Source organism: Castanea sativa, chromosome 7 (assembly GCF_040712315.1).
Source record: "Castanea sativa cultivar Marrone di Chiusa Pesio chromosome 7, ASM4071231v1".
NCBI lineage: Eukaryota > Viridiplantae > Streptophyta > Magnoliopsida > Fagales > Fagaceae > Castanea > Castanea sativa.
The window spans coordinates 42,201,039-42,322,934 of record NC_134019.1 but is presented as its reverse complement, the minus strand read 5'-3'; the positions used below and the strand labels follow the sequence as shown (position 1 = coordinate 42,322,934).

The following is a 121,896-nucleotide window of genomic DNA, read 5'->3' as shown; positions in this document are numbered from 1 at the left end:
ATTCAAAGCTTAGATTCTCAAGGGAAGGAAAACCTTTTGAAGTTGTAGTCACCACTTTGTTGTTTTCTTCATCTTTCTTTTTCTTTATTTTAGGTGTTTGGGCCATATGTTGCCCCTCTCATAAAGACAATAATTAAAATAATAGTAATATAAATAAAAAGAGCACCCATTTTTTCTTCCATGTTGCTAGGCTCTTCTTTCATAAAAAAGATAGGAATTGATTAATGTGATAATGTCAGGTTGATTTCACATTCTATTTACATAGAAGACCCACCAAACGAAAGTCATGTGAAGTGTCTTTGGGGGGATTCCCATCCCATCTTTATTATTTCCATGCATGCTCCTTGTTATTTGGTTTTGTAATGTAATGTAACCCACCAAAAGAAAAGTGAGTTTGAGTGCTTCTCGTGCAACTTTGACTACATGTTTTTTGTTTTTTTGTTGTGGATGAGTCAGTAGACTCAGTACCTGGATGTGGATGACACTGTGTCAATACTCTTCTCCGTAGAACATTGAATTATACCCCCTTTGGTTTGTGCATGTTTAAACAAATCCCTTTTGTAAAGCAATATCAATGATTTTTTTTGCTTTTTCTAATTTTGACTTGTTCTATTTTCCAAGAAGCTCAATTCCAACATTATTGCTGATTTCTTTCATAGTGTTTCTGACACATTCTACATCTTCATGAGAGAGAGAGAGAGAGATATGGATCTTTCCTTCTCTTTTTTCTTTCTGCTTTTTAAGTTTTTTTGAAGAATACAAGTGACATTTCTGTTTTGAATAATATGTGCAATCACATGACTTGTGCTTGCATAGTTGCATGTGAGAATTATCTCATACAATATGTTTATATCATATTTGCAGTGGATGTCTACATATATGTGAGAGAGACCAATATTCGTACGTAACACGGCCATTGTATATAATAGACGTATGGTATACTTTCTGGTTATGTCTAATGAACCTTTGATATTAGGCTTTGAAATTAAGTTGCTCATGACTAAATAAATATTAGTATTCCAAAAATTAAAATGGATTTTTTTTTTTTTGAATGGTAAATGCTATTCTCATTTATTAATCAAGTATAGAGCCTTGTAATTCAATTGATTAGCAAATCTTGATGTTTCCAATGAAAATATCTAGGATTCAAATTCATCGTCCATCATTGTAACTATCAAATTATAATATAAAAAAATTAAATTGAAAAGCTCAAAGATTACTTTCAATCCTACTAAAAATTAAGGCTGAATATATATATGACCAAATTTAAAATTAGAGAGTGATTATAAAAGATACTTAATATCGAATGTCACAATAGCGCATTACTAGGTCATTTAGGTCATACATATTACAAAAGCATTTAAGATTCCTTCTATCTAACCAATATCATTACAGCAGCACTCAAATGAAAGAGCTCTGCTCTCTCTCTCTCTCTCTTGGTAGAAAGAGGGGATTTATATATTAATAATAGAGCACTATTACATCAACTTTAGTCCATAGGAGTTAGGAAACTTCTGTGGAGTTCTTTATGGTCATTGGAAATATTCTTTTATGGTGCACTGTCGCTCCCTTCCCCTCGTTGCTAGTCAATCTGCCACTCCATTCTCTTCATGGTATACCATACGTGATGAGGAGGAAGGGTGGTCCATTCTCAAGCTAGTAGGGTCCTGCAATCACATATCAAAATAGCAATTTCTGGTGCCATTATACCACATGTTGATAGCAGATTCATAACAAGCTCAGAATCAATATCTAGATTTATATATTTAAAGCCATATTCCCAAGCCAAATTTCTGCCAAGTGATTAGTAGAAGTACCTATATGTATTAACTATCCTTGACTGTCTCGCAATACAACCACGCCCCCCTGCCCCCCCTCCCTCTCTTTCCTGCAAAGCTTTTCCTAAATAAAACAAAGACTAAAATTACCAAAACACCAATGAAAAGTATCTTTTGTAGTAATTAACCTCCGTGTATATGTGGAGAATTCAATAATAATTCATCACCAATTCATAAGCTTCTAAATTACAATACTCTGGAGAGAAATGAAAACACTTGATGAATAGGGGTTGCAAGTGAGCAGAAGTTCATTACTTATAATGTGTGTGTGTGTGTGTATATATATATATATATATATATATATATATTCATCACCAACAACTTAGCCAACAAAACATTTTCACTTATACTTCTACCAGTAATGAAAATTTGAGTACGGATCATGAGAATATCAAGGCAAGCTTTAAGACAATTGGCCAGCAGGATAGTAATGCATTTGTAAATAATGTTGCAGCAAGAAATAAGTCTATACTCAGACATGTTGGAAGGGTTAGGTACCTTAGACACAAGGGTGATAATGGTAGCATTTACTTCACCTAGGAGCTTAGATGAGGAGAAGAAAGAATGAATAGCAGTGAGGAGTGATAAAGGTAGCATCTCTCTTATTACTCCAAGAGAACATAACACCAATATAAGGGTGATCAAATAGTCCTTGAACACCCATCCAATTAGCAAATTCAGCTTCAAAACCAGGGTTACCCAATCCCCCAAACCTCTCACTCAAGTCTTTAACTACATTGAAATCAGCCAAAACCACCCAATGTTTATCTCTATTCCTCCATTGTAACCAAAAAATGGCTTGCCACAACTCCTGCCTTTTAAAACCACAGTTTGCACCATAAACAAAAGATGCTTCCCATTTTTCTTAATTAGAAAGAACCACAATGGATAACTTGATCGGTCTTTTGACACCATTGAGACATAGAAAATGTTTGTGTTTCAACACACCCAAATTCTTCCTAATTCATGATTATCATAATTATTGAGGAAACCCCAATTTAGAAATAAAGCCTCTTTTATTTGTAGGGCATTCCTATCTCTAGCCTTTGTCACAACTGAATAAACCAAATCAACTCTACGATCCCTAATTAATTTCTTTACTTCTCTTTGTTTAGATGGGTCATTTAGACCCCTCGCATTCCAACACAACACTATCATCTAACCATTTTCAAGTAAACTGTTCACATCACTCACCATTGGAGTACTAACAGGGTTAAGCACAATCTGACCCTTTTCCTTGGCTTTCACAGTTTTTATTGGCTTTAGTTTAGCTCCCCTCTCTATGGCAGCATCCAGAAATTCCAATAGAGTGAAATGGCCTAGAGTCCCTTCCTCACATCCTTCAGCTTTCTTCCCAGAAGCCACTTGAGCTCTAGTGACTCTCCTATTTCCTTGCCTAGCATTGGGGGACACCACAAATGCAACATTGGGGTCTTTTATTCCTGTATCTAGAGGAACAGGGACAACATCATTCACAGTACCACAAGTGGACTAAGAAATTTTAGCTTTATCTTGAAATGCATTCAAGTCATCTTTCCTGAGGACAGAGATCTGCTCCTGTAGCCCCCTCCTCATCATTACCATTCCCAACCTGAAGAGGGCCAAATCTATTAGGTGATGCAGACATTCCTCCACCCCCAGCCACAGATTTCTTTGGAGAGGAGGTAAGTCCTGTGAACCTGACCCTTATCCATGGGAACCCAAGTCTCAGAAGGTTTAGAAGGACAGAATTTGGATAAGTGACCAAACACTTTGCAATGCAAACAATTTCAGTCTTCCATGGATACTCAATTCCAACTTCCAAGATCTTTCCATCAGGCAATTCAACAACCAAGGAATCAGGAAGTTCATCATCAATTCAACTTCACCACAAACTCTAGCATATCCAAGCTTCTGGTGTTGCTCAGTGACTGCATCAGCATATAATGGCCTTCCCACACCACCTGCTAAATAACTCAAGCACTTGGGGGTCCATAACTCTATAGGCAGTTGCAGAAATTTCACCCAGATAGGATTATTTCCCAACTTTAGATTACTCAGTTGCAAACCAGGCTGCCATCTTCAAAGAAAGAGAGGTTTGTTGCCCACATACTATAATCTAGCATTAAGGACAGCATCCTGCTCTTGAACCAAAACAAATTTGAACAAGAAAAGGCCCTTCTCAAAAGTAAACACCTCCACCCCACCAAACGGCTTCCACAAAGTCTCAACAGACCTCTTTACCAGAAAAAATGGTAACTATTTATCAAGAAATTGCCCTACCAAACATGTAGACCATTGCACAACTCCTTCGTCAATAACTTCTTGAGGTGGGGATACAACAACCCTGCCATTTCTTGTGCTTGGAGGGTGATATTCCAGAGGCATCTCATGCCCATCTCCCAAGAAAAGAGATTTCCAATCTTTGGAAACAGAATTAAGCTTCCTAACCCATTGCTCACCAGACTTATTTGAAGTTTGTTGGTTTTTTTATCTCACACAAAAACATAATTTATCCAACACGTTTTAAAATTTTGAGACAATTTTTTTATGTAAGTTTGAGAAGTATTATTCTATAAACTCATTTAGAATGTTGACATCTCCCAAAGAAAAGATGGATAAGCTGGAGGGATTACAATTTTTAAGATTTACTTATAAGCAGATAAAATACAGACTAGGGTAGACTAGAATCAATATAATTTCACAAGATTTTAGAAGTCAATCATGAAATTTTTCTTGTTTAAAAATAATAATCTTGTGAAAATTTAGCCTTTTATTTAAAAATTATTTTTTATTAGTATATTATTTGGTTTCTTATTTGATTTTATATTTTAATTCATATCAAAACTCGGCCACAACTTTAAAGCAGCAGTCTGCATTTTTGGAATTAGGTATATATTATTAGAACTTGGATGTCATTGTATCTGCATTCTGCACTTAATCCAACCTGCTGACAGATGGAAAAACTAAAATGAACAATTCAAGTACTGGGAACCAATACTTACATTTGTCAATTCAAAGTATGGTCTCAAAGCCTGCTCCATGCCTTTCTACATAAAGATGGTCCTCTCAGGAATTTCTCCTAGCAGTAAGCAAACAATTATTGCCCACTTATTACATTGAACTCGAAAACCAAGTGCAGCAACAGAAGGGATTCTTTGCATCTGCATACTCCAACTGAATTGTCCTAATCTTTCCTAGTTATAAAAGGTAGCGGCAGAACTGCAAGAGAGAACAGTCGTTTCAGAATCTGCAGCTTATAAGTGAAACACTTTAAAATAGAAGCCACAATCACTGCCCCATCAGTGAGATTTGAAACTAAGAAACCCTTCCATCCCTCCACCCGAAAAAAAGAAAGAAAAATAGTTCCTTCACTATTATCTGTAATTTTTCTACAGCAATTGGATCCTGTCCATCTATGTTTTCTTTGACATCAACTAAATTTTTACTAACAGTTTCCATTTCACTAAAAGTTTACAGATCATATATAATTTGAATCAAACATAGGTAACAAAAAATTTAGTAAAGACTAGTGATGGGATTGCTAGGAAGCAAGCATGACGAGGGGAACAGAAGGTTGACAAGAATGCCATTAAAAGATGCCTTCAATAAGCTATGTCATGTCATGTTATTATCTCTGGCATAATTGATCAACCTTTTGCAATAATTATAACTGTCACTGGACTGAACCCTAAAAACTTAACATTATAGTTGCAGACATGCAACTTGGCTTTCCACAGAAATCAGAACCATATCCTACATATCAGTGAACCCAAAGTGTAATGAGCATATAGTAAAAACAATTTTGATTTTGAGTTAGTTATAATATGCTGCTAACCCCCACAACTCGAACTCCCAAGCACTTTGTGCATAAGGAGGTGCCAATTGAGCTACAAGGCTTTATGCAGCTCTGTAGTAAAACCAATTAAGAGTTACCTGCTGGTTTGAATGGGCTCCAAATCGAGGTGCTTTTGACTGAAGCTTCTTTGCCTGATCATATAAGTTGTAATGATCAGGCAAAGAAGTGTGTCCATCATCATACCAACACCCATGTATTAGATACTGGTAATATAGACACATGCTCTATCAATTACAAATTTATTTGATCTAACTCACTTATAAAAATAAATAAAATTTACCAGACCCAACTTGTCATGGCACAGTGTCACAATCCAGTGCAGGGAAAGGAGGTTACTGTTAATGCATGAATGAGAGACAATATCATTCAATCTAATACATATTTGCCTCACTGATATAAAGAAAATTAATCCCTGATAATCAGATAGTCATGACAAAAGAAAACTCACCCTCTAATTTGAGAAAGGCCCCCAGTGAGTTCATATCTAAGAGAATACTAGAAGTAGAGCCTGGATGCTAGAAAATCAACGGCTCTCCTAATAATGTTCTTCAATTGAACAATGCTAGCAGAGGCACAAGCTTTAGCCTGAGAGACATCAAAAGCAATGTTAAAAAACCACGACGACTCAAGCGGGTAAAAAAGGTCAAAAAAGAAAGGACCTTGATCTAACCGTGTTATCTCATTGCACCTCTTCTGATCAATGAGAAATATTAGCATGAGAAAATAGCGGTAAATCTCTAGCTCTAAGAAGGAGTGTTTTGTAACAGTTTAGAGTTCCAGATGTAGCAGTGTCAACATCCATGTCATGTTCATCCTCCTGAAACCAACCTTTAACAGTTTTAGTGTTCAAAAGCATGAAAAACATTCAATATATAAATTCTGATTACAATGAAAATAATTCTCAACTAACTATTCCTGTAATTTAGGATGCTCAACAAAATTAAATGCAGTCTGTGACTCTGTAATACTAAAGTCATTATATTTCTAAACTTTAAAAAAAAAATTATTAAGTAAATGATGATTATTAAATCCAATCTGAAAGTAATTAAAACTCCTAGAAAACATAAAACATATGTTTGAATAGTTACACATAATTATAAATTGTTAAGTAGAAATTAGATTGCAAATCAAACCCTGCCAGCCTTTGAATTCAATTTCCATTAACCTTTCTTCATATGAACCTCATTCATATTACCATATTCATTCACTTGAAAACCATGTTCAAAGGCTGAAACATTTGGCATCATTGGATATGGCACACACACTGGTATCAGTTACTAAATTTGGAGCGTAGTAGCTCATAGAGGAACTATGGGTGTTAATGGGTGGGTTAAATTGGGCTTCAAGGACTAGCATAAATGCATGATCCAACTAGATGCAGTGATGCACTGCCATACTGAGTCCAATCAGTTAGGTTCATCATCATTGGTATAATAGTTGCTTGATCTAATGAGTCAGCATCAAAGGGAAACATTTGAGGAAATTCTGGTTGGATGAGGATTGAAAGTGCTAGACTTGAAACATCATGGAGATAGGTTGTTTGTCGTTAAACAAGTCCAATGTGTAACTACAATCTAAAATGGTTCTGGTTCTGGCTTGCAAGGAATGCTAGACTTGAAATTCTTTTTGCTTGGGCCTAGCTTGTTTATCAAACAAGACTAAAAAGGCTCAAGCTCAACTTGTTTATAAATAAACAAACATGAACAAGATTTTTATCAAGTCTTACCTGAGCTGTTTATCAATGGCTGGATTGATTTAGCCCTGTTTACATTTATTATTATTTAACATCAGAATATGCCAGGTGCATCATCAATTGTGCGAACTGCCAATTCCTTTATTCACTTTTTAAAAATATACCATTCCAAGAATGAACAGAAAGAGCATAAATTAAAAAAGGGCCCCCTTCAAAATTACCTTGGGAAGATACGCAAACAACCGACCATGCAAATCAGATCCTAGGGTGAGAGTGAAATTGAGGAATGCAGTGAGCACGGTCACATTCAACTTCTGCCTCAACGCCATGGTAAGCTGAACCACACGCACAATACATCACACCTCTCAGGTATATGCACGGGTCTCAATGAGAGATGCAATCCCCTACAAATCTAAACACACACACACACACATATATATGTGCATAAAAACCAAATCTAAAACATGTATGCTACATAAAGTTGCATTTTTTTAAATAATAAATTTAAAATGGATTCAATAAAAACTCTTAGGGTGTGCATCCAAGTACACGAGCAGCTACAAAAAGGTGCAGTGCAAGACCTCTTTTTGTACTTTGTGGCTAAGTTCATCGTATCTCACATCAAAATCTAAACTTCAACGCGCAATTCCAAATATAAGAGCAAAGCAATCAAATCCCAGGTCACCAATTTCAGAAAGCGGATTTCTACTTTGTGGCTAAGTTCATTGTCTCAAAAAACACCAAATTCACAAAACCACAGCAAAATCTAAACTTTAAAATGCAATTACCAATATTTGAGCAAAAACCAAAAACCAAAAACCAAAAAATAAAAAAATTAGGGATATATAATATTATAAAAAATTATAGGAATATATAACTGTGTGTAGAGGTTGATATTACAGTGCAGAGTTGACAAGAATGCCATTAAAAGATGTCTTCAATAAGCTGTCATGTCATGTTTATTATCTCTGGCTTAATTGTTCAACCTTTTGCAATAATTATAACTATCACTGGACTGAACCCTAAAAGGTTAATATATAGTTGCAGATATGCAACTTGGCCTTCTGCAGAAATCTGAACCATATCCTATATTTCAGTGACCACAAAGTGTAATGGGCATACAGCTTTGTACTAAAAACAATTAAGAGTTACCTGTTGCTTTGAATGGGCTTCAAACCGAGGTGCCTTTGACCTAAGCTTCTCTGCCTGATCATATAAGTTGTAATGAAGGTATTTGCAAAGTAGTAGGTTAAGAAGTGTTTCCTGCACTATCTGTTATCTCAACCTTTTTCTCATGGGAATGAGATAATGCAATCCCCATGAGATATAACAAGCTCAATTTTCTTGGAAATTTTTATCTGTCAGTTGAATGAGCCTTTTGTCATTAAAATTGCATTGCAAATGCACTGCAGCCACTAGCAAGATATATATCATTCTGATCAAGGAACCAGGCACAAGACCTTTGCTCTCCAAATAAGAACTTCCACATCCCATTTTTAACATTCTCATTTTAGGGCTTCTTTTGTTCCCTCTTTTTTGTTTCATTTTTATTTTATTTTGTTGGTTCGTAGTATGATCTCTAATCTAATCCAACATTCTCATCTTAGGGCTTCTTTTCTTTGCTCTCTTTTGCTCCATTTTTATTTTTATTTGTTTGGATTTAAGTAAGGTCTTTAATCTAATCTTTTACAAGTTACAACACCATTAGAGAGGCACACAAATAGTTACAAGTAGAATGTCATATCCTTTCATGAAATTGCCACAAGAATTGTTAAGAGCTTCGATGGCAAGTAGTGCTTACAAGTTGATTGAAATATTGAAGAAAGGATATGACTGACCTCCAAGAATTGAGAGGGAGAAGAGAGAACAGGAAACAAAATTGTTGGTTAATTTCTGCATGATCTCATTACGAAGCCAAATACCAATTTGTATGTGTACCATCCTGACCAGTAAATTAACTACCTAGCTGATCTAGTAACTCCTTATGCCAGCTGGCATAACTACCTCTAACAACCAACCAATCAGTCACATGCTCCAACAATGGAGCACATGCTCTAAATTTAATATCCGCTACACTACTAAAATGGCATAATACTGCCCTTATCTACATACACATGCCTAAGTAATTATAACCAGTCTTGAATTAGTTCATACAAGCAAGCAAGCTTTTATTCCACATAGTCACTACTTAACATAGTGCCAGAGCAGCTCATAGGCTCAGGCAGCACCAGATCAAAGCACAGAGCACCACAGCAGTAGCTCTAGGATTTAGACAACACCAGATCACAGCACGCATATGAAACAGACATAATATCAGATTCCTAAGAAGCATTAAGTTTTGGTATAAATCAAGAATAAAATTCTCCTAAATTACATTAATACTTTTCTGCCTACCTCAAAACAAAATGATACCAAAGGAAACAATATGATAATGGTCTCATTGGTATCACACTTACATAACAAAATCCTATGATTATCACTAACAATTTCACTTCTTATCCAGATAGTTCAGTTGCTTCATCAAGTAACACAAGGCTTTCCACAAAAGTAGTAGCTATATCTGGAATCCTTTGGAAACAAAGATCCTTCTCACGTAAAGTTTCAAGGTCAAGTGAAACAAACACGTACCTCTTCTGTCCACCATTGGTTACAGGATAAACTTTCTTTACAACTAGCAGTTCACCACGACTGGTGCAACCAAAGAAACGTACAGAGACAACATTTTCAAACCGGACAAAAAAAAGTTTACTCCATGATTCATGTACACCATACTCCCCCATCACCCATATGAAGCATGAATGAGGTGTATGCGACCTCATAAAGTCATTGTATTCGTCTTCATTGACGTGGTCGAATCTGAGGTAACCCAATGTAATGAAGGCCAGTTTCCCCTTGAACACCATCAGAGAATTTGGGTCCGCCATTAGACCTTGTGGTAGCAACTGTTGTACATCAGGAAGTGCCATCTCTTTAAATTTATCATCATTGACATCTAATGACAAAATCATGTGATAAGACGCGGCTTTACAATTGACTCCCAACCAATGCAAAGCCCTACTAACAAATGTGGAAGTCCTATTGTTGAAAGTGGAGACCGTAACAATGTGTGTCAATGACATTCCAACCCTTCTCCAAGAGTTGGAGCCTAATGTGTAAACGTCAGCTCCAAGCTCAACCCAAACGTGGTCAGGTTCAGGTGTAGGCATGTGAGAGATCATGACAACCTTGTAGTCATTGGTGTTGGACTGATAAGCAAATCCAGTAGAAATACAATTACGTTTGGTTGGGGAAAAATCAGGCAACCTCTTAAATTTTTTAATGCTGGGGTTCCACAAATATATATGAGGGGAAGTTTCTCTTAATTCAGTGAGACACACCAAGCCATTGCATGAACTAACTGAGTGGGCATTAGATAAAAGAAAAGCAGAGGGAATTGGGTACTCAGAAATCCTATTAAATTTGTGGTCATAACCATCGATAAAGATTGGGATGTTGCTGATGTTAAAAGGAATAGAATTGTTTATGAGATAAGTTAAGTTGTTGTTGTTAAGATTAAGATTAAGGTGGGTCTGGTGATTGAGGAATCCCAGGTTTTAGAAACACACCTGAATCTTAGGACTGATTTGACAGGTAGGTTTGCCAAGATGTTGAGTACGATGTCATGTGGGAGATGGTCCTTCTTTTGTCGGAGGATCCGACGAGGTTCCTTTGTTTGAGACATCGAGAAGCCTTTTAGGATCAGACCCAGAAAGCCAAAGAGGTTGGCTGGAGTCACCAACAAAAAACAACAAGCTGAGGCTACTGAACTGAGGAAAAGGTTGCTGATGATTAAAGCTACTGAGTGGCCAAAATACTATGTTGTTGTCGTTTTGAACTTGATGAAATAACAAAACTGATTGAACCGAACCTTCACTATAACCCACCCTTCACAGCACAAATAAATAAATAAGCGGTAAAGTTTGACTACAATTCCCACTTTTAAAAAAAAAAAAATAGACACAATTTGGTCATTCCACAAGTATAAATGCTTGTAGGATGTGAGAGGTAAGGGTCGGATTCAAGTCTCCAAGAGGGAGTTTTACACACACATATATATATATATATACATATATATATATATATATATATATACTTAAATTAGAATAGAGTAAAATTCTATTTTGTATTAAAAAAAAAACAAATTTTGTATTAATTAGATATTATTTAATATTTGATTTATAAATTTATTTTTTTGTAAATAATTTTAGACTATAAAAATTTAAAATTTAAAGGTTTTATTAATGACCTAATTATTCATTTTAATTTTTTTTAGAAATTTTGCAAGTATAGAAGATATAAGAAGAAAATGAAATTTATGATAAATTTTTCAAAATTCGCATTTAACAAGATTTTTTTTTAGATTATTAAATATTTTTAACACATATAAGATAAGGAGAGAAGGTCTTAAAGAATTTGATATTATGGAATTGTCGCAATACTTCAAGGCTCGGTCTATCCACTTAGCCCCTACCCAAGATTTGCTCATTGCATTCAAGAATTTCTTGATGCTCAAGATCCAATACCGGTTGCTCTAGTGTCATCACCGAATCATCAATGGCGCCCACCTGAACCTCAGATTTTTAAAGCAAATTTTGATGCTACTGTGTTTAAGTCATGCAATTTGGCAGGCATAGGAGTCATTATTCGGGACTGGCGTGGGGAGGCTGTTGGAGCATTAACCATGTCAGTTCCGCTATCTCAGTCTGTGGTTGAGTTAGAAGCATTAGCTTGTCCAAAGGCAGTGCAATTTGCTATGGAGCTAGGTTTAACAGAGGTGATCTTTGAAGGTGATTCAGCTATGGTGATTCAGGCTATCTCTCAAGGAACATCTGATTTTTCTGCATATGGCCACATTATAGAGGACATTCATTCTCAAGCTGCTGCATTCCAGTTTTCAGTTTTTTGCCGTGCTTCTCGCAATTGTAATATTGTTGCAGATGTATTAGCCAAAAAAGCTAAGAATTGTATGGGGCTACAAGTTTGGTTGGAAGACCTTCATGAGGATATTGCCCCTTTAGTTTCTTTTGATGTTCACTTCATTCTTTGTGAGATAGGCATAAAAAGTGAAAGGAATGTATATATCTTTTTTTTTTTTTTTTTTTTTTTTTTTTTTTTTTTTTTTTTTTACTTGTGGAGTGACTATCAAGCCAAGAGAATGCATATATGCTATACTTATGAGTAATTATTCTCTTTATTATTGGGATCGATCTTTTGACAAGCTTTGAACATACATTTTCAAACATATTTAGAAGGGTGCGGGTGGAGATGATTCTGATGTTCCAAAGTACAAACAGTTTAAGCCATAGAGGTTTTGAAGCTGTATGAAGTAATTGAACCCTTGTTGGAAGGTGAATTACCGATGCATGTAATACAATACTCAACTCCCAGGACATTTGATTGGTTGTATACTTGTATACGCATGTTATGATCGATGCAGCTCAAGACAGTGCAGCAATCACACAAGCAATAGGAGCAGTGTGAGACAATAAAGCCAAGCTTGTCGGTTTAGTTCCTTAACAGTTTAATAATTTGAAGTTCAATCAGATTAGTTGGGGATGAGGTTATCTCATTGCGGCCTATTTATTTAAGTGGAACGCGTAATGAGAATCAAGCAAAATAAAAGTCTCTCTCATGTTCAGAAGATTAATAACCTCAAATTCAACTACACAACCCTTCCATTATTCTTTAAAAAAATTCAGGACCAAACAATGCAGTAGTGGAACAACTTTGATTTAAAACACTTCAAATGTCCTCCCAGCAAAGAGTTTTAAACCAAGGACTATATACCATGAATTACATAACAGCAATATATCAATCACCAATTTGCTAATTACACAGGCATTGACCAACCAACCCACACTAGGAAGGGTAAAGCAATAAGTGCTCGTTTTCCGCCTTGAGAAATGTAGAACATTCACTTTGTAACTGCCATCAACAACACAATACTCAAAGAACAGATGAATTTCAGAATATACGTCGATATGGTGAAAGAGAAGTCAGTCAGATTTTATACAATGAACTTAAGACATAATATAAATTAAACGAAAGGTCCAATAATGGTCAAAAAACCAGTAAATGAAAACATGTTGCCAGGGAATTTCAAAGAGATGAAAGCTTGATGGAAAACATTGCACAAAGCATTGAAGTGCCTTTTGCATATTACTGTGCAATCAAAACTCACTGTCATCCTCCTCAACAATGTGCTTTGCAAGCTCTCGCTCCTGCTGTTGTCTCTCCCTCCTCTTCTCAGCACTTTTTCTCTTTATGAGAATTTGGTGGAAATCTGAGTGCACACTGCACGCACTGCCTCATTATGCATATTGAGGCAGAAAGCAATCCTTGAGTTAAAATGCAAATTTGAGGTTCATGTGTAGAGTAGATGTCCCCAGTCTCCTTTGATGATACCATCCATCCATTTGCATGATCTATTGTGGCATCAATTGCACCATCTTGAATTGCCTTAAATACAATCCTCTCAGCATCAGCGATAGGCTTTGCAGCCAGTCTCAGCTTTGCAACATCAGTCCAAGCGATACGGGAATATGATATACCGATGATGTGAAGCCCAGTCCCTAAGACATTGTGCCACAGCCTAACAATCAAATTATGGGTAGAAAACCTCTCAGCAACATGCCTGAAGAGGTCCTAATCACCAATCTGTACCGCCTAAAAACACGTTGTCTTTGTCAATATTGACAACAAAAGCTCATGAACCTAACTGGAGAGTAGAATCCCGAGCGGCCATATTTCAGGCCTCACAGAGCCATCTGCCAGGTGTCATGCAAATTGACATGTGAAAAACTGTAGTCTCAGTTTAGCCACATTCTGCATGGCATGTGATCTACATTTATAATACAGCTTACCATCTGGACTATAAAAACATGAAAGAGTTTTCTCAGAACATTTCCTTTTTAAAGGCCTACTTTTAAAGCTAAGAGAAGACAATCATAAAATTACAATTCTCTAACCTTGTTCTCTACTGTGCTATCGACGGGTACTGATTAAAAAAACCTATGCTAGCAATGGGTTGGTTCAGGATCTGAATTTGATTTGGAATCAGATAAACATTATCTTGAAAAATAATATCTGATGATTTGAACTCAAATGTTCCTGACCCATATTAGTTTCTCATCTTCAACTTTTAAGGGATCATCATTTACTGCTTTGTCTATTTGACTCAAAAGAATAAATTTTCTAAATTTATCCTTACAACTTTTTGAACTTTTCAAAAAGACACAACCTTATGTAAATATGAGAAGTTATAGTATCATTTCTAAACTTGGATTTAGGTATATATTTTTAGAACTTGGATGTCATTGTATCTGCATTCTGCACTTAGTCCAACCTGCAGACAGCCCTATATTATATGGAAAAACTAAAATGAACAACTAAAGTACTGGGAACCAAGACTTACATTTGTCAATTCAAAGGATGGTCTCAAAGCCTGATCCATGCCTTTCAGCATAAAAATGGTCCTTCCAGGAATTTCTCCTAGCAGTAAGCAAACAATGATTGCCCACTTGTTACGTTGAACTCGAAAACCAAGTGCAGCAACAGGGGTTTTCTGAGCAGCTGCAGGAGGGATTCTTTGCATCTGTACGCTCCAACTGAGTTGTCCTAATCTTTCCTAGGTTGAAAAGGTCGCGGCAGAACTGCAAGATAGAACAGTTGTTTCAGAACGTGCAGCTTATAAAAGTGAAACAATTTAAAATAGAAGCCACGTTTACTGCTCCATCAGTGAGATTCAAAACTAAGAAACCCTTCCATCCCTCCACCCAAAAAAGAAAGAAAAATAGTTCCTTCACTATTATCTGTAATTTTTCTACAGCAATTGGATCCTGTCCATCTATGTTTTCTTTGACACGAACAAAATTTTCACTAACATTTTCCAAATCTTTACAAAACATATATAATTTAAAGCAAACATCTATGTTATTATCTCTGGCATAATTGTTCAACCTTTTGCAATAATTATACCATCACTGGACCAAACCCTAAAAACTTAATATTACAGTTGCAGATATGTAACTTAGCCTCCCACAGAATCTGAACTGTATCCTACATGTCAGTGACCCCAAAGTGTAGTAGGCATATAACTTTTTAGCAAAAACAAATTTTTTTTTTTTTTTTTGAGATAGTTATAAAATGTTGTTAACCCCTGCGGCTTGAACCCCTTCCCCCTAGTACCCCAAGCACTATGTGCATGGGGAGGTGCCAATGGAGCTACAAGGCTCTAGGCATCTTTGTAGTAAAAACAATTTCAAGTTACCTAATGTTTTGAATGGGCTCCAAATCGAGGTACCTTTGACAGAAGCTTCTTTACCTGATCAAATAAGTTGTAATGATCAGGCAAAGAAGTGTTTCTTGCATCATACCAATATCCACATATAAGACACCAGTAATATAGACACATATGATCTATCAATTACAAATTTATCTGATCCAACTCACTTATCAAAAAATTAAATAAATAAAATTTACCTGACCTAACTCTTAGGGTGTGCATCCAAGTACACGGGCAGCTACATAAAGGTGCAGTGCAAGACCTTTTTTTTGTACTTTGTGGCTAAGTTCATTGTTTCAGAATGCAAATTTCATAAAATCACATTCACAATTCCCAGTATATAAGCAAAGCAATCAAATCCCAGGTCACCAATTTCAGAAAGTCCATTTCTATTTTGTGGCTAAGTTCATTGTCTTAGAAAACACCAATTTCACAAAACCACAGTAAAATCTAAACTTTAAAACGCAATTACCAATATTTGAGCAAAGCAATAAAAACCCAGATTGCCAATTCCACAAATTCAACATCAGCCAACAAAATTTAGATTATAATGCAAAAACCCAAAACCAAAAAATAAAAAATTAGGGATGTATAAAATTATAAACAATTATAGGAGTATAAAATTAACTGTTTTTAGAGGTTGATATTACAGTGCAGAGTTGAGAAGAATGCCATTAAAAGATGTCTTAGATAAGATGTCATGTAATGTTTATTATCTCTGGCTTAATTGTTCGACCTTTTGCCATAATTATAACTATCACTAGACTGACCCCTAAAAAGTTAATAATATATAGTTGCAGATACGCAACTTGGCCTCCTGCAGAAATCTGAACCATATCCTATGTTTCAGTGACCACAAAGTGTAATGGCCATATAGCTTTGTACTAAAACAATTAAGAGTTACCTGTTGTTTTGAATGGGCTTCAAACTGAGGTGCCTTTGAACTAAGCTTCTCTGCTTGATCATATAAGTTGTAATGAAGGTATTTGCAAAGTAGCAGGTTAAGAACTGTTGCCTGCACTATCTGTTATCTCAACCTTTTTCTCATGGGAATGAGATAATGCAATCCCCATGAGATATAACAAGCTCAATTTTCTTGGTAATTTTTATCTGTCAGTTGAATGAGCTTTTTGTCACTAAAATTGCATTGCAAATGCACTGCAGCCACTATTTTTTTTTTTTTGGATAAGTAATAAGACTTTAATTGAAAAGAATTGAACATCATGTTCACGATGGTGAACACTTTGAACAATGAACCAAATACAAGAAAATCAAGAACTAAAGCACAAGACATTTGCTGGGCCTATGCTCGCCAAATAAGAACTTCCACATCACAATTTTAACATTCTCATCTTAGGGATTCTTTTCTTCCCTGTTTTTTGTTCCATTTTAATTTTATTTTGTTTGGATCGTAGTAAGATCTCTAATCTAATCCGAAATTCTCACCTTAGAGCTTCTTCTTTTCACTCTCTTTTGCTCTGTTTTTATTTTATTTGGTCGGATTTAAATAAGGTCTTTAATCCAATCGTTTACAAGTTATAACACCATCAGAGAGGTACACAAAAAGTTACAAGTAAAATATCATAATTCTTTCATGAAATTGCCACAGGCATTGTTAAGAGCTTTAGTGGCAGGTAGTGTTTAAGGGTTGATTGAAATATTGAAGTATATGACTGAATTCCAAGAATTGAGAGGGGGAACCGGGAAGAGAGAACAGGAAACAAAATTATTGGTTATTTTCTGCATGATCTCCTTACAAGGCCAAATACCTATCTGTACATGTACCATCCTGACTAATAGATAAACTACCCAGCTGATCTAGTAACACCTTGTGCCAGCTGGCATAACTACCTCTAACAACCTACCAATTAGTCACATGCTCCAACAATTGAGCACATGCTCTAATTTTAATATCTTCTACACTACTAAGCTAGCATAATACTGCCCTTATCAACATACTCATGTGCCTAAGTAATTACATCGACTTAAATTAGTTCATACAAGTGAGCAAGCTTTTCTTACACATAGTCACTACTCAACACAGCACCGGAACAGCTCATAGGCTAAGGCAGCACCAGATCACAGCACACAGCAGCATAGCAGTAGCTCTAGGATTTAGACAACACCAAATCACAGCACACATATGAGACATAATATGAGATTCCTAAGAAGCATTAAGTTTTGATACAAATCAAGAATAACATTCACCTACATTACATCAATACTTTTCTGCCTACCTCAAAACAAAATGATACCAAAGGAAACAACATGATAACGGTCTCATTTGTATCACAATTACATAACAAAATCCTATGCTTATCACTATTGATTTCACTTCTTATCCAGATAGCTCAGTTGCTCCATCAAGTAACACAAGGCTTTCCATGAAAGAATTAGCTATATATGGAGCATTCTGGAAACCAAGATCCTTCTCATGTAAAGTTTCAAGGTCAAGCGCAACAATCACCTTGCGTCTCCGTTCAGTGTTGGATTCGGGATAAACTCCATTCTTTATAAGTAGCAGTTCACCACGACTTGTGCAACCAAAGAAATGTACATAGTCAACATTTTCAAACTTGACAAAAAAAAGTTTACTCCATGATTCGTGCACACCATACTCCCTCATCACCCATATGAAGCATGAATTATACGTATGAGAACTCATAAAGTCTCTGTATTCATTGTCGTTGATGCCGCTGATTCGGAGGTAACCCAATGTAATGAAGGCCAGCTTCCCCTTGAACACCATCAAACGATTTGGTACCGCCATTAGACCTTGTGATAGCAGTTGTTGTCCATCAGGAAGTGCTATCTCTCCAAATTTATCATTATTGACATCAAATGACAAAATCATGTAAGGAAATGCGGCTTCAGAAATGTATCCCAACCAATGCAAAGCCCCACTAACAAATGTGGAAGTGGTATTGGTGAAAGGGGAGAGCACAATATTGTTTTTCAATGAGATTCCAACCTTTCTCCAAGAGTTAGAGCTTAATGTGTAAACCTCAGCCTCAACCTCAACCCCATGGAAGTTGGGTGCAGGCACTTGATAGATATTGACAACCTTGTAGTCATTGGTCTCAGAATGATAAGCAAATCCAGTAGAAACCCGATGAAAATGTGTTAAGGAATAATTAGGCAATCTCTTAAATTTTCTAATGCTGGGGTTCCACAAATATATAGGATCAACATTAGTGGAAGCGTTTCTAAATTGAAAGAGACACACCAGGCCATTGCATGAACCAGCTGATAGGGCATAAGATACAAGAAAAGTTAAGGGAATTGGGTACTCGGTAATCCTATTAAATTCGTGGTCGTAACCACCGATAAAGATTGGGATGTCGATGTTAAAAGGAGAAGCAACAGTAGGAGGAATGTTTATGAGATAAGCTAAGTTGTTGTTGTTGTTGTTGTTGTTGTTGTGATAAATAAGGTGGTCGGAGATGAAATTAGGAGTGGCGATTGAGGAGTACCAGGTTTTGGAGACGCACCTGAATCTTAGGACTGATTTGACAGGTAGCCTTGCCAAGATGTTGAGTACGATGTCGTGTGGGAGATGGTTCTTGTTTTGCCGGAGGATCCGACGAGGAGGAGGTTCCCTTGTTTGAGACATTGGTAGGATGAGACCCAGATAGCCAAAGACGGTGGAAGGAGTCACCAACAAGAAAAAAGAGGAAAAGGTTGAAAATATTGCTGCTACTGAGCGACCAAAGTAGAAATGTTTGTTAAAAAGTAGACTTTTTTAACTTTGTTTTTTGTCTGATGATTGGAGGACGAGGTGGTAATTTGGTTGGATTCTTTCGAATTTGATGAAATAGCATAACTTATTGTACCTCTTAAGTACAACCCACATGTTGCTGTCTTAAGATCCCTCCTTCGAACCTTAGCAGGGAGGGAAAAAAGTTACAAACTAATATCAATTCTCATACAATTTCATTAATTAACAACGTTTTTTAACTATTTAAGAAACTAGCATCTCAAGTCTAAGAAATTCAATTTTGTTGTTAGAACTTGATGCTAAAAGACTCAGGTGGTATTCGGTTTGTGTTTTCAAACAACAATTTTCAGTTTTTAAATAACATTACACGTATTTCAACGCATTTTTTCACCCGCACGTATTTCTACAAATGTTTTAAACAATAATTTTCAGTTTTTAAACAACATTACACATATTTTTACATACGTATTTCCACACTTTTTAACCCACATGTATTGCTACAAATTTTTTCAAATAATAATTTTCAGTTTTTAAAAAACATGTGCCAAATAAGCCCTCAATTTCTGTGTTTTCACACTATTTCTTTTCTCTTCTTTTTTTCCTGCTGTCCCACGCTCCAAGCCCCAAAATCCCATTTCTCCATCTTCTTCTTCACACCAGCTTTCTTCTCCATCTTCTTCACCTTTAACCCATTTCTGAAAAACTCAAACCCAAAAATCATGATCTTGGCACCTGAGAGGCTTGGGTTTGTTGTTTCCTAGGTATGTTGTCTTCGGTGGTATTGTTGCTTGTTTTCTATTTTCTAGATTTGTAGTCTCCGAAAGTGGGTTTGAGGTTTTGAGAGTTAGAGAGATCGATTAGATGTGAGTGTTTAGGTTTGGGTTTGGGTTTAGAGAAGAGGCAAAGGTGGAGGTTGAGCCATGGAGATTTGGCTATCCGAAGGTTCTGAGATTAGAAGAAATCTGTCAAGGTTAAGTCATGAAGATTTGGCCAGGTCCAAAGGTTATGAGATTAGAAGAAAGAAGCGCTGGACATGAATAGCATAGGCGAAGTTAAAAACAAAGAGTAGGAACTTAAGTCTCAAAGACTCAAGTTAATTATACACAACACCTGTGCCTCTGCTACAGTGAACTCGAGTCTAAAAGAATTAATTTGCTAGTTTCTTAAATAGTTTAAAAACGTCAACTAACCCTTGCTTTACTAGCTCTCTCATGGGGTTAGGGTGAGGTCTATGATCACCCGACTATAGTCGAGATATTAATTTCCTAAATAGTTTAAAAACGTCAGCTAACTCTTGATTTACTAGCTCTCTCGTGAGATTTGGGTGAGATCTGTGATCACCCTGACCACAGTAACTATAACTCAATCTAATATTATCGAGCGAGAGTGCCCTTATAGTCATGCCTAGGGGGTGAGTCATAATAGTCGCCCCACCCCCCCTTTGGCCATTAAAAAAAAAAGGTACAACCCACACACTTCAGGCTTCAAGGGCAGGTTCAAAATATAAATAAACAAATAATGGTTGTCTAGTAGGAGGATTTTTGTTTTTATTTCCAAAATAGTATAAAAGTAATTTTCAAAAAATTGAAATTGAAACTAGTTTTTAGATGCTAATTTTATATTATATGTGTTTGACTCTCACTTTTAGGAACACTTTTTAAAATTTTAAAAACAAAACAAAAAAAAAAAGTTTGGGAGACCATTTCTATTTTTCATATTTTTTTTTAATCTACAAAAAGTAATGTATAAAATTTGTATGTTACTTTTTTATATTATTTTTATAATGATAAGTTTCAAATTTGAAGTGTAAGATTTTTTTTTTTAAAGATAAACTCCTTAATTTAAAAAATAGAATAGTTTGGACAAATATGTGAAATCTATTTTTTTCAATTTATTTATAACTATGCCATTAAAAAAAAAATTGTACCCTAGAGAATTCTCTCAACCATTTTCAAAATCATGTTTTGAATAAGGAAAATAGGAAACAACTTTTTAAAAACTGTATTTAGAATTTTAGAAAACATTAGCCAAAAGATTATATTTAAATACTCTTACCAAACAGAAACTCTCTCCATTCTTTGTGAGACACACCCACTAAAAAAAGACTATATTTAAATACTCTTATCAAACAGACACTCTCTCCATTCTTTGTGGGACACACCCACTAAAAGTGAAAGGAAAAATGCATATCCGATACTTCAAATATAATTATTCCCTATTCTCTTCACTATTAGGAGACTTGCACAAAAAGTGAAAGAGAAAATGTATACCTCCCAGGACATTCGATTGGATTGGTGATGAGATTTGCTCATGGTAGTCTATTTATATAAGTGGAAGTGGAATGCATAATGAAAATCAAGCGGAATTAAAATAAATAAATAAAGTCTCGAGCATTTTCAGAAGATTAGTCATCTCAAATTTGACTAAACCAACCCTTACGTGGAACAACTTTGATTTAAAACACTTCATACGTCCTCCCAGCAAAGAGTTTTAAACCAAGGACTATATACCATGAAATATATAACAGCAATATACCAATCGCCAATTTGCAAATTTCAGGCATTGACCAACCAACTGGTCCAACCCGCTCTAGGAAGGGGAAAGCAATAGATGCTCGTTTTCTGCCTTGAGAAAATGTAGAACATTCACTTTGTAACCGCCATTAACAGGAAAAAAAAAAAAATTTACTCATGAACAGATGAAATATCAGAATATACTTCAATATGGTGAAACAGAAGTCATTTAGATTTTAAGCAATGAACCTAAGACATAAAATAAATTAAACGAAAAGTCCAATAATGGTCAAAAAACCAGTAAATGAAAACTTGATGAGTTGATGGAAAACATTGCATAAAGGAATGAAGTGCCTTTTGCATATTACTGTGCAATCAAAATTCATTGTCGTCATCCTCAGCAATGTGCTTTGCAAGCTCTTGCTCCCGCTGTTGTCTCTCCCTCCTCTTCTTGGCACTTTCTTTCTCTTTATGAGAATTTGACGGAAATCTAAGTACACGCACTGCCTTATTATGCATATTGAGGCAGAAAGCAATCCTTGAGTTAAATGCAAATTTGAGGTTCATTTGTAGAGTATATGTCCCCAGTCTCCTTTGATACTATTCATCCATTTGCATAATCTATTGTGGCATCAATTGCACCATCTTGAATTGCCTTTGATACAATACTCTCAACATCAGCAACAGGGTTTACAGAGTCCAGTCTCAGCTTCTTTGCAACATCAGTCAGAGCAATACGGGAATAAGATATTCTGATGATGTGAAGCCCAATCCTTAAGACATTGTGCCACAGCCTAACAATCAATTTATGGGTCTGGTCTGAATTGAAAGTATTAGAAAACTTCTCAGCAACATTCCTGAAGAGCTCCAGATCACCAATCCATACTGCCTAAAAACATGTTGTCTTTGTCAATATCGACAGCAAAAGCTCACGAACCTAACTGGAGAGTTGAATCCCGAGCGGCCATATTTCAGGACTCACAGTCATCTGCCAGGCGTCATGCAAGTCTCAGTTTAGCCACATTCTGCATGGCGTATGATCTACATTTATAATATAATCTGGACTTTAAAAACATGAAAGATTTTTCTCAGAACATTTCTTTTTTCTTTTTCCTTTTTTCCTTTTAAAGTCCTACTTTTAAAGCTAAGAGAAGACAATAATAAAATTACAATTCTCTAACCTTGTTCTCTACTGTGCTATCGATGGGTTCTGATTAAAAAAACCTATGCTATCAATGGGTTGGTTCAGGATCCGAATTTGATTTGAATCAGATGAACATTATAATATCTGATGATTTGAATTCAAATGCTCCTATCCTATATTTTCCCATCTTCGAAAACTCAACTTTTAAGGGATCATCATTTACTGCTTTGTCTATTTCACTCAAAAGCATATAATTTCTTAAATTATCCTTAAAAAAAATTTGAACTTTTCAAAAAGACACAACCTTATGTAAATTTGAAAAGTTACAGTATCATTTCTAAACTCATTTTAGAATAATGACATCTCCCAAAGAAAAGATGGACAAGCTGGAGGGAGATTATTTCTAAGCTATAATCAGTAATCAGTTACAATACAGACTAGGGCAGACTAGAATCAATTAAATTTCAAATGATTTTAGACATTAATAATGAAATTTTATATGTATAAAAAAAGTATAATCATTACTTATGGAGATTTAGCTTTTTTATTAAAAAAAAATTAATTTCTATTAGTATATTATTTGGATTTGTATTCATTTTTATTTCTTTATTCAGATCCATACTCATCCATAATTTTAAAGTACCAGTCTGCATTTTTGGATTTAGGTATGTTATTAGAACTTGGCTGTCACTGTATCAGCATTCTGCACTTAGTCAACCTGCTGACAGCCTATTCTATATGGAAAAACAAAATGAATAACTGAAGTAGGGGGAACCTAGACTTACATTTCTCAATTCAAAGTATGGTCTCAAAGCCTTCTCTATGCCTTTCTGCATAAAAACAGTCCTCTCAGGAATTTCTCCTAGCAGCAAGCGAACAGTGATTGCCCACTTGTTACAATGAACTTGAAAACCAATTGCTTCAACAGGGGCATTCCGAGCAGCTTGCAGAAGGGATTGCTTTGCATCTGTATACTTCAACTGAATTGTCCTGATCTTTCCTACGTAGAAAAGATAGCGGCTGAACTGCAAGAGAGAACAGTCAGTTTTAGAATGTGCAGCTTATAAGTGAAACATTTATTTTTTGATAAATACTCTCAAACATATTACAGGTATTTAGGGCAGTTTCCCTAATAAAAACATGAGGAAGAATATGCAAAACCCTGAGGATGCCCCTTAATCATGTATTGGCCGTGTGTGACGATGAGCCGTCATGAACATGAATTTCTCAGTGAGAACCCATTTTTCATGGCCCAGCTTATTAGTGAAACACTTAAAAATTAGAAGCCACAATCACTTCTCTATCAGTGAGATTAGAAGGTAAGAAACCCTTCCATCCCCCCACCCAAAGAAAGAAAAGAAACATAGTTCAATCTTATCTGTAATTTTTCTACAGCAATTGGATCTTGATCATCTATGGATTGACATGACCAAATTTTCACTAAAAACATTTACCAATTTCCCTAAAAATTTACAAATTATAATTAATTTTTTTTTATAAATAACAAATTATAATTAAATTTGATGCAAATGTAGGTTACAAATCACAATTTTTTTTTTTTGAAAAGGTTACAAATCATAATTAGTAAAGTTTAGTGATGGGATTGCTAGGGAGCAAGCATGGCAAAGAGAATAGATGATTGACAAGAATGCCATTAAATGATGTCTTCAATCAGCTAACCAATATTATTACAGCATCACACAAATGAAAGAGCTCTGCCCTTGCATCTCTCTCTCTCTCTCTCTCTCTCTCTCTCTCTCTCTCTCTCGGTAGAAAGAGGGGATTTAATTATTAATAACAGAGAGCACTATTACATCAACTTTAGTCCACAGGACACTTCTGTGGAGTTCCTTTTTTAAAAATGTCCCATATATAGTTATAATACACAAAAGATGGACGGTGGTTATATTCTTCTATGGTGCACTGTTGCTCCCTTCCCCTCATTGCTAGTCCATCTGCCACTCTATTGTCTTCATGGTATACAGGATGAGGAAGAATAGTCCATTCTCAAGCAAGTAGTGACATGTAATCACATATCAAAATAGCAATTTCCGGTGCCATTACACCACATTTTGATAGCCGATTTATAACAAGCTCAGGTTTAATATCTAGATTTCTATATTTAAAGCCAAATTCCCAAGCCATATTGAAACTATATCTTACTGCCCATATTTCTGCCATGTTATTAGTATAAATACAACAACCCCCCACCCCCTTCTCTTTCCTACAATGCTTTTCCTAAATAAAACAAAGACTAAATTTACCAAAACACCAATGAAAATTGTCTTTTGTAGTAATTAACCTCTGTGCATGTGTGGAGAATTCTATACTAATTCGTCACCAACTCATAAGCTTCTGAATTACAATACTCTCTGGAGAGAAATGAAAACACTTGATGAATGGGGGTCGCAAGTGAGCAGAAGTTCGTTACTTATACAAGAAATAATAATAATAACTCATCACAAACTCTTGAGCCAACAGAACATTTTCACTAATACTTCTACCAGGAATGAAAGCTGTTTGAGCAGGGCTCATGAGAATATCAAGGCAAACTTTAAGACTATTGGCCAGCAGCTTAGTAATGCATTTGTATATAATGTTGCAGCAAGAAATAAGTCTAAACTCAGACACAGTGGAATGGTTAGGTACCCTATGTAAAAGAGTGATAACGGTAGCATTCACTTCACCTAGGATCTTAGACGAGGAGAAGAAAGAATGAATAGTAGCCACGAGTGATAATGGTAGCATCTCTCTTATTACTCCAAGAGACAGAACACCAATGTAAGGATGATGAAATAGTCATTGAACAGCCATCCAATTAGCAAATTCAGCTTCAAAATCAGGGTTACCCAATCCCCCAAACATCTCACTCAAGTCTTTAACTACATTGAAATCCCCCAAAACCACCCAAGGCATATCTCTAGTCCTCCATTATAACGAAATGGCTAGTCATAGCTCCTGCCTTTTAAAACCACAGTTTGCACCACAAACAAAAGACACTTCCCATTTTTCGGAATTAGAAAGAACCTACATGGATAACTTGATCGGTCTTTCAACATCATTGAGACATGGAAAATGTTAGTGTTCCAACACACCCAAATTCTTCCTAATTCAAGATTATCATAATTATTGAGGAAACCCCAATTCGGAAATAAAGCCTCTTTTATCTGTAGGGCATTCCAATCTCTAACCTTCGTCTCAACTAAATAAACCAAATCAGCTCTTCGATCCCTAATTAATTTCTTTACCTCTCTTTGTTTAGAAGGATCATTTAGACCCTCCACATTCCAACACAACACTATCATCTAACCATTTTCAAGTAAACTGTTCACATCACTCACCATAGGGTACTAACAGGATTAAGCACAATCTTACCCTTTTCCTTGGATTTCACAGTTTTAATTGGCTTTAGTTTCGCTCCCTTCTCTATGGCAGCATCCAGAAATTCCAATAGAGTGAACTGGCCTAGAGCCCTTTCCTCACAGCCTTCAGCTTTCTTCCCAGCAGCCACTTGAGCTCTAGTAACTCTCCTTTTTCCTTGCCTAACATTGGGGGACACCACAAATGCAACATTGGGGTCTTTTATAGTTTTATTCCTGTATCTAGAGGAACAGGGACAACATCATTCACAGTACCACCAGCGGACTCAGAAATTCTTGTTTTATCTTGAAATGCACTCAAGTCATCATTCAGTGACTGCATCAGCATATAATGGCCTTCCCACACCACTTGCTAAATAACTCAAGCACTTGGGGGGTCCATAGGGAGTTGCAGAAATTTCACCCAGAAAGGAATTTTGCCCAACTTTAGATGACTAAGTTGCAAACCAGGCTGCCATCTTCAAAGAAAGAGAGGTTTGTTTGACACATAACATAATCTAGCATTAAGGACAGCATCCTGAGCTTGAACCAAAAAAAAAATGAACAGGCCCTTCTCAAAAGTGAACACCTCCACCCCACCAAACGGCTTCCACAAAGTCTAAACAGACCACTTTACCAGAAAAAACTTGGAAACAATTTATCAAGAAATTGGCCAACCAAACATGTAGACCATTGCACAACCTCAATAACTTCTTGAGGTGCGAATACAACAACCCTGCCATTTCTTGTGCTCGGAGGGTGATATTCCAGGAGTGTCTCATGCCTATCTCCCAAGAAAAGAGATTTGCAATCTCTGGAAACAGAATTAAGCTTCCTAACCCCTTGCTCACCACACTTATATGAAATTTGTTGGTTTATTTATCTCACATAAAAGCATCATTTATCAAACACTTTTTAAAATTTTCAAAAAAGGCACAACTTTTTTAGGTAAATTTGAAAAGTATCATTTTATAAACTCATTTTAGAATGCGGACGTCTCCCAAAGAAAAGATGGATATGCAGGAGGGACTACAATTTTTAAGATTTACTTATAATCAGATTCAATAGAGACTAGGGTATAGTAGAATCAATATAATTTCACATGGTTTTAGAAATCAATCACGAAATTTTACATGTTTAAAATAATAATCTTTACATGTATATTATTTGCTTTCTTATTCGATTTTATATTTTAATTCTGAACAAAACACAGCCACAACTTTAAAGCAGCAGTCTGCATTTTTGGATTTAGGTATATATTATTAGAACTTGGGTGTCATTGTACCTGCATTCTGCACTTAGTCCAACCTGCTGACAGCCTATTCTATATGGAACCTAGACTTAAATTTGTCAATTCAAAGTATGGTCTCAAAGCCTTCTCCATGCCTTTCATACATTTCTTACATTGAACTCAAAAACCAAGTGCAGCAACGAGGGCTTTCTGAGCAGCTGCAGGAGGGATTCTTTGCATCTGTATGCTCCAACTGAATTTTCCTAATCTTTCCTAGGTTGAAAAGGTAGCAGCAGAACTGCAAGAGAGAACAGTTGTTTCAGAATGTGCAGCTTAAAAAAGTGAAACAACTTAAAATAGAAGCCACGTTTACTGCCCCATCAGTGAGATTTGAAACTAAGAAACCCTTCCATCCCTCCACCTGAAAAAAGAAAGAAAAATAGTTCCTTCACTATTATTTGTAATTTTTCTACAGCAATTGGATCCTGTCCATCTATGCTTTCTTTGACATGAACTAAATGTTCAACCTTTTGCAATAATGATACTATCACTGACTGAACCCTAAAAACTTAATATTACAGATGCAGATATGCAACTTTGCCTCCCACAGAAATCTGAACTATATCCTACATGTCAATGACCCCTAAGTGTAATGGGCATATAGCTTTTTAGTAAAAAATAATTTTTTTTGAGATACTTATAATATGCAGCTAACCCCCGTAGCTCGAACCCTTTCTCCCCTACTGGTTTATTTGATCCAACTCACTTATCAAAAAATAAAATAAACAAAATTTACCTGACCCAACTCATCATGGCACAGGGTCACAATCCATGCAGGGAAAGAGGATACTGTGAATGCATGAATGTCCAAGTTAATCATACAATCGATTAGTATGAATGAGAGACAATATCATTTAATCTACATATTTGTTTCACTGATAAAGAGAAAATTAATCCCTAATAATCAGATAGTCATGACGAAGAAAACTCACCCTCTAATTTCAGCAAGGCCCCCAGTGAGTTCATAGCTAAGAGAATAATAGAAGTAGAGCATGGATGCTAGAAAATCAACGGATCTCCTAATAATGTTCTTCAATTGAACAATGCTAGCCGAGGCACAAGCTTTAGCTTGAGAGACATCAAAAGCAATGTTAAAAACCACAATGACTCAAGCGGGGGAGGAAGGTCAAAAAAGAAAGGACCGTGATCTAACCGTGTTACCTCATTGTATCTCTTCTGATCAATGAGAAATAATAGAACGAGAAAATAGCAGTAAATCTCTAGCTCTGGCAAGGAGTGTTTTGCAACAGTTTGAGTCCTAGATGTAGCAGTGTCAACATCCATGTCATGTTCATCCTCCTGTAACTAACCTTTAACAATTTTAGTGTTCAAAAGCATGATTAAACATTCAATATATAAATTCTGATTATGATGAAAATAATTATCAACTAACTGTGGGGTCATGGATTTTGAGATTTGGCCGAGAGCATGTGGTTTGGCCGAGAAACATGGGTCGTCCGAGTCCAAGGAGCTCCATCTCCTCGGACTAAAGTTAAACGCAAATCTAGTATAGATCCTAATGATCAAAGATGACCTTTCAGGAAGTTCTAATGATATCAACGAGCACCATGAATGTACAAGAGGGATAAGGGCTTAAAAATATCTAAGGGGAAGCTGCTATCACTGCATTAATGAGGAAGTGACCTCTGAACAGTATTATGGCAGCCTTACAGCCACCCCAGAAGACTTTTAGAGGGGGCTAATGGGACAAATATCAGCATAAACCATCAACTGTCCACATGCAGTCCACATGTAGGGTAAGGATGAAGGGAGAGATGTAATATAAATAAGGGTAGAGATCCCAGAGAGAGGGGGACGAAAAAGGAGAAGAGAAAGCACTGTAGCAACCTCAACAACTCCTGTAACCATGGTCATCCAATATATACTAGAACAGAGCTCCTCGGACTGTGCCAAGAACCAACTTTCTCGCCAAACCGGGTTCAACTCTTGTTGGCTCATCATTCAAAACCATATTAACTGTTATCCAAGCACTAAAGCCTAGCTCTTTGACCCACTCTCTACAAATTTATTGTACTGGGTTCACTGGGCCAAGATCCCTTACATTTTGGGCTTGGTCTGAAAATTGTGTCCCCACACTAACTATTCTTGTAATTTAGGATGCTCAATAATATTAATGCAATGGTCTATGCCTCCATAATACTAAAGTCATTATATTTCTAATTTTTTTTAAAAGAAATTTATTAAGTAAATGATGATAATTAAATCGAATCTGAAAGTAATTTAAACTCCAAGAAAACATAAAACATATGTTTGAACAGTTACACATAAGTACAAATCGTTAAGTAGAAATTAGATTGCAAATCAAACCCTGCCATACTACCATATTCATTCACTTGAAAACCATGTTCAAAGGCTAATACATTTGGCATCATTGGCTATGGCACACACACTGGCATCATTTACTTGATTGGAGTGTAGTAGCACATGGAGGAACTATGGGTGTTAATGGGTTGGTAAAATTGGGCTAAAAGGACTAGCAAAAATGCATGATCCAACTAGATGCACTGCCATATTGAGTCCAATCAGTTAGGTTCATCTTCATTGGTATCATAGTTGCTTGATCTGATTAGTCAGCATCAAAGGGAAACATTTGAGGAAATTCTGGTTGGATGAGGATTGAAAGTGCTAGACTTGAAACATCATGGAGATAGGTTGTTTGCTGTTAAACAAGTCCAATGTGTAACTACTAACTAGAATGGTTCTAGTTCTGGCTTGCAAGGAATGCTAGACTTGAAATTACTTTTGCTTGGGCTCGGCTTGTTTATCAAACAAGCCTAAAAAGGCTCAAGCTTGACCTGTTTATAAATAAACAAATATAAATGCGCTTTTTATCAAGTCTAACCTGAGTTGTTTATTAATGTGATATAGCAAGCTCAATTTCCTTGGAAATGTTTATCTATCAGTTGAATGAGCTTTTGGTCACTAAAATTGCATTGCAAATGCACTGCAGCCACTAGCGAGATATATATCATTCTGATCAAGGAACCAAGCACAAGACCTTTGCTGGGCCTTTGCTCGCCAGACAAGAACTTCCACATCCCATTTTTAACACTCTCATCTTAGGGCTTCTTTTGTTTCCTCTTTTTTGTTCCATTTTTATTTTATTTTGTTGGTTCATAGTAAGATCTCTAATCTAACCCAACATTCTCATCTTAGGGCTTCTTGTCTTTGCTCTTTTTTGCTTTGTTTTTATTTTATTTGTTTATATTTAAGGTCTATAATCTAATCTTTTACAAGTTACAACACAATTAGAAAGGCAGAAAAAAATTTAGAAGTAAAAATGTCATATCCTTTCATGAAATTGCCACAAGAATTGTTAAGAGCTTCAATGGCAAGTAGCGTTTACGAGTTGATTGAAATATTGAAGGAAGGATATGACTGACCTCCAAGAATTGAGAGGGAGAAGAGAGAACAGGAAACAAAATTGTTGGTTAATTTATGCAAGATCTCATTACAAAGCTAAATACCTAGCTGAACTAGCAACTCATTATGCCAGCCGGCATAACAACCTCTAACAACCTACCAGTCAGTCACATGCTCCAACAATGGAGCACATGCTCTAAATTTATTATTTGCTGCACTACTAAAATAGCATAATACTGCCCTTATCAACTTACACATGTGCCTAAGTAATTACAACCGGTCTTGAATTAGTTCACACAAGCAAGCAAGCTTTTATTACAAATAGTCACTACTTAACACAGCACCAGAGCAGCTCATAGGCTCAGGCAGCACCAGATCAAAGCACACAGTACCACAGCAGTAGCTCTAGGATTTAGACAACACCAGATCACAGCACACATATGAAACTAACATAATATTGGATTCCTAAGAAGCATTAAGTTTTGGTATAAATCAAGAATAAAATTCACCTACATTACATCAATACTTTTCTGCCTACCTCAAAACAAAATGATACCAAAGGAAACAATATGATAATGGTCTCATTGGTATCACACTTTCATAAATAAAAAAAAAATCCAATGATTATCACTAACAATTTCACATCTTATCCAGATAGCTCAGTTGCTCCATCAAGTAACACAAGGCTTTCCATGAAAGTTGTAGCTATATGTGGAGCATTTTGGAAACCAAGATCCTTCTCATGTAAAGTTTCAAGGTCAAGCGAAACAGTCACGTAGTGCCTCCTATAAGCGTAGGATTGAGGTTTAACTCTCTTTAAAACTAGCAGTTCACCATGACTGGTGCAACCAAAGAAACTTACAGAGACGACATTTTCAAACCGGACAAAAAAAAGTTTAGTCCATGATTCATGTACACCATACTCCCCCATCACCCATATGAAGCATGAATGAGGTGTATGCGACCTCATAAAGTCATTGTATTCGTCCTCGTTGACGTGGTCGAATCTGAGGTGATCCAATGTAATGAAGGCCAGTTTCCCCTTGAACACCATCAGGCAATTTGGTTTCGCCATTCGACCTTGTGGTATCAGTTGTTGTTGTACATCAGGGAGTGCTATCTCTTCAAATTTATCATTACTGACATCAAATGACAAAATCTCATAATGACGTGCACCAACAACATATCCTAACCAATGCAAAGCCCCACTAACAAATGTAGCAGTCTGATCGCTGAAATGGAAGATTGCAACTTTGTTTGTCAGTGAGATTCCAACCTTTTTCCAAGAGTTTGAGCTTAATGTGTAAACCTCAGCCTCAAGCTCAAAACAGAGGGATTCGGGTGAATACATTTGAGAGATCTTGACAACCTTGTAGTCATTGGTCTCGGACTGATAAGCAAACCCAGTAGAAACATTAATAGATTGGGTTTCGAAAAAGAAGGCAACCTCTTAAATTTTCTAATGCTGGGGTTCCACAAATATATAGAATCAGCATTAGTGGAAGCTTTTGTAAATCGATAGAGACACACCAGGCCATTGCATGAACTAGCTAAGTGGATTCTCGGAAAAGCAGAGGGAATTGGGTACTCAGAAATCCTGTTAAATGCGTGGTCGTAACCGCCGATAAAGCTTGGGACGGTGATGATTAAAGGAAAACCAAGAGCAATAGTAGGAGTAGAAGGAACGTTTATGAGATAAGCTATGCTGTTGTTGTTGTTGTTGTTGTTGTTTTTGTTAAGATTAAGGTGGGTGGAGATGAAACTAGGAGTGGTGATCGAGGAATCCCAGGTTTTTGAAACACACCTGAATCTTAGGACTAATTTTACAGGTAGCCTTACCAAGATGTTGAGTACCACGTCGTGTGGGAGATGGTCCTTCTTTTGTAGGAGGATCCCACGAGGATGAGGAGGTTCCCTTGTTTGAGACATTGTTTGTTCGACGGAAAGAGTAAAGACCACCAAAGATTGGAGTGAAGTCGTTGTTGTTGTTGTTGTTGCTGCTGCTGTTTAGAGAGAACTAAAATGGTTGGGATTTTGGAAAGTAATCAGAGAGAACTAAAAGCTGCGCCAGTACAGGCATGATACTCTTTTTTTATTTTTTATTTTAGATTTATAAGTGTTTTAATATTTAAAAGTGAGGTAGAGATTGAGGTAGAGTTTTAATCTTTAAAAATGAGATAAAGATGATATCCTAATTTTTAGGATCTTTTTCTATGTGAGAATTGATAAAATTTTGAATTTTTGAATTTAAAATAAAAAGGATAAATCAAATTGGAGGAGAGAAGCTTACTATCTTTCTCTACGTAAGAATTGATAAGATTTTGAAATCTTGAATTTAAAATAAGAATGATAAATTAGATTGGAGGAGAAAAGGGAAAACCTTAGGATCTTTCTCTACGAGAGTTGATAAGATTTTGAAATTTTGAAATTAAAATAAAAAGGATAAATCAATTGGAGGAGAAAATGAAAAACCTAAAACTTAAGAACTTTTTTAAAAATAGTAAATTATTCTTTTAATTTAGTTTATGTTTTTTAATTTAAGGGGAAATTATACTTTGTTCACCTATGGTTTGCTTGAAAAACACTTTATTTACCTATAGTTTAAAAATAGATTTAGATTTTCTAAAGTTCTTAGGGTACTCTATCACATAGAGTTCATTTAATCTTAAACTCTCATTTAAAAACCAATGGTTTAGATTTTACTATATCATTAATTCTGAAACAAAACCTTAAAAATAGATGTGACATCAACTATTAAAATGGACATGTCACATTATGAATTTATTTTTAGTTTTAAAAACTCAAATTTGAACCCAATCTTGTTGTCGTGCCAACACCAATGGCACCAAACTTGTCTTCGACGAGATCTCTACGCCAGAATGAATAGAGAACCTGACAGCCGGTAGAGAGGTATTTTGCCGGAATGGGGCCAGTGGAGGAGCTGTATGGGTTGGGTAGCCAAGAGCTTGAGTGGCAAGGTGAAAAGGGTAAATTTTCAAATATCGGTTATAGACAATAGCGCGAACCTTTTGTTACAGAGAAAGTCATCTCTCTATTTTACAAGTATGGACTCTACTTACCAAATAAAATGATATAATAATGAATTCAATTGGGTACAGAAACTAACTTAGAAAAAAATTGGTACAAAAATTGTCCCAGGCCATTACGCATAAAGAGCAAGCATACTAGTAGTTGAAAAATGGGACAACCAGAGAAACATAGGGCCTATTTGGTAAGAGATTTCTAATAACGTTGTTGTTATTTTGTGTAGGGTTAGGAGAGAGAAAACAATTTTTATATGGATAGAGAAAAAATATTGAGGCTAGCTAATGTAGATGTTTATTTGTTAAAATAGCAACATATAAGTTTTTTTGGGTTAGTTTTGCTAAAACCGTGTAGAGACTAATGTGAATGATTAGTGGTGCCGATTACATATCTTCCATTCTACAACTAAAGACGGTTAACACTTGCTATCTGAAGAATTTTAAGAGTATGTATTAATGGAAGGCTACAAAGAATTTGTTGTGAAGGCTTTATGATCGTAGTAATGACATTATTAGCTTTTATCGGAAGCACACAAGGGTAGCCAATTTGTTGCTTTCATGACGCTCGTTGTTGCCAAACTTGTACGCATCTGCTGCACGTAAAAAATTGAAATTTGCAAAAACATATAAATTGTATGAATAACACATGCAATATATGAGTAAAGTATTTTAACTTTTGGTTGATTTGCTACATGTTGCCTCTCTCTCTCTCTCTCTCTCTAGGGTCGGCTTAACAATAGATGCAATTGATGTAATTGCTTAAGTCTCTCAAATAAAAGAAGGCCCACACTTGTAAAAAAAATTATATATATAATATATTTATCTATATATTTTAATTACAAAAAAAATTTAAGTACTTTTATTAGTCAATAAAATGTATTAAAATGCCACATTATATCCTAAAATGCAAGACACTGCACAATGACAATGCACACAAGTGCATAGTACACAGCACTGCACAGTCTTGTCCACAAGCCACAAGGCCCACAACACATCACAAGACCATAAGCTAAGCTCATAGTTCACACTTCCGACTTTACAGCTGGCCCCCATTTGCCTCACGACCACACACTAATCAATAAGTTATCACATCTTTTTTTTTTAATGCAAACTCTTACTTTATCGATTATTATAAATTATCACACTAATTAATAATTTGATGTATATTATATAAACTCATTTGTATTATAATGATACTAATTTATTGAACCATGTAATAAATTAATTTTTAGTTGTTCAGGTTTAGACTTTAAAGTTTAAAAAATGACCCACTTAAAATTTTTGCCTAAGGCCCTCAAAATTGTTGAACCGGCCCTGCCTGTCTCCATATTGCAGGGTACAAACAAAAAATACCACAATAACTACAATTCTTGACATGAAAAACTTCTCAAATGAGGAATTTTTAGAGCTTCAACTTAGCAAAAATAACTATTGAGATATAATGAAATTGTGTTTTCTTTTAAAGCATTAAATTTTTTTGTCAAATTAAGGACTTTAATTAGATTGATTGGAAGTTTCTTATGGATGAAATACATTGACGAAATCACACTATGGCCAAGGAGCCATAGCTTTTGCTTAGACCAATGATTGTGTTTCTTCACAACTTTGTTCATACTAACAAAAAATGGTTCCAACTTCATATATTTGATAAATCAGGGAAAAAAATAAAAGATGCTCTGTTGAACAAAAACTATTCATATTTGGTATTCATTTTCTTCTTTTAATTAGAATGCTGGTCTCAATACTTATTATTTTAAAGCGCATATTTTCAATTCTATAATTTTAGATGATCTTAGATATCAATCATGAAAATTATATGTTTATAAAAGTTAGCCACAACTTTAAAGCACCAACCTGAGTTTTGGATTTAAGTATATATTATTTGAACTTGGACTTACTTTTGGAGCTATATGTTATATGGAAAAACTGAATTGAACAACTTATAGGTACTGGGAACCTAGACTTACATTTGTCAATTCAAAGTCAAAGCCTTCTCCATGCCTTTCTGCATAAAAACAGTCATCTTGGGAATTTCTCTCAGCAATAACCAAACAATGATTGCCCACTTGTTACATTGAACTCAAAAACCAGGTGCTGCAACAGGGGCTTTCAGAGCAGTGTGTAGGAGGGATTCCTTTACATCTGTATACTCCGTTATAGGAGATATTTCCGAGCAGCATGCCAAATTTTCACTAAAACCATTTTCAAATTTCCCTCAAAGTCCACAAATCATTTATAAATTTGATGCAAACATAGGTTACAATATATTTAGTAAAGACTAGAGATGGGATCTCTAGGGAGTAAGCATGAAGAATGGAACAGAAGATTGACCAGCATGCCTTTACAAGATGTCTTCAATAAGCTATGTCATGTCACATTTATTTATTATCTCTTGATTATTTTTTTTTAACAAGTAGAAATTTTATTGAAAAGTTTAATTACTTCATTTTCACAATGGTAAACACAAAGTATCTAAAATGAATACAAATATTTGTTTTAATAGGTAAGTAATGCAATCTTATTAATCAGAGAAAATATAAAATTTGAGTTCACAATGATGAACACAAAGGGACAAAAGAAAATACAAAATTTTCATATGGCAGGTCTAAGAGAAGCTAGAAACTCAAGGATTGATAAACAACTAGATGAACCCCAACACCTTGACTAATCAAAAAAGCTAAGAGAACTATGAAACTCAATAACAGAAATACAATTAGTAAAGCCCCAAGCCCCAGATCACTCAAACATAGTAAACTTATTATCTCTAGATTAATTGTTCAACCTTGTGCAATAATTACCACTGCCACTGGGCTGAACCCTAAAAATTTAATATTATAGTTGCAGATATGCAACTTAGCCTCCATCAGAAATGCTGAAGTCTGAACTATATCCTACATGTGACCCTAAAGTGCAATAGACATATAGCTTTATAGTAAAAACAGGTCAGAGTTACCTGCTGATTTGAATGGGCTTCAAATTGAGGACTTAAAGTAGTCGCGAAGTAGAAGGTTAAGAAGTGTTTTTTACATCACACCAATATCGACATATAAACATTGGTATTATGGACACGCATGCCCTATCAATTACAAATTTACCAGACCCAACTTGTCGTGGCACAGGGTTGCCATCCGGTGAAGGGAAAGGAGGTTACTGTTAATGCATGAACAAAGCACAAGACCTTGGCTGGGCCTAGGCTCACCAAATAAGAACTTCCACACATTCTCAAGGCTTCTTTTCTTCCCTCTTTTTTGCTTCATATTTATTTATTTTTTTGGATTGTAGTAAAATCTCTAATCTAATCATTTACAACACTATCAGAGAGACAAACAAAAAGTTACAAGTCAAATGTTACATGTTCTTTCAAGGAATTGCCACAAGCATTGTTAAGAGCTTTGATGGCAAGTAGTGTTTACGAGTTGATTGAAATATTGAAGAAAGGATATGACTGACCTCCAAGAATTGAGAGGGAGAAGAGAAACAAAATTGTTGGTTAGTTTCTGCATGATCTCCTTACAAGGCCAAAGACCTATTTGTACATGTACCATCCTGACCAGTAGATTAACTATTATTACACATAGTCACTACTTAACACAGAACCAGAGTAGGTAATAGGCTCAGGCAGCACCAGATCAAAGCACACAGCAGTAGCTCTAGGATTTAGACAACACCAGATCACAGCACACATATGAAACAAACATAATATGAGATTCCAAAGAAGCATTAAGGTTTGATACAAATCAAGAACAAAATTCACCTACATTACATAATACTTTTCTGCCTACCTCAAAATAAAATGATACTAATAGAAACAACATGATAATGGTCTCATTTGTATCACATTTACATAACAAAATACTATGATTATCACTAACGATTTCACTTCTTATCCAGATAGTGCAGTTGCTCCATCAAAGTAACACAAGGCTTTCCATAAAGTTAGTAGCTATATGTGGAATGTTTTGGAAACCAAGATCCTTCTCATGTAAAGTTTCATGGTCAAGCGAAACAATCATGTTGCACCTCCGTTTAGCGTTAGATTGAGGATTAACTCCCTTTATAACTAGCAGTTCACCACGACTGGTGCAACCAAAGAGATCTACAGTGACAGCATTTTCAAACTGGACAGAAAAAAGTTTAGTCCATGATTCATGTACACCATACTCCCCCATCACCCATATGAAGCATGAATTAGCATGCGACCTCATAAAGTCATTGTATTCGTCTTTGTTGATGTGGTCGATTTGAAGGTAATCCAATGTAATGAAGGCCAGTTTCCCCTTGTACACCGCCAGACAATTTGGTTTCGCCATTAGACCTTGTGGTAGCAGTTGTTGTCCATCAGGGAGTGCTATCTCTCCAAATTTATCATTATCGACATCAAATGATAAAATCATGTAATGATCCTCTTCATCTTCTCTAATGCATCCCAACCAATGCAAAGCCCCACTAACAAATGTCGAAGTCCTATTGTTGAAAGGGGTGAGGAAAGCAGTGTTTGTCATTGCATGAATCGACTGAGTAGGCATAAGATTAAGGAAAAGCAGAGGGAATTGGGTACCCAGAAATCCTATTAAATGTGTGGTCGTAACCACCAATAGTAGGACTTATCCCATAAACTTTCCTAGAAGGTCTAGGAATGTTTATGAGATAAGCTAAGTTGTTGTTGCTGTTAAGATTAAGATTAAGATTAAGGTGGGTGGAGATGAAACTAGGAGTGGTGATTGAGGAGTCCCAGGCTTTAGAAACACACCTGGACTGATTTGACAGGTAGGTTTGTCAAGATGTTGAGTACGATGTCGTATGGGAGATGGTCTTTCTTTTGTAGGAGGTTTCCTTGTTTGAGACATTGTTTAGGATCAGACCCAGAAAGCCAAAGAGGTTTGGAGACGCAGAAAAAACAAGAAGCTGAGGCTAATGAACTGTTAGTGCTGAGTGACCAAAGCAGAAGTGCTTGTTAAAAATGTCAACTTTTTGATGTTTGTGAAAACGGTTTTTGCTTTTGGACAAAACTTAGTTACAGTATTTTAGGTATCCTATTTAAATTTTAGCCATGTGTATTTATTTAAATACCGAATAAGTGGCGTTAACTTAGGTTGCGTTTGGTTGGGTGTAAAATATTTTTCGGGTGTAAAATAATTTCAAGTGAAAATATTTTTGGGAAAATAAAATATTTTTAGGTGTTTGGGGGCATTTTAAAGAATACTTTGGAAAATATTTTCGGGTGTTTGCTTGTAATCTTAAAAATATTATAGAAAATACATTTTCTACTTGTTGCTCACATTTTCTCAGCTCCCAAACAAATATATAACATCATTTCTCAACAGAGAAACACAAAAGAAACAAAACCCAAAAAAAAAAATCATAAAATTCGGGAGAGAAGAAGGAAGAGAGAGAGGCGAGATCGAGATCGCGATCACAAAAATCTAGCACCGGCTCGATTGCAAAAACCCAGCACCAACGCGATCGCTAAGGCGGCGCGATCTAGATCGCGCAATCACGAAGGCGGCGCCGGTGCTAGGGTGCAATCTCATCGGTGTGTCTGGGGTTGGGGTGCGATCTCCTTAACTCTCTCTCTCTCTCTCTCTCTCTCTCTCTCTCTCTGCGCATTTGTGAGCCCGGAAATGGTTTGAAGTGAAAATAAGAACGAAAATGGTTTTACGCCTTGGGAGCCTTATTTTACAGTCAACCCTAAAAATATTTTCAGTTTGACCCAATTTTCAGTAACAACCAAAACACACACTTTTACGGAAAAGCATTTCCGAAAGTGGTTTGAATCCAAAACAAATGGACCCTTAAAAGAAAACACTTTCTATCCATCTTTATTTCCCCTGCTCAAACCACTCTTCAAAGTCAAACCACTCTGTTACACTCTTTCTTGTAATCAAGCTAATCCACCATCCCACCACTCAATACATCCACCAAAACCTCATCAACGTTATCATCATCACCACTCAAATCAACAATGCTAAAGACCATATGGACCATAATTGATTTCGAAAAACTGGAGTGAGTTGGATCTGATTTGTGACAAGAGGGAGTCAATTTCACTAAAAGGTCATGGAGGCAGATGGGTTTCGACTTAGTTCCAGAAGAAAGGGAAGGCGTAGATGAGGATAAAGAAGTAAGGAGCTTGACTCTCCTCTCCGGCCGCCAGTTTAACCCATGTTTTGCATCGCAGCCTGCAATCTAGTTAGAGGCACCAAGTCCATGGCCATGGCCATGCCCATCGCTTCCGCCATCAAGATGATCCACATCAAGTCTCTCATCACAACAATCTCACTTACATGGAAAATTACAATCTCTGCCGGTGAGGGAGTGAGGGAGGAGGAGAAGGGGTGTAGGTTGTGACGGTGGCGGAGGAGGTGTGTGGAATTGCCTCCTGAACCTACCCATTGCCATTGTTGCATTTTTCTTTCTTTCTCTTATTTTCACAGAAAGGGATATGGGATTGTGAAGTTTGTGAAAGATAGATTTTTTTGTTTCTTTTGGGAGAGTAGGACTGTTGAAGGGTTGTGAATTTTACAGAAAGTCAATTTCTTCTTGTGAGTTGTGAGATCAAAGATTTCTAAGATTGAGGTGATGGGATTTTCTTGCTTCTAAATGGGTTTTGATTCTTTTGATAGAGGGGAAAAAAAGGGGAAGAGCTATAAGTTGTAACGCCGTTTGTTCAATATTTAAGTAAATACATGTGGCTAAAATTTAAGTAGGGAACCTAAGGTACTGCATCTAAGATACTGTACCTAAGTTTTGTCATTTGCTTTTTTATTATGAAATGCATTTTTTCATTTAAAGCTAAAAGAATAAATAAATAAATTGCAAATTATACCCAAAAATTCGGGATGTTCGAATTTTACGCCCAGAAATTTCAGAACTTGAATTTTACCTTTGAAGTTTAAGGATGTTTAGGGCCTGTTTGGCACCCATCCCAAACTCATATTTTTACATTTTAATTTTTTAAACAACATTGCACACATTTTCACACACATTTTCACCCATACATATTTCAAAAAATTACAAAAATCTTATCTCAAATCACAAAAATCTCATCTCAAATTACTCTACCAAACATCTCATCCCCTTATAGCATCAGCAGTGGGCCTAGTATATGCCAAATGTAAGTTACATTTGGCATTCAGGCCCAAAAACTGCTCAGCAACAGGAAGACCAAATTGGAAAAAGGCCAAATTTTTTTTGACATATAGCTACAGTACCATCTTAAATGTAAGATGTACTGTAGCTAAATGGGATAAAAAAAAAATTTTAATCCTCTCTCCTCCTTTTTAACCCAGAAATTTCTCTCTCTTCTCTCATTATTTCTTTTCTTTTCTCTCTTCATTCTTTCTTTCTCATCTGCTCTCTGCTCCCTTCAGACCCAAGACTCTCTTCGATGCCCCTCTCTCTCCAATAAGTTAGATGCTTCTCCCTCTTCGATGACCCTCTCTCTCCAATAGTGATTCCGACAAGGCATCTGATCCCTGTACCGATTCACTCAACCGACGAGGCATCGGTGCTCCGATCCCTTTACCGATTTACTCAACCGACGAGGTATGGGTGCTCCGATGACCCTCTTCAAACTGACATTCTTGCATGTGTAGATGACCCTCTCTCTTCAAACCGACAAAATCAACTTCCTTCAAGCTTTCCAGTGGCGAATTCGCTTCCTTCGAGCTTCAACAAAATCGAGCTACCTAGCGGCGAATTGAGCAATCTGGTTTTCATAAATTTTTGTTGTGTTTGTGGGTGAAGATTATGTGGCTTCGCAGTGGTTAGCGATGAAGATCGCGGTGGGTTAGTGTTGGGTCGCGTGGGTTGTGTGGGTCAGGTGGGTTGTGATTTGTGTGGGAGTGGGTTTTGGGTCGATGGGTGGTGATGGGTTGATTTCAATAGGTGTGATTTTGGTGGGTAACGGCGTGGTCAATGGATGTAGTGGCGTGGGTCTGGTGGTGCAATGACTTGGGCAGTAGGTGCAGCGGCGAGGGTCTGGTTTTTGACCGTGAGTTGCTGTGTTTTTTTTTTTTTTTTTTTTGTGGTGTTGACGGTAGATTATGGGTTGCTGGTGGTGGTGGTGGTGGTGGTGTGTAGTGCAGCATTGGTGGTGATGGTGGTTCTTGAACAGAAAGAAAGAGAGAAAGAATAAAAAATATGTTGTATTGTAAATGATGATGATAATGTGATATATTATTTTATTATGTATAAATATTATTTTAATGAGTAGAATAGGAAAATAAAAGTTGGGATGTTAAGAGTATTGTAAAATTTTTTTATATAATTGATAAAGTAACTTTTTAGGATGGTAAAATAAAATAAGATAGAATTCTCAGTTATGGATGCTCTTAGACTTTATATCCTAACATTTCAAAATCTAAATACTCCCAAAGTAAACTTAAAGAGATAAATTCTAAATTGTAACACTATTGTGGTAAAATATAAACACCCCCAAAGTTTAGCTTTGAGCTAGGGTTCGTGGAGTATAAATACTTTCTTTTCTCTCCAGACGCCCTAACTCTCTCAGTCTCAAACACTCTTCAGTCTCAGACCTCAATCTCTCTCGGCTCACCGCTGCTGCCTGCAGCGAGAGGTAACCACCGAACACTAATCACACACTCTCTCTCCGAAAAGTACTAATTTTTTTTCCTGCATTTTATTTTTTTAGGGAGACTGAGACTGAGAGAGTTCACACTCTTCTCCAATCCTTCTCCGAGGTAATCTCTAATCACTCACTATTCAGAATTTTTATGTTATCAAATCAATATAATTCAATGTTTGTTTTACTGTGTTGCTTTGCTATTGATTTTTTTTAAAAATTATTTTATTCAATTATTGGATATGGGATGTTACATACTACAGTAGTTGATAAATGGAAAATGCAAATTATAGATAGAGTTATTGGGGTTTTTTTATTAGGATGTGAGTATAGCTATTATATATTTTTGCATTTGAGTGATATTTAGAACTGGATTTTTGCTGGTATATTAATTGTCTACTATGGTCAACCACAAGTCTTTAATATTACTCAAAATTATGTATTCATATAATGCATCTACATATTATATCATCACTGCATAGTATCTGCATAATATATCTATCAACGAAAAATATTATTCTATGTAAAAGCAATTTAGAGCCATATAGGCACTGTGTTAAAAAATTTTTCTTTTACTTCATTCATTCATTCTTTCTTCTTTTTTATATTTTTATATTTTTAGCACTTTTATGTGAAAAAAAAAACTTCTACCTGGAATCCATCAAACCAAAAATTTCTTAGAAAAAAAATAAAATCAAGTTTAAAATTCAGAGTAAAGAATTGAGATTTTGGTAGAGAGGAATGAAATAGTTACCGTTGCAAATATGTTCTCTTTTGCAAGTTGGTAGAGAGAAATGAAATAATTATTGAGCAATGAGGGAAAAAAAAATCTACTCAGAGAACTTTGTTATAAAGGGGAAGAGAAATATAGAGAGAGAGTGAGGGAGAGAGATTTATGGAAGAGGAGAAACCAGAGTTAGCGAGTGTGAGAGTGTGAGGAAAGAAAAAGAAAATGGAAGAGAGAAAGAGAGAGAGAGCGTACTGTAAGAGAGAGATTGTTTTCCAAAATTTTTTTTTGGAAAACAACCTATACAAAACAAGCTTTATTTTTATTAGGATTTTCCATTGACTAAAGATAGTTTTCCGTTGACCAGTTTTTTTTTGTACTACCAAACACTGAAAAATGTGGAAAACTATCTTTACATAAAGTTTTCCAGCAAAACAAACAAAGCGTAAGAACAGAAATGGTTTTATGCCTTGGGAGCCTTATTTTACAGTCAACCCTGAAAATATTTTCAGTTTGACCCAATTTTCGGTAACAACCAAAGCACACACTTTTACGGAAAAGCATTTCCGAAAGTGGTTTGAAGCCAAAACAAACGGACCCTTAAAAGAAAACACTTCTATCCATCTTTATTTCCCCTGCTCAAACCACTCTTCAAAGTCAAACCACTCTGTTACACTATTTCTTGTAATCAAGCTAATCCACCATCCCACCACTCAATACATCCACCAAAACCTCATCAACGTTATCATCATCACCACTCAAATCAACAATGCTAAAGACCATATGGACCATAATTGATTTCGCAAAACTGGAGTGAGTTGGATTTGATTTGTGACAAGAGGGAGTCAATTTCACTAAAGGGTCATGGAGGCAGATGGGTTTCGACTTAGTTCCAGAAGAAAGGGAAGGCGTAGATGAAGAAGATGAGAATGGAAAGTCCGACCCACGAAGAAGATGAGGATAAAGAAGTAAGGAGCTTGACTCTCCTCTCCGGCCGCCAGTTTAACCCATGTTTTGCATTGCATCGCAGCCTGCAATCTAGTCAGAGGCACCAAGTCCATGGCCATGGCCATGGCCATTGCTTCCGCCATCAAGATGATCCACATCAAGTCTCTCATCACAACAATCTCACTTGCATGGAAAATTACAATCTCTGCCGGTGAGGGAGTAAGGGAGGAGGAGAAGGGGTGTAGGTTGTGACAGTGGCAGAGGAGGTGTGTGGAATTGCCTCCTGAACCTGCCCATCACCATTGTTGCATTTTTCTTTCTTTCTCTTATTTTCACAGAAAGGGATATGGGATTGTGAAGTTTGTGAAAGATAGATTTTTTTTGTTTCTTTTGGGAGAGTAGGACTGTTGAAGGGTTGTGAATTTTACAAAAAATCAATTTCTTCTTGTGAGTTGTCAGATCAAAGATTTCTCAGATTAAGGTGATGGGATTTTCTTGCTTCTAATGGGTTTTGATTCTTTTGATAGAGGGGAAAAAAAGGGGAAGAGCTATAAGTTGTAACGCCGTTTGTTCAGTATTTAAGTAAATACATGTGGCTAAAATTTAAGTAGGGAACCAAATGTACTGCACCTAAGATACTGTACTTAAGTTTTGCTCTTTGCTTTTTTATTATGAAATGCATTTTTTCATTTAAAGGTAAAAAAATAAATAAATAAATTGCAAATTATACCCAAAAATTCGGGATGTTCGAATTTTATGCCCAGAAATTTCAGTACTTGAATTTTACCTTTGAAGTTTAAGGATGTTTAGGGCCTGTTTGGCACCCATCCCAAACTCATATTTTTACATTTTAATTTCTTAAACAACATTGCACACATTTTCACACACATTTTCACCCACACGTATTTCAAAAAATTACAAAAATTTTATCTCAAATTATAAAAATCTCATCTCAAACTACTCTACTAAACATCTCATCCCCTTGTAGCATTAGTAGTGGGCCTAGTATATGCCAAATGTAAGTTACATTTGGCATTTAGGCCCAAAAACTGCTCAGCAACAGGAAGAGCAAATTGGAAAAGGCCAATTTTTTTTGGACATATAACTACAGTACCATCTTAAATATAAGATGATACTGTAGCTAAATGGGATAAAAAAAAATTTTAAACCTCTCTCCTCCTTTTTAATCCGGAAATTTCTCTCTCCTCTCTCATTATTTCTCTTCTTTTCTCTCTTCCTTCTCTCTTTCTCATCTGCTCTTTGCTCTCTTTAGACCCAAGACTCTCTTCGATGCCCCTCTTTCTCCAATAAGTTAGATGCTTCTCTCTCTCTGATGACCCTCTCTCTCCGATAGTGATTCTAACAAGGCATCCGATCCCTTTACTGATTCACTCAACCGACGAGGCATCGGTGCTCTGATCCCTTTACCAATTCACTCAACCGACGAGGTATGGGTGTTCTGATGACCCTTTTCAAACCGACATTCTTGCATGTGTAGATGACCCTCTCTCTTCAAATCGACAAAATCAACTTCCTTCAAGCTTCCCAGCGGCGAATTCGTTTCTTTCGAGCTTCAACAAAATCGAGCTACCCAGCGGCGAATTGAGCAATCTGGTTTTCATAAATTTTTGTTGTGTTTGTGGGTGAAGATTATGTGGCTTCGCAGTGGTTAGTGATGAAGATCGCGGTGGGTTAGTGTTGGGTCGCGTGGGTTGTGTGGGTCAGGTGGGTTGTGATTTATGTGGGAGTGGGTTTTGGATCGATGGGTGGTGGTGGGTTGATTTCAATAGGTGTGATTTTGGTGGGCAACGACGTGGTCAGTGGATGTAGTGGCGTGGGTCTGGTGGTGCAATGACTTGGGCAGTAGATGCAGCGGCGAGGGTCTGATTTTTGACCGTGGGTTGCTGTGTTTTCTTTTTTGTGTGGTGTTGACGGTAGATTATGGGTTGCTGGTGGTGGTGGTGGTGGTGTGTAGTGCAGCGGTGGTGGTGATGGTGGTTCTTGAACAGAAAGAAAGAGAGAAAGAATAAAAAATATGTTGTATTGTAAATGATGATGATAGTGTGATATATTATTTTATTGTGTATAAATATTATTTTAATGAGTAGAATAGGAAAAAAAAAGTTGGGATGTTGGGAGTATTGTAAAATTGTATTATATAATTGATAAAGTAACTTTTTGGGATGGTAAAATAAGATAAGATAGAATTCTCAATGATGGATGCTCTTCGATTTTATATCCTAACATTTCAAAATCCAAATACTCCCGAAGTAAGTGCCCGTTTGGTTGGGCTTTTAGGGGCTGAAACGCAGCTTTATTTAAAAGCTGGACTTCTTTGAGCGTTTGGTGAAGCAAAAATGCAACTTTTGGGTAAAAGTTGCGTTTTGGGCCAAGGCAAAAACGCCCAATCCAATTATGGAGGTCTGGAGCTCCATAAACAAAAAGTCCATGGGCGTTTTCAGCTATCCGTTGGGCTCGTCATAAAATTACCGAATTACCCATTGTGCAGCTGACCCTCATTCCTCTCATCTCATCTCTCTGAGACTTTCTGATCTGTGAAATAAATTTTGATCTGAGAAATTTATGAGACTTTCTGATCTGAGAAATAAATTTTGAAGGTAGAGATTTGATCAACAAAACACCAAGCACAGTGACTCTCACCGTTGGGGTGAGCTGCCAATTACCAAATCGCCCTTCAATACCTTCAGAGTCTCATGCACAGTGACTCTCATTGCAGACGAAGTGGTGAGAGAAAAAAAAAAAGAAAAAAGAAGAGCTCTGCGGAATGAAAAGAGAGAAAGGAAGAAGAAAAAAAAAGAAAAAAGGAAAGAGCTCTGTGGAATGAAAAGAGAGAAAGGAAGAAGAAGGAAAAAAGAAAGAACTCTGCGGAATGAAAAGAGAGAAAGGAAGAGAAGAAAAAAAAAGAAAAAAGGAAAGAGTTCTACAGTCTGGAGGGAAAGGGGAAATAAGGACAAAATAGAAAAGGGAAGGGTACGTGTGTGGAGGGGAAAAAAAGAGGGAAAGAAGGAGAAAAAAAAAAAAAAGAGAGAAAAAAAAGAAAAGGGTACGTGTATGGAGGAGAAAAAAAGAGAGAGAAAAAAAAAAAAATGCTATCACAATATTTTCACAATAAATTTTAAGTGGTAGGTTATTATTAGCTAATATTGGTGAGAAAAAAATAAATTTTTTAGAAAGAGAAAAAAATAATTTTAATAGTACGTTCAAATTAAAATCAATATCAATTTTTATTATAATATTTTCACAATAAATTTTAAGTGGTAAGTTGTTATTAGCTAATATTGGTGAAAAAAAAATAATTTTTTTAGAAAGAGAAAAAAAATAATTGTAATAGTACGTTTAAATTAAAAACAGTATCAATTATCACAATATTTTCACAATAAATCTTAAGTGGTAGGTTATTATTAACTAATATTGGTGAGAAAAAATAATTTTTTTAGAAAGAGAAAAAAATAATTGTAATAGTACGTTCAAATTAAAATTAGTATTAATTATCACAATAATTTCACAATAAATCTTAAGTGGTAGGTTATTATTAGCTAATATTGGTGAGAAAAAATAATTTTTTTAGAAAGAGAAAAAAATAATTGTAATAGTATGTTCAAATTAAAATCAGTATCAATTATCACAATAATTTCACAATAAATCTTAAGTGGTAGATTATTATTAGCTAATATTGATGAGAAAAAAAAAATTTAGAAAGAGAAAAATTGATTTAAGTATATGAAGTAGTTGATTTAAGTGTGAAACAAACTCTCTTATATCTACATTGTCCTTTTTGGTAATTTACCCTTCAAACTGCAACTTTTATAAGTGCTAGCCAAACACTCAGCTTTTTCAAAAAGCACTTTTTAACAGTTTTTATCAAACACTCAGCTTTTTGAAAAAACACTTTTTTATTATGAACTTTTTGAAAACTCAACTTTTTCATTATGCACTCTTTCAAAAAGCCCAACCAAACTCACCCTAAACTTCAACATATCAATTCTAAATTATAACACTAATCACACACTCTCTCTCCGAAAAGTACTAATTTTTTTTCTTGCATTTTATTTTATTAGGGAGACTGAGACTGAGATTGAGAGAGTTCACACTCTTCTCCAATCCTTCTCCGAGGTAATCTCTAATCACTCACTATTCAGAATTTTTATGTTATCAAATCAATATAATTCAATGTTTGTTTTACTGTGTTGCTTTGAATTTGATTTAAAAAAAAAAAAAATTATTTTATTCAATTATTGGATATGGGATGTTACATACTGCAGTAGTTGATAAATGGAAAATGCAAATTATAGATAGAGTTATTGGGGGGTTTTTATTAGGATGTGAGTATAGCTATTATATATTTTTGCATTTGAGTGATATTTAGAACTGGGTTTTTGCTGATTTGGTGTGTGAGCTATTTGGAAATTGGGCTGGTTGGTGAATGTTAACATTGCTGGACAAATTCCTCTGTTGAAATTCAAATTTTGATTTGGAAATTGGGCTGGTCGGTGAAGTTAAAAACTGAAAATAAAGCTTTTCATTTTTCGATCTTCGATCTTCTTCATTTTTGGAGCTTTCTCTCTGTTTTGTCAGTGTTCATCATCACCACCATGTGTCTGCCACTTCCTTCCATCTCAAAATCCCGTATTTTTTAGAATTGTGATCTTTGATTTAGAGCAACTAGTCAGATTGAATTGCATATTTGAGATTTGAACTTGAAGTTACAAAATTAGTCAAGGTTAATAGATAAATTTTGAACACAAGATAAAATTCAGATTATATCTGAAATTTTTATTTGCTAAGCTTGCATCAGATTGGCTGTTTTAGGACAGTGCTTCGAGATTCTTTTATGTAGTGGTTTGTGCAAAATGAGTTTCCACAACTTATATGGTAATGGAAGTGCTAATTAAGCTACAATACTTTTGGTTTCCTTTATCTTTTAAAATGCTTCATGTTTTCTATCCCTTTTTATTTTCCTTTCCTATCCATAAAGTGCCCAAGGAATATTGAGAGTTCACAATAATTTTTTAATGAAACAAGCTGGATTGTTTTCAGCGTAAACCTTAAGCTAGGGAGAGAAAGAAAGAAGAATAGGAGGCTGTGGGTTATTAGCAACAAATAACACAGAAGTTGTGCATGAATTTGTATGCAGGGAGTTTCACTCTATTTAATTTGATCATGTTCATGTGAGTTATCAATCATAATGGCCATGCTCTTTTTTTTTTTTTTTTAATGTACCTATATGAATTAATTAGATTGCTCTGCCTGTTTGTAAGTAATTAGCCATTTGTACTAAATTTGGAATGATGTCCAGGTGGCTATCAAGGCTATTGGAGCATTTAAAGCCAACTGCAGTTGCTGATGCAGATGTGATTTTCAGTGTGAAAAGTAAAATTCTGGTGAGTTTCATTTAGTTTCCATTTCTTTTATAATGTATAAATCATTAAATTGTGTTTTACATTCATGAGCTTATAACATGGTAAATAGTGCTTATGAACCATTAGGTAAGGTGCCTTACCAGGATCTTATAATATATGTGTGAAAACGTAAAAGACAATATATGTGCAATGTGTGTGTGTGTGTATATATATATATATATGTATACGCACATATGTAATCTTTAGTACAATTACTTATTTGTTTTAACTTAAATTACTTATAAATGAATTGCATGAGGTTGATGTACTGTTTTTGGCACATTACCAATTATTTATAGCTCTGTTTTTTAGTGTTACATTCTGCTAGAGGCTTTTGTTTCTTTGAATTCCAAACCAATTGAGAAGGGAAATTAAGGTATCAGTGGAGCAAAGGTTTTATTTTGGGAGAAAGAGCTGAAAAGTAGTAGTTTCATCATTGTCATGTAATAGAAAGTTCCAAGCTCATGCTGCAAATTGCGCTTAAGTTCTTGAATGGTATAGGGTATAATATAGGTTCCAAAATAGGTGCCTAGGATCAACTTAAGGATAGTGTGTGCTAGGTTGGATAATCGATTGATTGGTGTCATTGTTACTTTCATATGCCTCTTATATCTACGGCTGAATTCATAGACAGCTTACCTTCTTCCATTAAGAATTTTCCAATTTTGTTGATCCGATTGGAAAATTAGAGAGCTTACCTTTTTTGCTTGCTTATAGAAAAGGATATAAGTGCAATTTATGAAGGTTTGGATAACATTTTGTTATCATTTTTCTTTATTAAATGAAGATCGAAGAAAATTTGTTATATATTTTTGAGTTTTTCATATATATGTGTTTTCATATATTTTTGAGTCTAATTTATTGGTCTCTGTGATGTTTCTACCAAGATGGTTTTCCTTTTTTGGTGATTTTTATTGGCTTTACTTGCACTTAGTGACGTCTGTATGCCTATTAATCAAATAGTTCGATGAAAGTGATAGACATTTTAAGTGGAATTTCATAGTGGGTTTGTGTGATTGTGTTTGAAATTGTAATTTTAAGATGGATTTGCTTGATTTTGATTGCTCGAATTTATTTGTCCTAAAGTAAATGTATCACAATAATACTTTTTGGGTTATTGATATTGCTGGGTTCCTTAGAATAATGGTTAGAACTCTAAGCCTTATGGTCATGGTTGTAAGAAAATGTTTGCTCTACTCTCTGCCCTCTACAACACTCAATATGTAACATTGGTTACACATTTTTGGATTGGATATTAGCTTTAGGATGTTGATTATAATGACAGTTTTGTATAACCTTATACACATTCTTATGTAGTGACAACATAGCACTTCTTAAAGGTTTTGAAGGATGGAAGGATGCAAACCATAATGAAAAGAATCCTGTCAAATGGGTTTCCATCAACCTCAAGGTCCTAACCTTTCCCTCCCATTTTTTCATATTCATATATAATCATGTTGTATCTTTTTATGCGCTCATTTTTTAGAGTTTCAGTTCTTTTTTCTTTTTTTTCTTTTTTTTTTTCATTAGGGTTCTATTAATTTGGCATTTATATAGATTTGATTTTGGTGTTTGATTTGGGTGTTCAATTTGGTATTTTAGTTTTCACATTATGTCTCATTGTAAAATTAATCTTTTTCTTCCTATCACACACAAGCAAATATTTTTTTACATGCATGTTATTATAAGCTTTGTTTTACGATTATATATGATTTGGAACTTTGGATTTGGATGTAGATCCAACATTCATTAATGCAGCCACGATAGATAATCAGTACTATATATATTCATAGTTTTCTTTTATTTACATGCACAAAACTAATGGGTTTAGCTAATGTGAATATCCTGGTAATGGGTTTAGCTAATGCGCAGCTCATGGAGGAGACAATTTGACACGTTCAGGTTGTGTAGGAGACAGTTTGACTGGATCAGTTCTTGGAGGCCGTGGAGTAGACCGTTCAACATGATCAGGTCCTGGAGGTTGTAGAGGAGAAGATTCGACATGATCAGGTTCTAGAGGCCATGGAGGAGACAGTTCGAGATGACTACGTGCTGGAGGAGACAGTTTGACATGATTAGGTCCTTGAGGCCGTGGACTATTTCCTCCACGGCCTTAAAGACCTGATCATGTCGAACTATGTCCTCCAGGATGTAGTCGTCTCGAAGTGTCTCCTCCACGGCCTCCAGTACCTAATCATGTCTTGTAGGCCGTGGAGGAGATAGTTTGACATGATCAGGCCATGGAGAAGATAGATTGAGATGATCAGGTTTATTTCATACTTTCACAAATTTGCTACTGATAGTGACAAGTGATCAAAACCAAGTATTATATGGTTTGTATGTACTCTTTAAAAGAAGCTAAGAGCATTCGCATTGGTTCATCTAAAATTTCCTGTTTATTTTAGCATAAAAACTTACTTTTTCTATTTTACACGAACACTTTTCAAAACACCCCACATCATATTATTTATTTTACAGTGCAACTCATTAAAATAATATTTCTTTATCAATTTTTTTAGAATTCTCTCGTTTACAATAAAATTGGAAGAAGCACATTGCGAAATATATTTTTTGCTATTCAAATTATTACTAAATGTCCCACAATATTTTCAATGGCAAAGAAAATGGTTGTTGAAAGGCTTCATAGAGTTTAGGTTTGTCTAAACTTCTTGTGGCTTTGGATTCATGTTAATGTGGTGCTAAAATAAGTTAATGAAATTTCTTGTCCTATATTATGTCAAATAATTTTACATTATTTCACTTTTCTTTTGTCATTTGGTTTGTTTTGTGATTTTGATGGTACTTTGTGTAATTTTTATAGTTCAACTTGATGTATGAGGCTTCAGCATGGACGTGTGAGGCTTTAGAAAGCTAAGAATGACGATGAGGATTAACATAATCAATTTAGCATGGATGGCGTGAATATCTTGCAACAGAAATAGAAGATGCAAATGACTAGCAACATGGATAAAAGTATGAGTAATGGTTGGAGTGGTTCCTCTATCCAAGGGAGCTGTTTGTAGTCAATTCGAGTTAGAATTCAGCCAATAAATTCCTAATTTTTAGGTAGAGCTATCAGATTGAGTTATTAGATTATTATATGTTCAATTATCTTATCATTGTAATTCAGTTGATAATCAACTTAGAGATTTGAATAATAAAGCAGGCATATTAATTCCAGAAATTCTCCTCTTGTAGGTTGCAGCTAGAAGTGTTGGGGGGAGTTAAAAGTTGTTTGGGGTTTAATGTAGGCGTTATATTGTTTTTGGTCTATGTATATCTTTTTGGTTCTTTTGTATTTGATATAATTTTGGCTAAATGGCACTTAAATAAATCACATTTATAAATAAATCATTTTTGGATTATTAACAAGTTATTTAAAATGTATTATTTTACAATCTATTTGAAGAAAAACTATTTGTTTTTGCCTCTATTATGCAAATTTATTTTACAAGTCATTGGAAAACTATTTTGAGTGTTCAATAAATCTTTTAATAACGCTGAAGTATCATCAATATTCTCACGAGCAGTCTATCATGAATGTGATATTTGGCCTTAATTTTACCTGTGAAAATAAACACTGCAAAGTAATTTAAAAATTCACTTTGGATATGCCTATCAGGTGTCCTGTTAAAATAATGGAAAAACTAAATCATAGTTTTATTTATAAATTTAAAAATAATTTTAAAAAAAGTTCCACCAAATGTTTTCAATAAATTGAATTAGAATTAGGTCCTAATACATTACAAGACTATTTAAACCATCCTTTCGAGTTTAAGCACGTAAAAGTAGTACATAACTTTCAATTGGCTCCATGTCAAAATGATTACAAAGTGAATAAACGTAGTAGATAAGTCACACGATAATTTTAAGTACACAGTTTCAACTATCACGTAATAATAATTTCTGCTTGTCTTGTGAACTTCCCATTCTTGGTTCTTGAATAGATTATCGATGGTAGCATAACATCTTCCCTCTACAAATATTTAAAACATCACATTAGCATTTAAAATGGAATAAAAATGTTGTGTACCCCACAGGGGCCACAACAGCCATTTTAATTATTTTATATTGATTCATAACATCGCAAAACAATATCAAGCAGCTCACACTAGAGCATTATAGTGAGCATAATTCTGTAATTTAATGCCATATAGAACAAAAATAACTAGCCCCCTGTTTATTTGTTAAAAAAAAAAAAAAAAAGTATAAGAGCTATTTCTTTGCAAGAACAAAAAGTCAAAAACACAGTAAAAATTTAAACTTTGGCCTTCCAATAAGCAGGTTTCATTATGACACAGGATATACCAAAAGGTGGGCTAGAGCAAATTAATTTTAGAACCTATTATCATAAAAATGAACCCAGAAATTGCATGACACAATATGAAACTATAGTACACATCAACTCTCTATCTCTATAAATACAAGTGCTGTGTAATGAAAATGAAAAAAAGAAAAAAGAAAAAAAAAAGAAAAAGAAATAGAAACAGAGCAATATCAACTCGTACATAGGCTGAGATGTCCTTATGCCATGTTAGAAATTAATTTCTATCTTTATAAAAGGCCTTCCACGGTTCCTCCTAAATACATAGCTACCCGTATGCATCCTAAGCACAACAAGAAATGTTTATAAAGTCAGCTTATTGACTGTTGAGCCAACTACAACATTTACTTGAGGGCTGAGGGCACTTGTTACATTGTGTGCAAGCATCTCATATCATTATAATTGTTGCCCATATCAAAATCCTGACTAATCAAATCCCAAAAAAAAAAAAAAAATGAATATCAAATTTCAGCACCACACTAACAAGAACCCAAAGCCCCTAATAATCAGAACACAAGGCCACAACAAGAAGTTTAGTAAAATGAAACTTTATGAAACATTTCAACAAGCACTTTCCGTGCCACTAAAAGGGGAACAAAATTGGTACCGAGCAAGTGCAGAAAACATTGAGATAGAAGGATCTGGCAGCCAAATGGTGGTGATGAGAGAGAGAGAGAGAGAGAGAGAGAGAGAGAGAAGAAAAAAAAGCAAGGGTATGGACAAAAATGAAAATCAATAAATTATAGTAAAAAAAAAAAAATTGTAAGCACAAAATAAAAGTTATTAGAAAAATAAATTAAATTAAAGATTGTGGTGGGTCATGTTTGAATGGACGCACTAGTTTGGAAATTTTGTAAAATTATTGTGACTGTTGTCGTCTTTAGCATTACTTTTATAATACTGATAAATAACATTTATTTTTTTTAATTTTAATAATAATTAATTATAATATAATAATATTATTATTAATTTTAAATTTGATTATAATTATGATTTTTAATGAAGATTATAACATAATTATGATGGATTTAAAAAATTATCATTATTATTATTATTAAGGTAATCCATAAGTATCATATATATATATATATATATATATATATATATATATATTGTCATTATTTGGTAATTTACACGTCAAACCGTAATTTTGATAAGTACTAATCAAACTAATTTTTTCAAAATGCACTTTTGAATAGTTTTCACTTTTTATTAAACACTGTTTTTTAAAATAATAATAAGAATGTTTTACTAACGTGTGTCCTTAAAGTATATATTAGTAAATCATTTTATGAAACTTTTTATGAAAAAACGAAAAAGTAATTAATTATTTTGATAGTTTTTTCAATTTTTCATAAAAAAAATTCCTAAAATAAATGGTTTAAAAAAATCATATAAAAAAAACCCAATTCCAAACTGCACCACTCTTTCAAAAAGCACAATATCAAAAAGCTCATAGTAAGAAAGAGTGAGTTTATCCAAGTTTCCACTAAGAATGAGTGAGTTGATCAAATTGAGAGAGCGGAAAAAAATAGAGAAAGACCAAAAATCACATTAGTAGATTAAGGGAACAACATTGAGTTCGGTTTTAGATATAGAATTGAGAAAAGCATACATATGACCAACCATTACTTATCAGTCGAGATCGATAGTAAACCCCAAAATTTTGGGGTTAAGTCTTTGGTTGTTGTATATATAAAGTTGCAAATTTGACTCCCCCCCCCCCCGCCCCAAAAAAAAAACACTTTAATCGTTGCTTGATTAGTTTATGACTTTATGTAGAACTAGGAATGATTTAAAAATAAAGATGCAACCTGTTGTCTTGAAGCCACAAATAAGAAGAAGGAAAAAAAAAAAAAAAGGGTTTTTGAAAGCATCCAATTAAGGAGTTATCCTAGAGCAACACCCCATCACCAAAGGTTTGAATAGAAACGTTTGTGAGGAAGAAAGAGGAATTGCCTATTTGGTATCTGAACTTGAAAGCAGCATCAACGGTAATCTTCAAATGCATCATGTTACAGAATCGAGCACCAGTTTGAAATGCATATTATTGTACAAACATAGGCTTGAAGAAAATTTATGAGATTTGTCCAAAGAAAAAAAGAGGTTGATTAACAGTGGCAGTGATACTGACGTAGGAGAACCACAATAGTATAATAGAACAGAAAACTAATAGGATAAACCCTAGGAGTTAGCACCTAAGGGCTGCTTGGAGTCAGCACCAAGCAAACTGGAGTCGGCACCAGTGTAAAAGAAAACAAACGTTTTTTTTTTTTATAATTTTCAAAAAGCTGTCTTACAATGATCAAAAAAAGTGTTTAAAATAGCTAACAACACAAAACCCTAATTATTAAATGTTCGGGCTTGCTTAATCTCAAGCCCAATAACTAATAGGCTCCATCCATAAGGCCACAGGTTGGGCCGTCTTCTTTTTGCTCTTCCTCCCATACGTGTGTATAATTGGGGGCCTGTATCTTGTGTCCGCACCAACTCCCCCCGGGTGTGAGGAACTCGACCTCGTCGAGTGGAAAGCTGAAGAGCTCTAATAATACTCCAGTAAGTCAGGATGCAGTCGCTGTAGCTCATCTCTAGTAATCCACGTGCAATCAGAATCTGGTCGCCCGTGCCACCGAACTAGGAAACGGTGAACTCCTCCATCCCTGGTAGAAACAATTTGCTCATCTAAAATAGCATCAATAGATTCTTTATGTGCATAGGGCAAATTTAAGGGTAAAGGGGTAGGCATAGGGGCATCAATAGGATTAAGCAAAGGCTCATCAAAAGGAGTATCAAGAATAGATGTAGGGCTTTTATAAGCAACTAGATCCTTAATATTAAAGGAGGAGCTAATACTATAATCATGAGAAAGGTCAATGACATATGCATTTGGGCCCATTTGTTTCAATACCTTGAACGGACCGGCACTACGAGCCTGCAATTTTTTAACGGTCCCAGAGGGAAACCGTTCAGGTCGGATCCAAATCATGACATAATCTCCTACCTGAAACTCTGCATGACACCGATGAGTATCAGCATGAATTTTATATTGAGAATTACTTACCTGAATTTTTTTGTGAATCTCAGTATGCAAATCATGAACATGTCGTGCAAATGCCTCAACAGATTCAAAAATCCAAACATGTGGGGACATGGGCAAAAGATCTAAGGGCTTCCTAGGTGTAAATCCATGCACAACCTCAAAAGGACTAACGCCTATAGACCTATTGACAGAGCTATTATATGCAAGTTGGGCTATAGGAAGAATTGAATCCCAATTCCGATTGGCTTCACCCACTAGACACCGAAGGAGGTTCCCTAGGCTACGATTAACCACCTCAGTTTGACCATCAGTTTGAGGATGAAATGCCGTGGAAAATTTCAATTTGGTGCCTACTAAATGCCACAAGGTCTTCCAAAAATAACTCATGAAGCGAACATCCCTATCAGACACTATGGTTTTGGGGAGACCATAAAGCTTGACAATATCATCAAAGTAAAGCTTTACAATTTTAGAAGCATCAGAAGTCTTAGAACATGGTAGGAAATCAGCCATCTTAGAGAAGCGATCAACAACTACTAGGATAGAATCATGCTTCCTAAAGGTGCGAGGCAAACCTAGCACAAAGTCCATACTCATGTCCTGCCACGGGCGATCTGGCACAGGTAAAGGCGTGTACAGACCAGTGTTTTGCTTGCGATGTTTGGCTAGTTGACATGTACGACACTGACCAACTATCTTGGCAACACCCCTCTTAAGACCAAGCTAATAGAATAAGCGTTCCATTTCCTCAGTTGTCTTATCTCGGCCGAAATGACTTGCAAGGCCTCCTGCATGTATCTCCCAAACTAGGAAATCTCTCACTGACGACCGAGGGATACACAACTTGTTGGCTTTGAACAAGTAATTATCCTGAAAGGTATAATCATCCAAGACGGGACGTGAAGCATTACTTAGGCTAGTGTAGAGCTCCCTAAAATCTAGGCATGACTGATAGGCATCCTTAAATCGTTCAAACCCCGTGACCTTAACACTCATGACTGATAGCAAAGACACTCTTCGACCCAGTGCATCAGCAGCCTTATTCTCAACTCCCGCCCTATGTTTCACCACAAAGTAGTAGCGTTGCAGAAATTCAACCCAACTACCGTGCCTAAAATTTAGCTTCTTTTGGGAATTGAGATAGCGCAAAGCTTCATGATCAGAATAGATAATAAACTCTCGAGACAACAAGTAATGGCACCAATGCCAAAGAGCTCGTACAATGGCATAAAATTCTTTGTCATATGTGGAGTACTTTTGCTTAGCATCATTCAACTTCTCACTGAAATAGGCAATTGGATGGCGCTCTTGACTAAGTACTCCTCCTATGCCAATACTTGAGGCATCACATTCCACTTCAAAAGGCTTGGTGAAATCAGGGAGACGCATGACAGGTGCCTCGGTCATCTTCTGTTTCACCTCCTTGAAGGCCTTAGTAGCAGCCTTTGTCCAAGTAAACTCCCCATGCTTCAAGCAGTCAGTGATGGGGGACGTAATGGTACTAAATCCTTTGATGAATCGGCGATAAAAGGAAGCGAGCCCATGAAAGCTTCGAACCTCATGTATAGTTTTGGGCTCGGGCCAATCCATAATTGCTTGAACTTTCTGGGGGTTGGCAGAAACTCCTTCAGATGACACTATGAAACCTAGGAAGACAACTTTATCTGTAAAGAAAGAGCACTTCTTGAGGTTACCATATAAACTTTCCTTCCTAAGGGTTGTGCAAACTTGAGTTAGGTGGTCTAAGTGTTGCTCCCTAGACTTACTATAAATGAGGATATCATCAAAGTACACAACCAGGAATTTTCCCATAAAAGGCTTGAGCACTTGAGTCATCACTCTCATAAAGGTATTAGGAGCATTGGACAATCCAAAAGGCATAACCATCCACTCATATAAACCATCTTTCGTCTTGAAGGCAGTTTTCCACTCATCACCAGGACGAACCCTAATTTGATGATAGCCACTTTTCAAGTCTATCTTAGAGAAGATCGTTGCTCCAGCCATCATATCTAACATGTCATCCAACCGAGGGATAGGAAAACGATACTTCATAGTGATCTTGTTGATGGCATGACTATCAACACACATCCTCCAAGTCCCATCTTTCTTTGGAGTTAAGAGTGCAGGGACTGCACAAGGGCTCATGCTCTCACGAACAAAACCCTTCCTAAGTAGTTCTTCTACTTGCCTTTGCAGCTCGGCATGTTCTGCAGGGCTCATCCTATAATGGGGCAAGTTAGGTAGGGTCGCTCCGGGCATAAAATCTATGGCGTGTTGGATATCACGCATGAGCAGTAAATGATCGGGGAGATCCTCAGGGAAAACATCCTTAAATTCCTGGAGCACGAACCTCACTTCTTCAGGTTGCTCCTCACAGGTCTCTCCATGAAGTTCCCTAGCAACCAAGACAAACACAATGAAGTTCCCTAGAGGGACATCTAGCTGTGACATGTCCAATCCCATTGCATTTGAAGCATTGGAGGTGAGAGCCTAATCTTGAGGGCTCATTGATCACACATTTTCCCTTGTCCTCTTTTTGTATTGGGATGCTATTGGGGTTGACCTTAGGGGGTAAGGCAAGTTTAGGTTTGCTACCAAAAGGTTGAGGGTTGGGAGGAATGCTTCAAAGCTCAGAACGTCGCCAAAAGATAGATTTGGATGCTAACTTATAATTCCTAGCAAGGTCATAGGCTTCTCTTAAGGTGGTGACTCCTCGGGTGATAATCTCGCCTAGTAGGTTAGCATTTAAACGTTTCTTGAACCTATTGAGTGTGACAACCTCTTCCTCAACTATTCGAATTCGCCTTTGGAATTCCTTGAATTTCTCTATGTATTCGGTTACAGGAGCAGTGCCTTGTCTTAGGCGATCCCATTCCTCAAGGGGGGAGCTCCTATAAGTTAGAGGAAGATAATTCCTCGAGAGGGCGTCCTTCATCTCCATCCAATCAATAATGGGGGGCTCACGTCGTCGCCTAAGGGTTTCCTCAAGGTCCTCCCAGAAAAGACCAGCTCTCCCAATTAACTTCATCCTAGCATACCTCACTTTCCTATTCTCAGCCCAATGGTAATAGTCAAAGAATTTCTCCATTTGACGTAACCAATCAGTGAAAACCCATGGGTCTAGGCAGCCATCAAAGGTGGGTGCTTCTATCCTTTCCTTAGACATCCTATCATTATAATCCCTAGGACCATAGTGATTATAGTGATCATGTTCAAAGTGTGGAGCCCTATTAAAGTGACCATTGTTATTTTGCCCAAGCATGTTATCTCTTTCATGGTTAGTGGTCTCTCTTTGAGATGTTTCAATTTGCTCTACCCTATCCAGCAAATCACGGATACTCTTGGCTAGGTCTCCTATGGTTTGCTCTAAAGAGGGCCTAGATTCGGAAGTGGATTGATGTTCAGGATTTAACATGACGCGACCACTACGTAGATGCATGCAACACAATATTTATGAATGCAGTTGAGATTCCCAAAAATTCAAGTAATCAATTCTCAATGTAAAATTAAAGGTCAAGCAAGAGTGCATGTAGAGACTAGATCGATGAATCAAAGAAAGGAATTGCAGACAAATAGTGACAGTGTTCACAATATTAAGAGAGAGCCCAAATAAAAGTCAAATTCCAATAAGCTCCACAATTAATAAGAATCAGATATTTCAAAGAAATTTTTTTTTTTTTTTTTTTGGAATTTTAGAGTGGGTATTGAAAGAGGACACAAGCAGTAAAATAGCTAATTTGAGCACAAAATAGATAGAATAATGGAGTATGGTGGGATATGTACATAAAAAACATAAAGATAATATTTTTTTAATGAGACAAAATTGAATCCACAAAAAAAAAAAGATAGAGTCAGAATTGTACCCTAGTCAGAGGCTCCACTTATTGCTCTAGGTAGCCAAGGGCTGCTCCTCAAGTAGTGAGTTGACTTGGGCTGAGTGGACTTGTGGAAACAACTTAAGCCCAATACAAGTAATGGGTTGTCACAGCAACAGTTTTTTTTTTTTTTTTGGGTGCAAAATAATAAAGTACACTATTTGACAAAAGAATCTACAGACAAAAGAGCAAAGTGCAACGGCAGGCCTTAAAAAACAAAAACTTAAACTACAGACTAAAGAAAGCCAAGAAACTAAAAAGAACAAAATCTCGAAGGTGAAAAAAAATGGCTCGGCGATGGGCATGCGCTGCTAGTGATCAACGACGGTGGCGGCGCGAAGGTAGGGAAGGGAGCGGCGGCTCGAATCGTGGAGGAGTGGCGACGGCTGTCTCGGATCTTAGCATCGGCGGTGGTCGCCGTCCTCAGCAGCGATGGTCGAGGGTGAAGCGTTGGGTCTCGCGGCGGCTGGTGGCTGGTGGTTGTTGGGCTTCGCGGCAGTGGGTGCTGAGTTTGTGGGTGTTGGCGGCTGGGTCCTTCATGGGTCTCTACTCCTTTTTTTTTTTTTTTTTTGGCTGTGGGTTCTGTGATCAGAGGCAGGCACGGATGGTGGTCACTGGCTTGGGAGGCGCCGCTGGCTTCTCTGTTGGTTTGGGGGTGAGAAACTCATGTGGGGCTTGGGAGAATACATGGATTGCAGGGGCTAGCTTGGGCTTGTTCAAGATCTCATGGGGCAAAAATTTGAAAGGTACTGTCATGGTTGGCTTGCTCTTTTTTGATGGCTTTGCTTTGACGTGGTTGTCTACGGTTGTGTAGAATGGACCGAAAGTCTACTCTGATACCAAGACTGATGTAGGACAACCACAATAGTATAATAGAACAGAAAACTAATAGGATAAACCCTAGGAGTCAGCACCTAAGGGCTGCTTGGAGTCAGCACCAAGCAAACTAGAGTCGGCACCAGTGTAAAAGAAAACAAACATTTTTTTTTATAATTCTCAAAAAGCTGTCTTACAATGATCAGAAAAAGTGTTTAAATAGCTAACAACACAAAACCCTAATTATTAAATGTTCGGGCTTGCTTAATCTCAAGCCCAATAACTAATAGGCTCCATCCATAAGGCCAAAGGTTAGGCCGTCTTCTGTTTGCTCTTCCTCCCATACGTGTGTATAATTGGGAGTCTGTATCTTGTGTCCGCACCAGATACCATATGTTAAAAAAATAAAAATAAAAAATCTCGCCAAGAGAGAGCCAATGCTGTATAACTTTATTCAGTATGTAACAAACAATGTACATAAAAAAACATGAATTAAAAACAAAATGTTAAAAATAAAGTTCATGCTATTGGCGCAACTACAATTGAGTTCCATTAAAAATACTGTGTATTCCAAAGCCATCTTATGCATATTATAAAGTTTGTAGACTGTTCTCATGTATAAATTGCCGATTCAAATCTTAAGGTTGTTAAGATAACTCTATTATTAAGTTTTTAGAATCTTATTCTTCCACGGTAAAATAAGTGAATTGTTTTGGCATCTTTAAATTATTGACGACATGACAAATCTAATCCACCTATTTCAAAAAGAATTTTAAGAACTCTGAATAAACTACCCTACAAGCTCTAAAAGATCTTCAAAATTGTCATCTCTAGCTAAGGATTCCTTGATTAGGGGTGGCAATTCTTATTGGCATGCAAGTTTTAGTCATTTCAAGACTGCAAACAGATTGAGGGCCTGACATATAAACCATTTTCCTAAAGCCAACGGTCTCAAAAACTATTGCAGGATGTCTTTAAAAGTAAGTTGTATTCTCTCAGTGTTGACCATAGTGACATATATCTATACTGTAGATAACTCTAGATGGGAGGATTGTTGGTGATAAAAAGCACAATCACACCTATCAAGGATACAGAACTTGAAAACTAAAATCACGAGGAAGGTGAAAATTCATCTCCACGGGAACTTGAACTAGCCAATCCAGTTTTTTTACCAGGCAAGTAGCTTTCCATCTGGTGAAACAATGAAGGCCAAAATTGTGTCACGTACTACAGTCTTTGATCCTATCCTCTTCCATGTTTTTGTATCCCATGTTACAATGTTTCCACCTTTACCAATGTAGTATAATAATCACAATGGTCAGCTCATGAAATGGTACAGTGTAACACTTATTTCAAAAACTGGGAGGATGGCTTCTAGTCTGATTTTCTCCTGTCACTGCAGTAATATACAGAACCTGATTCATATCATTACTCACAAAGAATCTACAAAAGCAGAAAACTTCATCCTGTATGTAAACAAATCTTATTAGTTCAATCCATATTATAAAAGATTTATCAAATCAAATCAAAGAAAAACATGAAGACTTTTAAAAGATGCACTAGTATTATGCCTGTGTGATTTACTTTATACTTCTACCAGGAATGTAAGCTGTTTGAGTAGGGCTCGTGAGAATACCAAGGCAAGCTTTAAGACGATTGGCCAGCAGCTTAGTAATGCATTTGTAAATAATGTCGCAGCAAGAAATAAGTCTAAACACAGATATGGTGGAATAGTTAGGTACCTTAGGTACAAGAGTGATAATGGTAGCATTTACTTCACCTACGAGCTCAGATGAGGAGAAGAAAGAATGAATATCAGCCAAGACATCACCCTTCACTATATGCCAAGCTTTCTAGAAAAAGTGGGCAGTATATCCATCAGGACCATGGGCTTTGTCACCGTCCATGAAAAACAAAGTGTCTTGAATCTCCCTATCTGTAACTTCCTGTTGCAACTCCATTCTCAGCTGTTCAGGTTGGGTCTTCTGCATAATCTGAGCAAGGTCAGAAATAGAACTAAAGAAGTAGAAGTCCCTAGTAGCTGCTGATAGAAATTCACTTCTAACTCTTTAATCTGCCGAATATCCACCCTTGCCCCAGAAGCATCATAAAGACATTTTAGTTTATTTTTTAGCTGCCTTCACTTTCACCATTCTATGAAAATAGCCACTATTTTGGTCACCCAACCTCAGCCAAGAGACCTGTGATTTCTGCCTGAGAAAAGCTTCCTCTGCACTACTAACAGATTTGTACAAATGAAGAGCATCCCCTGCATTTTGTTCAATTTACAGAGTTCAGAACAACCAGGGTTATTCAGGAGACTTAACTAGACTAAGACAAGTTGAGCTTTAGCAACTTCAAGTCTCACAGAAATTCATCCAAACCTGGTCTGGTTAAAGACCTTTAACTTAACTTTCAAGAGCTTTATTTTCTTGCAGAGGAGAAACATAGGAGTTCCATGAACAACCTAAGACCTCACTTGACTTACAATTTTAAGGAAATGATCATTAGCAATTAAGAACTTAAAAAAATTAAAAGGTTCAGGACTAGCATTCTGCACAGGCAAAAGGGATAAAAAGATGGCAGCATGGCCTGAAATCCCAGGAGGTAAAACTCAACCAGAGTCCAAGGAAAAACAGATAATTAAACGGAATTACTGAGGGCTTTGTCCAACTTCCTAGCCAAAAATGCAGTAGCATCTCTCTTATTATTCCAAGAGAACAGGACACCAATATAAGGATGATCAAATAGTCCTTGAACACCCATCCAATTAGCAAAATTCAGCTTCAAAACCAGGGTTTCCCAATCCCCCAAACCTCTCACTCGAGTCTTTAACTACATTGAAATCCTCCAAAACCACCCAAGGTCTATCTCTGGTCCTCCATTGTAATCCAGAAATGGCTTGCCATGGCTCCTGCCTTTTAAAACCACAGTATGCACCATAAACAAAAGGCACTTCCCATTTTGCTGGATTAGAAAGAAAAACCACCTCCCAATGGATAACTTGATCAGCCTTTAACACCATTAAGACATGGAAAATATTAGCGTTCCAACAAACCCAAATTCTTCCTAATTCATGATTATCATAATTATTGAGGAAACCCCAATTAGGAAATAAGGCCTCTTTTATCTGTAGGCCATTCCTATCTCTAACCTTTGTCTCAACTAAATAAACCAAAGCAGCTCTTTGATCCCTAATTAATTTCTTTATCTCTCTTTGTTTAGAAGGATCATTTAGACCCCACACATTGGAGTATTAACAGGGTTAAGCACAATCTTACCCTTTTCCTTGGCTTTCACAGTTTTTATTGGCTTTAGTTTAGCTCCCTTCTCTATGGCAGCATCCAGAAATTCCAATAGAGTGAACTGGCCTGGTGCCCCTTCCTCACACCCTTCAGCTTTCTTCCCAGCAGCCACTTGAGCTCTAGTGACTCTCCTATTTCCTTGCCTAGGATTGGGGGACACCACAGGTGCAACATTGGGGTCTTTTATTCCAGTATCTAGAGGAACAGGGACAACATCATTCACAGAACCACCCACTCAGAAATGTTAGCTTTATCTTGAAGTGCACTCAAGTCATCTTTCCTGAGGACAGAGACCTGCTCCTGTAGCCCGCCCTCATCATTACCATTCCCAACCTGAAGAGGGCCAAATCTTAGGTGACACAGAAATTCCTCTACCCCCAGCCACAGATATCTTCGGAGAGGAGGGGGGTCCTGTGAACCCGATCCTTATCCTTGGGAACCCAAGTCTTGGAAGGTTTAGAAGGACAGAATTTGGATAAGTGACCAAACACTTTGCAATGCAAACATTTTCAGGCTTCCATGGATACTCAATTCCAACTTCCAAGATCTTTCCACCAGGCAATTCAACAACCAAGGAATCAGGAAGTTCATCATCAAATCCAACTTCCACACAAACTCTAGCATATCCAAGCCTTTGGTGTTGTTCAGTGAGTGCATCAGCATATAATGGCCCTCCCACACCACCTGCTAAATAACTCAAGCACTTGGGGGTCCATAACTCTATAGGCAGTTGCAGAAATTTCACCCAGATAGGAATTTTGCCCAACTTTAGATTACTAAGTTGCAAACCAGGCTGCCATCTTTAAAGAAAGAGAAGTTTGTTGGCCACATACCATAATCTAGCATTACGTACAGCATCCCGATCTTGAACCAAAACAAATTTGAACAAGAAAAGACCCTTCTCAAAAGTGAAAACCTCCACCCCACCAAACAGCTTCCACAAAGTCTAAACAGACCTCTTTACCAGAAAAAGGTAACTGTTTATCAAAAAATTGCCTTACCAAACAGGTAGACCATTGAACAACCTCAATAACTACTTGAGGTGGGAATACAACTACCCTGCCATTTCTCGTGCTTGGAGGGTGATATTCCAGGAGTGTCTCATGCCTATGTCCCAAGAAAGAGATTTCCAATCTTTGGAAACAGAATTAAAATTCCAAACCTCTTGCTTACCAGACTTATATGAAATTTGTTGGTTTGTTTATCTCACATAAAAGCATAATTTATCGAACACTTTTTAAATTTTCAAAAAGGCACAACTTTTTTAGGTAAATTTGAAATGTATCATCTTATAAACTTTAGAATGTGGACATCTCCCGAAGAAAAGATGGATATGCAGGAGGGACTACAATTTTTAAGATTTACTTATAATCAAATTCAATAGAGACTAGGGTAGAGTAGAATCAATATAATTTCACATGATTTTAGAAATTAATCATGAAATTTTACATGTTTAAAAATTATAATCTTTACTTGTGAAAATTTGGCCGTTTTATTTAAAAAATAATTTCTATTAGTACATTATTTGCTTACTTATCTGATTTTATATTTTAATTCAGATCAAAACTCAGCCACAACTTTAAAGCAGCAGTCTGCATTTTTGGATTTAGGTATATATTATTAGAACTTGGATGTCATTGTATCTACATTCTGCACTTAGTCCAACCTACTGACAGCCCTATATTATATGGAAAAACTAAAATGAAAAACTCAAGTACAGGAAACCAAGACTTACATTTGTCAATTCAAAGTATGGTCTCAAAGCCTGCACCATGCCTTTCTGCATAAAAATGGTCCTTTCAGGAACAGGGGCTTTCTGAGCAACTGCAGAAGGGATTCTTTGCATCTGTATACTCCAACTGAATTGTCCTAATCTTTCCTAGGTAGAAACGGTAGTGGAAGAACTGCAAGAGTGAACAGTTGTTTCAGAATGTGCAGCTTATAAGTGAAACAATTTAAATAGAAGCCACAATCACTGCGCCAGCAGTGAGATTCGAAACTAAGAAACCCTTCCATCCCCTCTTCTGAAAAAAGAAAGAAAAATAGTTCCTTCACTATTATCTGTAATTTTTCCAAAGCAATTGGATCCTGTCCATCCATGTTTTGTTTGACATGAACTAAAATTTCTCTAACATATTCCATTTCCCTAAGGGCCTGTTTGGATTGAGGGACAAGGGAGGGGGAGTGGAAGGGAGTAGAGTAGAGTTGGTTGAAAATAAGCTAATTTTGGGCCAACTCTACTCTACTTCCCCTCCTTCCACCTCAATCCAAATGGAACATAAAAGTTTAAAAATCATATATAATTTAAAGCAGACATAGGTAACAATATATTTAGTAAAGACTAGTGATAGGGTTGCCAGGAAGCAAGCATGATGAAGGGAACAAAAGGTTGACAAGATTGCCATTAAAAGAGCATCCGATAAGCTATGTCATGTCATGTTATCATCTCTGGCTTAATTTTTCAACCTTTTGCAACAATTATAACTATCACTGTATTGAACCCTAAAAACTTAATATGAACCTCATTCATATTACCATATTCATTCACTTGAAAACCATGTTGAAAGGCTGAAACATTTGGCATCATTGGATATGGCACACACACTAGCATTAGTTACTTGATTGGAGTGTTGTAGCACATAGAGGAATTATGGGTGTTAATGGGTTGGTAAAAATTGGGCTTCAAGGACTAGCAAAAATGCATGATCCAACTAGATGCACTGCCATATTGATTCCAATCAGTTAGGTTCATCATGATTGGTATCATAGTTAGGTTCATCATCATTGGTATCATAGTTGCTTGATCTAATGAGTCAGCATCAAAGGGAAACATTTGAGGAAATTCTGATTGGATGAAACATCATGGAGATAGGTTGTTTGCTGTTAAATAAGTCCAATGTGAAACTACTAACTAGAATGGTTCTGGTTCTGGCTTGCAAGGAATGCTAGACTTGAGAATTTTTTTTGCTTGAGCTCGGCTTGTTTATGAAACAAGCCTAAAAAGGCTCAAGCTTAGCTTGTTTATAAATAAAAAAAATGAATGAACTTTTTATTGAGTCTAACCCGAGCTGTTTATCAATGGCTCAATTCATTTAGCCCTGTTTTCAATTCCTGTTATTTAACATCAGCATATGCCAGGTGCGTCATCAATTGTGCAAACTGCCAATTTCTTTATTCACTTATTCACTTTTTAAAAATATACCATTCCAAGAATGAATATAGAGAACATAAATCACAAAAGGACCCAAACTCAAAATGCCCCCAAAATTACCTTGGGAAGATATGCAAACAACCGACCATGCAACTCAGATCCTAGGATGAGAGTGAAATTGGGGAGTGCAGTGAGCACAGCTGCGTTCAGCTTCCGCCTCAGCGCCATGGTATAATGAACCACACGCACAATACATCGCACCTCTCAGTTATACGCACTGGTCTAGATGAGAGATGCAATCCCCTCCAGATCTAAACTCATGTACATATGCATAAATGCCAAATCTAAAACATGTATGCTACATAAAGTTGCATTTTTGTTAAATAATAAATTTAAAATGGATTCAATAAAAACTCTTAAGAGTGTGCATCCAAGTACATGGGCAGCCACATAAAGGTGCAGTGCAAAACCTTCTTTTTGTACTTTATGGCTAAGTTCACTGTATCAGAAACACCAAATTCATAAAATCACATCAAAATCTAAACTTCAACACGCAATTCCCAATATATGAGCAAAGCAATCAAATCCCAGGTCCCCAATTTCAGAAAGCAGGTTTCTACTTTGTGGCTAAGTTCCTTGTCTTAGAAACACCAATTTCACAAAACCACTGCAAAATCTAAACTTTAAAACGCAATTACCAATATTTAAACAAAACAAACAAAACCCAGATTGCCAATTCCACAAATTCAACATCAGTCACCAAAATTTAGACTATAATGCAAAAACCCAAAACTAAAAAATAAAAAATTAGGGATATATATAATTATAAACGCTTATAGGAATATATAGCTGCGCGAAGAGGTTGATATTACAGTGAAGAGTAGACAAGAATGCCATTAAAAGATGTCTTCAATAAGCTGTCATGTTATGTTTACTATCTCTGGCTTAATTTTTCAACCTTTTGCAATAATTATAACTATCACTGGACTGAACCCTAAAACATTAATATATAGTTGCAGATATGCAACTTGGCCTCCTGCAGAAATCTGAACCACATCCAATATGTCAGTAACCACAAAGTGTAATGGGCACATAGCTTTGTACTAAAAACAATTAAGAGTTACCTGTTGTTTTGAATGGGCTTCAAACTGAGGTGCCTTTGACCTAAAGCTTCCCTGCTTGACCATATAAGTTGTTCTGAAGGTATTTGTAAAGTTGTAGATTAAGAAGTGGTTCATGCACTATCTGTTATCTCAATCTTTCTCTCACGGGAATGAGATAATGCAATCCCCATGAGATATAGCAAGCTCAATTTTCTTGTAAATGTTTATCTGCCAGTAGAATGAGCTTTTTGTCACTAAAATTGCATTGCAAATGCACTGCAGCCACTAGCAAGATATATCATTCTGATCAAGGAACCAAGCACAAGACCTTTGCTGGGCCTTTGCTCGCCAAATAAGAACTTCCACATCCCATTTTTAACATTCTCATCTTAGGGCTTCTTTTCTTCCCACTTTTTTGTTCCGTTTTTTATTTTATTTTGTTGGAAAGTAGTAAGATCTCTAATCTAATAAAAAATTCTCATCTTAGGGCTTCTTGTCTTTGCTCTCTTTTACTCCGTTTTTATTTTATTTGTTTGGATGTAAGTAAGGTCTTTAATCTAATCTTTTACAAGTTACAACACCATTAGAGAGGCACACAAAAAGCTACAAGTAAAATGTCATATCCTTTCCTGAAATTGCCACAAGAATTATTAAGAGATTCGGTGGCAGGTAGTGTTTAAGGGTTGATTGAACTATTGGAGGATATGACTGACCTCCAAGAATTGAGAGGGAGAAGAGAGACCACGAAACAAAATTGTTGGTTAATTTCTGCATGATCTTATTACAAAGCCAAATACCTATTTGTATGTATACCATCCTAACCAGTAGATTAACTATCTAGCTGATCTAGTAACTCCTTATGCCAGCTGGCACAACCACCTCTAACAACCTACCAATCAGTCACATGCTCCAACAATGGAGCAAATGCTCTAAATTTAATATCTGCTACACTACTAAAATAGCATAATACTGCCCTTATCAACATACACATGTGCCTAAGTAATTGCAACTGGTCTAAGTGGTCTTGAATTAGTTTGTACAAGCAAGTAAGCTTTTATTACACACATAATCTTTATTCTCATCAAGGTCAAGCGAAACAGCCGTGAACCACTAAGATGAGAATTTATTCTAATCTAAGAAAGCTTTTATTCTCATCAAGGTCAAGCGAAACAACCGTGAACCACCTCCGTTCATTGTTGGGCTCAGGATAATGCTCCTTTATAACTAGCAGTTCACCAAGACTGGTGCAACCAAAGAAACGTACAGAGATAACATTTTCAAACTGGACAAAAAAAAGTTTACTCCATGATTCATGTACACCATACTCTCCCATCACCCATATGAAGCATGAATTAGCATGCGACCTCATATAGTCTTTGTATACATCGTTGTTGATGTTGTATAGTAGGAAGTAATCCAATGTAATGAAGCCCAGTTTACCCTTGAACACCATCAGACGATTTTGTTTTGCCATTACACCTTGTGGTAGCAGTTGTTGTTGTTGTCCATCAGGGAGTGCTATCTCTCCAAATTTATCATTATTGACATCAAATGACAAAATCATGTAACGAGATGCGGCTCCACGGACATATCCCAACCAATGCAAAGCTCCACTAACAAATGTGGCAGTCCAATTGTCGACAGGCAAGCCCCAAAAATTATTTGCCAATGAGATTCCAACCCTTCTCCAAGAGTTGGAGCTCAATGTGTAAACCTCAGCCTCAGCCTCAGTCTCTATCACATTGTCCTCGGGTATACTCATTTGAGAGATCTTGACAACCTTGTAGTCATTGGTGTTGGACTGATAAGCAAATCCAGTAGAAAACCATTCATGTTGGTTTGGGGAAAAATCAGGCAACCTCTTAAGTTTTCTAATGCTGGGGTTCCACAAATATATAGCACCAGTAATAAAGGGATAGTATTCACATTTATGTTGAGTGAAACACACCAAGCCATTGCATGAATCGGCTGTGAGGTAACAAGATGAAGGAAAGCCAGAGGGAATTGGGTACTCGGAAATCCTATTAAATGTGGGGTCGTAACCCCCGATAAAGCGTGGGATGGTACTTTTAAAAGTAGTGGTATTGTGAATTTGAGATTCAAAAGGAGTAGAAGCAAAGTTTATGAGATAAGCTAAGTTGTTGTTGTTGTTGTTGTTAAGATTAAGGTGGGTGGAGACGAAACTAGGAGTGGTGATCGAGGAGTCCCAGGTTTTAGAAACACACCTGAATCTTAGGACTGATTTGGCAGGCAGGTTTGCCAAGATGTTGAGTACGATGTCGTGTGGGAGATGTTCCTTCTTTTGTCGGAAGATCCTACGAGGATGAGGAGGTTCCCTTGTTTGAGACATTGTTTAGGATCAGACCCAGAAAGCCAAAGAGGTTGGATTCACCAACAAGCCGAGGCAAATGAACTGAAGATATATAGCAGCAGAAGAACAAGAAGATGCTGCTGCTGGTGCTAGTGCTAGTGCTAGTGCTAGTGCTGAGCGACCAAAGCAGAAATGCTGGTTAAAAATGTGAACTTTTTGCCTGATTTTGTGGGTTTGGTTGAGGAAATCATGGTGGGGTTTACGTGTGTGAGTGAAAGCTAAGGCCTGTAACTATGGCATTTTGGGAGAGACGGACCTGGGCTGTGTGGCTGTGGCTGTGGCTGTGGCTGTGTCTGCGTGTGACGGTAAAGCGAAGAAAAGGAAAGTTATGAAGATGAGGATGAGTGAACGAGTGGATGATAAAAGTTTAAAGATTAAATTTATTTACAAATTTTAAAAGGAAAAAAAAATTTATACGCGCGCGCATATATATATATATATATATATATATATAAATTATTTTACAACTTTTTTTATTATGAGTAATTCTATGGTTCCGCCAAAAAAAGGAGTACGGTACCTACTAATAGGTAACCTGCTACATCAGGTTACTTTTTTCTCACATTTGACGGTTTTGTTTTCACATTGTGCAGTTCTAACATCACATGTGACAGTTCTTTTCTCACATTTGGTGGTTCCCTTACTTTTTTTCCACATTTAATGGTTCCATCCTCACGTTGTGTAGTTCCAACATTACATGTGACAGTTCTTTTCTCACATTTGATAGTTCCCTTACTTTTTTTCTCACATTTAACGGTTCCATCCTTACATTGTGCAGTTCTAACATCACATGTGGCAGTTCTTTTCTCACATTTGGTGATTTCCTTACTTTTTTCTCACATTTGATGGTTTCATCCTCACATTGTGCAGTTTCAACATCACATGTGACAGTTCTTTTCTCACATTTGGTGGTTCCCTTACTTTTTTTTCCTCACATTTGACGATTTTATCCTCACATTATCCGATTCCAACATCACATATGATAGTTCTTTTCTCACATTTGGTGGTTCCCTTATTTTTTTCTTACACTTGATGGTTCCATCCTCACATTATGCAGTTCCAACATCGTATATGACAGTTCTTTTGTCACATTAGATGGTCCCCTTACTTTTTTTCTCATATTTGACGGTTCCATCTGTACATTGTGCAGTTCCAACATCACATGTGATAGTTTTTTCTCAAATTTGGTGGTTCCCTTACTTTTTTCTCACATTTAACGGTTTCATCTTCACATTGTGCAATTCCAACATCACATGTGACAGTTCTTTTCTCACATTTGGTGGTTCCTTTACTTTTTTCTCACATCAGACGATTTCATCCTCACATTGTGCTGTTCCAACATCACGTGTCAGTTCTTTTGTCACATTTAGTGGTTCCCTTATTTTTTTTCTCACATTTGACAGTTCCATCCTCACATTGTGCAGTTCCAACATCATATGTGACCATTTTTTTCTCACATTTGGTGGTTCCCCTTTTTTTTCTCAAATTTGATGGTTCCATCCTTATATTGTGCAATTCCAACATCACATGTGACAGTTCTTTTCTCACATTTGGTGATTCTCTTACTTTTTTCTCATATTTGACAATTCCATCCTCACATTATGTGGTTCCAACATCACATATGACAGTTCTTTTGTCACATTGGGTGGTTCCCTTACTTTTTTTTCACACTTGACGGTATCATCCTCATATTGTGCAGTTCCAACATCACATGTGACAGTTCTTTTCTCACATTTGGTGGTTCCCTTTATTTTTTCTCACACTTGATGATTTCATCATCACATTATGCAATTCCAACATCATATCTAACAGTTCTTTGGTCACATTGGATGGTTCCCTTACTTTTTTTCTCACATTTGACGGTTCCATCCTCACATTGTGCAGTTCTAACATCACATGTGACAGTTCTTTTCTTACATTTGGTGGTTCCTTTACTTTTTTTTCTCACATTTGACGGTTCCATCCTCACATTGTGCAGTTCCAACATCACATGTGACAGTTCTTTTCACACATTTGGTGGTTCCCTTACTATTTTCTCACATTTGACGGTTTCATCCTCACATTGTGCGGTTCCAACATTACGTGTCAGTTCTTTTCTCACATTTGGGGGTTCCTTTACTTTTTTCTCACATTTGACGGTTTCAGTTTTTTTGTCACATTTAGTGGTTCCCTTATTTTTTTCTCACATTTAACGGTTCCATCCTCACATTGTGCAGTTCCAACATTACATGTGACCATTTTTTTCTCACATTTGGTGGTTCACTTACTTTTTTGTCTCACATTTAATGGTTTCATCCTCACATTTGGCAGTTTCATTCTCACATTGTGCAGTTCCAACATCACATGTGACAGTTCTTTTCTTACATTTGGTGGTTCCCTTACGTTTTTTTCTCATATTTGATGGTTCCATCCTCACGTTGTGCAGTTCTAACATCACATGTGACAGTTTTTTTCTCACATTTGATGGTTCCCTTACTTTTTTTTTTCCACATTTGCCGGTTTCATCCTCACATTGTGCGGTTCCAAAATCACATATGACAGTTCTTTTGTCACATTGGGTGGTTCCCTTACTTTTTTCTCATACTTGACGGTTCCATCTACACATTGTGAAGTTCCAACATCACATGTGATAGTTCTTTTCTCACATTTGGTGGTTCCCTTACTTTTTTTTCTCATATTTGATGGTTCCATCCTCACATTGTGCAGTTCCAATATCACATGTAACAGTTCTTTTTTCACATTTGGTGGTTCCCTTATTTCTTCTTTTTTCCACATTTGACGGTTTCATCTTCATATTGTGCGGTTCCAACATCACATATGACAGTTCTTTTGTCACATTGGGTGGTTCTCTTACTTTTTTCTCACACTTGACGGTTTCATCCACACATTGTGCTATTCCAACATCACATGTGACAATTCTTTTCTCACATTTGGTGGTTCCTTTACTTTTTTCTCACATTTGATGGTTTCATCCTCACATTGTGGAGTTCCAATATCACATGTGACAGTTCTTTTATCACATTTGGTGATTTCTTTACTTTTTTTCCTCACATTTGATGGTTTCATCCTCACATTGTGCAGTTCCAATATTACCCGTGTTAGTTTTTTTGTCACATTTGGTGGTTCCTTTATTTTTTCTTACATTTGACGGTTCCATCCTCACGTTGTGCAATTCCAACATCACATTTGACAGTTCTTTGGTCACATTTGGTGGTTCTCTTATTTTTTTCTCACATTTGACGGTTTCATCCTTACATTGTGCAGTTCCAACATCACACGTGTTAGTTCTTTTGTCACATTTGGTGGTTTCCTTATTTTTTTTCTTACATTTGACGATTTCATCCTCACATTTTGTAGTTCCAATATCACATTTGATAGTTCTTTGGTCACATTTGGTGGTTCTTTTTTTTTTTTCCTCACATTTGACGGTTCCATCCTCACATTGTGCAGTTCCAAGATCACATTTGACGATTTCATCCTCACATTGTGCAGTTTCAACATCACATTGTCAAATACTCAGAAGGTACTTTCATTTCATTGGTCCATAGGGCTTATTTTAGGAGGAAGAAAACGAAAAAAGTCATAACGTTCATGTTTGATTGTTTCAAACAAAATTGCAAGTAATAAGAGAGTCTCTAGATATGATATGAACGTGCATTTACTTCTTCTTTTTTGTTGAGAAAAACGTAACAATGGTACTTGCCGTTATGAATTAACAATAAAATAAAAATAAGATTATACTAAAGAGAATCTTCCCGTAATTACCTAGATGGCCAGATTAGTATCTAGTGAACTCGTACCTATGAGAATTTGGTTGTTTAATACAGTTGCTTATGCAATTGAACCACTAAAACCCTCTAGTTCTTGCAACTCAAATGGATTGTTTTCACCGCCAATTGATTTTGTAATATTAAACGAAATTATATTTATTGGTTCATTGCAACTTGTTTTATAATAGTTTACAAAGTAGAAGAATACATTAAATAATTAAGAAAAAGGATATAAAAATACACACACAAAACATATCTTCAACTGGTATAGATAAAAGAAAGAAAATAAATAAATAAAAACCCAAATATATCAAATTTCACGTCTTCATCTATCCTTTTTTTTATATGATTTGTTAAACCCATAAAAGAAAGGAAAAAACAAAACATATGAGATTCATGTTTTAAAGTGGTTTATAACATTACATGAAAGAAAGAAAAACAAAATTCTAGAACATATCAAATTTCATGTCTTCATCTATCTTTTTTTTTTTTTCATTTTTAATTTTTTTTTATATGCAATCCTCATGGCCTTGGTTTTGCATTTCTTGCAATTCATTTTCACCTTCATTACTATGTTTTGCGTTTTGCAGCACTGTTGGATAAATGCATAACACATAAGACATCGGTATCTTTTAACTAGAATAAAATTAAAATTAAAGAATAAATAAAACTATTCTCTTTAGTTTTAAATACTCAAAAGGTTTTTTCATTTTGTTAATCCATGTGGCTTGTTTTAGGAGGAAAAAAAGGGAAAAATTCATTACCTTCATGTTTGATAGTTTGAAGCACAATTACAGGTAATAAGAGAATCTCTAGATATGATATGAACGTGCATTTACTTCTTCTACTTCTTTTTGTTGAGTAAAACGTAACAATAATACTTGCAGTTATGAATAAATAATAAAATAAAAAGAAAACAAAGATTATAACAAAGAGAATCTTCCCGTAATGACCTAGATGACCAGATTAATACCTAGTGAACTTGTACCTATGAGAATCTAGTTGTTTAATTCAACTACTAATGCAATTGAACAAGTAAAACCCACTAGATTTTTGCAACTTAAATGGATTGTTTTTACCGGCAATCGATTTTGTAATTTAAAAAAAAAAACCTTTATAGGTTCATTGCAACTTGTTTTATAATAGATTACGAAGTAGAAGAAGATATTAAAGAATTAAAGAAAAATGAGTTAAAAAAACACACACAAAATATATTAGATTCACGTTTTCAAGTAGTATAGATAAAAGGAAGAAAATAAATAACTAAAAACCAAAACATATCAAATTTCACATCTTCATCTATCATTTTTTTTATATGATTCATCAACCCATAAAAGAAAGGAAAAAACAAAACATATGAGATTCACGTTTTGAAGTGGTTTGCAACTTTATATAAAAGAAAGAAAAACAAAAATCCAAAACATGTCAAATTCCACATCTTCATCAATCTTTTTTTTTTTTTTTTCTTTTTTTACAAGCAATCCTCATGGCCTATGTTTTATGTTTCTTGCAATTCATTTGCACATTCATTACTATATTTTGCTGCACCGTTGGATATATGCATAACACATAAGGCATTAGTATCTTTTAACTAAAATAAATTAAAAATAAATAAAAACTGATCTCTTTAGTATCAAATACTTAGAATGTACTTTAATTTCATTGGTCCATTTGGCTTGTTTTAGGAGGGAAAAAAACGAAAAAAGTCATAACATTCATGTTTGATAGTTTGAAACAAACTTAAAAGTGATAAGAAAATCTCTAGATATGATATTAACGTGCATTTACTTCTTTTTCATCATTTTTGTTGAGGAAAATATAACAATAGTACTTGCAATTATGAATAAACAATGAAATAAAAAGAAAATAAAGATTACACCAAAGAGAATCTTCCCGTAACGACCTAGATGGCCAAATTAGTACCTAGTGAACTTGTACCTATGAGAATCTGGTTTTTTAATCCAACTTCTTATGCTATTGAACCAATAAAACCCACTAGATTTTTGCAACTCAAATGGATTGTTTTCACCGTCAATTGATTTTGTAATTTTAAACAAAATTACCTTTATTGGTTCATTGCAACATGTTTTATAATAATTTACAAAGTAGAAGAAGACATTAAATAATTAAAGAAAAATGATATAAAAAACACACGCAAAACATATCAAATTCAAGTTTTTAACTAGTATAGATAAAAGAAAGAAAATAAATAAATAAAAACCCAAACATATCAAATTTCAAATCTTCATCTATCCTTTTTTTATATGATTCATTGAACCCGTAAAAAAAGGAAAGGGCAAAACATTTGAGATTCACGTTTTGAAGTGGTTTATAACATATCAAATTCCATGTCTTCATCTATCTTTTTTTTTTTTTTTTTTTTTTTATGCAATCCTAATGGCCTTAGTTTTGCATTTCTCGTAATTCATTTTCACCTTCATTACTACGTTATGCTGCACCGTTGGATATATACATAACACATTAGGCATTAGTATCTTTTAACTAGAATAAAATTAAAAATAAATAAAAATTGTTTTCTTTAGTGTTAAATACTCACCAGGTTCTTTCATTTCATTGGTCCATGTGGCTTGTTTTAGGAGGAAAAAAAAAGGGAAAAAGTCATTACCTTCATGTTTGATAGTTTGAAACATAATTGCAAGTAATAAGAAAATCTCTAGATATAATATGAATGTGCATTTACTTCTTCTTCTTCTTCTTTTTTTGTTGAGGAAAACGTAACAATAGTACTTGCAGTTATGAATAAACAATGAAATAAAAAGAAAACAAACATTATACCAAAGAGAATCTTCCCGTAATGACCTAGATGGCAGGATTAGTACCTAGTGAACTTGTACTTATGAGAATCTGGTTGTTTAATTCAACTTCTTATGCAATTGAACCAGTAAAACCCATTAGATTTTTGCAACTCAAATGGATTGTTTTCACCGGCAATTGATTTTGTAATTTTAAACAAAATTACTTTTATAGGTTAATTGCAACTTGTTTTATAATAGTTTATAAAGTAGAAGAAGACATTAAAGAATTAAAGAAAAAAGAGATAAAAAAACACACACACAAAACATATCAGATTCACGTTTTCAAGTGGTATAGATAAAAGAAATAAATAAAAATAAATAAAAACCAAAACATATCTAATTTCATATCTTCATCTATCCTTTTTTTACATAATTCATTAAATCCATAAAAGAAAGGAAAAAAACAAAACATATGAGATTCACGTTTTGAAGTGGTTTGTAACTTTATATAAAAGAAAGAAAAACAAAAGCCTAAAACATGTCAAATTCCACGTCTTCATCTATCTTTCTTTTCTTTTTTTTCTTTTTCTTTTTTTACAAGCATACCTCATGGCCTTTGTTTTGAATTTCTTTCAATTCTCTTGCACTTCCACTACTATGTTTTGTTGCACCGTTAGATACATGCATAACGCATAAGGCATAAGGCATTTGTATCTTTTGACTAGATTCAATTAAAAATTAAAAATAAATAAAAATGGTTCCCTTTAGTGTCAAATACTCAAATGGTACTTTCATTTCATTGGTCCATGTGGCTTGTTTTAAGAGGAAAAAAAAAAGAAGAAGGAAAAAGTCATTACCTTCATGTTTGATAGTTTGAAACAAAATTGGAAGTAATAAGAGAATCTCTAGATATGAATAAGTGAATCTTTAGATATGATATGAATGTGCATTTACTCCTTCTTCTTTTTTGTTGTTGAGGAAAACGTAACAATAGTTCTTGGAATTATGAATAAACAATGGAATAAAAAGAAAATAAAGATTATACCAAAGAGAACCTTCCCGTAATGACCTAGGTGGCCAGATTAGTACCTAATGAACTTGTACCTATGAGAATCTGGTTGTTTAATTCAATTGCTTATGCAATTGAACCAGTAAAACCCACTAGATTTTTGCAACTCAAATAGATTGTTTTCACCGCCAATTGATTTTGTAATTTTTAAAAAAATTACCTTTGTAGGTTCATTGCAACTTGTTTCATAATAGTTTACAAAGTAGAAGAAAATATTAAAGAATTAAAGAAAAAGGATATAGAAAAACACACACAAAAGATATCAGATTCAAGTTTTCAAGTGGTATAGATAAAAGAAAGAAAATAAATAAACAAAAACCCAAACATATCAAATTTCACATCTTCATCTATTCTTTTTTTATATGATTCAATAAACCTATAAAAGAAAGGAAAAAATTAACATATTGTTAGGACATATGTGGAACATGTTATGAACATATGTCATATAGAATTGGCTAATCCTTTGACAAAACGCACTTTACTTGTAATTAGGTAGATTTAGGATGTGTTTAATACTTCAAGGAATAATAGTTCAAATCCAAGTATTGAAGTCATGCAAATCTGTCCAAGAATCAAGTGAAGTAGTGCTGTTCATTAAGGGTCGACAGATAGCTCGATAGATGTATCTATCGAGGTTTAATTCGAAACTCGACAGCTGTATCTATAGAGAATTATGAAATTTAGATTTTCAGATCTTTTTTTCACGTATATCCAAGCTATGTATTTAGGTTTTCTTTTCTCATAATCCTAGACATATATAAGGATTATTTTAAGGGCCGTCATAAGGTTGTTGCACTTGTTGTTACATGCATATTGTGATTGGAGACAATCTACCCTAGTTCATCTTTCTCTTGAAGAAGCTGCTGCATTTGTACACTATAGGGTTTTGTGACCAAGGAGCTTCTTGATCTTTATCGTGTGGATAAATTGAAGAATTTTGTAACCAACATCTTTCTCAAGTTGGTTAGTTAGTCACATACTGGTATCCATGCATCGATTGTGATAGGCCATGAATGTATTGACCCCTTGTGATAAGTTAATCAATTGATTTAGCCAAATTAATTAATTAATTCAATTAAGGTGCAAAATGCGTGGTATCACAAACAAATCACCAACTAAGTTAATATGCAGTGAAAAATAAAGTTGGCACGGTGATTTGTTTATAAATGGGGAAAACCTCCAAGGTAAAAACCCCATTGGGTAATTTTAAGGTCACCACTCCCGAGAATTCACTATTATCACTACAAGCGGTTACAAGTAAAGGAATCCTAGTACCTTATAATATCCTAAAGTTGAACCCTTATCCCAATACACAATTGGACTTGTTCTGTAGTGCAATCTCTACTTTTCAATGCATAGCTCCCTGTACATGGCTAACCAATCGATGCGCGGATCCTAATATGCGACTTACTCACAAACTTGAGAAAGATGTTGGCTACAAAGTTCTTGAGTTCATCAACACGATGAAGATCACGAAGCTTCTTAGTCATAAAACCCAAAGGTGTACAAATGCAGCAACTTCTTCAAGAGAAAGAAGAACTAGGGTAAATTTTGTCTCCGGTCACAATTTGCATGAACAAAACTTTGCCTAACACTTACGCAATCTTTGACGGCCCTTAAAATAAATGTTTAGGGTTGTGAGAAAAGAAAGCCTAAACATGTACACACGGATTAGAGTGAAATCATATTTGAAAAATGGATTTTCATAAATCTCGATAGATAGGTTATCTATCGAGCAGCTGTCGAGCATTGGGCTAAACAAGCCTTTTAAACCTCGATAGATGCCATCTGTCGAGATAGCTGTTGAGTTTTAAAATCCAGCACTTTTTCACTTGTTTCTTGGACAGATTTGCATGGCTTTAACACTTAGACTTGAACTCTTATTCCTTGAAGTATTAAACACATCCTAGATCTACCTAATTATAAGTAAAGTGCATTTTGTCAAAGGATTAGCCGATTCTAAATAACATATGTTCCTAACATCATTCACATATGTCCTAACAGATTGGTTAGTCATGTACTTGAAGCCGTGCATTGAAACTGTAGGTTAGTATAAGGTACTATGATTTCTTTACTTGTAACTGCTTGCTTTGATAATAGTGGATTATCAGGAATGGTGACCTTAAATTCACCCGGTGAAATTTTGCCTCGGTGGTTTTCCTTATTCGTAAACAAATCACCTGCGTCAAATTTATTTTTCGTTGTATTTAACTTAGTTGGTGATTTGTTTGTGCTACCATGCTTATTGCATATAATTGAATCCAATTTGTTAAGTTTTAGATCCCTGTAAAACTAGATTGTTTAACCTAATTAATGAACCAAGTGAATGCTTAGTTTTATTATTTAGATCTAGGTTAAAACAAAATAATCATATCATGTAAAGTAGCGAAATATAAAGAATACAAAGATCTGATGATCCAGGAAAATCAAACCGGTAAAAAACTTGGGGAGGATTTAACCTAGCTATCCTCAAGGTAAAAAGCAAATCCACTATGAAAGAATTGAAGTTCCTACTTTAGAACTTAGACCACTAACATTATATTGCTACCTCGAGTAGAAAACTTACCATCATGACCTATGATAGCTTCAAGTTCACAGACTACTTCTTTCCTTGATCTGCAGTAATCACAAGTTCACATACTTGTGAATCTTGATCTTCTTGAAAGTTCTTTATGCAGCAACTGAAACAACCATAAAGTTCTTGATGCAAATCTTGATCTTGATAGCTCTATGTGTATGTATGAAGGTAAACACCTTTCAAATCTCACAAAAAATTCAACACACAACTCAAAAAAGACTATAGAGAGCTTTTGGGTACAAAACTTTAGATCTACAAAAACGGCACACTCTTCTCTCTCTAAAAAGCCTTTTAAAAACGTGCTTAGAGTTTCCTTTATATACTAGGAGAAGTAGATTTGAAACCATAATCCTTTTTGGACTTGAACTGCTGTTGGGCCAAACTTAAAATTTTGCAGACTCGTATTTCGATCGGTTAAGCCTGTCTTTCGATTGATCGAACTAGGCAGATTTTGAATTCTTCTTTATACAACTTGTATGTTCTTGAATTTTGACTTGAATCATCACCTTGAGTATTATCTAATAATACCTACAGACTCTAAGATCTATATCTAGACAAGTTTGTGTTCACGATTTGTCAATTGTTCTAAACTTTTAGAACCTAACACAATTAATTAACTTGGCTAAGTAATTTGTTAATTTACCAAATGGGTCAATACATTTTTGGCCTATCAAGTGATATCAGAGCGGACACACTCTAATTAGGTCTAATCTTTGCAGTGTGATCCATTGACCCTTGTTGTCATAGAAATTCTTGATTGTTTTGATTCGCATGATCTTGTGTTGAACGATGATGATGATAGTCAAGATGCCTATTGTAAACTTTATAATTTTTGTATGAGATCTCTTAAAAGTTATACAAAATTAAAATCTAAATTTATAAATGTCAAGCTTAAAAAAGATGATTTGATTGCAAAATTGGATGAAGCCAATAATTTGAATGAGAATTTTAAAAATCAAATTTCATCTCAGGTGGACAAAATTAAGAGTTTGGAAGAGCAACTAGTTGAATTCAAAACTGAAGTTGAAAAATTAACTAGTGCCAAACTTGTTGTTGAGCCTAACTCAAAAGAAAAAGATTTTTATATTCCTCTATTTAAAAGGAATAATGAAGAGTTAAATGCTAATATTGCTAGGATAGAGAAAGGTAAAAATTATGATATTAACGCTGAAGCTTCTAAACCTATGTCTAAAACTCCTTATAGGAAGAATAAAAATTTTGAATTTGTCCCCACTTCTCATTATTGTCATATTGTTGATCATATTAGGCCAAATTGTCCTAAACTAAGGTCTTTGTCAACCTCTAAGGTTAGACATCTTTCTAGGAAACCGAGTAGTTCTAAAACTACTCATATTTGTCACCATTGTGGTGCTTCAGGTCACACTCGTCCTAATTGTTTCAAGTTGTTTCCTCATAAGCAAGTGTCCAATAGGTCTCATCCTTTGTTTAAAGGCTCTGTACCTATTCTTGGCGAGTTATTAAAAACTTTGAGTTTTTTAACTCAATTTCAGGAGAATTCTAATTCCTCTATGTCCTTTAGTAGTCATACTAGGACACGTGCCTTTTCATCTTCACGGCTAAAAACTCATGTTGTGTGGGTGATAAAGGATCCTAAGACTTAATTGTTTCTTTGTTTGTCCTCTGCTTTAATTCTTTCTATCTAAAGTAGGACTCTCTTGTGTGATTTCTTATCTATTTTTGGAATCATGCTTTCATGCATTCACATCTAGTTTTTATGCTTTATAGTTGTTTGCATATTTTTGTTTGTTTGTTTTCAGTTTTAATTTATTTTGTTTTCATAAAAATTTAAAAAAATTGAAAAATCAGAAAAATACAAAAACAATGTATGTTTTGTGTACATTGGATGGCCATTGAAACAAAATTTTCTAAACTTTGTATCTCTTATAGCTTGGATGAGCATCTCAATGCACAACTAAGCGAATGAGCTTTGTGGCTCGTGTTTGTGATGAGTACAATTATGTAATCTCTTATACTTAACACTTATATCACTCTTTTTGACAGGAATAACTAAAAAATTCTAAGAGAAAGGTATAAATAACCATCTCACCACTAAAGCCCGCTAATCCTGAATAACATCTGTATGTTTCGGCATAGCAAAATTGTGATGTTTAAGCTTACATAATTAAGTATTTCTTCTCTCTCTCTTATATGCCTATGCATGATATGCTCAAAAGAAAAAAAAAATGCCAATAAAATCAAAAGCAAAAAGAATCAAAATACTTTTAAACATGGTTGCAAACGTGTTTCTAGGAGATGTGGGAGTTATAGAATGTACCTCGAAGGCGATAGTCCCCACCAAGCAGTTACGATTGTGTGTGAGTTAAATTGATTTTCTCATATCTCAAATCTTCATAACATGTAGACACTTATGCACTTTTGCGATGTTTTTTACACACAACACGCAAAATTCTTTGCTACTTTTGATACATGAGTAGGTACAATGTGATTTGGACATCACAAGGAATACATTTGTTAATGTATGCTCACTAAACTATCTTGACTTGTTTTTTAGATATAAAATTGGTTAGGCTTGTTTAGTGTGTGTGTGTGTGTGTGTGTGTTTTGGATCTAAATGCTTTACATTGTTTTGCTGAGAGATGTTTTTGAGAGCTTAAAAGGATGTTTTTGAGAGCTTAAAAGGTTGTTTGGATCTTTGGTTGAGTAGCTTGCTTGATTGCATTCATTTTTGTGTTTTTTCTCTTATTTGAAAAATCGTTTTTATCAAGCTTGACAGCTTCTCGATAAATCTCGACAGATAGTCATCTATTGAGACTCGCTTTTCTCGATAGATCTTATAGCATCTTCAATCCATTGATGCTTTCTGGAATTTGTCTCGATAGCTTCTCGATAGATTCTTGATCAATCGAGAAAGTTTCTGTCTATTTGATAGATTCTCGATAGCTACTCGATCCATCGAGGTATTTTGCCTTCGACAGATTCTCAACAGCACCTCGATAGATTCATTTATCGAGAATTAGTGCTTGACAGATTCTCGATAGCTCTCGATCCATCGAGACACGTTTTCTATAAATAGATCCAATGCGATTTCAGACGTCATTTTCTTCCATCTCTCTTGACAGATTTGTGTCTTTTCACCTCCTAAACCCTTTTCTCTCTCTCTAAACCTCAAACCCATTTGATTTTTGGCCTAGAGCGATCCTTCCTTCACTAGTATGATCTTGTTTTCTCTCTTTCTTCATGCATTTCATACATTTAGACCTAGTTTTTGGGTTTTTGAAATTTTTTTGGGGTTTTTATAAAGTGATGAGTATTTTATGAAATTTTTGGGTTAGGTTTTGCTTATATGATCCTATATGCTCATGCATTGTATTTCATTTGTATTTTTAACAATGTTTCATGCATTATAGATGTGTGTTTTCTATGTTGGAACCTTGTGTGCTAGTAGGTTTAGATTGGGCTGAGCCCATAGTGATATTCTTGTTGCACGTCACATGATTATGCATACATACCATTATTTTCTCTCTTTTCGGTATATTTGTTGATTGGTGTTTTTCTGCCTCTCTCTCTCTCTCTCTCTCTCGGATAGTCTGCGCATGGCACCTAAGTGCAGATTCACTCCGTCCTGAAACCCTCTTCGTTCTAGGGCATCATCTTCTTCTGACTCTACTCCACTTCATGTTAAGTTCCATGATGAGAAGGCTTGTTAGGACTTCTCGGAGAACTTCTCCAAAAGTGGAATTCATTCAAACGACACGTTATCTTATCATACTTCTCTGATACTGATCTACCAACTATCATTCACAGGCGTGGATGGGAATCTCCATGCAAGATACTCGTGAGTTGTCCCACCATGATCATACAGGAGTTCTACTCCAATATGCACGGTTTCGATTCGTTTGTACCTCGTTTTATTACTTCTGTTTGAGGTACTCGTATCTGCTATAATGAGGATCATTCGCCACTCCTCTATTTCTTATCTCGAGTCTCCTCATTTCTCCATGATGGGTGCCATTAGCGCGGTGTTTGTTAGACGAAATGAGGCCCAACTTCGACCGAAATGGCCACAGACCGAGACGGTGACTCCTATAGCCTGTTCTACTCCATCCACCTCTACACCTTCTTCTTCCACGGGTGGTGTGACTTTGGAGGCCATCATGGCACAGCTTGAGCGCATGGATGCTAGTCTTGACACTCTCAGTGATGAGTTTTGTTAGGTGAACACCCGTGTTGGTCGTATCACACGACGACGGGCTGCCGTGGGTGGTTTCATCACATCTTCATCTTTATCTTCACAGGCATCATAGGACGAGGGCGATGATGCTGGCTCTAGTGATGATGATGATGATGATGAGGATGATGATGCTAACTTTTCCGGTGAGGATGACTGCTTCTTAGTGACTTGCCCTTTGACATTCATGACAAAAAGGGAGAGTAGTTTTGGGGATGAAAGTAGTCATGTACTTAGGGGGAGAGTTAGCATAGAATGTTTTTGTTAGGGGGAGAGTTTTTTGTTTTTTGAGGGATGTAGTGAGGACTTTTGTATCTTTTCTTTTCTTTCTCTTTTAGATACATTGTCTTTTGTACATCAATCTTATGACCACTTAGTGATAGCAAACATTGTATTTATCTTTGATATATATATATTTGATAATGTTGTTATCACATTTTCACCTATCTCTCCATGTGTTGTTTCTTTTCTCTCTATATACACATGTTTCTTATTTATGTATGCAATCTTTTATTTATATTTCACACTAAGATGCTTTGATGAGTTTTATTTAAAGTGTTTCAGAAATATAGGTTATCAAAATCTATCATGCCATAAACTTTCTTTTTGCAAAGTTTTTCAAGAGTTTGTATTAGAATTGGATTTTATTGTATTAAAAAAATGAGTACAAGTTGAGTGACTTATGACTTTTCTTATATTTCATTTGTTTGTTGTGGTTTTGTCACGGATTGCATAATGGAGAGATTGTTAGGACATATGTGGAACATGTTATGAACATATATCATATAGAATTGGCTAATCCTTTGACAAAACGCACTTTACTAGGAATTGGGTAGATCTAGGATGTGTTTAGTACTTCAACGAACAAGAGTTCAAGTCCAAGAATTGAAACCATACAAATCTGTCCAAGAATCAAGTGAAGAAGTATTGTTTATTAAAGCTCGATAGATAGCTCGACAGATGTATCTATCGAGGTTTAATTATTCGAAGCTTGACAGATATCTTGACAATTGTATCTATCGAGAATTACGATATTCATATTTACAGATCTATTTTTCATGTATATCCAAGCTATGTGTTTAGGTTTTCTTTTCTCAATACCCTAGACATATATAAGGATTATTTTAAGGGCCGTCATAAGGTTGTTGCACTTGTTGTTACATGCATATTGTGACCGGAGACAATCTGCCCTAGTTCATCTTTCTCTTGAAGAAGCTATTACATTTGTATGCCGTAGGGTTTTGTGACCAAGGAGCTTCTTGATCTTCATTGTGTGGATGAATTGAAGAACTTTGCAGCCAATATTTTTCTCAAGTTGGTGTGTTAGTCATGTGTTGGGATCCGTGCGTCGATTGGTTAGTCACGTACTTGGAGTCGTACATTGAAAGTAGAGATTGTTACTACATTGCAAGTCCAATTGGGTATTGGGGTAAGAGTTCAACTGTAGGCGAGTATAAGGTACTGAGATTTCTTTACTTGTAACTGCTTGTTTTGATAATAGTGGATTCTCAAGAGTGGTGACCTTAAATTCACCTGATGGGGTTTTGCCTCGGTGGTTTTCCCCATTTGTAAACAAATCATCTGTGTCAAAATTATTTTCCGCTGCATTTAACTTAGTTGGTGATTTGTTTGTGCTACCACGCTTATTGCATGTAATTGAATCCAATTAATTAACTTGGCTAATTAATTGATTAATTTACCAAAGGGATCAATACATTTTTCGCCTATAACATGTGTGATTCACGTTTTGAAGTGATTTATAACATTATACAAAAGAAAGAAAAACAAAATCCCAAAACATATCAAATTCCATGTCTTCATCTATCTTGTTTTTTTTCTTTTTTATTATGCAAATCTCATAGCCTTGGTTTTCCATTTCTTGCAATTCATTTTCACCTTCATTACTATTTTTTCTTGCACCGTTGGATATATGCATAACACATAAGGCATTAGTATCTTTTAACTAGAATAAAATTAAAAATTAAAAATAAATAAAAATTATTCTCTTTAGTGTTAAATACTCAAAAGGTACTTTCATTTCATGGGTCCATGTGGCTTGTTATAGGAGGCAAAAAAAGAGAAAAAGTCATTACCTTCATGTTTGATAGTTTGAAACAAAATTGCAAGTAATAAGAGAATCTCTAGATATGATATGAACGTGCATTTACTACTTCTTCTTTTTCGTAGAAAACGTAACAATAGTACTTGTAGTTATGAATAAACAATGAAATAAAAAGAAAACAAAGATTATACCAAAGAGAATCTTCCCATAATGACCTAGATGGCCGGATTAGTACCTAGTGAACCTATACCTAAGAGAACTTGGTTGTTTAATTCAATTGCTTATGCAATTGAACTAGTAAAACCCATTAGATTTTTTTAACTCAAATGGATTGTTTTCCCCACCAATTGATTTTGTAATTTTAAACGAAATTAGCTTTACAAGTTCATTGCAACTTGTTTTATAATAGTTTACAAAGTAGAAGAAGACATTAAAAACTTGAAGAAAAAGGAGATAAAAAACACCCACAAAACATATCAGATTCACGTTTTCAAGTGGTATAGATAGAAGAAAGAAAATAAATAAATAAAAACCAAAACATATCAAATTTTGCATCTTCATCTGTCCTTTTTTTTATATATAATTCATCAAACCCATAAAAGAAAGGGAAAAAAAATGAGATTCACCATTTGAAGTGGTTTATAACTTTATATAAAAGAAAGAAAAGGAAAAACCCAAAACATATCAAATTCCATGTCTTCATCTATCTTTATTTATTTATTTATTTTTTATACGCAATCCTCATATCCTTGGTTTTGCATTTCTGACAATTCATTTGAACCTTCATTACTATGTTTTGTTGTACCGTTGGATATATACATAACGCATAAGGCATTAGTATCTTTTATCTAAAATAAAATTAAAAATTAAAAATTAAAAATAAATAAAAATTGTTCTCTTTAGTGTTAAATACTCGAAAGTTACTTTCATTTCATTGGTCCAGGTGGTTTGTTTTAGGAGGTAAAAAAGGAAAAAAGTCATTACCCTCATATTTGATAGTTTGAAAAAAAATTGCAAGTAAAAAGAGAATCTCTAGATATGATATGAACCTGCGTTTACTCTTTTGTTGTTGTTGAGGAAACCGTAACAATAGTACTTGCAGTTATGAATAAACAATTAAATAAAAAGAAAACAAAGATTATACCAAGGAGGATCTTCCCATAATGACCTATATGGCTGGATTAGTACCTAGTGCATTTGTACCTAAGAGAATCTGGTGGTTTAATTCAACTACTTACGCAATTGAACCAGTAAAACCCATTAGATTTTTGCAACTCAAATGGATTTTTTTCACCGCCAATTGATTTTGTAATGCTAAACAAAATTTCCTTAATAGATTCATTGCAACTTATTTTATAATAGTTTACAAAGTAGAAGAAAACATTAAAGAATTAAAGAAAAAGGAGATAAAAAAGACAAACACAAAACATATTAGATTCACGTTTTCAAGTGGCACAAATAAAAGAAAGAAAATAAATAAATAAAAACCAAAACATATCAAATTTCACATCTTCAACTATCCTTTTTTTATATGATTTATTAAACCCATAAAAGTAAGGAAAAAAAAACATATGAGATTCACGTTTTGAAGTGGTTTATAACTTTATATAAAAGAAAGAAAAACAAAAACCTAAAACATATCAAACTCCACGTCTTCATCTATCTTTATTTTTATTTATTTATTTATTTTTTATAAGCAATCCTCATGGCCTTGGTCTTGCATTTCTCGCTATTCATTTGCACCTTCATTACTATGTTTTGATGCACCGTAGGATATATGCATAACGCATATGACATTAGTATCTTTTAACTAGAATAAAATTAAAAATTAAAAATAACAAAAAACTATTCTCATTAGTGTTAAATACTCAAAATGTACTTTCAATTTAATGGTCCATTTGGCTTGTTTTAGGAGGAAAAAAAGGGAAAAAGTCATTACCTTCATGTTTGATCGTTTGAAACAAAATTGCAAGTAATAAGAGTATCTATAGATCTGACATGAACTTGCGTTCACTTTTTTTTTTTGTTGAGGAAAACGTAACAATAGTACTTGCAGTTATGAATAAACAATGAAATAAAAAGAAAACAAAGATTATACCAAAGAAAATCTTTCCGTAATGATCTAGATGGCCGGATTAGTACCTAGTGAACTTGTACCTAAGAGAATTTGATTGTTTAATTCAACTGCTTATGCAATTGAACTAGTGAAACCCACTAGATTTTTGCAACTCAAATGAATTGTTTTCATTGCCAATTGATTTTTGTAATTTTAAGCAAAATTACCTTTATAGGTTTAGTGGAACTTGTTTTAGAATAGTTTGCAAAGTAGAAGAATACATTAAATAATTAAAGAAAAATGAGATAAAAAACACACAAAATATATCAGATTCACGTTTTCAATTGGTATAGATAAAAGAAAGAAAATAAATAAATAAAAACTCAAACGTATCAAATTTCACATCTTCATCCATCCTTTTTTTGTATGATTCACTAAACCCATAAAAGAAAGGAAAAAAAAAACATATGAGATTCACGTTTTGAAGTGGTTTATAACTTTATATAAAAGAAAGAAAAACAAAAACCGAAAACATATCAAATTTCAAGTCTTTATCTATCAATTTTTTTTATATGAAATCCTCATGGCCTTGGTTTTGCATTTCTCGCAATTCATTTGCACCGTCACTACTATGTTTTTCTGCACCGTTGGATTTATGCATAACGCATAAGGCATTAGTATCTTTTAACTAGAATAAAATAAAAAATTAAAATTAAATAAAAACTGTTATCTTTAGTGTTAAATACTCAAAAGGTACTTTCATTTCATTAGTCCATGTGGCTTGTTTTAGGAGGTAAGAAAGGAAAAAAGTCAATACCTCCATGCTTGATAGTTTGAAACAAAATTGCAAGTAATAAAGAATCTCTAGATATGATATGAACGCGCGTTTACTTTTCTTTTCTTTTTTTTTTCTTTTTTTTTTTGAGAAAAACGTAACAATAGTACTTGCAGTTATGAATAAACAATGAAATAAAAAGAAAACAAAGATTATACTATATAGAGTCTTCCCATATTGACCTAGATGGCCGTATTATTACCCAGTGAACTTGTACGTAAGAGAATCTAGTTGTTTAATTCAACTGCTTATACAATTGAACTAGTAAAACCCACTAGATTTTTGCAACTCAGATGAATTATTTTCACTGCCAATTGATTTTGTAATTTTTAGCAAAATTACCTTTATTGGTTTATTGCAACTTGTATTAGAATTGTTTACAAAGTAGAAGAAGACATTAAAGAATTAAAGAAAAATGAGATAAAAACGAGTTAAAAAAACACACACAAAACATATTTGATTCACGTTTTCAAGTGGTATAGATAAAAGAAAGAAAATAAATAAATAAAAACCCAAAGATATTGAATTTCGCATCTTCATCTATCCTTTTTTTGTATGATTCATTAAACCCATAAAAGAAAGGAAAAAACAAAACATATGAGATTCATGTGTTGAAGTGGTTTATAACTTTATAAAAAAGAAAGAAAAACAAAAACCCAAAACATATCAAATTTCACGTCTTTATCTATCGATTTTTTTTTTTGTATGAAATCCTCATCGCCTTGGTTTTGCATTTCTCACAATTCATTTGCACCTTCATTACTATGTTTTGCTGCAACGTTGGATTTATGCATAACGCATAAGGCATTAGTATCTTTTAACTAGAAAAAATTAAAAATTAAAAATAAATAAAAATTGTTCTCTTTAGTGTTAAATACTCGAAAGGTACTTTCATTTCATTAGTCCATGTGGCTTGTTTTAGGAGGTAAGGAAAAAAGTTAATACCTTCATGTTTGATAGTTTGAAACAAAATTGCAAGTAATAAGAAAATATCTAGATATGATATGAACGTGCATTTACTTTTTTTTTTTTTTGAGGAAAACGTAACAATAGTATTTGCAGTTATGAATAAACAATGAAATAAAAAGAAAACAGAGATTATACCATATGGAGTCTTCCCATAATGACCTAGATGGCCGTATTACTACCTAGTGAACTTGTACCTAAGAGAATCTGGTTGTTTAATTCAACTGCTAATACAATTGAACCAGTAAAACCCTTTAGATTTTTGCAACTCAAATGAATTTTTTTCACCACCAATTGATTTTGTAATTTTTAGCAAAATTACTTTTATAGGTTTATTGCAACTTGTTTAAGAATAGTTTGCAAAGTTGAAGAAGACATTAAAAAATTAAAGAAAAATGAGATAAAAACGAGATAAAAAATACACACAAAACATATCAGATTCACGTTTTCAAGTGGTATAGATAAAAGAAAGAAAATAAATAAATAAAAACCCAAAGATATCAAATTTCCCATCTTCATCTATCCTTTTTCTGTATGATTCATTAAACCCATAAGAGAAAGGAAAAAAAAAACATATGAGATTCATGTTTTGAAGTGGTTTATAACTTTATATAAAAGAAAGAAAACAAAAACCCAAAACATATCAAATTTCATGTCTTTATCTATCAATTTTTTTTTATATGAAATCCTCATGGGCTTGGTTTTGCATTTCTCGCAATTCATTTGCATCTTCATTACTATGTTTTGCTGCAATGTTGGATTTATGCATAACGCATAAGGCATTAGTATCTTTTAACTAGAATAAAATTAAAAATTCAAATTAAATAAAAATTGTTCTCTTTAGTGTTAAATACTCGAAAGGTACTTTCATTTTATTAGTCCATGTGGCTTGTTTTAGGAGGTAAGGAAAAAATTCAATACCTTCATATTTGATAGTTTGAAACTAATTGCAAGTAATAAGAGAATATCTAGATATGATATGGACGTGCGTTTACTTTTTTTTTTGTTTTGTTGAGGAACACGTAACAATAGTACTTGTAGTTATGAATAAACAATGAAAGAAAAAGAAAACAAAGATTATACCATATAGAGTCTTCCCATAATGACCAAGATGGCCGTATTACTACCTAGTGAACTTGTACCTAAGAGAATCTGGTTGTTTAATTCAACTGCTTATACAATTGAACCAGTAAAACCCATTAGATTTTTGCAACTCAAATGAATTATTTTCACCGCCAATTGATTTTGTAATTTTTAGCAAAATTACCTTTATAGGTTTATTGCAACTTGTTTAAGAATAGTTTGCAAAGTTGAAGAAGACATTAAAAAATTAAAGAAAAATGAGATAAAAACGAGATAAAAAATACACACAAAACATATCAGATTCACGTTTTCAAGTGGTATAGATAAAAGAAAGAAAATAAATAAATAAAAACCCAAAGATATCAAATTTCCCATCTTCATCTATCCTTTTTCTGTATGATTCATTAAACCCATAAGAGAAAGGAAAAAAAAAACATATGAGATTCATGTTTTGAAGTGGTTTATAACTTTATATAAAAGAAAGAAAACAAAAACCCAAAACATATCAAATTTCATGTCTTTATCTATCAATTTTTTTTTTATATGAAATCCTCATGGGCTTGGTTTTGCATTTCTCGCAATTCATTTGCATCTTCATTACTATGTTTTGCTGCAATGTTGGATTTATGCATAACGCATAAGGCATTAGTATCTTTTAACTAGAATAAAATTAAAAATTCAAATTAAATAAAAACTGTTCTCTTTAGTGTTAAATACTCGAAAGGTACTTTCATTTTATTAGTCCATGTGGCTTGTTTTAGGAGGTAAGGAAAAAATTCAATACCTTCATATTTGATAGTTTGAAACTAATTGCAAGTAATAAGAGAATATCTAGATATGATATGGACGTGCGTTTACTTTTTTTTTTTTTTTGTTGAGGAAAACGTAACAATAGTACTTGTAGTTATGAATAAACAATGAAATAAAAAGAAAACAAAGATTATACCATATAGAGTCTTCCCATAATGACCAAGATGGCCGTATTACTACCTAGTGAACTTGTACCTAAGAGAATCTGGTTGTTTAATTCAACTGCTTATACAATTGAACCAGTAAAACCCATTAGATTTTTGCAACTCAAATGAATTATTTTCACCGCCAATTGATTTTGTAATTTTTAGCAAAATTACCTTTATAGGTTTATTGCAACTTGTTTAAGAATAGTTTGCAAAGTAGAAGAAGACATTAAAAAATTAAAGAAAAATGAGATAAAAACGAGATAAAAAATACACACAAAACATATCAGATTCACGTTTTCAAGTGGTATAGATAAAAGAAAGAAAATAAATAAATAAAAACCCAAAGATATCAAATTTCCCGTCAATATCTATCCTTTTTTTGTATGATTCATTAAACCCATAAGAGAAAGGAAAAAAAAAACATATGAGATTCATGTTTTGAAGTGGTTTATAACTTTATATAAAAGAAAGAAAACAAAAACCCAAAACATATCAAATTTCACGTCTTTATCTATCATTTTTTTTTACATATGAAATCCTCATGGCCTTGGTTTTGTATTTCTCGCAATTCATTTGCACCTTCATTACTATGTTTTGCTGCAACGTTGGATTTATGCATAATGCATAAGGCATTAGTATCTTTTAACTAGAATAAAATTAAAAATTCAAATTAAATAAAAACTGTTCTCTTTAGTGTTAAATACTCGAAAGGTACTTTCATTTCATTAGTCCATGTGGCTTGTTTTAGGAGGTAAGGAAAAAATTCAATACCTTCATGTTTGATAGTTTGAAACAAAATTGCAAGTAATAAGAGAATATCTAGATATGATATGAACGTGCGTTTACTTTTTTTTTTTTTTGAGGAAAACGTAACTATAGTACTTGTAGTTATGAATAAACAATGAAATAAAAAGAAAATAGAGATTATACCATATAGAGTCTTCCCATAATGACCTAGATGGCCGTATTACTACCTAGTGAACTTGTACCTAAGAGAATCTAGTTGTTTAATTCAATTGCTTATACAATTGAACCAGTAAAACCCATTAGATTTTTGCAACTCAAATGAATTGTTTTCACCGCCAATTGATTTTGTAATTTTTAGCAAAATTACCTTTATAAGTTTATTGCAACTTGTTTAAGAATAGTTTGCAAAGTAGAAGAAGACATTAAAAAATTAAAGAAAAATGAGATAAAAACGAGATAAAAAATATACACAAAACATATCAGATTCACATTTTCAAGTGGTATAGATAAAAGAAAGAAAATAAATAAATAAAAACCCGAAGATATCAAATTTCCCGTCTTCATCTATCCTTTTTTTGTATGATTCATTAAACTCATAAGAGAAAGGAAAAAAAAAAACATATGAGATTCACGTTTTGAAGTGGTCTATAACTTTATATAAAAGAAGGAAAAACAAAAACCCAAAACATATCAAATTTCATGTCTTTATGTATCAATTTTATTTATTTTTATATGAAATCCTCATGACCTTGGTTTTGCATTTCTCACAATTCATTTGCACCTTCATTACTATATTTTGTTGCACTGCTGGATTTATGCATAACGCATAACGCATTAGTATCTTTTAAATTAGAAAATTTTAAAAATTAAAAATAAATAAAAACTGTTCTCTTTAGTGTTAAATACTCAAAAGGTACTTTCATTTCATTGGTCCATGTGGCTTGTTTTAGGAGGTAAAAAAGGAAAAACGTCAATACCTTCATGTTTGATAGTTTGAAACAAAATTACAAGTAATAAGAAATTCTCTAGATATGATATGAACGTGCGTTTACTTTTCTTTTCTTTTTTTGAGGAAAACGTAACAATAGTACTTGCAGTTATGAATAAACAATGAAATAAAAAGAAAACATTGATTATACCAAATAGAATCTTTCCATAATGACCTAGATGACCGTTTTACTACCTAGTGAACTTGTACCTAAGAGAATCTAGTTGTTTAATTCAATTGCTTATGCAATTGAACCAGTAAAACCCACTAGATTTTTGCAACTCAAATGGATTGTTTTCACTGCCAATTAATTTTGTAATTTTAACCAAGATTATCTTTATGGGTTCATTGCAACTTGTTTTATAATATTTTACAAAGTAGAAGAAGACATTAAAGAATTATTGAATAAGGAGATAAAAAAGAACACACACAAAACATATCTGATTCACGTTTTCTAGTGGTATAGATAAAAGAAAGAAAATAAATAAATAAAAATCAAAACATATCAAATTTCGCATCTTCCTCTATCCTTTTTTTTTATATGATTCATTAAACCCGTAAAAGAAAAGAAAAAAAAACATATGAGATTCACGTTTTGAAGTGGTTTATAACTTCATATAAAAGGAAAAAAAAAACCCAAAACATATCAAATTCCATGTCTTCATCTATCTTTTCTTTTCTTTTCTTTTTCTTTTTTTATATTTGCTGTCCTCATGGCCTTGGTTTTGCATTTCTCGCAATTCATTTGCATCTTCATTACTATGTTTTGCTGCATCGTTGGATGTATGTATAACACATATGGCATTAGTATCTTTTAACTAGAATAAAATTAAAAATAAATAAAAACTTTTCTCTTTTATGCTAAATATTCAAAAGGTACTTTCATGTCATTGGTCCATGTGGCTTGTTTTAGGAAGAAAAAAAGGAAAAAGGCCATTACCTTCATGTTTGATAGTTTGAAATAAAATTTGAAGTAATAAAAGAATCTCTAGATATGATATGAACGTGCATTTACTTTTTTTTTTTTTTGTCTGGTTAATGTTTGCCCTTAGGGCACACATTAATTTTCCATTTTTGTAAACATTTTATTTGAAATTGAAAAAGCTGTAAAAAAAGTTTGTAACTTTTTCATTTTTTCATAAAAATTTTCTAAAATGATTTACTAATATATACCCTAAGTGCACACTTTAGTAAAACCCGTATATATATATATACACACACACATATATATATATACACTTTTTAAAAAAATATCTAACGTTTAAAGAATAAATTATTTTAACTTCCAATGTTAATAAAGAATATTTTAAAAAAGTACAGAATGTGTAGTAACTAGTTAATGAACTATGACTTTGACCCAGTCAATCACAGTGTGCATGTAGTACTAGAATTATTATTAAAAAAAAATTTAGAAAAAGGTACACATGATTTCTTTTCAGTTGAAATTATATTTTACCATCTTAAATTATATACTAGATTGCACATTGCACCCTAAACTATCCGAATACACACTTTACACCCTAAACTATTAAACTTATCGCACTTTGTGCCCTGATGTTACATTTGTTGTTATGCTTGATGGAATTCTACTACTTGTGACAAGCACATGCTTCTTGTTTATGTGGAAAAACTTAAAAGACTAAAACACCCTTCTTCAAAATCAATTAAAACAAAAGCAAATTTTTTCCACATCTCTTTATCTAACATGCGTGCCTCTTCCTAAATTCAGATTCTTCTCAAAACCTCATGTCTCACCCACCTCACCCATCGTCCAAAGAGAAAGAAAAAACTCAAATTTTCTTTTAAGTTTACTTTTTCATTTAATTTCTATTTTCAAAATTAAGACTGATAGGGAATATTTTCACTAGTTACAAAAAATTTTCCAACACCTTAGAGTCTTCAGTCACCAAAAGCATCATGAGCTTACCAAAAGTATCGTCGGTCACAAAGGAAATATGACACTGTGTGATGCGCTCCGCCCTAATGGTCGTCACGTATCAATGGGTCGTCAAATACTAAGAGGTCATTAAGTACCTTCCCTGACACTACGCGACACCTTCCGCCCTGAAAGTCGTCATCTATCAATGGGTAGTCAAGTACCATGGGGTCGTCAAGGACCAAGAGGTCGTCAGGTACCCTCCCTGACACCGTGCGACACGTTTCGCCCTGACAATTGTCATGTATCAATGGGTCGTCAGGTACAGGTACCTTCCCTGACACCGTGCGACATGCTCCGCCCTAACGGTCGTCACTTATCAAGAGGTCGTCAGGTACGCAACGGTTGTTAAGTACCTTCCCTGACACCGCGTGACGCCTTTCGCCCTGACGGTCGCCATGTATCAATGGGTCGTTAGGTACCAAGGGTCATCAGGGACCTAGCGATCGTCAGGTACCTTCCCTGACACCGTGTGACACCTTCCGCCTTGACGGTCATCATGTATTAATGGGTTGTCAGGTACCAAGGGGTCGTCAGGGACCCAATAGTCGTTAGGTACCTTCCCTAACACCGCGTGACACCTTTCGCCCTGATGATTATCATGTATCAATGGGTCGTTAGGTACCAAGGGGTTGTTAGGGTCCTGGGGTTGTCAGGTACCTTCCCTGACACTGTGCGACACGTTCCGCCCTGACATTCATTACTTATCAATAGGTCATCAAGTACCTTCCTTGACACCGCGCAACACCTTCTGCCCTGATGGCGTCATGTATTAATGGGTTGTCAGGTACTACGGGGTCGTCAAGGACCTAGCGGCCGTCAAGTACCTTCCCTGACATCGCGCGACACTATCCGCCCTGATAGTCATTATGTATCAATGGGTCGTCAAGTACCAAGGGGTCGTTAGGTACCTTCCCTGACACTGCGCTACATGCTCTGCCCTGATGGTCGTCACTTATCAAGAGGTAGTCAAGTACCCAACAGTCGTCAGGTACCTTCCCTGACACCGCGTAACATCTTCCGCCCTGATGGTCGTCATGTATTAATGGGTTGTTAGGTACTAAAGGGTCGTCAGGGACCTAGCGGTTGTTAGGTACCTTCCCTAACATCGTGTGACACGCTTCACCTTGACAGTTGTCACTTATCAATAGATCGTTATGTACCAAGAGGTTGTTAGGTACCCAATGTTCATCATGTTCCTGTTGGAAAAAACTAGTTTTGTATCTCATACAAAACACACAACGGAAGCAACAAATATGGATCTATTTCATTCATGATTGATTACATGCATTATGTAAATTTTAGATTTTAAGAACAAGATAGTGTACCTTGGTATGGTGAAATTCAAAACAAAAGATTAGAATTACTTGGGAACACTTTTAATCTTCACTCCAATTCCACTTTACGCCCAAGAAGTGTGGTCGCTTAATCAGTTTCTAAGGAAGAATAATTGAGTGGCTTCACTCACACATACACACCATTTGACAATGATGTCTCTCTTTTTTCTTATAAAAAATTATGTATGTTTCTCCCTTTATAACTAACCGATTATCTAATTGGGTTGGCCTATTGGGCCTTTCCAATTGGGCTTTAGTGTGCGGCTTGGAGTGGGATTAAAAGGGACCAATAAGACACTAGCTCTAATGGGCCTTAGGCTTTTCTGTCAACTCTTGACAAGTTCAAAGTTACCATTAATTATATTTAATACCACTACATAAATAAAATTGCACTCTAGGACTTATTAATAAATTATATCCCAAGGCTTTATTATACATGCAACCCCTTCATAAAATATTCATAGTAATACAAAATCATGAATGTAGACTGCTACTTTGAAGATTACTATATCTTAATCCTTGAGTACCTGGTTTAATCCTTTAAGTTATTCATCATATATTTATGAAATCCAATTTCATAAATATATACTTTAGTATCTCCTTACTAAAGTGGTTAGGCCTACACTCTGAATAATCAAACCCATTAAACTTATCTCAATGGAATATTTTATATCTTTGTTGAGAGATTATGAATTCCATTTTGAGAATATATGTTTCATCAACACTAAATGTGGCTACCCAACATACTAAGGTTTTGATCGTGATTTTAGATCTCACTCCTGATATATCAAAGTAACCTACACCTCATGATCAGGTCTATTATTTTCTCAAGATTAAGAGTTCATGCAAATAGAAGTCGTGAGATTTATTATTCATTTGACAGTCGTTAGGAGAATAATAAATCTCACAGCGGTCCAGTTCAATATGTCTTAACTCTTAAAACATATGAACATATTAACTAGAAGTCTCCACTTCCATGATCAAGAAAAATCATCTTAGTTGATATGTTATAGTCTTCATAAATGAAATGCCAAATTTTATCACCGACTACGAATTATGATTATGAGTTTACAAAGAACTTGTGATTCATATCTTCTGTAACTTTTCACATAAATCACATACTATGCATCTCATGGACTATATGATAATGTCCAAATATTCATGTTACCTTTATTTTAGATAATAATAAAACAACTCTATTAATCATAACATTAAGTCATACATAGTATCATACAATAGGATTTAAGGGCACACATCCTAACAGTACCTCCCTTAACACCATGCGGCACGCTCCGCCTTGATGGTCGTCACATATCAATGGGTCGTCAAGTACTAAGGGGTTGTCATGGACCTAGTGGTCATCAAGTACCTTTCTTGACACCGCCTGACATGCTCTGCCTTGACATTCATTATGTATCAAGGGGCTGTCAAGTACCCTACTCATCGACACTAACTCGTCTAAATCGATGAGACACTTTTGGCAGATGATCCACTATACTCGTCCAATCAACAAACCAACTTGCACACTAATAAGGGTATTTTCGTCCAACAAAGTCCTTCGAGCACTTTGACCCATCAGGATGGAATACTCCGCCACTGACCAATCAAGGTTTATGCCTCTTCTGGTAGGACCTAACTGATAAGGGTGTTCTTGCTAATAAGATTCAAGGCACAACACAAAAGGAAGGCAACAATTCCCTCGACCCGTCTGGTTCCCATTAGCGGACGGGGATCAAAGCGACGACACCATGAAGGTTGACGACCCCACGACACCCAACGGGCATCCGCTTAAGACTACAGGTACCCTCAAGAGAAGCAATAGACCGACGGGTACGAAGAGGCTGATAGGTACGAAGAGGCTGATGGGTTCGAAGAGGTCGACAGATTCAACATAGGCTAAACTTGATCCCCACGAATGTCTATACAAGGAAACGTCTTGTACCTCACGATTGACCTTAATCAAAGGAATCTTTTCAAGGAAAAGATCCCGCAAAATACGTGCATTAATGAGGATCTTCCCTACAAGGAAAGACCTTTCCTACTAAGAAACGAAGGTTAGCTCAATGCTACTATAAAACCCTAAAGCCCTCACAAATCAAGGTACGCACAATTTCTTTGAAGCTCATACTCTCTAGTATTGTTGGACCTCTCTTCTGACTTAACTTTTGAAGGGTCTTTGGCCGGTACCCCACCGGTACCCTTTGATTGGTTCTTCTCTTTTTTTGTTATTCAGGTGCACCCATTGACACGTGTGTGGACAATCAACTCACTAACGATTTTTGTGTATCATCAAAGACTACTCCAAATTTTTTATTAAATCCCACCATCTATGTGATTGGATCCACAAAAAGAATTTAATTTTAATTTACTCCCATACCAAATAAGCACAAAATGCACTGTATATACCTGAACTTGACGAATCTAGTTTAGGCATCAGCAAAGCCTTCAGCACTTGTTGCACATCAATTTCCGAAAAAGCCTCTCAAATCCCAATTTCATGAGCAAAGTAAATAGATCGAATAGCACAAAATGCAGTTGTGTCAACCATATCTAATAAGAAAGCTCCTCTAGAGCACATATCAGTTGATGACATTTCCTTTGTCATCAAGTATATACACACCCAGCCTTACGCATTCCAGAAAATCTTGCATTAGAACAGCAGCAGCCCAATTAACTTTATACCTCCCATCAAAACTTTATATACCCTATAAGGAAAAGATTTCCATCTCACTTCTACAATAGGATACTACTGTTATAATTCCAACCTTGCAATAGAAGCGTGTTGACATTGATGGGTGAGGTGGGTGGGATTTGAGGTTTTGAGAAGAATTTGAATTTGGGGAGAGGCAAAAAATTGGCTTTTGTTTTAATTGATTTTGAAGAAGGGTGTTTCAGTCTTTTAAGTTTATTCCACCTAAGCAAGAAGTATGTGTTTGTCACATTCAGAAGAATTCCGTCAAACATAACATCAAAAGTAACACTGGGGTGCAAAATGTGATAAGCGTGATAATTTAGGGTGCAAAGTGTGCATTCATATAGTTTATGGTACAAAGTATAATCTAATGCATAGTTGAGAGTGGTAAAGTGTAATTTCTACTAATATTAAAGCCGTATCACCAACTAACTGTTCATTTCCGTATAGACTGGACTGAGCACTCATTGTTTCATTAAAAAATTGGTTCATGTGGCCAATTTATTCAGAAAAAATTTCGGATCAAGTAGCCTATTGAATATCGTGCTATTTGAACGTTGATTCTTTGTTTGAAATTTTAATTTATTTTATGCATAAGTTTGAAAACTTATTTAGCGCAACTCCAGAGCCATGTCGTACTCATACTAATTCTATAGTCAAATCATAATAAAAATGACAAAGCTCGGCTTTAAACTAATTTGGGGTTACCTTTTCCAACTCATTACGTAACAATATAAAATTATTCATGTGTAAAATTGTTTATAACTAAAAAACTATATATAAATAGTTTTTTTAATCACCACATAGTAGGTTGAAAAAAAATAACTTTAAACTGATTTGAAATCAAACTTTTTATATATGAAAAACTTTTTTCCATATCAAATTTTCTTTTTTATTCTATTGGTAAAAGCATATATAGTTATTAAATTCCGACCTACCTAGATGGCTGGACTAGTAAACATGTTATCATAAACAACCAAAACATAAACATGATATCATAAATTTTTTATAACAACTCCATAGATGATTAATAGAAAACAAACTACTTTATCAAAAGAAAAAATAAAATAAAATTCCATTTTAATTTAAGGTATAGGTCATAGGTGTTTATGCATCAATCTATTGGTGTTTGTTTAGTGATGATAAAATCTCATACTGCTATTACAAATAATAATTTTCTATTTCTTATTAACTTTATATATATATATATATATATACTGCGTAAGGCCACTTTTTGGGGAAAAAAAAGCTTGACTTACTTCCAGTATTTTTTTAACTGGAATCTCATTTTGTTTTAATGAAAAACTGCCACATTATCCACTAACTAAATAAAAAGTAGAGATTAAAACTCACTACCATTTGCCATTGTTTTGTTTTTTTTTTTTTTTTTTGATGGAGCCCTTGTATATTTAAAATAACAGGAGATGTCCAATTAAAAAAGTACTCAAGGTAAGTCATACCCAAGAAAAAAAAAAAAAAAAACCCCAAGATTCCTTTACTTTAATGTAAATCTGGCTTCTTTTTTTTTTTTTTTTTTTTTTTTTAAATGAATGTAAATCTGGCTTCAAGACACATCAATTATTTATTTTTATTTTTTGGTACGTTGAATCTTCCTTTAAAGAATTTAGTGTTTTTTAGTTTTTATCACAATATAAGTTTATTTTTATTTTTATTTCTCACAATAAGTTTCACATCAATTGTTTTGGAACACTTATTGTGAGAAATGTGATAGAGTTTGAGTAATAAATAAAATTAATAAAAATCTTAGATTTTTTTTTTCCTCTTCTACTTCTTCAGTTCACCATTTTTTTTATTTGATTATTTTTTGCCTTAATTTCAGCGTGGAAAAAATTTATCCGTTGCCTTTAAATTTTAATTTAACTTTATTACTATTTAATTGGTATAAACTCTAAACTTTTTTTTTTTACCGTAAACTCTAAACTGTATAGAGATGTGAAGAAGTCCAAAATATCCAAGCTTGGATTTTTTTTTTTTGTAAGATAATTAATTTTTGTGGTAGTATTTGCATTTTTTTGGAATTGATCTTATCATTCTCACATAGTTGAGTAGCAAAGTTTCAGTTTTTTTTTGGAGAGTTAATTAATTTTTCATATGAATTGTTGTGGAAAAAGAGAGTTATATGCACAATTCAAACTAATATAGGGTAATGTCCCTCATAGTCATAGTAAAGTCATCAACTTGCTCGTTCATCCTATAAAAAAAATATGTTCATTCATTTGCTAAAACGAAAATAATTAAATTCCTATAGAACCAAAGTTATTTATTTATTTTTTAGATAAATTAGAATTTAAACCTATGATTAAGGGTTCGAATACCAAATTTTTTATTCAACAACAAGATGCTATATATAATATTGTATTGGAAAACCCAATGTGTAAGGACTCGAACAAAGGCCCCCAAGCAAGAAATTGTGACACGCTAACTATTAAGGCCAGTCACCTTCTTGGGTCTATAATTTTTATTTTATATAATTAAATTAATAATTTTGATTTTGTCACGGTTTGATTTCAATTGAACCCTTGTCCAACTTTAGAAATCTTGAACATCTCCCTTTTTAAGTTCTTTAAACCGTTCGGGCTTCAAAACAATGTCAATGACCCAATTACTTAGCCTTTAAACTAAGTTAATGGTAATTCTAGTTTTAATAAATAATAACTATAGTGATAATCACATGACATAATTTAGATGATTCTATCTTCTTCTTTTTTGTTGATAATTCGATAATTAAGAGAGTAGTGATTTAAGCTTTAAACATCTTCATTTGATGATTTTATAATTATACGGTCTCCATTTGAGAACAACTTATTTAGTTGAAACTGAAATTTTTTTTTTTATTGAAAATGTAGAAAAAAAGTTAAAAAATAAGTTGAATAGTACTATGAGACTCATGATAGTATCAAAAAGTACAGTGGGACCCATAAATTGTATAAAAAAGAATAGTGAAACTCATAAATAATAGCAAAAATAAACTAAAATTAACAATTAGCTACAACTTTAAGCACTTCCCAAACGCACATGCACCATATTCTTCTTAAAAAAAAGAATATAAGATATATATAAAATATTTAATCATGGAGAAAGTTTTTAGTGACAAGTGAATGTATTATTTTCTTGAATTTAGTATCTAGTGACGTGTTTCTAAAAAATAAAGTATCTAGTGACATAAGACATGAAATCATCAAAACTAAAGTAATCCTCACGTTACAATGTTTTTTTTTTTTTTTTTTTTATGGGACACGTTACAATGTTATACATTATGATTATATACCGGGTCTCTATAAAATACCTTATTTTTATTGAGCCCACATTTGGGGATTTGGTCTTTGGATCCTCCCCATTTCTAGGGAAATGGCATGTCCATTTAGATCATTTTAAATGCTGTACTTTTTAATGTACCCTCTATCAGTTATTTATCTCATTTTAAAATTATTTTTTCATTCTTTGTTTAATATTTATTTATTCATTCCTAACTACTATATTTTTAAATTGTTCGACGGTATTTTCTTAACAAATTTTTTGGAGCAATTGTGACAATTATATAGTGAGTTGTTGTGTCATATAATTTTCATTTTAATGCTTGCATTATTTTTTATACTAAACTTTATTATAATTTGGAATTTATCAAATTTACTTAGTTTTGTGCAAGTCTTTTAAAAATTCTATATAATTTGAAATTCGTCTAATTTATCTTAGTCTTAAAATTTATCAAAAACTTTGTGATTTGAAATGAATTTTAGCCCAACCCAAAAGGTTTTTTTTTTTTTTTTTTCCTTTTTTCCTCTTGGTTTTTTCTCCTCCACCCGCATACCCACTCTTATCCTCTCTATCTTCATTTTCTTTTTTCTTTTCTCCTTCTTGGTTTTTTCTCCTCCACACACATATCCCACTTCTCCTCTCTATCTTCATTCTTCACCGTATACTCACACACATACCCCCAACTCTTTTTTATTTTGTTGTTCAACTTCTACCTCTTCACATGCTAATAAATTTAGTCATCTTTAGACTCTAGTTCAGAGAGAGATAAAAATCGTTGGTAAAGAACAAAGGCCAGCAAAGAGAGTCCTTGGGGCATTTGTTAATAAACTATTTTTAAGAAATTTTTTATACCACTTTTATGAAAAATATAAGTAATTTTCAAAATAACTAATTGGTTTTTCCCTTTCCCATAAAAAAGATTCAAAAACTATTTCCTAAATGAATTCCTTCGTTATTTTTTCAAACATGTTTGCGTAGTCATTTAGTAAGCAATCTTTAGCAGAGGAAGGGCATTGTTAGTGACAATTTTGGGAATTTTTTGAAATTAGTCATTAGGGAACTTAAATTATACAAAATTTAACAAAAAGAGAATTTGAATATATCACATACACAAAAAAACATGCAAATACATTAAGCTTTATAATTTCCTTCTACAAAAAAAAAAAAATTAAAAACCAAAAAGGGATTGATGAGAGAAAAATATACTTTGTGTGTGTGTGTGTGTGTGTGTGTGAGAGAGAGAGAGAGAGAGAGAGAGAGAGAGAGATATCAACAAATGATACATGTTATGATTGTGAGCCAATCTGCTGAGGAGAGTATAGTTGTTGACATCGCCAAGGAGAACTCACAGCCACAATATCTCTTGATACCATTTTTTTGGAAAATTGAAATTAAATATTATTTATATATTTGTATGGAATTAGTTTAACAACTTACAAATCTAATGATTATGGGTTTTTATTTTTGAATGGGTTTTTTTTTGTTGAATATTATGTTCATTTGTTGTGTATTTGGCCTATTTTTGTTTTATCTTATTTCAGCTAATTTTTATTTTTGTTATTCGAGTTTTATTTATTTTTTGGTTTAAGGGGTTAAGGATTAAAGTAATGCTACGTCCATGAAAATTTTACAATAAATTTTAGGTGGCAATTGTTATTAGTGGGTAAGAAAGTGATTTAGTGGTAGGAGTAGATTATAACCAATAACAGAATATCACCAAGGATATGTTGTGAAATTGTTATAAAAATGTTGTGGACCTAGAATTAATCTAAGAATTTATAGTTTATATTTGGGGTACCAAGATTATTTTTATAAGTGATGCTAGAGACACAACAAACTGTCACAACAATTTCACAACATTCTTACATTAGCATACCTAAAATTTTTAATTAAAGATTGCGGTGGGCTCATATGTGAGTTGGCATGCTAATTTTGGAATATTATGAAATTGTTGTGACATTTTACTATATCCCTAACATTACTATTATTTTTGTTGAACCCAAGTTCTTGGAATTCTCAAGTCTGGGCATTCAAAAAAATTATAGGATAGAAAAATATTTTAATTTAAATATGATTATGAATATATATATATATATATATATATATATATATATATATATATATATATATATTTTTTGACAAGTCAATGTGTTGATGTGAACACTTTATCTTTTATGTGCAGCCGCCCCTAGGCTTGCCAAACATGGCTCTTGGGGAAAAAAATATCACTTGAGTCAATTAGACAATTGATCCCCTCGCCCTACCCCTTAAAAAAACAATTCCCAACATTTTTTTTGAACCCAAGTGCTTGGGATTCTCAAGTCAAGGTATTCAATATTTTTTAAGGTAGAAAAAACATTTAATTTAAATATGATTATGAATATATATTTCAAGTATAAAGTGTTTTTTGAGAAGTCAATGTGTTGATGTGAACACCCTATCTTCTATGTGTAGCCACCCCTAGGGATGAGGTGGAATGATTCTTTTTTCGTTGGGCCCACGGTTTTGGTATCAGCCTAATTTGGGCGAAAATAGGAGGACGTGAGATCACTAAATTTCTAAGGCCTACCACTCTATACTATAAAGTGTTCTAATATATGAATTTCTCTATCATTAATAAGGGCATAAAGGTAAAAGTATGTATTTTTCTTTTCTCTTCCTTTTGCAAACCAAACAAAAGAAAGATAGAATGCTCACATTTTCCGCTTTTCTTTCTTTCCTATATCCAAACACGTCAAGAGAAATATTTTCTTTTCTCTTTCCTTTCTCATCCCCTTCCCTTCCTCTTTTCCTTTCTCTTCCCTTTCCCTATCTACAACCAAACATAGTGTAAATCTAAATGAAGTGGGAAAAAATAATACTCTTCCCCCAAATAAACTCACTTGTATAATTAGTGGATTTAAAAATTACTCAATTTTCTCAACAAAGCCCAACAAGCTGTTCCTATTACATTTAAAAATATATATTTTATATTCCATTTTAAAAACACAGTTTGCACTTCTATTTTGTTGTCATTAATTTTTTTTAAGACGAAAACACCATTTTGGTCATTACATTTTGGGGTTATAGTCAATTTGGTCTTTATATTTTGGTAGCAGTCAATTTGGTCCTTATTATTTTCATCCTGAAGTCAATTTAGTCCATACTGTTAACTCACTAACAGAAAATGCTTACGTGGCTAACGGATTACATAGTTGGCACACTTTATGCCTACGTGGCTACTAAAATAATACTCAATAAAATATTTTAATTGTTATTTTGAAAACCACATCGACATAATAAAATCCACGGCAGAACATTGAGAAAATAGAATGATTTTTAAAAGAAAAAATAAAATAAATTTAACAAAATGAAACATTGGAGAATTAGGAGTGATTTTTTTTTTTTTTTTTTTTAATGATTTATTCCTAGAACTATTTAGAGATCAGTTTGGCAAATTATAATTTACTTTAGAATTTGTAACTTTGTGTATGTTTGGGTAACGCTGAACGCGTCCAGCGTTCAGCGTTTTCCCTTCTTTTTTTTTTTTTTTCACTGCCGCATCTGTCCTTTAGGAGACAAAAGTCATTGTGCGTGCACAGTGCGCGTACTGTTCACGTACTTTTCAGCAATTTTTTAATCAAAAGTGGGTCCCACGGTACTATTTACACATTTAAAAATTATTTTGCTACAGTGTTTTTAGTTTTTAGTTTTCAGTTTTCAGCTGTATCCAAACGGACCCTTTGTCATCAATGTTTGACATAACCAAGGAAATGTAGGAAGTGATCGATTTGGCGATGATGATCCTTAAGAGATTGATGTCATTTTCAAGAACAACCTTAATAGCTCAATCTCAAGTACTACTTGAGGAGCCGCTCGACGTTGATCTTTTTTTTTTTTTGGGATATTATTTATTCATGTAACTATAATTTAAATCTTTCTTTCTTGTGTTTTGAGTTTGTGAGGTGTAAAAATTTGCAGATCTGAGAAAAAAAATTTGGTTTGACAATGGTGGCTGGGGTACTGGTTTAGATTTTGGGTTCTCTCATTAGTTTTGAATCTTGGTTTTTGTGAAAGGTGTTAAGGGATTTTGAGATTTTTTTTTTATGGTTAAGGGATTTAGTCTAGGTTTGGTTAAAGTCCTTAACAAACATATAATGGGTTTGGATTATTCTGGGTTAAACTCCTCAAAGAATTTTTTGGTTGCTGTGTTTGGCTACTAAAAAGTGCAAGAAAAACTGGGAAATTTTTTAAAACTCCTCCTTTTCAATTTTTTTTTATTTATTTCTCTACTATGGATTTTTTTTTCTGTTTCTAATTTTTTTAGATCCTAACCCGGCTTTTAAAAATACCAATTGAAATATTATATTATTATTTTAGTAGCCACATAAGCGTGAAGTGTGCTAACTATGCAATCCATTAGCCACATAAGCATTTTCGGTTAGTGAGTTAATAGTAGAGACCAAATTGATTTCAAGTTGAAAGTAACAGGAATCAAATTGATTGCTACAAAAATGTAGGGACCAAAGTGACTGTGACCCCAAAATTAGGACCGTCCACGGGTTGGGCCAAGTCGGTTTTGGACCCAACTCGGATTCGACCAGCCGACATCGGGTGGAGGGCAAAGGAACCCGAAACAGACCGTTGAAAAAATCGGTCGAGTTGGTTTTGGGTGAGGGTGAGCGTTGGTCTGGCTGGGTTAAAAAAAGGCATCGAAAAAAAAAGCGTTGTTGAAATCTGGAAATTTCATCGGAATTTGGAAAATGTTGCCGGAATCTGCATTTTTTTGCTGAAAATTGCTGGGATTTGGCCGAATTTGGCTAAATACCACCAGATCTAGCCATATCTGGTCGAGATTTCGCTAGATCTAGTCAAGATCTCGCTGGATCTAGCTTGTTTTTGTAGGATTGGACCAAAATATAGGGACCAAAATTGTGTTTTCATCTTTTTTTAAATGTTACAATTTACTCATTTATAGTGGGACCTTCATTTAAATTTTTTTTTAAAAAGGTGTACACAACATAGGTGAACTATCTATCATCCTTTCTCTCTCTCTCTCTCTCTCTCTTTAAAACCATTCTTTTCACAATATCGCAACAGCCCTTGCTTTCATACACATAAAAAATAATTGGAAATGAAAGTTACGAACTTAGTTTAGAAAAAAGAAAGCTCATGCATTGTACAAATTCTAAATCAAACCAAAGCATATATATAATTTCTTGAAATTTAATTTATAGGTATATTATCAAATTTTATACTTGTGCATTGGTTTATTTTCTCAGTTTTTAATATTTGCAAATTTTTAACTTGCATCATATTGTACTCTACATAGCTACATACTTAAGTAACCTATTGTGTATGTTGGGTTATTCTTGACACCTACACTTCTATAATTTTTTTGTGTAGGAAAGTTATTGCATAGGTTTTCTTTGAAAAAAAAAAATTTAATTTTGTTTTAGTTTTTTTTTTGAGTAAAAGTTTGTTTTAGTTAAATTGTCAAGGAGTTATTACATTTTATTGTTGTTTTGATATGTTATTTGAGTGGATAAGCACTTGGTTTATTTATTTGTTTATGTTTTGATGGATAGAGAAACACTTCGTTTTCAACTACAATTTTTTGTGGAGTTGAGGTTTACTTAGGTTTCCACTTATTCATAAATGCAGTTTTGTATATATTTCTTTTTCCCACTTTAAGTTTGGTCATTTTGATTACTTCTTATCTTGACCCGTGCTGCTATATGGTTGATGGTTTTCTATGTGGCCCTTTTCAAGCAGTTAAACTAGTACATAGATTTGGTTGGTTAATTACTTTGCGAAAGGAGCCATTTCAATGTTGAACCTATTGAAAGTTGCAAGACTTGTTCCATTTAGTATATAGGTTCAACTGAAAGTTGCAAGACTTGTTCCATTTAGTATATAGGTTAGGATTTTGAAATCCTTTACCATAAATATGAAATGGACCGTCAACATAGTTATAATTAATCTATGCCTTTGGATGCAAAACAAAACTACTGTAATTAGTTATGTATACAAGTACTTACCCTTTTTTTAGTTCAATTAAAATTTTAATTTTAAAGATGCATCGTGTTCTCTCTTAAAGCATTAATGCTAAACACTAACAACTCTTGTTGAGAAAATCATTTTTGCTAGCTCCTTTTATTTTTTTTTGCTCTTATATTTTCAAAATTGTTTGTGACTGTGAATGGTTTTTAATGAAACATAGAAAATCAGTGAACCAATTGTCCAACTGGGAGCACTAAAAGACGTGCAATGTGACTCATACCTTGGATTGTAGGAGTCTTGGTTGAATATATACTCATTGTTAGGGTCATATTTTCTATGTATTGACTAATCCTTTAACAAAACGTACTTTACTTGTAATTGGGTAGACCTAAGTTGGGTTTAATGTATCGTCAAGCGTGTGAAGTTTACTTTACAAGTGGTTTTATTAAAGACATGAAGATTGATCCAAGAAACAAGTGAAAAAAAGTTGTTTCATTAAAACTCAACAATAGGCTCAACTCTAGCTGCTATCGAGGTTTAATGAGGGAGCTTGATACAAGCTCAATCTATCGAGACTTACGAATTCAAAATTCTCAAATCTGAATTTCGGTCCATGATGATTTTAATGAATAGGGTTTCTCTTTCTACAATCCTAGTCATATAAAAGGCTTATTTAAAAAGTCATCAAGTACAAAAATAGAGACTCAAAACTTATATACTCGGTGAGAAGTTACTACGTTTGTGTGCCTTAGGGTTTTGTAACCAAGTGCTTCATAATCTTCAACGTCTTTGAAGTGAAGAACTTTGCAGCCAACAACAATCAATTAAATTGTTGGAGTTAGTCACGTACTAGGAACTGTGCAAATGAAAAAGTCTTCTACAAGATCAAGTCCAATTAGGTATTGGAGTGAAGGTTCAACTGTAGGTTAGTATTTTGGGATAGGCCAAGATAGTGGTAAGATTCCTCATACTTGTAACCGCTTGATTGTTGATTAGTGGATTCTTAAGAGTAGTGACTTGAAATTTACTTGGTGGGGTTTTTGTCTTACAAGAGGTTTTTCCCAGTCGTCAACAAATCACCGTGTCATTTAATTTTCACTGCATATTAGTATATTTGGTGATTTGTTAGTGCCTTTATGGTATGAGTGCACCATCCCGCGTGCATGTGAGTGCCTCATGGCTCACTTTCTTATTTTTTACTCTTCCTTGAAAAGTACACCTAGGTTGAATGGACTATTGAGGTAGATGATTGGGAAGGAGTCTCCTTTTGGTTTAGGTTTAGTACCAACTTGGACCCCTTGTAGAAGTCTACACACCATACTTTTAAGTCTAGAGTTAGTGAACCATGATGGGAATGTGTTAGATATCAAACTTCGCCCGGTATGTAGATTGGCCTCCACTCAATATGTTCCATAACCTAGTTTTATCGATAAATCCCCTAATGAGGTATCCTAAACAAGCAAATAAACACAATCACACTAGCACCCTATTGTATACAACATGTTATCATAGTCATACCACGTCACATATTAGTTGCATGAATCACATGGCATACTCTCATCCTACTTACAACATGCGTTGCATCTATACATAATCATCTCATCCCATAATAGCATATTCACAGCACATATTGCATCACATTCACAACAAGTATTCACATATCTCATTCATTACATTCATCACATGCATCATATTCATCACATTCATTCATTTCATTTCATATCTAATTCATTGCATTCATTATCTTGACATGTGCGATCATGTTAACATGTTCTTTCTAACTGCATCACCATAACACCATATGTTCAAATGCATGATTGTATTCATATGCATGTTCATGTTCATGTTCATTCATCTATCAAATCCAAACCCTAGGCAACTTTCTTAGTAATTAAAGACATCTTAAGCACATTTCTAAGCATCCACATGTTAACACCCCGTTTTGCAACCGGCATATAACCTCACATGGAGGGTAAAAGGGTAATTTTATCTTGGAATTAGGCATCTTAATTTTGGCCACTAGATCCTTAATTTCACTTCATCAAAATAATCTTGATGTTGTAATGATCAAATTGACTAGTTATACGCCCTAATTGGACCATCAGATTGAAAGTTATTATCAAATCAAGTTTTAATGGCCAAGATGCACTATCACAAATTGAGTCTGACTATATATAATTATGAACAATTAATTCCAATTGGTTATAATTATAATCAATTTGAGATTAATGACTTGTCATAATTTAATTGGCTAGGACTACATCTTATGGTAAGGTTACACACACTTAATTAATTAAATAATCAAACATTAATTATTCAATGAGTAATTTGTGTAATTATCATATTAATTAGGGTAAATTTGGAATTAATTAAGTCTGAAATGGTAGTGATTGGAGCCTATTAATGTTTAATTGGAAACTAATTTGAGACCTATTAATGTTAATTGTGCTAAAATTATTTTCTAACAAATTACTTATGCTCACCATTTCATTGATATCTCTTAGAATATTTTGAATCTGTGAGCGAGGTTAATTTTTCCAGAAACTAGACATTTAGGGCTTCAATTTGAGCAAAAGAACGAGACAATTCCAATAAGAATTAAGTAATATATGATGATTTTTTTTTGAATTTGGTTCCGCAGGCTGTTACAATAGCTATGGAGAAACCAAATTTTGCTTGCTCATCACTCTCACCAATCTCTATATTTAATGCACCAGCTTTCCCCAAAGTCTAAAATATGGTCTAGGTACATGAATCCTTTTGATCCTTTGTCAACCCTCATTAAATTACCTTCCATTTATATTTTTTCCACCACTACTATATAAACCCCCCTCTCCTCCATTCCAGGATAGAAAAACACCATTTCTTTTCCTTTTTTGAGTTCTAGTGAAGTAGAGTAGTCTTGTCATATTTTGGTCTTCCTGAGACTCAAGGTATTGAGTGAGACTCACTCTCCCTCTTCTAGTTCTTCTTTTCTACTCCACCTTTAGAACCTCCACCAAAAGTCTCATCCTCCATTGTGTGGATCTTGCATGCAGGTATAATCTCTTTCCCTATTGGGTTTTTTATATTATTATAATGAGATTAGGATTAAAGCATGCTAATGTTTATTTAAATTCCTTGAATATGTTTGAATGTTCTTAAATGTTCATATGCGTTATTCACATGTTCTTAGTTGTTCATCACATGTTCAAGCATAATAGTAGCTTTGATCTTAAATCCATATAAAAAAAATATGAAAAACATGTTTGTTTCATAATTCTCTCAAATCCTTGAATCTAGGATATCACCATCTACGCACATTTACTAGAATTTATTTTTCAATCCAAATGTAATGTTTAATCAATTGAATTAGGATTTACCACATGCACACACATTAAATTCAACATACAAATTGATTGATAACATATTGAATGACATGATATGAATGTTGACCACCGTAATCTAGAAGACCGGTTTCATAGAGCAAGATAGGTGCCTAACACCTTCCCATCTTATAACATAGCCTCCAAGCTTAGATCAAGCCAAGCTTAGATCAAGGGTTAATAGATCAATGCTTATCCATGTAATTTTTAATTTCTAGATTGTAACTAGGAAACAAAACCATGTACTGTATCTTAGATTGTATCTAGGACCAAAACCATGTAATTTCTTATAATCCATGTAAATTCATTTGCAAATCAATAAAATGAGGAATTTTTCAATTTTACTTTTCTTATTTATTCTAATAATTAAATAAAAGGCAACTATATTGTAAAACCTTTAATCTAAAGGGGAAAATGTAATCAATCTAACCTCCAGTTTGAGAGGCAATAACACAACTCCATCCATTCATGTGGGCTTAGCCCAACACCAAAAACCATGCTGAGGGTGTGATCTCTCACACCACAAAACCTAAGAGATGTTTCTAAGCACTCACAAAAACATAATCATGTTCTTGAAAAGCAAACAAAGAAAAGGAAACAGAAGAACAAAGTAATTTAGGATGCCTGCATATGCAACCTAGCCCAACCCAAAACCCAGAACCTAGAACTACTCTACAACTACATTACAACACTCCCAAATACATTACTAACCTAGGAAAGCAATAAACAACTAAAATAAAACTAAAAATAGAATTAAAGTGATTGAATTAAAAAAGATGACAATAAACCTAAAAACAAAAGTTAAAGACTTGATTTTGACCGCTCATTTTGGTTAATCTATCAAAACTAACCCACATATACCATAGTTGGTTAGTAAACATTTAACTATATACTTATACCAGAAATGGTCCCAACAAAGAAATATTTTGACTAAAAGGTGTTTAAAAAAAAAACTTCCTCTTGATCACAATTGTTTTTAGTGATGTTGGTGTCTTTTGGAAAATATGCCTAGGAGGCTTTTCACATTGCTTCAAAGGGGGTTCAAGGCTACTCCAAAGCGAAATGGGATCAAATTTACACAAATTTTTGTTAAAAACTTCTTTTACAAAGCTCTGTTAGCTCTAGCCTGCGTATGCAGGCTCGTGTACCTGCTACCTACGTATCCAGCCTTAAGGTTGCGTACCCAAGATATTGTTCTTGTGCAAACAAGATTAGAGTTTCATGTAGGTTTTAATGCATTAAAAGCTCCTTCTAGTCAAATAGTGTTCTTGGTAATGCCATTCACTATGGAACAAAGGTTTGAGTCATAAAGGGTGAAAAATGGGGTGTCTACAGTTGCTTCTCTTTTGAATTCATTAGTATTGCTAAATGAATCAAAATCTTTAAAGAGTCAAAATTATTTTGTTTTGACGTATGGCTCAAGCGCAACCCACGCATGAAGCAAACAACACGCATTCATGAGCAAGTGCAATTCTCTAAGTTCAATGGGATTCATATACTAAATCCTACAGTGTGCTACCTACTCCTTTGGGTATCAAAAAGGTCACTATCTTGAGCTAGGGTGCCACTACAAACGCAGGTGGTGGTGACTGGCTATCTTGAGTCATACAAAAACAAAACAAAACAAACAAGACATTCAAGCAAATGGTGGAGAACCCTCTCCACCACCTACACATAATCATATCAAAATCGGGGTGCTTATCGAGCAATTAAGGGTGACATCCCTAAGGAAGTCATGCTAGTGGCTTTCGCCTCTATCTCAATTTTATCTTTGTGGATCTTGCCTTTGTTTCTATCTATTTCTGGTGGCTCTCATCTTTGAACCAAGGGTTAGGGTATTGTTCCATTAGGGATGTTCTTTAAATTCTTTGATGACAAATTTGCAAAATCCAACTTTAAAAATGGACCTTTGTGCAAATTCTAACAACATAGGGGTTTCATCCGTGAAAGCCAACTCTAAAAAGGACCTTTGTACAAATTCTAACAATCTAGGAGATTCATCTGTGAAATACCATATTTGAAAGGGATTGTTGTACAAATTCTTATTACAATAGATTCAAGTAATGGAAAAAAATAAATTGGTTCAATTTATTACAAGGATATTTTCCGTATTAGTGATATTTCTTGGTTAATTTGCCAAAATCAACTAGTTGTGGTCAGGACATCTTACTATTCCTAACCCCTCAAAAACTCAATTAATACCCCCCCCCCCATTACCACCATCTAGAGGGATCCCACTTTTTCCCAAATTAAAAATTTGCCAAAATACTTCTAGACCTTGATTAAGTTTCAAGAGTGTGAGGGTTAGATTGAGTTTTCTAACAATCATTTATTGGAAAGCTAATCCCTTTCTTACTATTCCCCAATCACATTCTCAGGTCATAACCACCCCCATCAATCCCATTTTTCTTTTTAAGGTTCATAGCCATAATACTAAATCTAATCCCAAAGCCATTTTTCTAACTGAGGGATATCTACTTCACAATAATGTGATAAGGAAGTGAGGTATGAATCACCTCAATGATCCATATCTCCCTCCTTGATTTTTAGTCATTTTCACATTCCTTTATTTTTTGCCATTAACATGATGATTGGTGGTTGATAACTTGCTGCATGTTTAATTCTTTGTATCAATTTCCTGCAATTTTAATTAATCTAGAAATCTTCCCAAAGTCTATTTGGGTGGTGTACGCCACCTTGGGCAGAGACATGTTCTTCATTCGGTATGCTTTTTGGAAAATTGGATAAAACTTAGTGGTGTATGCTACTTCTTGGGTGGCGTACGTTGCTTCGTGATTGGCATACACACTTCATGAGTGCCATACGCCACTTTGTGATTGGTGTACGTGCTTTATGAGATGCGTACACCAATCAAAGAAGAAACTAGAAACTTCACACTTTCTTTAAAAGGCTTCGAGGTTTGAATTTAATTAAGATTAATGATGAAAGACAAGCATGTAAGACCACTTCTCAAAAAAGCAACAACACATGGGTTAGCCAATTAAGTTTAATGAGAGAAGACATTCAAGACTTAATAAAACTTCAACCTTAATTCATGTGTACTCTTTATTAGACTTAATTATTAATATCAACTAAAGTTCCAATCACTTGTTTAAATACTCATATGGTTGGATACTCATGTGTCCACATGCTTGGTATTCATGTGTTTACATGCTTGGATATATACTCACATGTTCACATGCTTATGTGCTTTGACGGTTACAAATTCACATGCTTACGTGAACACATGTTTGGCTGATTTGCATATGTTTGGTTTCCTTTCACATGACTCAAACTTTGCTTTCTAAATGACTCAGATTCACATATCTTGTAAACAAACTCTCGGACTTAGATGGCAGCGCGGGTTCATATAGGCCCATGAGGTAGACCCAACTTAACCACTATCTAGTAACAACCTATGAAGGCTAACTAAGATTGGTGGTCAAAGGTGCCTAACCTCTTCCAGCAATCATTCCCTAACTCTTGACTTAGAGTTTTTGATATGAATCTTAGAGTTTTGGGTAGCAAAGAGTTAGGAAACACAATACTCCCCAACACAATGATATTACTTTCACAATACATGACTTTCTTCACGAGTAGTGTTATTACAACCAAGACCACCCTTATTGTTAAGCAAACAAAGGGTTTTCCAACACAATAATACTTTGGATTTCAAAGGTCAAAGTTTTGTGATTTTTTTTTTTTGATAATACCAGAAAGGATACAAGAGAGTTAGGCCATATAGTGGCCAATAGGCATTTTAGACGCCAACTTAGCTAGGAATATGACATTACTTAGTACAACCTTTGGGACATACACAAAGTGATAAACCAAGTCAAACTGAACTAAATTAGACCAATCCTCCATCAAGACCCTCTCTTGCCATTTGGGTCTACACTTTCTATTAGAAACCAAAACTAGTCTCTGACTATCACTGAGAAACAAAAGGAAATTATATCCCAAGCCCCTAGCTTTAATAGCAGCTTCAACCATTGCCTCCTAGATTATGAGAGCACCCATTTTCTCTGTACAACTGGATACTCTCTGCAAAATGATCTCCCCTTGCAGATTTTTGGCTTCATAGGCAAAACCAGCTCAGTGAAACTTCTTGTCTCTTGCTCCCCTACTTTAATGATGAGTTGCCAAGGCTTCTGAGGAATCTGGTTCCTTCTTTGCTGAGCTGAGTCACTGTGGGAAGCTGCATTACATTTGGAAAAGGCTTCTTTGTACTTGCAAGCAAGAGACTGAGCAGTTAGAATGACTTCTAAAGGGTTTGGTTGTTTCCGTTCATGAGCAACTAAATTTATGCGAGTCCATATGCTCCAAAGTGTTGTGAATATCCCCTATAAATAGCTCATGCTATCTAGTTCAAGATCTTTATGAATCTGCAAAAGTCTACCAATCCATTGTTGTATGGATCTATTCCTTAAATCAGTTGTATGCATTGCCAGAGAGGTGCCATGCCAAGTAGCTCTGGTAAAGGGATATAATAGGAAGAGATGGGAGGTTGTTTCTACATATTCATCACAGAGAGGGCATGAGCTTGACACAGGAATACCCCTACTCATAAGGGTATGGAAGGTAGGCAAGCTATCATGTAAGAGCCTCCACACCATATTACATATTTTGGATGGAACATGCACTTTCCAAATTATATGCCATAAGTATTGACTAGAAGACCCAGCCTCCCTAGAGATGAGATAATAGGCTTTCTTAACTTGGTAGTCTCCTGAAGAAAAGTGTCTCCATATTAGTCTGTTAGATTCTATTCCAGTCTTAGAAATAGGCAAATTTAGAATCTCAGGACCTATATGGCTAGGATAAAGAGATCTCACAAAATTTGGTTTCCAAGCATGACTTTTATTGTCAATAAAGTCTACCACTGATCCTTCACTCAGGTGGTGGTGTTCTTAAAGTTGTGGTTGACATGAATCCTTATGAGTGATAGGAATAGTAGAACCCAAACCTATAATCCACCTTCCTTCCTGAAGTATTCTGTTTTTATGTGTTATAATGCCTCTCCAGAACCAAGAGTGGTGTGGTTTAGGGATGCAATCATGGATTGTGGAATTAGGGAAGTATTTGGCCTTAAACAATTTGGAGATTAAGGACTGAGACTTTTGACTTATTCTCCAAAACTGTTTGACTAACATGGACTAATTCATCATGCTAAAATTCTTCAAACCCACTAAAATGAACACATGATCAATATTTGAATTCTATTTAAACGATAGTTCAGTTTAACCACTGGAACAAAAATTTTTAATATTGGTTTAGACTAATGTAGTCTATATATACATATATATATATATATATATCTATATATATATATATATATATATATATATATATATATATATATATATATATAGAGAGAGAGAGAGAGAGAGAGAGAGAGAGAGAGAGAGAGAGAGAGAGAATTCAATTAGATTTCAAATTGTAATTCAATTAGAGTTTAATTTTGCACTATGTATCCCATCTAATCTAAGTTTTTAAATTTTTGTGCTAAGTTAGTTAATTCAATGTAAAAAATTGGAATTGAATTAGAGTTTAATTTTGTATCACGTATCTTATTTAATGTATTTTTTTTAATTTTTATACCAGTGAGTAAATTTAACATTGAAAACGAGAAGTTCAATATAAATAAATCATAAAAAACCTAATATTATATATGTGGGGGGTAAAAAGATCCTGATGGGAACATGGGCCTTTTGGGCCGTGTTAAGGAGGGCCGACCTGACCCTGGGTTTGGAAATTGTTAATACTATGGGTCGGCCCATGCGCCGAGGGTCCGAGGACCCAGCCGAGGGTGAACTTACCCTCGGACTGACACCAGAGAACCCGGGACTTCATGGTACAGGTTAGGGAATGACACGGTCAAGACCAATGGTTAAAAGGGGTGAACCCTTGAATGCCCCAGAAGCACCAGTGTTGAAGAAATGTCAAAGACAAAGGCTGCTACCTCCACATTAAAGACCCTGCACCTACCACCCTGGCCGCATTAATGGGGAGGTGACACTTAAACAGTGGAAGGGAAACTTCTAGTTACTGTTCAAAGGCACTAAGAAAAGAAATATCTATACTAAGGGAGGAGTTGGGGGCAACACGTGTATAAAGTATTAAGAAGAAGAGTATTTAAGGAAAGACCTAGAACAGAAATGACGACGGAACTTTTTGTAACCTAAAAAGAAAAAAGACAAAGAGAGAGAGATAATATAAGAACAGCTCTCGGCTTACGTCCGAGGAGACCTATTTACATTACTCTTTGCTGTTTCCTAATACTGGCAATCTTTAGTTTGTCATTTAATCTTCACTCACTTCTAACCTGGGTTTCAAGCCCACTCTCTACAAATTTTCATTGTTTAAGGCTCATTGGGCCTGAGCCCATAACTGTTCTTGGGTCCAGGTGCAATTGTGCACTTACAATTGGCGCCGTCTGTGGGAAATCTAGTCTGGAAGTAGTAGAGATATTATGGCAGGCTTAGGCTCTCACCATGCAGAGTCACAAGGATCACAACCGGAAGATCATTTCGAACGTCTTGAACGTCATAGGGATCGTGAGGGAAGCGTCCATACAGAATACCCAGGGGATAGCCATACTCAAGGAGGGGGTAGCACTACCCACGATGAGGGCTCTAAATCCATGCAGAAGGAAATTAATCGTTTGAAGAGGAAGTTACGCCGTGCTAAACGTAAGGTTTCTCCGTCCTCATCTAGTTCTTCCTCAGAGAAGGATAGGGGAGTTGGCTACAGTTCAAGGTCATATTCCCCCACTAGCGCAACATCCTCCGGCGAGGAGGACGACCAATCAACTCGTAGACGTAAGAAGCTTCGTTCTAGGGGCTTAGGCAACGATACCATCAGTAGAGCGTTGCACCAACTCTCTAAATCTCCGTTTTCACGGAGGATTGAGAGGGGAAGGCTTCCCAGGAGGTTCACCCAGCCCACCTTTACCATCTACAATGGCCGGACTGATCCGGTGGAACACGTGAGTCACTTCAACCAAAGGATGGCAGTGCACTCTCATAACGAGACTTTGATGTGTAAAGTCTTCCCCTCCAGCTTGGGACCTGTGGCTATGAGATGGTTTAACGGTCTCAAATCGGGGTCTGTGGGCTCGTTTGGGGAGTTAACTAGGGCATTTGCTTCGTGCTTCATCACGTGTAGCAGAGTCCCTCGGCCATTGGATTCGTTGCTATCCATGGTCATGAAGGAGGGGGAGACACTGAAAGCATACTCCGACAGATATTGGGAGATGTTTAATGAAATAGATGGCGACTTTGATGAGGTGGCGCTTAATACCTTTAAGGTAGGCCTCCCTACTGATTACGACCTAAGAAAGTCTTTGACGAAAAAGCCCGTCCGCAGCGTACGCCGTCTTATGGATCGTATCGACGAATATAAAAGGGTAGAGGAA

The 121,896-nt window shown here is 34.8% G+C and overlaps 2 protein-coding genes, 3 long non-coding RNA genes and 5 pseudogenes across 7 annotated transcripts; 2 read left to right on the top strand and 8 right to left on the bottom strand.

Moving 5' to 3' along the window:
- Nucleotides 1–1,323: 1,323 nt before the first annotated feature.
- On the bottom strand, nt 1,324–9,178 carry LOC142643422 (uncharacterized). The gene is made up of 6 exons (XR_012845852.1): nt 8,522–9,178; nt 7,591–7,704; nt 6,347–6,493; nt 6,125–6,261; nt 4,823–5,039; nt 1,324–1,667 (listed from the first exon to the last, which is right to left on the bottom strand). It is a non-coding gene; the product is annotated as an uncharacterized LOC142643422 (long non-coding RNA).
- A 514-nt stretch (nt 9,179–9,692) lies between these two features.
- On the bottom strand, nt 9,693–11,265 carry LOC142643420 (putative F-box protein At1g32420; annotated as a pseudogene).
- Nucleotides 11,266–13,001: 1,736 nt separating this feature from the next.
- Nucleotides 13,002–17,305, bottom strand: LOC142644483 (putative 26S proteasome non-ATPase regulatory subunit 3; annotated as a pseudogene).
- LOC142642199 (F-box/kelch-repeat protein At3g23880-like) lies at nt 16,653–19,426 on the bottom strand. Of its 2 annotated transcripts, XR_012845612.1 has the most exons (3): nt 17,930–19,426; nt 17,715–17,800; nt 16,653–16,802 (listed from the first exon to the last, which is right to left on the bottom strand). XR_012845612.1 is itself a non-coding variant. In XM_075816546.1 (1 exon), the coding sequence occupies exon 1, from the start codon at nt 19,303–19,305 to the stop codon at nt 18,031–18,033; it is 1,275 nt and encodes a 424-aa protein (XP_075672661.1). In that variant the 5' UTR covers nt 19,306–19,425; the 3' UTR covers nt 17,828–18,030. The 2 variants fall into 2 exon arrangements, 1 of the variants encoding a protein (XP_075672661.1); XM_075816546.1 differs by lacking the exons at nt 16,653–16,802; nt 17,715–17,800 and having other exon boundaries at nt 17,828–19,425.
- Nucleotides 19,427–22,298: 2,872 nt separating this feature from the next.
- Nucleotides 22,299–68,659, bottom strand: LOC142644482 (putative 26S proteasome non-ATPase regulatory subunit 3; annotated as a pseudogene).
- Nucleotides 31,748–33,030, bottom strand: LOC142642629 (putative F-box protein At3g16210; annotated as a pseudogene).
- On the bottom strand, nt 38,029–38,647 carry LOC142643102 (uncharacterized; annotated as a pseudogene).
- Nucleotides 42,654–51,862, top strand: LOC142642552 (uncharacterized). 2 transcript variants are annotated; one of them, XR_012845674.1, is made up of 5 exons: nt 42,654–42,723; nt 42,799–42,847; nt 49,722–49,806; nt 51,142–51,235; nt 51,697–51,862. It is a non-coding gene; the product is annotated as an uncharacterized LOC142642552 (long non-coding RNA). The 2 variants fall into 2 exon arrangements; XR_012845675.1 differs by lacking the exons at nt 42,654–42,723; nt 42,799–42,847 and adding an exon at nt 48,489–48,538.
- Nucleotides 51,970–53,126, top strand: LOC142642304 (uncharacterized). Its single transcript, XR_012845635.1, has 3 exons — nt 51,970–52,091; nt 52,646–52,890; nt 53,023–53,126. It is a non-coding gene; the product is annotated as an uncharacterized LOC142642304 (long non-coding RNA).
- Nucleotides 68,660–69,958: 1,299 nt separating the features above from the next.
- Nucleotides 69,959–72,152, bottom strand: LOC142643419 (F-box/kelch-repeat protein At3g06240-like). The gene has a single exon (XM_075818038.1). It carries the CDS (start codon nt 71,789–71,791, stop codon nt 70,565–70,567), a length of 1,227 nt encoding a protein of 408 aa, XP_075674153.1. The 5' UTR covers nt 71,792–72,152; the 3' UTR covers nt 69,959–70,564.
- Nucleotides 72,153–121,896: the final 49,744 nt, after the last annotated feature.

Bases quoted from the DNA above. Each gene is read 5' to 3' on its own strand.
- LOC142642199 (XM_075816546.1), bottom strand. From the start codon at position 19,305: ATGTCTCAAACAAGGGAACCTCCTCCTCGTCGGATCCTCCGGCAAAAC.
- LOC142643419 (XM_075818038.1), bottom strand. From the start codon at position 71,791: ATGTCTCAAACAAGGGAACCTCCTCATCCTCGTAGGATCTTCCGACAA.